Source organism: Glycine soja, chromosome 9 (genome assembly GCF_004193775.1).
Source record: "Glycine soja cultivar W05 chromosome 9, ASM419377v2, whole genome shotgun sequence".
NCBI lineage: Eukaryota > Viridiplantae > Streptophyta > Magnoliopsida > Fabales > Fabaceae > Glycine > Glycine soja.
The window spans coordinates 39,116,357-39,260,535 of record NC_041010.1 but is presented as its reverse complement, the minus strand read 5'-3'; the positions used below and the strand labels follow the sequence as shown (position 1 = coordinate 39,260,535).

The following is a 144,179-nucleotide window of genomic DNA, read 5'->3' as shown; positions in this document are numbered from 1 at the left end:
CAATATCTATCTTTGCAGAAATATTTGAGTTTGATGCAATGGATGATCCTCCTTCTGTGCTGGATGTGGTAGTTTATGATTTTGATGGACCTTTTGATGAAAAGCTGCATCTCTAGGACATGCTGAAATTAATTTTCTAAAAGCAAATATAGCAGATCTTGCTGATATATGGGTTCCCCTTGAAGGAAAGTTGGCATTGGCATGTCAGTCTAAGCTGCACCTAAGAATTTTCTTGGACAACACTAGAGGTGGTAATGTTGCAAAGGACTATTTAAGTAGAATGGAGAAAGAAGTCAGGAAGAAGGTATTAAAATACTTATGTTCTCTTTGGTGTACTCCTGTTTTGTCACCCTTCTTTCTGACTCATTCTTTTGTTTTAAAAAATTGTAGATTAATTTGCGGTCTCCTCAAGCAAATTCAGCATTTCAGAAACTGTTTGGGCTTCCACCTGAGGAATTTCTCATCAACGATTTCACCTGTCATTTGAAAAGAAAAATGCCCCTGCAGGTGTGGTTATTCTGTTATGTGATATTGAAATTCATGGTCAATTATTCTACTTTGGTATTTACTGGTACTTGCTTCTTTTAGTATCATCTCATCATATTGTGAATATTTGTCTGCAGGGCCGCCTATTTCTATCAGCAAGAATAATTGGATTTCATGCAAATTTGTTTGGAAATAAGACAAAATTCTTTTTTCTTTGGGAAGATATTGAAGACATTCAGGTTATTCCTCCTACATTCTCATCAATGGGGAGTCCAATAATTGTCATAACTCTTCGGAAGGGTAGAGGTGTAGATGCAAGGCATGGTGCAAAAACACAAGATGAACAAGGCAGGCTGAGGTTTCATTTTCAGTCATTTGTGTCTTTCAATGTTGCACACAGGTAGACAAGGGACATTATATAACATCTGACGAACTTATTTCCTATATATCTGCAACTCGTATGAAAATCTCTCCAATTGTGTGCTTAGCCTCTTTTTTCTTTACCCTGTTTGCTAGGGTCTATAACAACACCTTTAAAGGTTTCTACTTTCCTCTTTGTTGATCTATTTTCTTATGTTTTAAATCTAATCACCAGTCAAATACTGGGAACCATTCTCCAAGCTTGATACGTACTAAAGAAGAAAAAGCAACCCAAAATAGTTGACTACACTTCATAATTTAGCAAAAAGAGAGAATGAGAGAGTGTGAGAGAGAGAATGAGAGCGAGTGGACAACAGTGGTCAGAGGGAGAGGAAAACAGAGGGAAAGGGAGAGATCGAGAGTGGGATCCCAAAACGAACTACGACAACAACAAGCTTGGTCAATTTCAGAGGTATCACCACCATAACTGGAGGGATAAGGATGACATCACAACGTTTTACTTCACACGCTTCCACGAACACATAATTGAAGAGGATCTTTGGGCTCAGTTCAAGAAATGGGGGGACGTGAGGGAGATTTTCATCCACAAACACAGGAACAAAGGAGGTACAAGATATGGTTTTGTTAGGTTCAAAGGGGTACTGGACAAATACAGACTAGAAAAACAGCTTGACAACATCATCTTAGACGGACTCAAGATGTATGTTAATATTCCAAAATACGGGAGAGGAAAGGCGAGGGTCAAGGAGTGTATCTCCAAACTTGGTGTCCTGAAGGAAGGCCATAGCAAGGAAGTTGAGGCTGGGCGACACAGAGCAGTACAACATAGGAATCCACAGAAGTTATATGCCAAGGTGGTCTCCACTATCCAAATGGATGACGGTAAGATGAAGCACCCCAAACTCCCACAACTGAGATACGTTGACACCCACTCCTCAGTACACCTTCAAGTGGCAGTGGGGGAAAAGAAATGGTTCACAGATGCATGGGTGGGCAGGTTTAAGAAATTGCGGGCTCTGGAAAGGATAGAGGATGACATACCTTGGGAGTTAGGTGTGAACGTCGTGCCGAAATATCTCGGCGACAACATGGTACTCCTTCTTGGGTTGGCGGACAACAAAGCAGAGCATATCATCGCCGAAAAGACTCAGCATGGCACATCTCCATTCCACTCACTAGAAAGGTGGAACCCGACGATGAGACTGGGTCATAGACTTGTGTGGGCCCAATGTTGGGGTATCCCCATTGAAGCATGGGACTTAGGGAACATTCGTAAAATTGTGGTGGCCATTGGAGAGCTTGTTGAGGTTGACGACGATGTTGAAGAGATAAGGAGGATGGATAGGGCCAGAATCCTCATCAGGACCCCGTGGAAACCGTTCTTCCATCACACTGTTTCAGTTACCATAGGCAAGGAGCTTCATCAAGTGGTTATTGTCGAGGAGGGGGCGAGCAACGACGGGAGGCGCAATTTCTCGGGTCGAAGACCGTCATACTCATTGGAAGAGCTTGATTTCGATGGTATCGACGGAGAGTCAATGATATCTCCATACTCGCCCCGGTACGAGATCCGGCATCAACCAAACAACCCACATGATGACCCAGAAGCTATCGTAGACAGCGATGGTGTTCCCCGCATAGGCATCGGTATACCCATCGGAAGAGCAACAGACCCACCGGAAGCAAACCACTCCGACGACCTCGGCGGCAACCCTCTGAACGCGGCTCATGTGCAGTCGATCTCGTGCCGGGGGAGGAAAGCCTCCCCCAACGAAGACACGGTTCCTGTCGCTACCGACAAACCGAGGTCCCCTTTACCCAAAGGACCTACAACAACCAAAAACCAGGGAAGCTAGGTAATACTCCCCAACCTCGGAAATGGCTCGCGTATCTCGTCCGAAAGGGTTATGGAGCAGGAAGGAAAAGGCAAGGGATCAGAGACAACAATCAACAATGGGGAAATAAATGTAGGTGAGGCACAAAAAAGGAAACAGCAAGGGGAAATTGAATCACTGACAGAGACAGTTGTTCACCCAGAAGCTACAATAAGGGAAATAGTTGTTGAGGATGTCCAATTTCAAATGAGAGTTGACCATGTAACTCCCTCTGGGCCCTCCCACTCACAGCTGCCACCTCCAATTGAAACACTGGGCCCTCCTCAACATTTTTGATCTAGCCCATCTTATCAAGTTAAGGACCATGAATTGTTAACACCACCAACAGCAAGGGGAAATTGAATCACTGACAGAGACAGTTGTTCACCCAGAAGCTACAATAAGGGAAATAGCTGTTGAGGATGTCCAATTTCAAATGAGAGTTAACCATGTAACTCCCTCTGGGCCCTCCCACTCACAACTGCCACCTCCAATTGAAACATTGGGCCTTCCTCAACATTTTCGATCCAGCCCATCTTATCAAGTTAAGGACCATGAATTGCTAACACCACCAACAGGAATCCAAGACTTACAAAATGCCGAGGATGGGCCAAACAATGGGGTGGGCCTTCCTGAATGCACCACCACAAATAGCTTTAATCAAAATAATGCAGGCCCAACGTATCAAACAACTGAGGGTAATAAGTAGTGGAAGGTGTTTATTAGGAGAAAGGGGTGTAAACAGCAGATGGCCCAAAAGGACCTTACTAATGGAAAAGCTACAAAGTCTATATTTTCGGGAATTAACCCTCACACAGAATCCATAGGAACAGCCACATCAAAACGATCAAAAGAAGCCGACTCACAGATACCTATAAAATCCATTGGAGCTGATGAAGGGCAGATTGAAGAGGCATTAACCCAATGGGAGCTTGCAAAACTCATGTGGGTGTCTACAGATTCAGAGCAGACAACAATCATCCATAAAATTATTGACATGGAGACCACAGACAAGAAAGAGGCTGAGGATTTGGGTGACAAAAAACCTGCATCATGAATATTGTTTCCTACAATGTTAGAGGGCTTGGGAAAGGGGTCAAATGGGCTGCTGTTCGGAGGCTTGCAAGAAAAAACAAAATGGACATCTTATGTATTCAAGAAACAAAGAAGGAGCAAATCGATAAACCTATGTGTCAAGCCTTGTGGGGAGACATGGATGTTGTTTGGGAATTCCAACCAGCAATAAATACAGCAGAATGATTATTGTGCATATGGAACGAACAAGCTTTCAAAGTTGAAAGAAGAGTAAAGGGAACATGATACATTCTATTGGAAGGGGTCTGGACAAAAAAATCAGAGGCTATTCATAGTCAATATATATTCCCCCTATGACAGCCAAAACAAAAGAGAACTATGGGAATCACTTATGCAACTGAGACAACAGATCCCTGAAGGAATGTGGTGCTTCTTGGGAGATTTCAACAGCATTAGGCATCCTTCTGAAAGACAAGGTGTGTCTCACAGGGGAGTGGAAGTAGCTAGCATCAACGATTTTAATGAATGGATATCTGAAATGGAGTTTACTGAAATTCCTAGTGTGGGGAGGAAATTCACTTGGTTCAAACCAAATGGGACTTCGAAGAGTAAACTAGACAGATTTCTCACATCCCATGAGTGGCTCCTAAAATGGCCAGATTGTACCACCTTTGTCTTGGACAGGAACTTTTCTGATCACTGTCCCATTCTCCTTAGTGCCAGCAACACTGATTAGGGGCCAAAACCTTTTAAGGTTTTCGACTGTTGGCTGAAGGATAAATCCTTTGTTCAGACAGTCATAGAGTGCTGGAGAAATGCCCAACCAAAGGGGTGGGGAGGTTATGTTCTTAAAGAAAAAATTAAAAACCTCAAGGAGATATTGAAGTCGTGGAACAAGGTGCACTGCGGAGACACACTCAACAAAGTACATAAGATTGAGGCAGAGTTAAATAGCTTTGAAGATGCAAGTTCTACTAGACAGCTGAGTTCTCAAGAGTTGGTGACCCGCAAGAAATTGCAGGAGAAGTTATGGGCAGCAGCACACTCCCACAAGTCCTTGATGAGATAAAAGGCAAGAGTGAGATGGATTAAAGAAGGGGATTGTAACTCACGCTACTTTCACTTGATAATGAATGCTAGACATACAAACAACGCAGTTAAAGGCATAATGGCTAATGGCTCATGGGTAGATGACCCTAGAAGAGTGAAAGAGGAAATCTACAGATTTTTTGAGAACAGATTCATTGAACCTGAACAACACAGGCCAATCCTAGATGAAACCAGATTCTTTGGGATTGATCAGCAGCAAAATGACATGTTGGTGGCAAGCTTCACTGAGGAAGAAATAAGAGCGGCTGTTTGGAATTGTGGAAGCGAAAAAAGCCCGGGACCGGATGGTTTAAATTTCAAATTTGTTAAACAATTTTGGGAGATGTTAAAGCCCGAAATTAGCCGGTTCATTGCTGAATTTCATGCTAATGGGGTATTTCCGAGGGGCACCAATGCATCTTTCATTGCTTTGATCCCAAAGGTGAAGGATCCACATCATCTTAATGAATATAGACCTATCTCATTAATAGGCTGTGTTTACAAGATCGTGGCTAAACTCCTAGCACATAGACTGAAGAAGGTGTTGCCAAACATAATTGATGAGAGGCAGTCAGCTTTTATCACTGGAAGACAGCTGCTGCACAGCGTTTTGATAGCCAATGAGGCGGTGGAAAAAGGCGGAACAAGCCATGCCTCGTTTTTAAAGTGGATTACGAAAAAGCCTATGACTCGGTCTTGTGGAACTTCCTATCATATATGATGAAGAGGCTAGGATTCTGCCTTAAGTGGATTAGATGGATATAGGGTTGTCTCAAATCAGCCTCCATGTCTCTCCTGGTCAACGGTAGCCCCACAAATGAATTTTATCCCCATAGAGGCCTCAGACAAGGTGACCCTCTAGCGCCTCTACTCTTCAGTATTGTCGCGGAAGGACTAACTGGACTTATGAGAGAAGCACTGGACAAGAGCCTCTACAGCAGTCTCATGGTGGGAAAAAACAAGATACCAGTCAACATATTATAATATGCCGACAACACCATTTTCCTTGGTGAAGCCACAATGCAGAATGTGATGACAATAAAATCCATGTTGAGAGTTTTTGAACTTGCGTCCGGTTTAAAGATAAATTTTGCAAAGAGCAGCTTTGGGGCAATAGGTAAACCTGATCATTGGCAATAGGAGGCAGCTGAATACCTTAATTGTAGAAATTTGACCTTGCCATTCCTGTAATTGGGTATCCCAATTGTGGATAACCCAAGACGTAGTGAGTTTTGGGATTCCATAATCAGAAAGTGAGAGAAAACTAGCTCCTTGGAAACACAGACATATATCCTACGGGGGGAGAGTGACTCTCATTAATTTTGTCCTAACCGCAATTCCTATTTATTTTTTCTCTTTTTTCAGGGTTCCTTCAAAAGTAATAGTCAAACTGGAAGCTATTCAACGTAAATTTCTATGGGGCGGAGCACACGAGCATAGGAAGATTGCATGGGTAGACTGGAAGACAATATGCCTACCAAAAGATAAAGGTGGGCTGGGAATCAAAGACCTTAGGACCTTCAATGCAGCTCTGTTGGGGAAGTGGAGGTGGGAACTTTTCCACAAGCAGAAGGTACCATGGGCCAAAGTGATCGACTCAAAATATGGTAGGTGGAGGACATTGGAGGAAGGAAGAACAGGCATTCATGACTCACCATGTTGAAAGGACCTAGTCTTAATTCACAACCAGCAGCAAAATAGTGTCCTTAAAAGGGAAACATCTTGGAAGGTGGGCGGCAGTCAGAAATTTAGGTTTTGGGAAGATCCATGGACAGCTGATGAATTGTCACTAATGGAGAAATACCCTAGGATGTATCGCATTTCATGCCAACAAAAGCAATTGATGATGCAGATGGGGAGTAGCATGAACAATGGGTGGGAATGGAAGCTCACTTGGAGGAGGTCTCTTTTTTATGCTGAAGTAGAAATGGCAGACATTTTCTTAGGAGAGATTTCACAACAGCAAGTGGACTCATACAGGGAAGACACCTGGATTTGGAAACCTAACACATGTAGGTATTACTCAACAAAAAGTGGGTATAACTTTATATGGGGTGAAACAACGAGAGCAAGCCTGAATTTTGATTTTCAGGAATTATGGAAACTCAAAATTCCAGCAAAAGCTGCAGTATTCGTTTGGAGGCTCATCCGAGATAGACTACCAACAAAGAAAAATCTTAGTAGAAGACAGGTGGTGATGAATGACGTGTTGTACTCATCCGAGATAGACTTTGTAATGCATTTTAATCAATGGTCATCGAATCTCAAGGAAGGGTTTAGAAGCTAGGAAGGACTGGGTGTGGATGGATTATGTAATATATTAGAGTGTTTTCAGCTAGGTCCAGCTTAAATGATGGAACCCAGCTGGTTGAATAACTACATATATGCACCCATAGTACCACTAGTACTATTTCAATCTATAATATATATATTTTTGCTGAGCAAAAAAAAAATGTTTTAAATCTAATCCTTTGAGGTTGTTTGAACAAATGTATTGTGTTAAAGATGTCAACATTAGCAATCTACAATTGCAACTCTTTTGGTTGATTCATATGTGATGGGAAACACCAACACTATTTTCCTTTCTGTAGACTTAAAATAGACACTTAGTGGAAACGAAAAAAAAAACAAGAACAAAGATGTTCAATCATGTTCTGACCTTCCATATACTCCAGCTTGACCAAGTGTCTGACAAGATGAGCTTTATTCCTTGGCACCTTCTTTTGAATCAAAGATTCAAGCTTTGTCCATAACTTATACGCATTGGTACAAGTTGATACATGCTCGAACAAGTTTCGGTCAATATACTTACGAATCATAGCTACAACCTTCCGATTAAGGAACTCTCATTCGTTGTCATTCTTCCCCTCCGGCTTATTCTAATGGGTGATTGGCTTGTGCAAATCATTACAATATAGATGGTCTTCCATCATTAGCTTCCAATATGAATAATTTTTTGCGGTTAGCTTGAACATATCTCCATCATGAGTGACAGCTCCCTTCATCTTGAATCACACAGGATAATAGCTCCCCCCGAACCAAGCGAGCTCTGATAGCACTGTTGGGAAACACTAGCGCTATTTCCCTCTCTGTAGACTCAAAATAGACACTTGGCAGAAACGAAAAAAAAAACAAGAATAGAGAGTAGAACAATGTAGAAAATCCTTTCATTGTGAAGGGTAAAAACCACGAGACTATTAAAAAGTAGGATTACAATGACTCTCTCAATACAAGAGAATATCTTTCAACCTCACCTAACAAGGATGGTTTACAATTTCTCTCAATTCTCATCAAGTGTAGTGGAAACTAAAACTCTCTTTCTCACTATCAGTCTTGCTTTGCTTCTCTTTGGATGGAATAAGATGTGATGCTCCAACTTTTTACAAGCCTTCCTATTTATAGGAGAGGGGTTTGGCTTCCTTCAATAGTAAGTGGTGGATGTCAATAAATGAGTTACATTCACAAAATTCCTTGTAACTCTAATCTTCACTTTCCTAAGTGGAGTGTGTAGGTCTCAAGGTCAAAGAAACCAATTCCAAGCCCTAGGAAAGTGCTCCACAACTTCCTATCCATGCCTTGGAATGTACTCATCAATTTCCTATGTATTTAAATTTGCATGTTTACTTGAATGTGAATCAACCTTAATTATGGAGGAATTTCCAACAAATATCCCCCTTTGACATAATTGGTGTGCACCATTATACCAGCACCTTGATAGCAGTCTTCAACTTTCTTAGTTGGTATTGTCTTGGTCATCATATCAGACCAATTAAAGTCTATATGGATTTTCTTTAACTTCAGTTTCTTCTTATCCAACACCTCTCGTATCCAATGATAACAGATGTCAATGTGTTTGGAATATGAATGAAACATGGGGTTCTTAGCTAAGTGGATGACACTTTGATTATCACAGTTTACAAAATAATCATCTTGATCATGTCTCAACTCATTTAAGATACACTAGGGTGTGAACATAAGTGATGGCAAAGTTGGTTATCAAACGGGTTTGGGTGTGAACATAAGTGATTATCCACAAAAATTGGGTATTTATGTATTATGCTAACCAAGTTGGTCCACATAATACGTCCATTATATTTTGTAACTAACATTTGAATTTTTTTAAATAAATTTTTAATAAGTTAAAAAATTCTATTTGTAATGCTTTATAATTAGGAATTAGAATTTCTTCAAAAAAATAATTAGGAATTATAATAATTTTAAGTATTTTCTTCAATTAAGTTGCATATGTCAATGCTCGTTTTTTTTTTTGGGGGGGGGGGGGGGGGTCTTCATTAATATTAGTATTAGATTAACATTTTTTTAGTGTTTTAAATAAACGCATAACTATAAGCATTATTTAAGATCAATAAAATGCGGGTAATAAATTCAAATATAGATATTGAAGTTAATACTCCCAAGTATAGTCCAAGTAAGGTTTTAAAATGCGAATGTAGAAATAGATATTATGTGTCCGTACTCAAATCCTAACCATTAATCCATTACCATCCTAGTTAAATTTACTAAGTTAGTGCATGTTTGTTAACATTTGGAGCAAAATGAAGTTTACAAAAACATCCATACCCTTTCTTTTGTAAAATTGAGTTTATGGACCATTAAATTTACTTCAAAATTCGTGCATCATATTTTGAGCTGAAATCTAAGCATGCACTTAAACATTGCGTGTTGAGTGCTGCTAGGTGCACCCAGCAGTTTTGCTGGTACACCCAGCAATTAGTGTGAAAAGGCAAAAATGCCCTTCCTTAATTTAAAAAAAAAACGTAACCTCTCTCTCTCCCTCCCTGCGTTTGCGCTTCTCTTCTTCTTCTTTCGGATCAGTTCTCTCCTTCTTCTTCCTACTTCTTCATCTTCCTCATCTTCCTGCTTCATCACATTTCTTCTTCTTGCTGCTTCTTCTTCCTGCGCCTTCTTCTTCCTGCGTCTTCTTTGTGGCTCTTCTTCTTCTTCGTTGAGGAGGTGCAGTGGTGGTGCGAGGAAGCTTCCGCGAAGAGCAACGGTCGTTTGCACGTCCACCGTCGAGGTCAGGCCCGTGAACTTGACATTTTTTTGCTCCAATGTTGCCGGTGATGGCGGAAAACGCTGTCGAAAATCGCTGGGAGCTTTACGGATCAAGTGATCCGTAAGGTATGTTGAGTAGTTTATGGATCACTTGATCCGTAAAATACTCAACATACTTTGCGGATCACCTGATTCGTAAAACTCAGTTTGATTTTAATTAAAAAATTGTCAAATATTATTTGATACCTCTGAATGTATGCTAAATATTTGATAAATAGTGTCATGAATATCTACTGTTTCATACAAATTGCCATGAATGTATGCTAATGATTGATATCCCTATAAGCTAACTTCCATGTGCTTCCATATAAGCCAACTTCCATGTACTTCCTTTAACTAAGTTATGACCAATAATCTGCAGCTTCTTGTACCTAAATTCATACCTTAGATAACAATCTGCAACTTCTTGTACCTAAATTAGAGGAGAACAACAATGAATAACAATGTGCAGCTTCTTGTACCTAAATCCAAATTAGAGGAGAACAACAATTAATAACAATCTGCAGCTTCTTCTACCTAAATTCATACCTTAGATAGATGCATATACTTGCAATTAATGGATTAAACTAGGAAATAGGAATTTGACATGATAGAACTGGGAATTTGGCATGATAGTAGTTTGCTTAGAACCTCTGAGCCTGTATGTGAAGAAATGCATTTGGAATCATGAACCAACTAATGCTAATACTAATTCAATTCCCAAAACCCTATCATAATCATGGTTTTATATCAAACTTTAGAGCAATAAGCATTTTGGTCATCAATTAAGCAGCCATTCTATCACCTAATGCTAATACTAATTCAATTCCCAAAACCCTATCATAATCATCAATTAAATTTGAAAAACTGAAAACATAAAAGGTAGAGAAACAAAACACAAATTCTCAATTAATAAAAGGGACTTTAAATTTAATCACAACCTCGAGATCCTTGAATTGACTTTGGGCTACACTAAACATTCTTAGCAACAAATGAAAACTTGTTTTAATTTCTCATGACTTTTTTGGTAACATAAGGAATTCCTTGTTCAACAGTGAGCTTGCTAAGAGCTTCAATTATATGGTCATGAAGTGATCTGTCAGGGGACTCAATATGAGAGAATATGGATACCATTTCAGCTTCATAACCTGAACCATTCCTGCTTCCCATGTGTGAATTCATTCAACACCTATGGAATAAATCATTCTACATGTCAATTCTCTCTTCCTGATTGGCTCAACATTGGCCAATCAAAGTCTTGATACACAAATATAATTAATGTTATAGACGAAAAGGAAAATTTAATGAAGAGATAAGCAATCCATTCATTCCATTTAATGCATGGAGACATTTATAAAACAATCCATTTAATCCTCATAAGGAAAATTTTACCCTTAATTCTCGCAACAAAGTCCTAAATTCTTTGATCCATTGAATTTTGTTTCTTCTTTAGCCTGAATTAAATTGTCCATACTCTACTGATGTTAGTATCAATTAGAGGAACACAACCAAAACCATGTTGTCCCAAATCAATGTCCTATATGCGTTAGACGCATGAAATTTGAGAAAATGAAATGAATGATGGATTTTGAGGTACTCATTTGCAGATCATGGTTAGGACCAGAGGATTAGGTCGTGCCTTAGGTCAGGTCACTCGCAGAGGTGTGGGCAGAGGAGATCATGATGATTCCGATGATGCTCCACAGCGTCGATGACCTACTGCATCCGCACGGAGGCATCGAGTTGCTGTGACTGCGGATCACGTCGATGAGCCAGTCATCCCTGACCCAGACGTTCAGGATGACCCGATGGGGGCACCAGCTGTTGTGGAGGACATTCCTGCGGACGCAGGCTCAGAGGCGGCTGAGGATTAGCCTCAGGAATTTCCGGATGGTCCGAGCTACCCATCTATGCTGACAGCATATGCGGATCACGTTGCTTGCAGCGTATGGACGGGAGAGGTATTTATACTATTTATTTTTAGTTACTTGTAAATTATACTATTAGTTTTCCTTTAAATGATAATTTTAACGAATTTTGTGTTCCTTTTATACTTCAATTCAGGAGCGTCCTGAATTGAAGTTATCCTCGCATGGGAGGAAGGTCCATAGTTTAGGCAGGCCTGTCCCTACCATTGAGGGACTTATCGCTGGTACAGGACTAAGTCCTCTGATCGCGTGTTCGGTAGACACCGGTGATTGGGGACTTTTGTCCGCGTTTGTGGAGCGGTGGCACCGGGAGACGTCTAGTTTCCATCTTCCGGTGGGTGAGCTCACCATCACATTGGACGACGTCTCTTCTCTTCTCCATCTTCCCGTTATAGGCGACTTTCACGCATTTGAGCCCTTGCACGTGGATGTTGCGGTTCAGATGCTGGTGGACTTGCTGATGGTGTCTCCAGAGTCTGCTAGGGCTGAGACAGTCCAGTGTCGCGGATCGTACGTACGCCTGCAATGGGTACGTGATATATATCAGCGCCGATGCCAGGCAGGTCATTGGACAGCTGCGGCTCGTGCATATCTTATTCACCTGCTGGGTTGCACTCTGTTTGCTAACAAGAGTGCAATCAATGTCCATGTTGTCTACTTGGAGGCCATTCGGGACCTCAGTAAGACAGATAGGTACGCTTGGGGAGTGGCTGCTTTGGTTCATATGTACGACCAGCTGAACGATGCATCCATGAGCCACAGTCGACAGCTTAGCGGTTACATCACACTGCTGCAGGTAACAAATATGTTTTTCATTCATTCAAGCTAAACAATGTTCAACTTTAAATTTTGTTACACTTTCATTATTAATGTTTATAATTTGAAAGTTACATCTATAGTGCTGGATTTACGAGCATTTTCCCTCAGTTGCGGAGTCCACCGCTGATTAGGACTACGACGAGGCTTCTCCGCGTGCGTGCAGGTGGATTGCGACGAAGAAGACCGTGAAGAGCATTCGCACGCCGTCGTATAGGGAGCGCCTGAACCGACTCCGAATTTCAGATGTCTGTTGGATCCTGTATGGGGAGCATCGGGAAGTCCAGGACTTCCACGTCAGATCATGCTACTCCGGTCTCTTGCACTGGGGGCTTGTTGCTGTGTATTACCGACCGGAGAAGGTCGTGCGGCAGTTTGGTTACACGCCAGCCATTCCTGCTCCACCTGTCGATTCATGGGTCTCGTATGATGATATACACGACAGGTGGATGCACTACGAGGGTCATATCGTACCTGTAGGTGAGGTGTGCGTGGTGCTAGGGGCGTGTTCCAGTGACTACATCGAATGGTTCTTTCGCATCTCTCATCCTTTCATGACACCAGGCCACGCAGTAGATCCTTTGCCTCATGGTCACGCCCCGCAACCCCGAGTCGTCCCTCAGGCCCCGCAGACGGATATCCCTCGCGTGACGGAGCCAGGAGCATCGTCGACATCTGCGGAGGAGCCCAGACATGCAGTGATAAGTAATACTAATAATTTACGTCATTTACCTCAATATTTGCATAATAATTTGTGTAATTAGTTTGTTTTATATGTAACAGGAAGTTTGTGATAACATTGTTGAGCGGTTGGAGTGCCATCTGAGTCTAGGGGTGGTCACGCCTGGCTCATCGACACATGAGGTGATCAAAGAATGTCTCAGATTGGCCAGGAGTGTCACACAGGACCATCTAGTATACGTTATGTGCAGACGCAGGCAGCGCACTGATCAGGCTTAGTTTATGTACATATTTTACATTGATATTCCATGTATATACAGATATTGTACATGAACTCATTTCATGAGTATTGTTGGTTTTATTTATTTTCATTAATAATGTTAGTTTTATTTATTTTCATTGATTGTGTATTCCATTTGTGTCTATATACACGCGTGTTATAACTTTAAATATAATTGAAATAAAGAAGTTGAAAAGGGTGTAAAAAAAATAATTAACCAAAAAATGGACATCATTCGTTATCTAAGATCTTATATAACGTACTAATATTTTTAAATTCTCTTATAATTATAATTTTCCCACTTATACTAATGATCATGTAAAAAAATGTATTATAAAGTAGTTAGTATTTTAATTTTTTTATATAATTCTATTTATTTTTTTATATTCTTTATAATATTAATAATGATATGATTAATTCTTTATAATATTATCTTTTATGTATTTATTGATTTTTATTAATATGTATAAAATAACCTTAAACAATAATTATAATGGGACTGAGTAAGTATTTTAATATCATTTTCTAAACAAATTTATTCTAAAAAAATATATTAAAAAATTAATTATTTATAATAAATCAATATTTATAAATATATTATACTTAATAAAATAAAAAATAGATTTAATTATATTATAAATAAATATGTTGTATTTAAAAATATATTATAATTATTTTTTCCTCTTACGGATCAACTTGATCCGTAAGAGACTTCCGGATCAGCTTGATCCGTAAGTCTCTTACGGATCAAGTTGATCAAGTTGATCCGGAAGAGACTTAAGGATCAACTTACGGATCAAGCTGATCCGGAAGTGAAAAATTAAACAAGGACAATTTTAGCATTTTTCAAAAATGCTAGGTGCACTAAGAGATAGAGCAGACATCTCATAATTGTTGTGGGCCAATAAAACCCAGCAGTATATCCTCAAGTACTAAGAGATAGAGCTTCGGCCATAGCTTGTAAGAAACGGGCTACTTTTACTGAATTATGTTTTTTTTTCTTTTTCTAACCACCGAATTATGTTATGTAGCCAATGGAAATAAAGCAGCAGAACCCTTTTAATTACTGCGTCACTGAATTAGCTTATTATTATTATTATTGTTATTATTATTATTAAGCTTACTGAGTTAACTTTTAAAAAGGAAAACGATTATTTACTTAAAAATAAGCTGAAACAGACCAGCCCTTATTTTGTTTGAATAAAAAATAGGATTATAGTGCGAAAATTAGAGTAAGTACCTTTTCAATTACGTAAACTTTCTTAACTAAACTAAGCAGTGGTGAACTATCACCATTGTTTGCTGATCTAAGAGAGATAATTTTCCAGTAAATGGAATGCAGCCTCTAACAAATCTGCAATATCGGAAAAACAAGCATGTTGAACTAACTGCTACCTTCGGCTTAAAGACTAGTTTGTAGGTTCAGAGACACCAAAATCCTAGAGGCATATTGGAACCAATATTTTGCTCATCATTTTTGTTTTTCATTTTTTTAAATTTTATTCCAATACAAAGTAATATAGAGCCGACATGTCAATGGTCCTACATAGGAACCATTCCCTATACAGGGAATTTGATGTACAAAAGTAAAAAAAAAAAAAGTGTCCAATAAGGAACTTGTGATAAATTTGTAGAAATGGGATGATGTTACCTTACTGTTTTATGTTTATTAAAAAAATATATTCATAAGTCGTGTATATTATTAATTAATCATTACTGATATACGACCTGTTAGATGCTGCCTTATTTGGACGGCCACAAACACAATTATTTCTCAACAACCCATTTGGGCAAGTTCAATGACAACTAGGACAATCCAATATGCTTGCTGATATTTAACATGCTATATAGGTACAACAGGAGATCTATATGGAATGAAAAAATTCTACACAACAACTCTGATCACGAACAAGTACTTGAATTGCTAGATAGTTAGAGTGAAAAAAGGATGTGTAAGTTCGTGTAGTTAGATTATGTACTTACATTAGCATGCCAATGACAATAGAATTCAAGAATTATCATAGCCACAGATGCAACTGCAATAGGCATTATTATTTAACCTGGAATGAAACTCACACCTAGGAGGGTTTTTTTGAACATAATATAGAGCAATTTTATGAATGGCAACACAATCACAGCAAGTATTATTTTGAATAAAATTTTAACTATTTTCACCAGTAAAACAGCTTGTGCAAATTTTACCTGTCCCTTTTCTTGGGGCAACTAGTCTTGCCACTCATGGAAAGGACCCTGTTAAATCACTTTAACAATGGCATTGCTTTGCAAATTTAAAAGGTCACAGATGTTACTATTACAACCAATTTTTCATTCATTTCATTTATTTTTTCTGGAGTTGCACTTGGCTTCAATATGGTCACAAACTTGTGTGCTAGGCTTTGTGGAAAGAATAGGAACTTTAGCAACAGAAGTGGACAAGTTTTGGGTACTACATTATAAATCTTTCAGTTGCCATTAATTGTAAGTTTGTAACTGATGAAGTCAACCAAACCATTGTTTCCCCCCCTTTATTTCATCAAATACGAAGGAAAGAGGATTACCTTTCACCATATATATTTCTTTCAAGAAAGTGACGCCATTGCATTAATATGCGTATTCTTTTAGTAGCAAGTCACTGTTGCATGCTAAGGAATCTCTGTATGCCAAATTTTCTCCATCATTATATACTTTTTAAAACTAGTGCCCACATCCAACTTCCCATAGTACTATATTAATAGTAGGTTAAATGAATTATAATATTGGAGATCTTAGCTCTATGAAGCAGATTCACATTTGATCACCAACACCATTCGAGATTCTGCTAGAGAGAATATCGAATTTGCTCTGTGATGGGTGAACAAATGACGTCTCCAAATTTTGTGCAACATGGGAAGATTTACTACAATACAACAAAGGGATTGTTTACTATCTTAACGAGTAACGCTGGGTTAAATAAACAATTGAGAAGTTAAATGGTGAACAGATGATCTTCAAAGAAAGTTGATTCATAGAATCTGCAAGCTACAACATTCAGACAAGTACAACCGATTGCAAAATTCCACAATTTCATGATTATTGAATTAAACCTTTGATTTACACAGATGATTTGGAATTTACCATTATTTATGTCACAACGTATAGGAAGTCAGCAAGCAAAAATATTTGGCAGATCCATTCAGAGTCAGAATCAGCGTCGATTATGTAATATATTAAATATTAAAATAACTATAAATATATAATTATATTGTAAATACATATAATTTAATATGTTATGTAGTATGTTTATATTATATTATTATTATTATTATATTTAGCTTATTACGTAATATATATATATATATATATATATATATATATATATATATATATATATATATATATGTATATATATATATATATATGTATATATGTGACCGCGCGCAAAAAATATATAAGATTTATAATAATATATTAACTTATAAAACATATATATAATAACTTTGACATATAAATTTAAATTATATTTAATTAAAATATTATAAATTATATTATTATTATTATTATTCAAAATAATAATAAAATATTTAATAACAATTAAAGTTTTTTAAAAAATACATCACTTTTTTTATAATTTTAATAAAATTTAATCGTAAAATAAAATATAATTTTTCATAATTTAGTTAAAACTATAATGTTTCTCTAAGTTTCGTAATTTGTAAAAATAAATTATTTTTTTATAAAATTAAATGTTATTTTTATGAAATAGTAATTTTGTCATTTGAATATAGTTTATATTATATCTTATTGTTATCCAGTACCTACTAAATATTGAATATGATTAAATTTATCATATTTTTATCATATTATGTTCTTATCTTATTCTCATATTTTACCCTATCTTGACCACCAAATAAATTTTAAACATTAAAGTTATTTTATGCATGTTTTTTAAAATAATTGTCATAAAAATAACCAAAGCTACCATATATGGTAAAATTAGACTACAAATGAGTGCATTGTTCATTCATATTTTTAAATTTTAATATTATAATTTTTATCTTGGAAATATTTGTTATCATTTCCTTTTCTTTATTATTTTTTAGATGTGTGAAAAGGATTAGTTAAAAATTAATTGGTTCTGATTTAGAAATTGACTGTCTATGTAATCGTTATTATAAAAAAAAATGCATGTTTTTTTAAATAAAAGAGTTTGACTTTTTTTTTTCCATAGTGTGTTGGGTTTTAGGCCCGGGAAAACAAACAGAAAAGAATTGAAAAATATAGAATTATTTTCCACTTTTGAGCATGATGTAGAGCCGATGCTAAGGTTTCATCATTTTTTAAAATATTTTCTTGTCCAAAGGTTTCGTGGATTAAGATGTACAATTCACGACCCAAAGCAATCAGCCTCAAAATGCAACCTTTGTTCTGATGAACTTTGAAACTTGACCAAGCTATAATAAAAAGGATGGGTGAGTTTGACCAAACTAGGGCTAATGTAATTTTATTTTTAAAAGAATTATAGAGCAAACCAAATGAAATCGTTTTCATCTTATTACTACCCATTTTTTTTATCTGAACTCAACAGTTTCCATATGTTCAGTTTGGTTTATTTTATTCACACAAAACGTTTAATATATATTTTATGACAACGTGCTTTTTGAAAAAGATATCTAAATTGCTACGCTAAAATAATGCCCGTTACATATGTGCTAAAGTTTTAATTTAACCTGTAACACGTGATGACTATAATGAGATTTCAATCCGACCTTTCCTTCGTCTATCACTATCTAAATTGATAGAATAACCACACAATTGTGCTCAAAATGATATGCTATTGTTTATTAAGTAAGCCCCATAGAATCATTTAGTATATATCGTCACATCATAAAAAGAAAAAGAAAAAGAATCTAACAAAAGCTGGCATAGTTCAAATAGTCTCCCTTTACCCAACGATTGCTGTGTAAAGCAACGCTAGTGCGTATCCACTACAAAAACAAGTTTGGAAGAAAGCTTTACCTATACATGACAACTATGGACTTGATTTGGTGCTTCTATCTCCGGCATACGAGAAGCCAAAGTAAACTCATGAGAGGCCTCCTTGGAAGTGACTCGCATTGTGTATAAAATGAAAGGTAACCAGTTTCCTGGTTTGGGGAAAATTGGATTGGCTATACAAATATATTTACAAGCTCTGTACTTTTATTGCAAAAAATAAGCACACTAAAGGCAGCTAGAATTTGTTGCCTCACTCTTGATTACACGGGTATTGTATGAGCCACAAGATCCACATTTGTGATATAGCCAGTGAAAGCGTGAAGTGCCCTTTCTATCACAGTCATGGCAGAGTATATCCTGCATTGCAATTATCAAAATGAGTAAGAAAAAAAAACGAGTTGAAAAATCACCACTGCTAGTGAGCTAGCTGTTCTTTCTATTTTATTTCAGTTTGTTTTGTTGAATCTATTTTTTATACAGTAAATAACACCGTCAAAATTGCAGCATATGGTCGGTACGTTAGTGCCAATCTATAAGAACAAGGGGGATATACAAAATTGTGCAAATTATAGGGGAATCAAGCTCATGAGTCATACCATGAAATTATGGGAAAGAGTGATCGAACGGAGATTAAGAAAGGAGACTCAAGTTACTGAGAATCAATTTGGTTTCATGCCGGGAAGGTCGACCATGGAAGCGATTTATTTATTACGGCGGGTGATGGAGCAATATCGCATGGACCAACAAGACTTGCACTTGATTTTTATTGACTTGGAGAAAGCGTATGATAGAGTGCCTAGAGAGATTTTGTGGAAAGCTCTAGAGAAGAAAGGGGTTAGGGTTGCATATATTCGAGCTATCCAAGATATGTATGATAGGGTATCGACTAGTGTTAGGACACAGGGTGGAGAGTCAGACGATTTTTCCATCACAATTGGTTTGCATCAAGGGTCAACCCTTAGCCCCTACCTTTTTACCTTAATTTTGGATGTCCTCACGGAACAAATCCAAGAGATAGCGCCGAGATGCATGCTTTTTGCAGATGACATAGTCCTCCTTGGAGAGTCGAGGGAGGAGTTGAATGAGAGGTTGGAAACTTGGAGACGAGCTCTAGAAAAACATGGCTTTCGCCTAAGCAGAAGCAAATCGGAGTATATGGAATGTAAGTTCAACAAAAGTAGGAGGGTATCTAACTCAGAGGTGAAAATAGGAGACCATATTATCCCTCAAGTCACACGGTTTAAATATCTTGGGTCTGTAATACAGGATGATGGAGAAATTGAAGGGGATGTGAATCATCGCATTCAAGCAGGATGGATGAAATGGAGAAAAGCATCGGGGGTGTTATGTGATGCAAAGGTACCGATCAAGCTAAAGGGAAAGTTTTATCGGACTGCGGTAAGACCGACGATTTTGTACGGAACAGAATGTTGGGCGGTCAAGAGCCAACATGAGACTAAAGTAGGTGTAGCGGAGATGAGGATGTTGCGGTGGATGTGTGGTAAGACTCGACAGGATAAAATTAGAAACGGAGCTATTAGAGAGAGGGTTGGAGTAGCGCCTATTGTAGAGAAGATGGTGGAAAATAGACTTAGGTGGTTTGGGCATGTAGAGAGAAGACTGGTAGACTCTGTAGTGAGGAGAGTAGACCAGATGGAGAGAAGGCAAACAATTCGAGGCAGAGGAAGACCCAAAAAGACTATAAGAGAGGTTATCAAGAAGGATCTCGAACTTAATGATTTGGATAGAAGTATGGTACTTGATAGAACATTATGGCGGAAGTTGATCCATGTAGCCGACCCCACCTAGTGGGATAAGGCGTTGTTGTTGTTGTTGTATGGTCGGTACGAGGTATTTAAGGTGGTTCATTCTATTGACAATGGTTATGAAACGAAGAGAAAAAAAAAAGACAATGTTTTCATATCATGAGCCACTGCAACTTCAATTTTCTAAGATGAGGAAGTTGCATTACCTTTGTACTAAAGAGCAATATGGCTGCTCTTGCAGTTTTTCATTTTCTCGCTCAAAAAGTTATTTTAATTGTGAGAAAATATGTTAAAATTAATTAAACATAATTCTATGGTCACATCAAAATTTAATGTCATTTTATTCAAAATATCAGCTGTTCAACTTTGCACAAAAAAATTACAATATGTGAAAATATTGGTATAGAAAGCAAAAAGAAAATGGTATTCACGTAATTATTCTCACTATCACTAAGTATACTAAATACACAAGTCAAATTATTTGGGGCATGACTTCTATACACACACAGACAAGCAGGACATAACCTTTGTAATAATTATTTTTTCTAAATAGAAAAAAAAAACATAAGAAAAAGATAGAAAGTATAACTAGGTAGGCGAGAGGAAACAAAATTCCTCGAATGCTTAAAAAAAACATAAAACACACTCTAATTTCTCATTTTTAGATTAAATTTACAAATTCTTAGAAAGCCACCATGCGTTTAATTATAAAAACCACATTACCTTTCGAAAGGAATTAAGTGAAGATTAATATTAGATGGACCAAATAAATATTCATCAGACAAGTAATACCTGATAGCGATCCCTGTACTCTTCAGGAAGCTCCTCAGCAGCCAATAAAGCATCAAGCATACCAAAGTAAACCTGGGTAGGTAAAGAAACAGCTAAGTGAGCCCCCAATAGTTGAAGTAAACTACCAACAAAATGGTTCCCAAAGGAACTCCCTCACTCCAACACACCTTAAAAATGGGATAAAACAAAAATTAACTTCCTACAATTACCTCTTTAGTTAATTTAAGGTATTGAGATTTAACATGTGCATTATAAATTTGTAATTATATTATCTTTTCACTGAAGCTTCTAATCAAGTGCCAATGGGATCACATTTACTCTTACACTCTTTCTTTAGTTATCTCAAATTCCTATTAGTGTTCTAACACATGCATAGAATAGAATTGTTAAGGATCAATAAATGTATTGAATTGTATGCCTATCAACAAAACAACTTTAGAGGATTCAACTTCATAGTAATTATGTAAAAAGAAAATATTCTTACCGCCATATCTCCCAATGATTTGCTGCAGATTGGACATGTGTAGTGGCTACAAGTGTACGCCTAACATTTTACAACAAGCTATAAGATTGAATCCAAAACCTTCTTTCAGACCAAGTCGAAGAAGAAGAATGAAGATAGAAGACAAATGGTTCAAATACAGATTTTCACTCTCTATGTTCTTTTTAAGCCTGCAGTTACTAAACCTTTAAATGGGCATGACATACCTGAAAGCAAGATGAATGCATGTAATGCCCACAAGGTAAAGCTCTCACTGTTGCACTTGATGTGAACAGGTCGTCGCAGCAAATTGGGCAGTTCATTTCTAAGCCTTTCTCCAGGCACTTGTGAGATGCTGATTTTATCCCCAGGCAACAATTGCATTTCATACAATGAATATAATCAATCCCAAGCCCTTGTCCAACACGGCATATATTGCAAAATGGGCAATGATAAACATTCCTGAGAAAGAATGATGCAAAGTTAAGAATCAAAATACAATGAAAAATAAAATTAATAAGCCAACAAAGTTGACAGATTAATAACCAATTAAATCAGAGAGGACATACATTTCCAAGTGTTTCTTGTTCTTGCTAAGACAATCATATAACATTAAACATACCAAACTATTTATGTTTGATAAAAGAAGAAATTTATTGAGATGAATGTTTTGAAAGTTCTTGAGCATGAAGAAGAAAATAATGTTTTGAAACAATTTAAGTCCAACCAAGAGAAGGATTAATGGTTACTGTAAACTAAGATTGTGCTAACTTAAGAAAGAAAGTACCAATTACTACGGACATTAATATGCAAGTATACAAAATACAGTAAGAAGTAAACAAAATGTACCTTTCATCATCAAAAAATTTGCAAATGTTGCAATAATACTTTGCCATTGTAAGTCCATTACATGAAGGTGACATGCATATAGGCCCAACTGGCTGTATAGTTAGGCACTGCATACACATCATTTCCAATGTTGCTTTTCTGCAATTATCAAACACATTTAGAAATACATGCCATTACTAAATATTAAGAAGTCCATGAAAAACTTACCTATCCATTGAGTGATCACTTGCATTGTCATGACAAAATCTGCAAGTAAATAACTTGCCACAACAAGCAGCTCGAAGCTTGCAATTTCGCTTATAGTGCTCACAACCAAATATTTCTTTCTCTGGGTCTCGAAATGATGGTGAGCATCCTTCTATTTGTTTGCTAGACTCCCCAGATAGAGCCTTAGGTAACTTCTGTTGGGCGGCTATCCAGCGACTACAGTAAACAAAAAACTAATCAACATAAGCCTGAAGACAATTAGTTAAACTGCTATCAAATGAACATGCAGTTTATTATGTTGTAATTATATAAAAACAAGGTAATTATGGTCATTGGAACCAACCTTGTCATTAGATTCTGCACAAGGTATGCCTTTCTCCTTGGATCAAGAGTTGAGTCGCGATAAACCTTCCGGATTTCTGACTCAAGTTCATTCTGATTCATACGGAATATGTCTTTCCAACCTGGCTTGAACATCTGCTCATTCAGGTTCAAGTTTTCTTGATAATCACCACCTAGAACAAAACCATAACACGTTATACTTTTAGTTATCCATCCAGCAATTTCTATGAGACATGAAAGAAACTAGAAGCAATAGAAACCTCTTTGAGAAGTGCTACGCTCTGACGCTTCTGTCTGTGATGTAGATACAGGAGTTTCTTTCAAGCATTCATTTAGCCATTCATTGAACATGGTGTTTTTAGTTGCCTGTTTCCATGTATCCATCATTTTGCTCTGTTCATCCTGTGTAAGTGCAGAAGTTACCCATGGTAACATTGATTGGAGAACTTCAGCACCTGTAGTTCCAATTATCCGGCCCACTATCTTGTCTTGTTCTTCCACAGTGAAATGTTTTCCAAACAATGGCCAGAGCTCGAGCTCTTCCCTAAAAATATGTTGATCCAGGGTCACTCTAATAGATTTGCACATCCCTTGAAGCTTAGTTGCAAGCTCATTGTACTCTTTGATATTATCATTGGCATCAGAAATTCCAAAATCATTTTCACTTAAATCCACTGACATATGGGTCATTTGCATGTTTTCATGAAGGACAGAAAGCTCAGAAAGAACGCATGAAATATCTTCAAATAATTTTTCTTCCTGCTTATGGTCCAGCGTGTAAGAATGGCTCACATTATGAAGTGCCTCTTTGGATTCGAGGGCAGGAAATACTATATCGTCTTCAGCATTACTATGAGCTCTATATAAGCCCCACAAAAGCCGGAATCTTCCACTAAATTGCCGAATAATTGTTTCATCACCATCACAAAGCTTTCCAGATTCAATGTCTAAATACTCCAAGTCTTTGCGTATGGCTTTATGGAATTTAAATATGGTATCAATTGGTCTTTCTGTAGAGCCAACATCACATGAACTGTTGTCTGTTTCCCATATGAAAAGACTAGAATTAAGGGATGGGGCAGAAGCAGTGAAAGACAAAGAGCGTAAGGACTTGGTTGTAGAGAGTGAACCCAGCCCCAAATTATTCTTGTTGACTCCTAAAGCTGGCACACAACAAGACCGGGCACTACAACATTGTTTCTGAATACTTTCAATTTCTGAAGTTTTAGAGACATCTTCATTCTTGTGCACCTCTGATATGTTTCGCTTGACTGATCTTTGTTGGGTCCCATCTGATTCAGCTAATACCGAGCAAACTCTACCAGACAATGCAGAAGCAGAAGTACAGGAAGATTGAACAGTATTTTCTTCAATATCGGTAAATCGCTGGGCCGGACAGCAACCTGATACACTTGAAGACAAACACAGACCATCTTTACGAGCCTTGCAAGCCCAACCACAGAAAAGTGTGACTAAAGCAGAATCTATTGCTGGAGCTGGTACAAGTTGAAAATTGTCAAATATAGAAGACATAAAAAAAAATTTAAAAATATAATTTCTTTCAGCAAGAAGCAAATTCAAAAATAGACAGAACCTGCTAATTGCATGTTTTTCAAAAACATCTGTGCTTCATCTTCAGTTAATGATCGAATCAACCATGGCAGGACACGCTCAATCAATTTCAAAGGCATCATGCATAAGCTTTGATAGAGAAGTTCACGTTGCCTTTTGAAGCTAAAGTGCTTCCGTGCAAGAGGAAGAACCTACAGAATTGAGGAATTAGGCATATAGAAAAAATTAAAATTGGATAAGTGAATCATTTTTTCAGTCAATCATTCACTAAATGATAAATCACTACAAGTTATATATTAAAAAGGTAGCTTGATAAAGCAACTATTTTGTCAAACTCTTGTTATATATATATATATATATATATATATAACTTTGAACTAAGTAGAGAACTTCCCTTCCTATGTCAAACTTTTCTATCAAATAATAATAATAATAATTAGGTAATACAAGAAATGCTCATATTTCTCAAGCTTTAATAAGCTGTGAAATGATCTACACATAGGACACAAAAATCACCCCAACCAATTTATTAATCATCCTATTGTAATTTTAACATTTAACAATGCATTTGCTAACACATTCACATCTTAAATAAGGAACTAAGAAAAATTATTTCATGATGAATGAAGAATCACCTGAACTTCTTCATTATGGAAATGTCTCTGTATCATTTCCAATATATGGTCAGCATGTGAACACAATGTTGAATAAAATTCAGTTTCTGAACTAGATGTTGCTTCTTCACTTTGAATACTTTCAATCAAAGACCGGAACTCATTAAATTGGCTTTCTTCTTCAGCATGTTCTTGATAGAAAGAAAACTTTCCATCTACTGCTGGAAAAATAACCTTGTCCTCTGCAATACTGCATTCATAGAAATAATCAATTAACCATCCCTTGTTGCACATTCTAACTCGCATAAAGAATGAAGTATGAGGATAACATTTAAGAATGTAGCTAACCTTTTTTGTTTGACAATCATTTTGTCAATCTATATACTATAGGATACCATGAGAGGTCCTTTAGCAAAAAATACTACATCCGTATTCCATGACAGCTTATTTCTCAACCATTCATTGTAGTTGTTACACACTTCTAACACTACATAAAGAATGTAGTACAGAGGATAGCATTTAAGATAGTACTACACTTTAATCTTTTATGATAATTGTTTTGTCAATCAATATGTTATGGGACGTTAAAATAAAATGAACATGACAAGTTCCTCTAATAGAAAAATAATATATCTGCATTCTATGGAAGTGTCTTGACAACCATTGTTTCACTCCTTTAGGATGGATTATTTTTCTTCTTTTATTCATTTAGTATTACTAATGTTATAAAGGGAGCCCAGAGACTGAGAGTATATATACACAGCATTACTTCTGCAAGTGAAGAGGTTGTTTCCAGAATTTGAACCTGGGACCTCAAGGTGACAAGGTAGTAACCTTATCATTGTATTTAAGGCTTCCCCTCCCAGTATTACTAATCCAATTATTGGCACATTTTACATAAGTTGGAGACAGTGAGAAACAACAAATGAATTCTTGTATTAGCATCCCTACAGGTTGCAGTATTAATATATAAGTTGGAGAAAGTGAGGAGCAATAAAAGTTTCTGTGCTTCCAATTGATTTTTCTGTACTTATTGTTTCTTCTTTTCCTATATGACAAGTGAGAACAAAAAGATAGAATAAAAGTGAACAGAGGAATAGTAACAACTAATTAAGTTGATTGAAAAACAAAAGAGATTAGCCCAAAGAGAACTCAAAACAAGAAAAATTTGAATTGAAGAAACACAAGATGCTTCCACAGGACAGAATCGTAAAAAACAAAAAATATGATACCTGTGAAATATGCAAACTTCAGCAATGAACTGCAACCTTTCATTGAAAGCTGACAGGTTAGTGAAATCTCCAGAGAGTTGTATCTTTCTAGACTGTGCTGCTATCTCATTTAACTCTTTTTTTATTGCATTATGCCAGAGCAATATTTCATCTATAGGATGTGTTCTCATGGTATCAGAAACATCTATGCTAGATCCAGAATATTTCCTTTTCCCAGTTGCTGTGGACTCACATGCACATTTTATTTTCCCATTCTGATGGGTTAAAGGATTAGGACTACATCGCACCTGAGAATGATCTAAACAATTTTCAACTGTGTTAGCACTACTTCTCCCTTCCATCCAGGTGAAAATAACCTTCAATAAGCAAGAATATAATCAGATACATTACCAAGATAACCAAATGTACATGAAATTGTATCCAATGCATGAAGTAGCAACAAAAATGAAAAGGAAAGAACAATGATGTAAAAAACATACAAAACTACACCTTTTGAAGAAGCTTTTCCTCCGGCACTATCTTGCTTAAGCACTTCTGCAAATCCTGAGATTCATCAGGTGATATAGATGATGAAAGCCATGGAAGAAATTCTGTCATCATATTCACAGGAATACTGCAGAGAAACCGCCAAACTAAAGATGCCTGTTCCTCAAGAGAGAACTTCTCAAGAAGCAGTGGAAATACCTGATATCATCCAACAAACATAAATATTAAACACACAACACAATCAGAATAAGATTTTTCATCCATTTAAAATTAAGGGTGTCATTACCCCAATGAACCATTTATGATATTGTTTTGTAAACTTCCTTAAGGTCAACAGTCAAATATGAAAATGTAAGCATGCCACACATGATAATTGTTTGAATTTTCTGCTTGATAGACACATGCACAATTTTTTAAAATTTTATCATAAACATACACATATCTGCATGCTCGACTGCTTGTTTTTCTTATAAATGGTATTCTCATGTCAACAAAGAAAACAAATTAGCGAAATTTGATCTGAATTCTGTCATACATGATACGACCAGCTACTCCTTTTTTTCTTTCTAGACAGAAGATAAAAAGTTATTAAAGTTGTAAACTATGTATTCACAGCAAATGAACGTTGCAGAAGAAAAATCTGTAGTTGCTAACATTAGAGACAGCATCCAATCAGTCTATTTGACACGAACTTTATCACTATTGCTAATAAATTTTATAATATTCATTACTATTACTGAATCACTATTCACTACTTGAAGATCTCACGGTTGGGTTAAGAAAAATATTCAATACCAGAATATTTAATCCATCAAGTAAGCAAAGAATACATAAATTGGGAAAATATAATTTTTGTAACTATGGCACATAGAAATCCATACCTAGCCTGAAATAACCAAATAGTAAATAGTAGGAATTTTAGCTTGTAGGGAGGAAACAAATTCTACCATTCTGTTATCTTAAACTTTGCATTTATCAAATAATAAGAGTCCAGTGGAAATCAATGAAAGAATTATTCATTAAACTTATACCTGCTCCTCTTCCTTAGCCATGTGTTGACTAACTGACGTCTGCAGAGCTCCTGTGCAGGATGCTAACTCCTTTGGGAAACTTTCATCATTATGGATAGAAGAGTTTAACAGCTCAAATAGATGATCAAAAAGATCACTTTCACCCTGGTGTTCAAGGGAATATGTCTGTGCTACATTCTTCACACGCATATCTAGAGCTGGAAAAATCACCTACATTCCAGAACAGATTTCCCTCAGAATATTTGAACATAGCAAAAAAAGGAGTGATATATCCATATTAATAGAACAATGGTTTGAGCAAGTAGGAAGGATCCTAATAGCATATAGCCTTAAAATCAACAAAAGAAGTCATTGGACTCCATCAAGAAATCTATAGGATCCTAAGGCGAAGCATATAGCATAAAGCCTTAAAAGCATAAATAATTTGACATGTCGGACACATTTCTAACACCGACACACCTAGACACTTGTTTGAAACTTATTTGACACTTCTTATAAGGTGCCCAACTAAAAAATTATTTTTTGTTGGCTTGGACACTTAAGCTGACAGCTTTACACAACTCAAACACTTGAAAAAATATAGAAGATTTGTTTAAAAAGATGAATATACTATCAATTTAGATATTTTGCTATATGTTACTCATATTTCATTTCATTGATGTCTCTCTTTTTGTGTGTGTATGCAGTATCCCCATGTCCTATATTTTAGACATTAACCATGTCGGAGTGTCCGTGTTTAGTGTGTTTAGTGTGTTTAGTGTCCATGTCAAAGTCCGTACTTCATAGATAGGATGTTCTACAAAGGATATATTAAATACAAAGGGAACCCTTATAATATAAATCTGCAATTAGCAAAGTTCACAGCATTCCTGTCCACATATTTAAAAACATATTACAAGTCCGACAGTTACAGATGCCTCCAATTCTTTTAGGCGTGCGGGTGACCCAATCATTTTGCATCAACCACAACTAGAAACGGAATAATTTTATGTGCCACAAGCTGTTTGCTAACCACAATTATTAACCATCATTCAAAAGCTCAGTTCAGCCATGAATCAGAATGCAATCAATTTGATTGCAGCTATTTAGAGATAGCCACATAGCTCAACCATCACAGCCGTTACATAAATAATCAGTTAATCACTTCACACAGTGAAACAACCAAAGCCGCATGGACGGTTGAACACTACTTGTGATTGTAATTAATTAATAACAATCTTTATACAGAGTAATAAAGAAGAAGAAAAAAAAAAAGAACTGGGAACCATATGCGGATTCTCTAATCTATCTATATATACATCTAGTTCATCTTATTAAAATCAAAATGTGGGGGAAAAAAAGTAACGAGAATAACGAAAGGATTATATATTTATATTTATATACTAGAACAACGCACTGAAACTTAAATTAAAGCTATCAAGCATCAACCATCGTTTTCCACACCATTCATTCCTCAGAGAAGGAAACTCGATTACGCAATCGAACAAGAACCGAAGAATAATAATAAAATTGAGAAGGAATAATAACGGTTCCGAAACTTGCACCTCATCTTCGGCATTGGAGTGGTGGCTATACATCGATCTGAGGAAACGGTAGCGTTGGAAGAGGGGCTGGATGTCGGAGCAGTTTCCGGTGGCGAACGCCATCGCCAATCGGTGCAGCGCGTCGAGCTCGTTCCGAATCGCCTTGTGGAAGAACGAGAATATCAGAATTGGCGACTCCGACAGCGACCGGCCGAATCCGCCACCGCCATTGGCGGAGGAATCCACCTTGTTCACCGGATTCGTCAGCACCGCCACTCCGCCGCCGCCGCCGTTCAGTCCCGTCAGCGGCGTCGCCATGCGCTTTCAATTTTTTTCTTTCTCTTCCGTCGGGAAAATTTCTCGTGGCTCAATTTTCCGGGAAAAAAATTTCTCTCTCTCTCTATCTCTAGGTCTGCACTGCAGGGCGCGTCGATTGCTTAGTTAGAAATGGCGTGTGCGCGTGAGTGCGCGCGTGTGTGTAAGAGAGATAGGGTGTGTTTGTTTCGCTATCGCTGATTGCAATTGCAAGAGTAACGCTTTCGTTGTTTCGTTCGTTCTAATTCTAAGCGGAGAAGAAGGGGCTGTTTGGTTAGTGCGATAAGATTAAGAAACCTGAGAGGTGGTGTTTTCTGAACGAGTGATGTTTATATACTTGTGCCATTGCCACGTGGCTAGAATTGCCACATAGGATGATGATGTCATACTAGGGTAGCGAGTCACGACGAGAGTCACATTTGCATTTTTCTTCTAGTTCTAGCTAGAGAACGGGAGATAGAATATTTTATTAATTCTTTTAGGTTTGATGTCATCTATTCTAAATTTTTACAAATTAAAATACATAAATTTAAAATATAAGACCTTCATTTTTTTTCTCATTGTTTCAATGAAATATTTTCAAACTAAAAATACTCTTACACACACGAAGATTTATTAATTTCAATAAACATGAAGGCACCTTTTTGGAACCTAAGATAAAATTGTGATTATATACATAAAATTGAATTATGTAAACAAATTTTACTTAATAAAGCCAATATTGCAAATTTGGCTCTTCAACGACAATTATTGATTGGAATCAATAAATTTATTATAGTTTTCCATTTTTAAAATAAGTGTTCATATGTGATTTATCTATCTACAAAGAAAGTCGCGCTCAATAATTAATATGAGCATGGGTGCAAATTAATATTTTGTTCAAATCAAATTAGCTAGCACCCTAAATTTTTTAAATAATTTATTTCGTACTGTATTTATAATATTTTCGTACAAGTGGCAAATAATTAAGAAACAATCTTTTGGAATCTTGTACAAAAGAATGGAAGGAAGAATAACTTTTGCCTTTGGCCAAATTCCAAATGAATAATAATCAATAACGGAAAATTTAAGAAACTAACTTTTTTAAAATATAAAAATTGCTAGTGTTATATAATTACTGTTTTGTATTTTATAACTATCACATATTTAGTATACACTTCACTGTTTAAAATACACTCAACATTTTAGATGATAAAATTAAAAAGGAAGAATAATTTTTGCTTTTGGCCAAAATTCAAATTAATTAATCAATTACGGAAAATTAAAGAAATTAACTTTTTCTAAATATATAAATAGCTATTACATATATATAACGTGCATTTTGTATTTTATAACTTTCATATTTTTAGTATATACTTCATTATTCAAACTAGCAATGAAATCCGTGCATTGCGCGGTTTAAAAAAACAAACATAAAAAAATGAAAAAAAAAACTTAAAAAAATAAGTATTAAAATTGATGTAGTGGTAAGAGATTTGAAATAATATATATTTGGAATAATATATATAAAATCTTAAGTTTAAACTTCCGTTTGATCATTATACACGGAAAAAAAACTTAAAAAATTGTCTAACCAAGAATCCAATACGTGGGGATGATGGGATAGTTATTAAAATACTGTTAATTAGTTTTTAGATTAATTTCAGCAAAGTATATCAATATAAGACTAAATTGATAAATGTTTAATACTTTAGGAATTATTCATAATCATATTATTTAAGAACTGTTTAATTAGTAAATGAAATAATATTTAGGGACCAATTATATAAACAAAATTTTTACGTCATTACCTATTCAAAAAATAAATAAATTGTGGAGTGGGGGAAGTCATGAACCGAGACGCAAACCTGTGAAGGAAGAAAAACGGGGAAATGAAAAAAATATATATATGGACAGTATTTGTTTATAGCTCGTAATCGTTCAAAGGGTTTGAAAATTGTTTAAAATGATATGAACGTACAGGAAAAAGAGGATAACTATATGATATGAGAGGTTTGTGTAATAATCGAAAGTGTTATATACGTCGTGGTTGAAAACGTGAGGCTGAAAGTCGCATTAGGAGACAAAAATTTTAATTGAATGTATTAAATTAGTGTTACGTGGTTCCACACCATACATCATCACTCACATAAGTTAATGACTTGGAATATTCATTATTTATATTATATGTGGAAAAAAAATCAGCATGTGCTTAGATTTTAATAGAGAATTAAAAAAAGTATCATTCTGTCTGCTATTAGAGTAGATAAATGAGTTTTAGAAATTAGAAGGAAGAATATTGCTACCTTTAATTTCTATATAAATATATATTATTTATTTATTTATAACTATGGTAATTATAGTATTTGATTTTCTAATAAATTGTGCATAAATTTTGATTCTTCAAACAGCCGGTTATGTGATTAATTCCCATTCCAAAACTTGATTATACTTATGAACTAAAAAGAATGAATACTCAGTATTGGTCAACTTTTTTTGTGAGACCTCTTTTAATTTTATAAGCTACACGCGTGTTTCAAAAGATTCTTCACTTATGCTTAAAAGGTTCAGTTATTGTTTTATGAATTTATAATTGGAATGTGTTCATAATGTAAATATTTTCTATATTATTATAAAAATTGTCATAAAAATTATTAATTTTTAATAATTGTATTAAAAACTATATTTTGGATCATTATTAATTCACTGAGAACGTAAAATTCTTTACAACAGTGTATCAAAATTAAACTTTATTATTACTCATTGAAACACTTTTTAACTCACTTTTATGACAACAAATATAATTTTTTTTGGCTATACTTTCATTACCGATTTACCCTAAAATTGAAATAATTATATCCAAAAAAAAGAAATAATCATACTTTGCAAAGTTTTACCTTTACTTTTATTGATTCAAAGGGGCAGAACCTTAATCGTCAATAATCTAAACCGTATAAAGTAAAGAAAAGAAACAAGAAAAAAGCTGGCGTTGTTTTTGTTTGACTTTATCTAAAATATATAAATATATATATATAATAGGAAAATTTGTAAAACCTTCTACAAAAGGAATCGACTGCACATACTATATTTTAGTTTAGAGAGGGAAGAAAAAAGGAGCCGTGATTTTCATTATAGAATAGCATCCAAAGAAATGGACAAAACATTAAGAAAACGAAAAAAAAGAAGAGAGAAGAATAATGCTTGATGCAATATACAGAACTAATACCAAATCAAGTAAAAAGAAAAAAAAACTGAACATAAAAATAAAGAAAGTAAGCAAGTGGTTAAAAATATTTATGTATCAAATTTGGACTTAATTATTTGGTTCCAAATGGGGGAAGTCACATTCAAGACCGTGGAGACGATAAGGTCAAAGAGGCCTTTCTCTTAGGCCCCAAAGATTTTATTTTATTATATTTTTATATTTTTAATATTTTTTAATTTAAATTATTAATTGATAAATTTTATTAAGATATGATGTATTATTTGTAATTATTTTTTTTATTAATGAAACTGTATGATCTTAAGTTATAAATGTAATGATTATAATAAATTATTTAAGCAAAATTTTAATTTTATTTAAAAAATTAAAGAAAATTATTTTATATTTATTTTAGATTCCATATTTCCTTTACCTAAAAGAATCTATTGAAATTAATACAAAATTTAAATTTAATGAGTGATTTTATGGTTGATATATAAAAAAAATATTTTTGACGAAAAATATTTATTATAAAATTACACATTAAACTAAATTTTTATTTCATATTGATATTTTTATATATAGATTAATTTCTTTAATTTAGAGTTAATTTGAAATTTGAATAATAAATAAATATAAAATCATAATTTATTTTAAAAAAAAAATATATTAAATTAAAAGTTAAAGTAAAATTGATTTTAAATCTGATAATTTATAAACATGAGGGCGGTGACATTGAAGGTGTTATGTTAGTTTGAAAGAGTTGGCAAGGGCAGAAGGGAGGCACGAGCATAGTGTGTGTCATGGATTAGTTGGCACTTGACATCCCCATGCCTAAGCCTGTCTTGGCTTTGCACAACACATTCCTAGGTTTCAACTTTCATTCATTTCTTTGCCCCTCTTGTCCATAATAATCAATTCCCCCATCCCCTTCTATTAAGAATTTAATATGCCAAAGCAATGCTACGAATTTATTGGCTCGTGTCGTAAACTCAGCTTACAAGTCAATAATCTACATAAGTCTACTAACCTACAAATTTAATAGGCAAAATATTCAAATACAGGGTAATATATTACAAAATCTGGTCCATATTCCATAGGATTCTAACAAAATAAAATAAAATAATTCAATTGAATTGTTTCAATTTTCAAATGTAATGTTACGTGATTTTAAAAAAATTGACCTTATTCAAAAATAAAATGAAAATTTTTGTCCCTAAATATATAAATATGTGATAATTTAGAACCTGTTTTGGGTATTCGTAAGTTTTTCATTTTTTATTTTTAAATACAGTTTTAAAAATAAAATATATTTTTTACAAAATAGAACTAAAATGATTTTTAACTCATTTTTAAAATATTTTTATATTTATTTTTAAAACTAAGAAAATATGTTTTATGATTTTAAATTTTAGTTTTAAAAAAGTAATTCTTACCTTTGACATGATTATTTTTGTTGTTGTCACTCACTACCACCATCACCCACGACAATACACTCATTATTAATATTATTATCACCCACAATTAGTTAGTTCTATTATTATTATTATTGTTTCTGTCATTATTATGGTCACTCCCACTATTATTATTATCATCGTCATTATTATCATAAATTTGTAACAAACAAAATAGAATAAAATAACTCAATTAGATTGTTTTAAATTTTAAATATAATTTTAATCTGGGTTAAAAAAAGACCATTTCAGTACCTGAATACATAAATTAGTGACAATTTTTATTGAAAAAATTTAATTTTTAATTTAGTTTTTGAATGTATAAAAAGTAAAATAATTACATCTTATATACATGATAAATTTTCATGAATTTTACAACTTAATATTAATTTGGTCCTTCAAAAATAGAATTGAAGGTCAAATTAATTCTTAAATATTATAAATTAATAAAAATTATCTCACAAATTTAATGATAAGTCAAAATTATCATACTTTTCATACATTCAATAACTAAATTGAATATTTTGTTTTTTTAAGGATTAAATTATCCAATTTACACATTAAAAACCAAAAAAATGTTAATGTTGAAGCTCCTTTAACCTAGAATATTTTATTTTATTTTACTGACAGGACATCAGGGCATCATGCAACCCAACTTTAGTGAAAGTGCCTATAGGTATCTGTAATAATATAAATTAATTAAGTTATAAGACGAGCCAATTAAATTTATCAAAGGATCCTTTATTTAAATAGTTTCAGGTGTCGGTCAGTCTGATTTAACCTCGTTTTTTGTAACCAAAAGTGAATCCATATATCCTTTTTCTTCACCAAATAATTTTTCATCAGGTTGATTAGGACTAAAATATTAGTAGTATAGGCACGATTGAAACAAAAGTGCTTCAGTACTGTGCAACATAGATTTCCAATTTGGTTTTGACAAATCGTTGACAGTGTGAAAAGGGTTACAAAGGGTGGAAAGAAAAAAACTCAAGCACCAGTGCTAAGGCATCCCCTTGCAACTTAACGGGGTCAAATGACAAATCATTGTATGCGATTTACAATAAACTTCACATGAATAAAGAACGTACAGAAAACAAAAAAGATAAAAGAAAAAAATCTGTCTTTCCGAGTCTAATGTACATTATAGAAATAAGTTGAACTTTTTTTTACTTTGGTATTTCACAATCAATAACATGTCAGATCAATTTATAGATGTATTGGAGCATCTAACCAACAAATCCATCAATATTTCTCTTTTACTTTTTAATAATATTTCATACTTTTATATAATTCGTAAAAAAAAAATCATATTTTCATATATTGTCGCATCACATTTTTTTACTTTAAATAATTCAATTAAATTTTTACTCCAGCCAAAAAACTAACTAAAATGGGTGTTGCAGTTGACAAGTCTGTTTTGAAATGGAACCTATCAAGTTACTCTCCATAATGAGAAGAGAAACCATTATTTCTATTAGTGTACCTTTAAGAAAGAGAATTTCCGTTGGAATTACGCACTCTTAGACCTATAGAAAGATGGAAAGAGATAATGAGTTAAGAAAAATCTATAAAAATGATCTCATTATTTTTTAAAACACTCTCGTTGAAAAATGACTCCCTAAAACGTTCTTGTTAAAAAATGACTCCTAAAAACAGTTCAATATTATTTAGGATAATTATTTCAATTTATATACAAGGAGAATTATATTAATTTCAGGCTTTTAAAGATGGTCCTATGAGTTAAATAGACTTACAACAAGGTAAAGTAAAGTCATACTCGAATAAACATATTCATAAGCACTTATAAAAAATAAGAAAATAAAATAAAATAAATTTATCCATAAGTTAGAATAAGCTTTTCAAGAAGCTAAATGATTTAAGTTTCTTAAAAAACAAAATATTTTAACTTATGTATAAGCTAATTTTCACTTAAAGATTTTTTTTTTCTTTTCAATTTCCGACTTCTATAAGTTTTCATAAACAAAAAAAAACGTATGCAAAAAAATTCTAAGCTTACAAAGAAAAGTTTAAGTAAGATTTTTTTAGTCTATTTAGACTTTAAAATAATTAATTAAGGAATAAAACATATCCATTAAATAGATCAAACTCGAACCTTTAATAAAAGAAAAAGAGAGTCAAATTTTTAACCTTACAAAACCTTATTTAATCTAGACAGGTTTACCCCTGTTCAAACTACTTTAAATTATACTTAATTTGAATTTACAACAATAGTAAAAAGAATAGAAAATATTCAAATAACTAAAATAAAATACATTATTATATAATTTTTTTATATTATTAATCAATTAAAAATATCATAAATACATCTTTTAATATAAATTATTACAAAACTTAATAATCTTATCATATATATATAAAACAATTTATAAATAGTGTAAAATATAAACAAAATCTTTACCTGTAAAAAGATTCTAATTATTTTTTTTCCAAAATCAATCTAGTCTAGTATGCAACCTACTTGTTATCCTATAAAACCTTATCAAAAGCCCATCGATGTAATCCACGTATAGACAAAAAATAAATGTACCGTACTGATGATAATTATGGATGCAAGTCAACGCTTTCTTTTTCCTTCCTTTTGATGTTTCAATCAAGAAATGCAAGTGCTGATGGGTCTGAGATGTTTTCCATTTCAATTTGTCCGGATGCAACCACAAAGTTGTAACCCCTTTATGGATACCATTTATATGCACCGAAAGAAGTGTGCCAATCCCCAAGGCAATTGTCAATTCCACTAGAAAATTGAACCAGTGTTCTCTCTCTAAATATGGAAGATTAATCAATTTTACACTTACGTTGAGTTCTATATATTTTTGGTTTCTAATCTTTCTAGCTAATGTAGAGATAACCCATCCACTAATTAGATCATGGTTCATATCTTCAACTACAAATATCAACCTTATCTCTAAGCTAGGTATTGCTCCCATGCATAATGCATTATCCCCACTGTCAATGTGTCTAACATAAATATCAATAACTGATTAATTCGAATAATATTAAATTTAGTACTGTATCAATAAAATCAATAAATATTTCATATCAAATGATAATAAAAATGTTTAATGTATCATTCATATATATATATATATATATATATATATATATAAAGCAATTCCAAATATGCTTTCTTCGATTCATATATATAAAGCAATTCCAAATATGCTTTCTTCGATTCTTTAGGATGAAAAATGTGTCTTTAGTGTGCTGAGTCTGACCAGATAAGACTTCGGATAATTTCCTCATTTCTTCAATATCACATTCCTTTTATTCCACTTTGAGTCTTATTGGTAGCCAAAAGGTAAAGAAGCAGGAAATAAAAGTATAACAAAAGAGTGTGTATTAGGCACTCAACGTAATTTGATTTTCCGGGGGATAAACAGACAGCATCAATCTTGGCGTGAAAGAATCAACCATTTTTCAGATTTACAATTTTTTTTAACGGGAAAGAATCGACCATTTTGTTTTACAATGATATATATTTCAGATTTTGATTTTTAATCGGTTCGAATGGCCTCCTATGCTTCATGTAACCGATTTCGTCTAATGAAATAAGATTTTGTTATTGTTGTTTTACAATGATATATAACACTATGCTTTGAACCGGAAACTACGACGAGGTTGATTAATCTAATACGACGAGGTTCTTTAATTGACTGTAAGTAAAAATTTCTGATGCATAAACCACATATTTAGAAGAAGAATGCAATTTACACAACACTCGAATTATATTTTGTTCAACAAATTCCCACTCTGGTTAGCGTGTCTTTGCGCTTTGAATGCTCTTCAAATGAATCAAACATATTGGATTTCTCAACTTCAGTTTTAGGCCATGTTCTTTTTATATAAGCAATGTGTTTGACTAAGGATGTAAATTGATAACGGGATGATCTTGAATCTTTTATTCTGTATAGCAAGGATTGAAATTAAGCATTGGATACCCCATTTCTTATTTCTAAATAAAACCTTAGTAACATTTTTATAACACTAGCTAGTACATTGAATATATTCATTTCCCTTGGTTTAAGTGATAAAATTCAGTGGTTAATATGTTCCCTTCACGTCTCTGAAATCTGAACTCTCACCGTGCTAGTTGCAATAATAAGTTAGTAAAGCTCATAATTAAGATGAGAAATAAAAAAATATATTAACGTTAAAAAGAGAAACTATTCAATATAACTTATCATTTGATAATTTAAAGTAATAATAAGTAACTTTGATAAAGGATGTTGTTAAGGAATAAAAAATATTTAATAAAGTATAATGTTTAATACATTTTAAACAAGTATCTTAATGCCTAAAACTCAATGCATGCCATTCTTTAGCATTTGCTAATTAAAATAAAATATCCTCATTTGTTAAAAACAACACATTAGATTAAATCGGGTAACATTAGAATATATCCGTTGACTATAAATCCCATTTCCTAATTCCTAACTATCATTTCAGAGTCATGGAAAGTGGTAGCGGAATCATGCGAGGGTAATTCGGTAGAACCAAACTTTGATGCAATTGAACAAGTCAATCTAACACAAGATGAGAACGTTTAGCCTATGTTTGATTCATTAAAAGGTAAAGAATTAAACAGTATAAAAATATTTATTTGATGTTTGATTTAAAAAAGAATATAAAATAAAGAATGATGGATTGGACAAATACACCCTAAAACGTGTAACTCACTAAATTCCTACAACTTTTTATCCAGTATCTAACAAAAGTAAAAAATATAATGTTATTCTTATTTTTTTAACTTTTTATTATTCCACACATTTTTTTCCATGAGCGCCTCTTTCTCTAAACCTCTTTCTCCAAACGTCGTACCTTGGTCCCCAAGCACCTTGTTTCCTTTTTGCTCATTATTTCTTTCTTTTCATCGTTAAGGTATTCAAATGTTTTCATTGTCATCTTCCTTCTTCTCGCAATGCCTTTTTCTTTAAGTCAACTTCGGCAAGGTCGCGTCGTGCCACCACTTTCATCATTGTGACCCTGTGGCAGCCTCGTGCAATCAGGCCCTGCACCTGGTGGTGTTAGGGGCCACGCCTCCTTTGTGGAAGTGCATCTCCCTTGTTGCATCGTCAAGGTGTTATTAATGTACCTAGGGTTTATAGTAAAATTTATATTATTTTATCAAATACATAAGCACATCAAATAAGATGCAACACAAAGTTACTTGTATTGTACATTGATCAACAAACAACGTATAATACAAAAAGTTGTCTTATAACTCAACTATTTGTCCAATGTTGTTTTGTCTGCCCTGTCTTTTTAGCAAATCAGACACACCCTTATATATTAGTCTGTTTTTGTCCAACTAACACCAACCTAATGCACAAAACTAATAAAAGAGTCATGGAAAGTTTTGCATTTTTAAGGTGGTGAGGTTTGAGCAGGATTGCAAGAGCTTTCTTTTGAACAAGAAATTTCACAAATGAAATGCTTTCAATAGCTTCAATGGAATTACTAAAGTGTTAAACGAATTCTACACTAAGATTGCAATTTCAAAATCGCACAAATTTTAAATTTGGAGGACCAAATCTGATAATTTTAAACTTTGAGGACCAAAATCACACAAACATCAAACCAGAGGGACCAAAGTTACAATTTAGCCTTTTTCTATAATGTTAACCTAATAACAATTAAGAATCTCCATAGCCAATAACTATTGAAATAAATAATAACATTTTGTATCGAACCCTTAACCAAGTGATCAAAATTCTAATCCTGATTGGCTTTAGATATAAAATAAATCGTGTTGAGGATTGAAGATAGTGTGGAAGCAAAACTTTCCAAGTTTATTTTGATGATGTCAAAGACTCAAGTCAAGAATCAAGAGTCAAGCAAGTATCAAGAATTAAAGAGTCGTTCAATCAAGAATCAAGATTAAAGTAAAGATTCAAGAGAAGACTCAAGATGTACAAGAACTTCAAGAAAAGCATCAAGATAAGTATAAAAAGATTTTTTTCAAAAACCAAATAGTATAGTTTTGTTTTACAAAAGAATTTTCTCAAATTTTCTAAAGTTACCAGAATGATTACTCTCTGGTAATCGATTACCAGTTGGCAGTAATCGATTACCAATGACTAGTCTGGTTTTCAAAATATTTTCAAATGGTTTGCAACGTTTCAAAATGATTTTCAAATAGTGTAATCGATTACACTATATTAGTAATCGATTACAAGTGAATCTGAACGTTGGAACTCAAATCCAATTGTGAAGAGTCACAACTTTTCATAAAATACATTGTGTAATCGATTACACCTTTGTGTTAATCGATTACCAGTGAATAGTTTTAAAGAAAAAGTTAAGAGTTATAACTCTTAACATGGTTTTCTCAAAAAGTCATAACTTTTCCAATGATTTCTTTGACCAGATATGAAAAGTCTATAAAAGCATGACTTTGGCACACGTTCAAAATATGTGATATTCTTCTAAACAATCATTTTTCACAATCTTTCTCTAACCATTGTCCATTGCTTTTTTCTTTGCCAAAAAACTTTCTAAACTTTGTTTTAAAACTTTGTTTTTTTTTTCTGCAAGTGGAAATTCTACAGAAAACAAAAGTGTGTTATCTTTTCTTTCTTCTCCCTCTTGTCAAAAGATTCAAAGGATTAACCGCTTGAGAATTCTTTTGATTGTTCCTCTTCCCTTTAAACAAAAGATTTCAAAGGACTATCCGCCTGAGATATCTTTTGTTTCCCCTTACAAAGATTCAAGAGACTAATCGCCTAATAATTCTTTGTCTTAACACATTAGAGGGTACATCCTTTGTGGTACAAGTAGAGCGTACATCTACTTGGGTTGTAATACTGAGAACAAGAAAGGATAAATCTCTTGTGGATCAGTTCAAGTGGAGTGTACATCCACTTGGTTGTTCAAAGAGAACAAAGGAGGGTACATCCCTTGTGGATCTTTGCTTGTAAAGGATTTTACAAGGTTATTGGAAATCTCAAGAATCGGTGGTTGCTTGGGGACTGGACGTAGGCACGGGTTGTGGCCGAACCAGTATAAATCTTGTGTTTGTCTTTCTTTCTCCCTACACTCTTTACTTTTCTGCTGTGCACTTTTTATTTTCGCTTTACTTTTGTCTAAGTTATTGTTTTGTTCTTTACTTTCTCATAACTTAGTAGTAAAGCCTAATTGAATCTAGTAATATTAAGAAGGATAACTTTTTAATTAGTCAAGACACATTAATAATTAATTCAACTCCCCCCTTCTTAATTATTCTAAGACCACTTGATCCAACAGATAGACTAGGAACATTCAATCCATGAAAGCCAACCTTTCATCTATCATTCCATCATATTTTGTGTTCTCCATCTTTTCAATATACAAGTATTGTTCCATGGAGAGTTGTGGTTATGGTAAGGCCAATGACCATTGCCTTAGGCCCCCTCAAAGTTCTTAATTACTTCATAATAGTTGAGAATTTAAAAAGAGAATAAATAAAAAAAATATTATATTAATCTTGAAAGTTTTAGTAAATATTAATTTAATAGAATTTAATGTCTTTATACTAGTAGTGTAAAAAGTCCTTTTCTAAATTTGATATTAATGGACTTAAATTGTTTCGTGAAATAAATATAATCAAAGAAATACTAAAAAAAAAATATTTTATTAGAGATATTAAATTATATTTTAAAAAATTAATTTGTGTTACATGCATGTAATATTTACATTATATTATTAATAATATTAGTAATTGTTACCATTATTAAAAGAAAATAAAAATCATTTTTTAAATAAACACGAGATAAACTATATTGTAAAGATATTGGTTAAATGAATCGTTATTGAATGAGGTGTTTAAATTTCTTAATTATTAAATTTTAATCAACAATCATTCAAATTCAAAATTTGCCTAAGGCTTCAAAAATTCTAAACATAACCCTGATCTTCCGCTTGATTGCAATGTACCAGACATAAGTATGTTCTTCTCAACTCTACTTATCAAGTCTCATCGACTGCAACCATGACAAGAGGAAAGTGAAAATGTACAAAATTGTAAATATTTTTGTTAGATATCTTTGTTGGTAGTGAGACAAGTTTACTCTAAGCCAATAAAATTATTATGAATTGGCAATTTCTTTTTTAGATTTAAAATAACCTTATGCTAGTTGACATATACTCTCTACAATATTGTTTTTGTTAAACATAGTACCGCTGATATTTTTGTTAGCTTATGGGTGGGAGAATGGTGTTTCCGTGAAAAGAATATTATCATAATAAAAGAAATTTTAAAGCTCGCGAGGGGTGTAAATAGTAAAAGTCAAGGTGAGAATAGTGTGCGCCACATAAATGGGTCGATTTTCGTTTTTCGTACTAAACATAAAAGAATAACCTTCTGAAAAAGAAATGTAAAGAAGTTAACTATATAAAAAATTAACTAAAAAAAATCTTAAGTTATGATTTTTTTTTTGTTTTTTTTACTGAAGTTATGATTTTTTTTCATTTTCTTTTTGTTTTGGGATTAATTGGGTGTCAAATAAAAAATCCCAAATCCCTCATGATTAAAAAAAAATTAATGGACATATCTAAAAAAAATATGCTTTTTTATAAGAATTTAATTGTGATCTACCAAATAAAAGAAATGAGAAAACGAAAAGAATTTTTCGCCATCATGTAATTATAATTTGTCATATTTAATAAATTTATTAACTTTTATCTAAAGTTATACTAATTATGACTTTTTATTGGTTTTTGACAGTGGAATATTTTTCTTTTTCTTTTTACACAATTAATGCATTAAAATTAAACTATAGTATTTCCTTTACCAAATCACATAATTTCATGAATTAAATTTTTGTACAAAAAATTAAATCATTACTCGATGCTATTAGCTGCAAACCAAAAAAAACTCGATGCTATTAGCTAGCTAGAAACTAATCTGTTTCATTACGTACCAAAAAGGAAAATAATTTGTTTTCCCAAACTTGGAATATGCATTCCATATCTATATCCCAACTTCAGAATTAAAGCCATACAGAATTTGGTGCCAATTACAGAATATACACACATATTAAAGCATTAAAGTAAGTTTAATAATAATTGCGGACAGACTTTAATGCATGTTTCATAACAATTCCTTTTATTCAGCAAAATAAAATGCGCATTTTTTTATTAGTATTTTAATGTTCTATTGCGTGTATACAGTTCATAACCATTCATAAACCGTAAAAGAATACAACTTTTTAGCCCCCAGCTCATGTAAACTACAGAATATGTACATAGGTATTGTTTTTGGACCAATTTAAGTATCTCTTTGAGTCTAGAATCAAGCATCATGGATTCTCTTTCTCTCTCTTTTTTCTCTCTCTCATTGTATAAAAACTCAATATATACACATTAATAGAAGAGACTAGTACTAGTACTACAAGCCAAATCAACAACAACAGCAACTCTTCAAATCTTTGTCATCACCATGAAGAATAATAATAAGGAGCAACAAGGCAAAGGTGCAGCCTCGTATCTGAAACTCTTCAGTGCTCAACTCGACCTTCTCAATCTCTTCTCTCATGCTCTAGTTTTTGGAATTGGTTTACTCATTGGTGTCACACTCACTTTCTTTGTCAAGAACTTCTCCTTAATCAACTTTCCAATCCAAAAATTCTCCTTCTCATCCAATAGCCTCATGATCAAACCACCAACTTCTTTGTCTCCCTCTCATCCAATCATCTCCAACATCTCATTATTAACATCGAACAACCAAACAAAAAACGAATCTCAGTACTTGGAAGGATTAGTGGTATCTGACTCTCGGTTAAGACACCACGACAAAACCAAACCTTCGTCTTCCGATTCGTCGTCGATCAACAGAAAAAGGGTTATGAACTTCAACAGAGTAGGGTTGAGGGAATTCTTGAAGCCCCCCATGGCCATGCATGATATGAGTGATGAAGAGTTGTTGTGGAGAGCCTCCATGGTTCCTATGGTTCATAAACTCCCATTCAAACAAACCACTGCTAAGGTTGCATTTATGTTTTTGACAAAAGGTCCAGTGCTATTGGCTCCTCTGTGGGAAAGATTCTTCAAAGGAAATGAAAGGTTGTATTCTATCTACGTCCACTCCAACCCTTCTTTCAATGAAACAGTGCCTGAAAGTTCTGTGTTTCATGGCCGCAATATCCCCAGCCAGGTAACTTCATACATACCTTTTTTGTCACTTTTAACAGATGAACAGGAAAAACTATTACTGTTTTTTTATTTTTTTATTATAGTCTCTTCAGATTTCCAATAAATAAAATGAGATAGAACTTATAAAGTGGAAGATTTTAATGATGTTGTGTAAATTAAGATTTAAGAGTAGTTAATATATATTTTTAATAATTTTCAGTAAAAAAAGAGTATTTAATAATTTTTTAATAGTTGTATAAAATTTTATAGGGTGTGATTACCTTAAAAACAACCAAAGAAGATTTCTTCATCATGTTTTAAGATTGGCATGGACTTTCTTTTTTCCCCTTTTTATTTCATTTCATTTCACTTTTAACAGATATTATTACTTCTTTTCTATTTTTTTTATAATCTCTTCAGATTTCCAACAAATAAAATGAGAAAGAACTGATAAAGCGGGAGATTTAAATGATGTTATGTAAATTAAAATTTAAGACTATTTAATATATATTTTTAAAATAATTTTCAGTAAAAAAAGGGTATTTAATAATTTTTTAACAGTTGTATAAAATTTTATAGGGTGATTACTTTAAAAATAACTAAAGAAGATTTCTTCATCAATGTTTTAAGATTGTCATGGACTTTCTTTTTTCTCTTTTTATTTTGCCTTTTTATTTCATTTCATTATGGTATAAATCGGCATTTCCAGTGTTTTCGAGCTATATGTGTGATCAATTAGAGTTTTAAAAATAATAAAAAATAAAAAATAAATTAATTTCCTCATCCTTAATTAAATTCATAAATCACATTTACGACTATTAAGTCTATAACTGATTTTGCCCCCAAAGCAGTATATAGAGGGAGTAACTTCCTTCCGCTGCTAATTTTCCAATTTCATTTAGCTTTTGGAATTCCATTGATGACTTTTAGTTTTACGACTTTTAAGTAACTCACGTTCACTGTAAAAAATTTCTGTCATAGTTGTCTTGAATTACCTCCCCAACCTTTCAATTAAAGAAATGCATAGGAGTTCATGGCCTGTTGGACCTTATTATATGAGGGATTAAACTAATTATTTTTTTTTATCATCAGTGTTTCTTTTAATAAAATTTTAAGCTATTTTAAATATAAAAACAGAGTAATCTTAATACACCTATATGGTATGATAAAAACTAAATATATAGTATAGTCTTTAATTTGATTGTTCCCTTTGTTAGTTAAGATAGACATTATTAGTTGCTCATAACGTAGGTACAATTCTTTAATGGCTTATAGTGTAGGAGCAATTCTTTAGTTGATATTATTGTACTTTTTTTTAATTGCGCTGTGTTAATTCTTGACATTAATGGTTATCACAACGGTTTTCCTAGCGTTCATGTGTTGTTATATGAGTTATGACAATGCCGCTACTATAAGTCGTGGATCTCGATCGGCTTTAATTAATTGTAAAAAATTTTCTCATTCTATTTTCAAGTTTCAACATCTAAAAATAATTCAGTATCAGTATTTCACAAATGTATTGCTACTATCTTGGCAATATTGGTGGTAGGCAACAGTATTTTGCTTGTTTTTTAAGGGTATACTTCTAGTGCACTTGTTTTTTAAGGAATCTAAGCATGTCCTGCTATAAAATATTAGGAGTACTATATTTTACTTCGCATGCCTACCACAATATATATATATTTTACAAATATGATTTAATTAGGAAAATTGTTAACTTGTGCAGCACCTGTCTGCATGAACCTGAACCAGTAGATACTTTGTTATATGTAATTAAGTTTCTAGCTATGATTGAAATTAAGTCGCACGAATTATTAATTATGAATTTTCTGGAACAACCTCGATCGGTGACCTTATTCTGGGGTTACCTTCATGTCAGCACATGAGGATTGCTTGTAAGAAGAGTTTTGGGGAGAGGACAAATAATCAGATCCCAGCTAATTAAAAGGCTGCAAAAGATTACCCTCAATACCTTTAAATAAGATCTTTTGATGTCATATTAGAATGAGACATCTTAAGCTTTTTTCAGTGAAAAAATGTTTTTTCAAATGAACTGAAATATTTTTAGTTAATAGCCTTTAACAATTCCGGTTTCTTTCTGGTTAACCATATATGGTTATCCATTTGCAGCTTTTTTGGAGTATAAGTTAATATTATTGATCAATATACCAGAAGCTAAGTAGATTTTAAATTGATGGGTTCACTGAATCTTTTGAATGTCCATTTTTTTTAGCTTCGTTTATGGTTGCTTCCGTTCCGGATATGGGCTGTCAATGCAAACTGGTCATAGTGTCATACTTTTCTTTGATTCCACTCCTTTTGCACTTCCAAGAAAATTCTATTCTTCTCGATTTCCAATACTCACTTTTTAACTCATCAAACTTTTCAGAATTCCTTTCTTCACGTACTTTGTCTCTCGCATGCAAAAACAAATCTAAAGACAAAATAAATTAATGTATCTTTTTGCTACTTCGTTTATATATATATATATATATATATATATATATATATATATATATATATATATATATATATATATATTAATTTGAATAACTTTAGACATATATAATGTATTTAAGTTATTCGCTATTATACTAATTAATTAACAAGAGTACATATTAATTTGTTATTTGAAGGGGAAAAATGAAAAATATATAAACTAGCTAGCTAGCTGAGTTTTTTTTTTATATAATGTTGTAGCATTGCAGTACAATAATGCCAATGAAAAAATATGTTCCTTCAACATTAGCAACTAATCAAGAGTCAAGACTTATCTTCCATGTAATCAAATAAATATTATATTGTCCAATGCCGGTGCATATTTATTAACATTTTTTACTCCTTCTGAATTTATATTTTATAATCTCTTGTTTATATACTTTTTTTTTTTGCTTCCCAACTCTATCAATGTGCCAGTAGTTGTTGTTCTCCAACGAAATGTGTTATAATAATTAAACTTCATAATCTGATCATTTTCTCCTTGTGACATGCATGTAGGAGGTAAGGTGGGGTGAGAATAGTATGATAGAGGCAGAAAGACGCCTACTAGCCAATGCACTTCTTGACTTCTCCAACCAACGTTTTGTATTAGTTTCAGAGTCATGCATCCCTTTGTTCAATTTCTCCACCATCTACACTTATCTAATGAACTCAACCAAGACCTTTGTGGAAGCCTATGATCTGCCAGGTGAAGTGGGCCGTGGCAGGTACACGCCCCATATGAGGCCCCATATTAGGCTCTCCCAATGGAGAAAAGGGTCCCAATGGTTCCAAATAGACCGTTATCTTGCCCTTCAAATAATCTCTGACCACCAATATTTCCCAGTGTTCAAGAAGTATTGCAACCCTAGTTGCTCTTGTGATGAGCACTACTTGCCAACATTTGTTAGTATCAAATTTTGGAAGAGGAACTCTAATAGGACCTTGACATGGGTTGATTGGTCAAGGGGTGGACCTCATCCTTCAAGGTATTTCAGAACAGATGTGACTATTGAGTTCTTGAACAAGTTGAGGTATGGAAGTTCGTGTGAGTATAATGGACGTACCACCAATATTTGTCATTTATTTGCAAGGAAGTTCACACCTCATGCTTTGGATAGACTGCTAAGATTTGCTCCAAAGATCATGCAATTCAATTGAAGAATTGTTTCTGCATATTCTCTTTTTGATTGTTCATATGATCATTTTTATGTGCTTTAGATATTGTTTCTTTTTGAGGTTGAACATCAACTCATTTATTTACTTATAAGAAATAATTTCAGGGGTCTCAAGAATTTGGCCATTTTTTTTCTTATTGATAAAGGTTTTTTTTTTTTTAAAATTTCTTTACAGACTTGGCATATTATTCTTATGGCAAAAACTCTATTTTGGTTCCTCACTTATACAAGCAAATTACGTCTCGTGCATTCGCTCCAAAATGCACATACTTTCTTTTTTATTTCTTTTGTAGAAACTATGAATGATAAATTTCTTTCTTTGAGGAAAATTGTTGACACAAGTGATTCACATTTGATAAAAAAACGAATCGATCCGATAGAAAAGAATTAGTTGAATGTGAAATAAAAAACATTATATATCCCTTGATTAGATAAAAAAAGTTATTTCTTTGAAAATTTAATGTAGTTACATAAATAGAATTTGAATTAAAATCACTTGTTATAAGTTGGAATAATCTTGGGTCATTTTTTTTAAAAGAAAGAAGATTATATCATATCACTTCTCGACAAATGATAAATACAAGAATAAATATACAATTGGTTGCTAGCATAACGTCTTGCAATTCAGAAAAAAAAAAAGCATAACGTCTTTTTTTCCTTGCTAACTTATGGGCCACAAAATTGAAGCAAAGTATATATGACCTTACATCAATTATATTGATGTTTATAATGTGTCAACACAGAAGACCCAAGAAATTCACAAAATCAATGACTGAAGGAAATAATTAAATGAATTGAAGTTTAAGGCTTGAATAATAATCTTTAAGTACGAAAAATCAATTTAAATTTGTTTTTTTTTTTTGTGAGAAAACGGGGCTAGAGCCCTAAGGAAATTTTATTTAAAACCACACGTGAAAAAGAAATAGTGGCAACATCTGCTCTCACGGCTAAAGATATAAAATCTGACATGATATAAAAAATTCTACCCTCCCTATCCAAGGATAGACTGAACTTGGCAAGAGCATCTGTCACTTGATTGCCTTCTCTATAAATATGGTTCCAAGAATAGAAGTCATTCCTTAATCATCTTGACCAGTTGAAAGATATGGCATATTGAGAGTTAATTAGATTCAACTTTCAGATTATGAAACCCCCTGCATCATCTGATTCTGAGTCCAATAATAATAGCCCACAACTCAACTTGAGAAATTTAGCAGATACCAATTTTTTAAGCATAGGATAGGATTACGTGACCATAGTGGTCCCTTATTACTCCGCCATAAGCCGCCACTATTCAACTTGAATTCCCCTTGTTTGGGGGTTCCCAATTAAATTTGTTTTTCTTATAAAGTAGAGTCCATTTTATTTCATGAATCATTAAGACTCTATAAAAATATATTTTACATCATAAATATTAGTTGTGAGTATGTTGATTTTTGGCAACAATCAAATTTAAATTCATTATCTATTTTTTTTCTTCTTCTTTTATCATCAAATTAATCTTATAATAGTAAATATTTTACATCGTAACTATTATATTAGTAAAATTAGCTTGTTAACTTAACCTAAAATACGTATTAAATTAGTTGAAAGTTAAATATTTCCATTTAGTTAAATGATGACTCATTGAATTATATCCTTTGTTAATGGTGTCTTGTGATATTAACCCTTTCATGATATTAAAATTTAGGTTTTTTTATTATCAATTTATTTTTAAAATTATTAAACCAGTGCAGTTTTTGAAAAAAACAATATTAGTAAAAGGTAAATTATATTTTATAAATATTGTTTTCTTTTGGTAATTTAAATAACAATTTCTAGCCACTAGTTAATTCATACCATGCATGCACCACAAACGCAGAAATCGTACTCATATAATCATCAACTATATCAATTCTTCATACCATGCATGCACCACAAACACAGATATCGTACTCATATAATCATCAACTATATCAATTCTTTTTTATTTTTGATAGAAACTGAGTTATATTATTGAAGACTGAACTTGTGAAACATTACAAGTTGCTAAATGGTAATTGTGGTACATATATTCATTTGAATTATAATTAACAAAACAATTATCTACTTTTCTTGAATTTTTGCTTTAGTTTAGTTTCAATTTAGTTAGGAAATAAAGTTTTATTGAATCTTTATAAATAAATTTTTAATCCTTTTCTTTTTTTTCTACTCTTTTTGTCAAGATTTTGGAGTACCAATTGAATATGTCATTCACGGTGTCTCGTTCAACGAGAGTAATTATACAGACAGGCCACATAGCCGCTTAAGAGAGAAGAAGAAGTGTCAAGTCATCAAAAGAACTTGCACAGCAAGAAGAAACTCAACCAGTCAGTAAAGACTATTTAGTGAAAAAAGAAATTAAGAATTTTAATTATTGAAGAATTCACCCAACGAGTTGAAGTTAGCCCAACGAGCAGAATCACATTTGAAGTGTCTTTTGAAATTCATAAAGAGAACTCATCCAACGAGTAAACCGCACTTTGAAGTGACAAGACAAAAACATTAGGTCCAATATAAAGGACATTCTCTTGGACATGAAAGTGAAAGCATAAACCTAGGGTTGTGTGCGACGATTGAAGCTCTCATCTATCTCCATCTTCCATTTTCTTTCATTTTCTCCTTTTCATTTTGTAATTTTGAGGCCTTTTATGACAATGAAAGACTAATTCATCTATTGTTGGGGGATTGGTGTACTAAGCTACTCTCATGTAATTAATCTTTATATTTATTCAATGTCATTTCCTATGTTATTGCTTCTTTCCATTTTGATTGCTTGTTTTATGGTTTGATTACCTTAGCTTCAATTCTTTGTTTTTATTGTCATTGAAAAATGCTTGAAAAATGAGTTTTGAATAGAGCATCTAATGAATATCTCATCTAGGGATGGAGAGATATTTGTTAGTATCATTAGTGATCAACCATATGAACATGTTTCATAGTTGAACTATCATTGGGAAATGTTTTTTGACTAAGATTTGAAAGTGATATCTAATGGGTGTTATGTCTAGGAATGAAATAACATTTGTTAGCCTTGATAAACCTTTGCTCTCAAATCCAAGTGGTTTAGCTTGACTTTCTAAGGAATTATGAGTTGAGTTAAACAACTTAGACCCTTTCACATGAGAGATTATGGTTAAAACACTATAGTAGGTTAAGGTAGCATTAGAGTGAGCATTGGATGAAGAAAACCTTTATAACTACTAATATTGTTAACTTAGTGTAGTCAAATTCCTAACATTTTGTTTAATTTGCATTCGGCTCCTTTTGCTCACTAACTGTGGGTGTTTTTGCTCACCTTTTAATTGTTTTGTTTTTATTGTTTTTTTAATCATCTTATCTTAAAATCTCAAGTTATCCTTTGCCTAGTTGTTGAATTTGTACAAATTAAATAGCTTGAAACAAACAAGTCTTTATGGATGCAATACTCAGACTTTCTATCTTATACTATTTGCATGATACTTTGGTATGTTTGCCAAGGATTCAACAATAATTAGCTAATAAAATAATGAGGATTATCATAAGAATTCGAAGCTCGAGCTATACTATGAGTAAGATAAATTGCATGTTTCCTTATAAAACAAACTTTATAATTTGGTAACTCTTGTAGCAGCAGGCTGGTGAATAATGGTTCCAAATTCAAAATCATTAGATCACTTACTACATATGCTCATGGCTACAACTTGACAATCTGTTTCAATTGTAACCTCTTCCCACATCTAGTTAATAGCTTCTCGAAGGGTCAGGGGTGGACCCAAACTTAAATGTCAGGGGCCAACAATAAAAAAATAAAATTCATCTAACACATATATATCATGAAAAATATTCATGAATTGATGTTACAAAATGTCAATTACAATAATATTCTATCATGATGTCTTTCTTGGATGTCACAAAAATAATATATAACTGAATCTATACTAATTTTTTTTAGCATTTTTTTCAATGTATACTAACAAATAATCAGCCAAGAATTCATCTTCTATGGAGAAGTGTAATCTTGACTATATTTATAGCTGAGAAAATCGCTCTATAATAACTGTAGACACAGGAAGCGTAACAATAAAAGTTATCACCATATACACGAGAAAATAAACTTGTGCTTGTCTAGTATTAACCAACCAATGACAGATCAGAAATAGTTTTCAATGCTCCAAAATCATAAAGTTGTCTCACATGATCAAAGTGCTCAAGTTGCATCCTCGATTGTATCATGTCATATTGTGCAATGTTTTGTGGGTAAAATTTTGTTACAAATTGACAAATGTCAACCATTCTGAATGACGTCTTCATCTCTCTCAGATCTAAAGCTGAACTAAGAATGAGTATTTCGATCGTGTTATAATTGAATTTCATCATTCTTCCTTTTATATATATTTCTTTTTCATAAAAAAAATTATAAAACGAATGCAATTAAAATCGCATGACATATATAATAATAATAATATAAACATTAGAAAGAAGAAAAAAAAAACATGAAAAATTAGAAATATCTTTTTCTTACATGGTGCAATATCTTTCAACCTTTGTTTCTTGTCGATGTTGTGACTCGTGACTATAATGTCTTGTCCAGGATTTGGAAAGTATAATAATTTTTTATAGTCTAACGATACTTTATGAAACAAGAATTATTTCAATTGCAATAAAAATAAATTTAATTAGTTATAAATTAACAAAGTTTGAGAAAAATAATAACTGATTATATAATAACTAGAACTAATCAAATATAATATTAAAATAAGATTTCTTTTCAAAAAATTACTATTGATTTTATAATTTAAAATGTCCGGAGATAAAAAAAAATTGACTGTATAGTAATTAAAATTTGATAAAATATAATATGTAAATATTTCTTTTAACAAAAGATAAGATTGCTATTGATTTTATAGTTTAGAAAAAAGATTCAAGAGACAAAATCAATTATATAATAACTAAATAAAATATAATCTTAAAGATAAGATTTTGTTTAAAAAAAAAAATTCCTATAAATTTTATGTATAACTTAAAAAAGCCAAGGATAAAAACTGACTGTATAGTAAGTAATAAGTAAATTTTAATAAAATATAATATTTAAATAAAATTTCAAAAAATAAATATAAGATTTTTTATTGATTTGATAACTTAAATAAAAATGGTTTAATTATTCATTTGATTTTTATAGTTTTATCATTTATACTTTTTAGTCCTTATAGTTTTAAAATAATTTTGTTAGTCTCTATAGTTTATATTTTAATTCTCTTTTAGTCCTTATAGTTTAAAAGTGATTTTTTAGTTCATATAATTTGTATTTTAATTCTTTTTTAGTCTCTATAGTTTAAAAATTATCTTTTTAGTTCCTATATTTTATATTTTAATTCTATTTTATTTCTTATTATCAAAATATGAGTAATATTATCAATTATAATTAACTATAAATTTATTAGCAAATAATTCATAACTAAATTATCACAAAATAATTTGTAATAAAAAAATAATTAATAATTTATAATTAATTTGTAGTTAATTATTCATATATATATTTTTTATAATAAAAACTAAAAAATAATTAAAATATAAATTATAGAAACTGAAAAGATCACTTTCAAACTATAGGAACTAAAAGAAAATTAAAATATAAATTATAAATACTAAAAAAATAACTTTTAAACTATAAGACTAAAAAATAAAATAAAAATATAAACTATAAAACTAAAAAAATTAATTTTAAACTATAAAAATTAAAATGTACAAATCCTAAAATTATAAGTATCAAAATAACTAATTTAACCTAAAAAAAATAAAGTCAAGAGAATATTTTCTCCCAATCCCTACACCTAATATACGCAGGAAATACTGCACATCAGTGTAGGCTTGATGACATTTGTGTTATTACTAGCATTTTCCCAATATTTAGTAAGTACACCCTACGTTTTTCTTTTCTGACAGTCACACACCCACCCATAAAATATTATTTTTAGAAAAAAGTAGGCGGGCCATGACCCCCCTCAGCAATTTTGACTAAGTAACCCTACAATTGTTTTTACTAAGTCCGCCCCTTTGGAAGGGCACATGCCTCTCCTTCTCTTTTGATGAATTAGCACATCCAATGCCAAAAGCTCCCAGGTCCTCAAAGAACGCCGCATTCACCTTACACTTAATCTTTCCTGCATAGTTTGACTTGGAACATTACTCAAATTAATTATTTAATCGGCTTAATACATTTAATTTTTTCCCACTGTTTAAAGCATCTTTTTTTAATGTTTAAAGCATTATTTCAAATATTTTTAGGACCAAAAACAAAACAAACACATACTTATAATGACTAAAATATTTTTTTTATCTTAATGAAAATGAAAAAACATTAAATTATATGAAAAAAATATATTTAAACCTATTTAATTAATTAACCAATCAAAATGACTAGTCTAAATGGTCAAACCCATGTATAAGGTGTACATTGGAATTCTTAAATGAATTTTGATTCAACTATTCATACAATACAATATAGAAAAACAATTCAATTAGCCATTAGACCAACACATATATTAATGCATATAGTTGACCGTGTTCTGAAGACCATACTAGACAACAAAAGTTTCATAACGTTACGAAGAAAATGCTTGAAAGTTTCACTTTGGCCTTTCACATATTCAAATATTCCTTTATAGCTTTGAGCAATTTTTATCTTCAAATTCTTGCACATACACATTTTTTTTTTTGGATGAGTCCACATATACATAATTGCTCCATCTTTTCTGCGAAACCTTCCAAGGGCGTAGTTGATCGACCCAAAAGTAAAGATAACACAATACGTGTTTAGAAACGCGTAATTACGGTTGAGTCTGAACCGTAGAATTTGAAAATTAAATTTAGATGTGTTGTTTGTGTTGTTTGGAAGGAGAAATTTTAAATTTTGAGAAATTTTAAATTTTAAGAATTTCAAATATTTTAATTGAAATTCTTTTATTTTTAAAATTTTATGTTTGGGTAAAAAAATTAAAATTATGAGGATGAAAAAAATGAATGAGAAAAAAAAATATGTTTGGTATACTAGTTATACGTGCGATATTTGCGATATTTTAGAAGTTCAGAAGGTGTTTCTTGAAGAAAATTGTAAGGAGAGAATTTCAATAGAAGCTCAGAGGTGTTTAAAATTCTGTTTTAAAATTTCAAAATTTTAAATTCTTCATGAAAAAAAACATCCAAAACAATGAATTCTAAATTACAAAAATTCAAATTCTGTGATAAATTACTTCCCACGTTTAAAATTTTAACCAATGAATATTTTTTTTTTCTTTTTTTACTGGTCAAAATCAATGACAATTATAACTACATAATTTTGTCTCTCTCATGTCAATTATGATATTTACATGGTTTAATGGCCGGCAGCTAGCTTGTCGTATTCCACGTGGATTTGCTTGGGAAGTTCAAGCTCGACAGAGTAATGAAAATAGGAAGGAACCACCAAACTTCCTTTTTTCAAAACTAATAATCTAATATGATCTTTTCACAATTTAATTTTGACGAAATTACACTTGTCTCTCACGAGAAATACAAAATTACACAATTTTTTCTATTTAATTTTTTAGTTAAAATAAATTATATTTCACTCTTCCATGATATGCGAACATTATATTATTCTTTCCTCTTATATTAAAACATGAAATTTTATTAATTAAACTTAACACTATTAAAGAATAATATTATTTTAAAAAATAAAATATTAGTTAATTAAAATTATAAATTTTTTATTTTTATTATTTTACCAATTTACTCTTCGTCACTTCTCTTCATGTCGTAACATTACTTCCTGACTACACATTAAAGTTGCTTCTCTTCCTAGTTGCAGGAAAAGTAAATGCTTTGTGGACGATCCAAAATATGATGTTAAATAGAGAAACAATTTATGACTGGAAATACATATAATGAAAATTAAATAATTTAGTAACATATAATTTTACAAAAAAAGAAAGCACAAACATAGAAGTGTTTTTTCAATAAAAAAATTTATTTAATAGAAATTATTGTTATGAATATTAATAAGTGGTTGTCATATTTATTGTAGTTAACGACTATTTATATTTTGTCTTAATACTATTAAATTATTTATATTTGTTCAACAACAAAAAAAAAAACATAATGATATAAAATTTCGCTGCACCATTTTAAGTAAATGAGAAGAATTTGGTCGCTAAGGTCTCCATCATGATTATTATGTTACAAATATTACTATCACCAATGCTCAATTTAGATGTATAACTTTTTTCCCTCTTTCGCGGCACCAAAATCGATCAGCATTAATTTTCCTGTGTGTGTGGTTCCTGCATATATGGATATATACAGCATCAACTAACTAAGCAATTAATTAAACTCGGTAGAAATAATTCATGAATGGTAATTTGAGTATTAATTATAAATTTTTTAACGTGCAAAAAAGATTTTCTTATTCTAATATTGATTGATGCACATGACTGGCATGAGTGGCTAGCTAGCAAACAAGAACTTCACATCGAATTAACAGTTCAAGCACTTCTCAAAGTTGAAAAAATATAGGACTTCAGTCATCTAATAATAAGAAAAGTTAAAATTTGTCTTTCAACAAACACTAATAAGAATAAGTTTATGTGTTTTGCTGCGCTTAGGTAATTACAAGGTGAGTTTCTTGTTTTCGTACATGACTTTCCACGCGGTACATCCCAACACGCATTCCATATATGGGTCCTTCCCAGAAACATGTTGTTTGACCAAACCGGTAGTCATCAAAGTGTTCAAAATAAAAGACAAACATAACAAGAGAGCAAATCTTAGAAAAAGAGATTTCAATAATATATGTGATGAACAAAAAAACATTCTTAATTAGAGCTTTTGTTTCAAACAGTACTTATATTAGTCCGAAGATCCAAGCGGTTGGAAACTGATGAAAACTTCGTAAGTGATATTTAATTTGAACGTTATAGCCAATAGTTATATTAAGCAACAAAAATCATTATGATATATATATATATATATATATATATATATATATATATATATATATATTATAGACATTTGTTAGGTGATAATAATTGGATATTAATTCCTTCAAAGTGTAAAAATAATTAAGATGAGTTCTGCCTTTTTCAATAATTTTTTACTATTTTGTTATAATTGGCACTACTGATTATTATATTTAAAGATACATATGGTTTGTGATAATTAATTATAGATTTTCCTTGAAATCCTCATATAATTCGTGATCGTGTCACATATACCATTTTAACTTTGAACATCGATACGAATGAGATGGTGAGTGGTACCATTCGTTCCATAGAGAGAGGAAGGAGGTCCCATGGTCACTTGCCCCATAGCTTTTGTGAGAAGTGAAAGAGATTGATTGACTTTTGATTGCCTTGACTCTTGACGCCAAAGTCGTTACATCATCTATCTATGCACACCATAGGCTACAAACGTTTTTTTCGGGCTAAGTGCTACGCTATTTCCTTCAATATTCCTAGAACCTTCGATCGGTATTGTTTATGCTTATTATTATAACATGAACTATATTCTATGACACACAATATTTTCGTGCATAAAAAGCGAAATGCTCTCTAGCTTTCGCCCCTCTCTTGCTTTATTAGTGCAACCTCAGGTAACACACCAACCCGTTTAGTTTCACTCTCGATCAGGATTCAGATTCTTCACGATAAATGTCTGCCAAAAGGTTTTTCAATGATTCTGATCAAGACCCTGAGAATCCTGGCGGAAAACGGATGAGGAATACTAGACCTTCTTTTGCTTCGTACGTACTGTTTGTATAAATTATCTAGCTAGCTAGCTAGGGTTTATTATTTGATTTTGCTTGAATCTACTTGTTCTTCATTCCCTAATCTTTTTTTTTTCCTAGTTTGTTTGATCCATTTATATAGCTCAACTATCGTACATCTTATACTTCAAGTTATCTTTTCATTCTTCTAATTCATCTATATATTTTCTTGACAGGGTTATAGGAGAAGTGGTTATGGTGAAAAACTTGGAGAACCTTTTCTCAGCCATGGAACCTTTGCTTAAAAGAGTGGTGAGTCATTAAGCTTCTCAAGAAGATTCATATATATGTAATAATATATGTATAGTTAGTTTAATTTGTTCTCCACATGCATATGGCAAGCTATATTAAGCCTTAAATTGTAACTATATATTTGTCTTTGAACAACTTGTTAGCATTCATTGATTTGATGTAGTTTTCTCATTGATGTTAATTCATTTTAATTCTTTAATTTTGTTAGGTTGGAGAAGAAGTTGACCAAGCTATGAGACAATGGTCACGCTCCTTTGCTAGGTCTCCTTCACTGAGGCTCCAAGCAATGGATCAGCAACAACCTTCAACTTTGCAACTATGTTTCAGCAAAAGGCTTTCCCTTCCAATCTTCACAGGTAGCAGAATTCTTGATGTTGATGGGAACCCCATCAACATAGTTCTAATGGACAAAAGCAATGGCCAAGGAGTCCCCACAAGTCTCTCAAATGCCATCAAGCTAGAGATTGTGGTTGTTGATGGAGACTTTCCTCTTAATGACAATGATGAGGATTGGACTAGTGAGGAATTCAATAGGCACATAGTGAAGGAGAGAAATGGGAAGCGACCATTGCTTGCAGGAGAATTGAATGTGATCATGCGTGATGGAATTGCACCAACCGGAGACATTGAGTTCACTGATAATTCCAGCTGGATTCGCTGCCGGAAGTTCCGAGTTGCGGTGAGGGTGGTACCGGGGACTAATCCAGGCGGTGTTCGGATTCGTGAAGCCATGACTGAGGCGTTTGTTGTTAAGGATCACCGTGGAGAATGTAAGTTGCAACAACTTGTGTTTCAATTCTTTTATATTATGAAGTATATATACTTTTTTTTCCCTATTTATTTTAGTGGAAGTATATATAAGGATATAGTCAACTCATCTGCGATATCATTGCGAATGATTTACAAACATGCCAAGTCATTTTATCATTTTCTACAAGAATAATACTATGTGCTAATTAAGAATAAGATCAGTATTCATTCTAGCTTGGTATGGTGTAAGTTTGTTAAATCATATCTTTCGATCCTTTTACCCCAAGCTACCGCCTAATTTTGGTGCTGTCCAAAATTCCCTAGGATAGTTGCTACATTGAAAACCGATTCCGTTTGCAATGCATTGGAAAAAAAGAATTTCGAGAAAGTTGCATGAATGAATAATTCTTTTATGGACACCACATAATAGTATATTATAAGATTTGAGCAAGGGTTTACTAATTATTATTTTAATGTAACTTGAGCTTTGGTCAATTATATTTGTATGTATTAATTATGCATACACAGGGTATATATGAATTGCAATTTTGATGTATTGGGTTGAAGTATACTCTTTGCACTCTCAAACTTAATAAAATTTGTTTGCCTATTAAAAAAAAAGGAATTGATCAAGATATGATTAAGCTGATACATATATATGTAATTAGTGCCAATAGTTTCTTGGAAAACCTTCTCTTTAATTTTTTTTATCACTTATATGTTAAAGCGTTCTTTCATTTTATATTAACTTGGTCTAACATTTTATTTTATACTTCTATTCAATATCCTTTTTTTGTTAAAATGAATGTCAATTTCGATGAGGAACTTTGGTTGATATATGAATAATGTTCATTTTTAATCAAATGTTCTTCTCAATCTCACTTTAATTGTATTCAAACTACTTATGTGCTTGATAAGCTTTGACCATGGGTTCGCTTTAATTTATTCGTAGTTGGTATTTGTTAATAACTACTATTGCTAATTAGTTGGTGTCGTGCCAAATAATAATTGTTCTGCAAATATACTACATTTTTTTGATAAACTCATATAGGTTGTTGATAACTACTGGCGAGAAAAAGAAAAGTCTCTTGATTCAATCACTTCTGTCCTGATTATTAGAACATTTGATAACAAGATATTTTAGTCTTCATGGATTTGCCAAAAAAAATGACATAACTAACCTTGACAGATCTCATATTATCAATATCTACTTTTGATCTCATACTATCAATAACAAACATAAAATTTTTCGTATACGATAAATTACATTACAACATTTTAATGATAACTTTATCAATCCATGAAGCTTAGTGCATGGTAGGAAATCATGTTAATCAGCATATCAGAACTGGTCATTAAATCACTCTTTGTATAAGGATCACTATCCAATACAATATACATGTATTTTTTTTTTAAGGAAATGTAAAATTTGTAGTAACATTTACAAATATAATTATTAAAAATCTAATAATTTATTGGTGTAGAAGAGTTCAATATCAAATTGATTGTCGTTCCACATTTATTAATATGTCACACTTTATGATAGTAATGTAAACATATTGGCTGTATCTCCAACTAGGAAGGACATATCTTTTTCATGCTTTTCGTGTTAGTTAGTTATGGTCAATCCGACACTTTTGTTTCTTCTGTTTTGTTTGAACATTCTTTTGTGATAACTGAACACTGACGGTCGGTCAAATACACAGCTAAGCAACTTGTGCATCATGAAAAATAATAGCAGATAGATGCTCAAGGGTCCTACCAAAGGCAACCATATTAGTGTGAAATCAAGAAAATTTAACCCACTTGGCTAATCCCAATTTATATATGCCAAAATAATTGTGACGTATAGTATCTTTTACTTTTATTGTTTGTTGTATATTATACGGACACCATACCGATTTCTACTTTCTTTTTGGCAATTTGCTGGTTGTGGATCAATCTCAAGTCAATGGTTTCAACATTAAAGAGATACTAGGCCAAGCACGTGTCTAGTGGTAATTTTCTTAATTAATTAGTGAGGACTCTTTTGGGGGGTCCATTTTTGAACTAGTAAGAATAATCTTATATTCATATTAATTTAACGTTGAGTTCATTTTCACATATATTGTTGCATCTAACATTTTTGCCAGTTGAGAAAGGAATTTACCATTGATATGTGTGATATACTAAATATCTATATTTTATTTCTTACTAATTTTATTCTTATACATTTGAAGTGTACAAAAAACACCACCCTCCAATGCTTCATGACGAAGTTTGGCGCCTAGAGAAGATAGGTAAAGATGGAGCTTTCCACAGAAAATTGTCATCAGAGGGGATCAAAACAGTGCAAGACTTTCTCAAACTAGCAGTCATTGATGCTCTTAAGCTAAGAAATGTATCTATCTATCTATCTATCTTTACATCATGTGTTTTTATTAGTCACAAAAACAATTAATTTTTTATTAATGAAGAAATTAAGTAACTATATGAAATTAATTATTTTTTGTTCTGAAACCAGATTTTAGGCATGGGGATGTCAGACAAAATGTGGGAAGTCACTATCAAGCATGCAATGACCTGTGACATCGGGAGCAAGATGTACATTTATCGTGGACCAGAGTTTACTATTTTTCTGGATCCAGTGTGCAAATTAATAAGAGCAGATGTCAATGGGCATACATTTTCCAACAGGGATCCGATGAGCCATTTGAATAAGGTACAATGAATATCATCTATACATGGACTCAATTTGTTGCCTTAATTTGCACCCTTGTGTTGGATTTTTGTCCGCTAATTCATTTTAGTGAATGTTATTTTCTACATTTGCAGGCCTATATAGACAAATTGGTGAAAGAAGCATATGCTAGATGGAGTAACTTGGAGGAGATTGACGAAGTTCTGAATGATAACATTGCTTTGTTAACCCAAGGTATCTTCCATTCTAGGTCTTTTGCATGTCTATGCCTAATTATACATAATTAGAGGAATGCTAGAAACACTTTTTAGGAACTCAGTTCTTTTATAAGAACAACATTTCTACACTTAGCAGCCATGTCAGCAAGTTGTAGTAAGAACCCCTATAAGAGCTAGTTACTATTGGAGATGATTTCACACACATTTTTTTAAGCATACTTAATTATTAGCTGAAATTGATTGGAAATAAAAAAAAATACAAGTTGATTCAATCATAAACTTATTGCATAGTGTTCCATTTTATTTCATGTTGTCAAAACTTCAAATTCTGTATTCGACAAAAAACTAATTCCATTTTAATAACACTATATATAGTGATCATTTATTTGGATTCAGCCACAGTAACTGATGTTGATGTGAACATAATAACTATAGGTGATCAAACTGTGGAACAATTTGCAAACAATCAACCTGCAGCTGCCTCAGTAGAAACAACATATGATCAGAATCAGTATTACAGTGACAAATCAGGCAGCTATGTAGCAAACAACAATACACAAATGGGATGCTGCGAGTGGTCACTGAATCAAGCCTATAGCCCAGCACCGTTTGCCAATGGCTTTCCTTTTAGTTTCTCAGTGAGACAATCGGATGGTGACATAACCGCTTCAGGTTCTAGCTCTGTGGATGTTGATGGAGCCACAAGGCATAATTAAGGTGTACCAAAAGTTCCTATAATGCACCATGTACAGTACGTACTATAAATGTATGTAGGCTTGACTTATAAATATGTATAAGATCTTTGTGTAATTCATAAAATTTATACATGTTCGTAAGTGATGGTGTGCCCCTAAATGATGTGGCCATGCAAAAAGGGATAAAAAAAGGTCAAAACATAGGTAGTAAAGTACTTTGACTTTCTGCTGTATATACTACATACAAGCAAGTGTAAGCAATGTGGAGGAATCAAATTTGTCTTAGCATAGGTGCCAGGCTCATTTTAAGGATCATGTGAATGATGGGCATGGCTCCTGCCTCCTGGATGGGCTTTATTGCTTTGTTACCAAAGTGTTTAGCGATCACAAAACAGTATGTTGTGTTGTAAAATAACATCTATAATGCATGTTATCCCCTTGTCTGCTTTTAGTTTTCCATATTCTTGGTTTTGATTTGGATGCCTTGAATGTTCTTATTTTTTTTTCAGGCCTTATTAGACAAATTCGTAGGACAAAGGAAAATTGATCTATAAAAGCCTTGCTTAATGTTAAATAGTTTATACTGTTAGGTCAAGATGACAATATATAAAAGTCATAGCATATGATCCATGATAATCTAATGCATGTTTGGATTTAATTTTGCAAATTTAAATTTGGGTTAAATTTAAGTTTACAGAGTTTGTAAAATCAACTTAAGCAAACTGAGTTTTCAAACAATTCCACAAGATAAACCTACAATGAGTAGAGTAACAGATATGCTAGAAGGAAACATGAATTCCCTAGAAATGCCCCCAAAACCTGTTCTTTCTTCTCCAGCTAGATCAGTGCCAGAATTTACCACTAGTTTTTTGCAATCTGGGTAGATCTTTCAAGTTATTTCGTAAAACAGATCACTCAACATGATTAGGATGTACTTTTAATTCAGTTTGAAACAAAGTGGATGTTGTACACGTGCAACCAAATTGAATGAAAATGCTAGATTAAACTGTGCTACATGTACTGCTATGTAAGTAAAAGTCAGGGTCAAATATAATTGTAGCTGTAGGTGAGATCAAAGTTGTTGACTTGGATCAAATCAGTTGCAAAGGATGGACAAGTGGCAAATGTGTTTTCCTCTTTCTTGATAGTCTCTCGTCTTGAAGTTCTTTTCTTATTCTTATAATTAATATTTGTATTTTTTGTATCTTTCTCTGAGTTCATTTATTTCACAATGGATGATTGACTTTTATGTGTCTAATTGTCTTTATGCTGTGTATCGGTTCAACAGACTTTTTGTCAACAGTATTCTCTAGAGTGAGTTTTCTTACTTTTGCGACTGAGTCTCTGCATTAGTTCATTTAAATCTCAATCTCAATGCCATTGTCAGTTAACAATAACATTGCACTGTAATTCAATATCGTAATTAAGAAGTGTTAATTTTTGTTAAACCCCTAGGTTTAGATTTAGAAATAGTTCTTATCTCAGGACTTCTGATTTTCTAATGCATATACATGAAAACAGTGGAGAAATCAAATTAGTCTGGCTCATTTGAAGGATCTGTGAATCATGAGCCTGGCTCCTCCTTTCTGTTAAATTCAACATGCCTTTACTGGGGCATATGTTGATCTGTTAATAAAGTTTTAACAACCACAAAATAAACAAGTGTACTTAACTAGCCTCTGTAATGTGACGTTATCCACTTATATGGTTTTAGATTTCCCATTTTTGATTGTGGTATTCATGTTAAAAAGCCTTATTCTGATTATGTTTTAAACCTTCCTGAGCTAAAAAAAGACAGAAAAAAAGCTCCTAAATGTTGCCCGGCCCATATTCATTTGGTCAAGATAATAATAAGGCATAGATTTCCTGATAATTTTGGTTCGAAGGTTATTGATAATTTCAGTAAAAGATTTATGATGAAACTACCATGTTTAATTGAGACATAGCTGTAACAGGAGAATACGAAGGTAGTTAAAATGTCAAGCAGTTAAGTGGAAGACTTGTGGGAGGGAAAGTTGTAATCATATTTTGCTCCTATAAAATCAATTGTTCTTTTATATGTTGTTTAACATGGTCCTTTGTTGGTCGTATTTAAAATAAAATATACATTGTAAAATAAGTGATGTAGATCATTATCGTGCTTGCTAATCACTGACATGACTTTCATTGTAAAATAAGTGACGTATTTACGCTGCCTTCCCTTGTATATGCAAAGAGTGTGCTTCCAAATTTAAAACTATGACCAACGGGTTTAAGGCACAACAACTTTACCATTAAATTTTAGATTTTAATATATAGGATCTCTGTTTAAATTAGGGCCCATTATACGGTTAAGTAATTGATGGGCCATAATCCTTCATGAACTAGCATATACTGTTACTGTTGGTAATTACTGTTTATTGATGGCCAGAAATCCTTTAGCACAAGTCTATGTGACAATGACTTGGAACCAAACACCTGTTGGTAATTACTTCATTGTTCCAATATACTATGGAACAATGAAGTAAGTAAATTAGCATTAAAACAAAAATAACCAATTTCAAGTTCTGCCTGCATACTTCAATTTCCTATCCATACATGAATTTCTGTAAACCTTCCTTATATTCAACACACCTCTTTATTTCCAAGCGAAGGTGGGCTTACCTTCTTAATGATCTTTTTGAACACCAGACAAGTCAAATTGCATTAAAATCTAGTAAGTAAAATTAATTAAATATTCTGTCCTATATTGTTCAAGACAAATCAGAAAATCAGTCTTAATAACCGAAGCAATCATAGGAGTATTTCACATGCCTACTAAATAGTCTAAATCCTTCAATTCTGTAAGGAACCATAAGAAATACTCTAAAAAAGGGAAAACAAAATCGATGATGGATGGTGACTACTGGCTTGTATAATTATAACAAAAGAACTTAATTAATGCATCTGAAATTCTTCTCTCATGTATGCAAATAACCCCGTTATTGCTACTTCCATCATTTGCAAATCATAACCAGTACGTCACATCTGGGCTTCTGTAAATACCAGTGTAGTCTAAGACACCAAAGTGGACCTAAGGGTACTGAAGCGAGATGATAGGAGTCTTGGTACTTTAGGAAAGTCTAGATCTGTTGATAACGGTATAATAGTTAGAATGAAAAAAAATAAAAAAACTAGTTGTCACTTGTCAGTCTTTGGGACTCTTAGCGGCTAGCTAGCAGCTCGGGGCTTTGTCAAATAAACATCTTAATTTTTTATATATTAAGAAATGCATAATCTTTTATATTTACTATGAATATTATGCTTGAGTAGTTAATTGTCATAATTAAGGGTATTCAATTAAGATTTTACAGAATTTTAAAAGTCATTTTTTTAAAAGTAATGAGATATTTAAGATTTTTAAATAATAGAAATAAGTCTTGTGGTAATTAATTAAGATCAAGACTATTAGGAATTTTTAAGGAATTCAATAAATTTCATTGATATTCAATTAAGTAGGTGTATTGGATTAAGATTTTAAAAAATTATTTTAGCATAAGAAAAAGTCTTTGTGAATTTTAAAGATTATATATAAATATTATGACTTATCAAATTTATTTATGAGACTTTTATGATTATTTGAATTTTAATGGATTTACATCCTAATAATTTTAAGAATTTGAAATAACTTTATAGATTTATAAGATTTGAAAGAATTTTATAATTTTATAAATTTATAAAATTTTAAAAAAATATGTGAATTTTTAAAAACGCATTCAAAATTACAAGAGTTACTAAAAAAATAATAACAAATTATGAGTTTAGAAGCAAATAACAAAGAAGGAGGTTGAATTATGTTTTAAGAAATTTAAAACTCTTCTAAAGATTGTAAGCTTTACTCCAAGCTTGACTTAAATTCATGCCATTATTAGCTGTAAACAAATAAACAACACTCATTTTTAGTTTTTTTTCTCTCAAGACATACTAAGTGCTTTGACTAAATATATGGCCGTCTTACAAACAGATATAACACTCACTTTTAGTTTTTTTCTCTCAAGAAATACTAGGTGCTTTGACTAAATATATGATCGCCTTACAAACAAATATAACACTGAACACTTTTAGTTTTTTTTTATAGAAAACTTTACAAGAAAGAATGAAACAATAATTCACGTAAATGATTCATGTCTTGTTTATTCAAAGCTTTTTCTATATATGGTCTTTATCTTCAAGTATTTGTTGTCTCACAATAGTTGAATTCTGCATTTTGATCTTCGTTTGAAGTCTTTGAGTATGTTGAAACATTTAATACTTGCATTAAATGTACACCTCTTATTCATAGAATGTCCATGATAATAAGTTAGCATGTCTTGTGCTTGAGTATGTAAGTCAATTCTTTTATCATATTTGCAACAACAAAAATAAAATAGACCTTTTGATGAGGAATATCTTTCAAACTATAGACTTCATTTATACTTCATACGACTTTTACATATATCCTACGATACATTCATATTTATAATAATAAACAAAATTAATATGACTGGACTATTTGAAATAGTGTTGACAAAGGCCATTGTTAAGATGGTTATGTCAAAGTTTATAAAAAAATGTACAGAGCACGCCATTCATATTTAAAATAATAAACAAATTTAATATGACTGGTCTATTTGAAATAGTCTTGACAAAGGCCATTGTTAAGATGGTTATGTCAAAGTTTATAAAAAATGTACAGAGCACGCCTAACAAGATAACGATAATTAATGAATTGTTATTACATGTGAATTTATGAAGAAAAATTTAATCGTTTCTTTTTCTTTAGGTTCTGACGAAGGTTTCAACTGAAGTAACTAAAATTTAGATTTCACATCCTAATGAATAGTTTATATATTTTTTGGATTAGAAAAAAATTAACTTTGATAATATACAAATTTATAGAGAAATCTAATAATAAAAAGTTGATTACAAAAATATTATATGTTACACTATCTAAAAAAAGCATTGACCACAAAGGAAAAAAAGAAGTAAGAAATTGAGTTCGTCCCCTGTCATAAAAAGTCTGCAGATAATCGATTTATTGGCTAGACAAATAGCTTGCACCTTGTCACGCGGAAATTGATTAAGTTTATTTTTAGTAAAAGTATATAGTATTCCTTTTAATAAAGTTAGGTGAGGTGAGATATGCTGTTTGTTGTTTAGTTGGGTGTAGTACTGTAGTTGATTAAAAAAACTTCCAGTATGAGAAATTGTGCAATGTAAATTACGAAGCAAGAGTACTAGAGGAGACTGGGTCGTGTTTTTAATTTCCGAATTTCGAATACAATTTTGTTAAGAACATAATATAAGCATGTATTAACTGAACTATAACAATATATAAAATGGGAAAAGTAGTAGGAGACTCGATCTCATTCCCTTATGGCCTTATCTCAAACGTAGTAGTTGTAAATGATTTTCTTTTAATATAAGGGAAAGATTAAAAATAATAAAAAGCGGTAGGTGGAGGGTTTAATTAAGTTAATTAATAAATGTAGGTGGAGAGTTTTAGTTTAATTAATTAACGTATTACCATTTGCTTGCACAATTAATTTTGGACAACGGTACGTTTTCCAGCAAAGCACATATTGTTTTTGAAATTTTCCTTTCCACCTTCATTGTATATATTTTATTGCACAAAAATTAGATAAAATTTTGCATTTTAAGTACTATTCTTTTATTAGAATTACAGTTTTATTTTAATAATTTATACTAACCTTTAATCAACGATAACTTTTATAACACTCGAGATAAAACATTAACTCTAATTAAAAAAAAAACACAAACAATCTAAAACACATGTATCTGATTCTTCTTCAATTCTATATCTTGTACATTTTACTCTCGTTTATCATTCCCCTTTGGTTAAGTTTGTCTTGATGTATTGAATAAAAATATAAAATAGGAAAAAAAAAATCTAATCACAACACCACTAACGTGACAAAGACACTGCAGCCAGTGAATAAAAATCTTACTGAATTAAAGCCTATGTCTGTCTCATCCTATTATTTCAAGTTGCGATTCATTTGGGAATCAATTTCTGAATTAAAGCCTGCACATTCATGTACTTGTAATGGCATTCGTCCTTGGCATGATTATGCACAGATGGAGTATGTCATACATTTCTTGATGGGATTCAATGAATCCTTTAGTTCCATTCGGGGTCAGATTCTTTCTATGAATCCTTTCCCCTTCATTAATCGAATTTTCTCTCTAGTGGTTCAAGAAGAAAAATAGAGAGAGATTGGTACTTCTATTTCTGCTCTCCATTCTAGCAATGATGCTTCACAATCTCATGCTTTTGCTGTTAAGGATTCCAAATATCAGTCTGATCACAAGGTTAGTACTTCTTCCAGAAATCGACCTCTCTATGCATATTGTGGTCGACTTGGCCATACTCAAGATAGGTGTTTCAAGCTACATGGTTTTCCTCCCAATTACAAGAAGAATAAACATTTTTCTTCTAATACTGAAAGCAAAACAATGAATCAAGTCTCACCATCTACTTCTGTTCCTGATTTTCATCTCATTGCTCAACAATATAGCCAACTCATGAGCTTGCTTCAAACACACACTTCAAATGCCATTACTCCTGATATTGAATCTTCCAACACTGGTATGGTCTTGTTTGCTTCTTTACTAAGTTTCCTCAAAATTATTGGATTGTTGATTCGAGTGCCAACACTCACATTGTTTGTGCCATTGATCTCTTTGATTCTTATCACTATATCTCAAATCAAATTGTTAAATTACCTAATAATGCAATTGTCCCAGTCATTGCAGTTGGCACTGTACATTTATCTCCTTCTCTAACTCTCTATAATGTGTCCTTCATTCCCAACTTTACCTTTAATCTCCTTTCAGTTAGTGCCCTTCTTACCAATTTAGGTTATTCTGTTTGTTTTTATTCCAACCAATTTGTCATACAGGAAATGCCTCATTGCAAGAAGATTGGTAGAGGGGACCTCATTCATGGACTCTATGTTTTGAACCTCAAGGATACACATTCCACTTGCAATGTTTCTGATCATAATTCCTGTATAAATGTTGTTTCCAGCACTTGTACTCAAGCCATTAATTGGTATAATCAATTTAGCCATGTATCAAACAGTGTTTTGAAAATATTAAGTAATAAAATTCCTTTTGCTTTACCTAATGAGTTCTCCACCAAAAGTTGTTATGTGTGTCCTATTGCTAAGTTTCGTAGACTTTCTTTCCCTTCTGTTAATCATGTTTCTGCTCAGCCCTTTGACTTGATACATTGTGACATTTGGGGACCTTATAAGCATTCAACTTATGTTTACTATCGATATTTCCTAACAATTATGGATGACTGTTCAAGATTTACATGGATTTTTCTACTCAAACATAAATCTGAATCATTAACTATAATAATGAATTTTTTTGCAATGGTAAAGACTTAATTTGCAACTTCAATCAAATGTCTAAGATCAGATAATGCATGAGTTAGCTCTTACAGATTTCCTAGCATCTCAAGGCACTTTACATCAGTTTTCTTGTGTTGAAAGACCTCAACAAAATTCAGTTGTTGAGAGGAAGCATCAATATTTGCTTAATGTTGCTAGAGCATTATTCTTTCAGTCCAAAGTGCTTATTACCTTCTGGGGAGAGTGTGTGGTTACTGCTACTTTCCTTATCAATAGATTTCCTTCACCATTACTAAAACAAAATACTCCATTCTAGGTTCTTTATGGTTCTGCACCTGATTATTCAATTTTGAGATCTTTTGGTTGCCTTGTTTTTGCAGCTACTTTGAATTATGAAAGGAATAAGTTTTACCCAAGAGCAATACCTTTTGTGTTTGTTGGTTATCCACAAGGCATCAAGGGGTACAAGCTATATAATCTATATACCAGAAAATTTTATGTTTCAAGGAATCTAGTTTTTCATGAGAACATTTTCCCTTTTTCAAACTTTACCAAATACATCTCAAGAACCTGATTTCCTTAGTGACCTAGTTGTTTCCCTACCTATTCCTGAATCTATGTCCTCAACCATTCAACCTGGAGCCACTAAACCTAATATCCCTCATGCCACAAATAACCTACCTATTCAATTATCTGATTCTGCAGTAGATACTACCATTAGTACCTCATTTGCTTTGCCTTCTCCTTCTGTGAGAAGATCCATTAGAACATCAAACCCTCCACCATATCTTCTTGATTACATTAGACCTCAACCCAGAAAAAAATCTCACCTTATACAAGATCATTGCTCTTTGGTTCACCTCCACTCTCTTTATATGGACTTTATTGCTCAGGTTTCCACCATTTATGAGCCACAATTTTATCATCAAGCTTTTCCTTTTCCAGAATGGCGCCAAGCCATGACAGCTGAGATCAAAGCTTTGGAATCCAATAACACATGGACTTTGGTTCCTCTTCCAATTGGTAAATAATGCATTGGCTGCAGGTGGATGTACAAAGTGAAATTCAAGCCTGATGGCACTGTGGATCGCCATACAGCTAGATTGGTAGCTAAGGGTTACACACAACAAGATGGTATTGATTTTTTGAATACTTTTTCTCCAATTGCTAAACTTACTTCAGTTAGAGTCCTTTTGGCTATTGCAGCTGCTAAAAATTGGCCAATCTTATAGCTTGATGTGGATAATTCTTTCTTGAATGGTGGTCTATTTGAGGAAGTGTATATGGAACTTCCAAAAGGGTACACTTCAGTTGATAAAAACCTTGTTTGTAGGCTCAACAAATCCATTTATGGCCTTAGACAAGCTTCTAGACAGTGGTTTTATAAATTCTCTACAACATTAATTGAGAATGGTTTCTCTCAATCAAAGAATGGTTATTCTCTTTTTACCATTAGCAAAGGTGTTTCCCTGGTTGTTCTGTTAGTCTATGTAGATGACATTTTGCTTGTTGGCCCAAGTGCTACATGTGTTCATTCTATTCAAGCTAAGCTTCAAGTCTTGTTCAAACTGAAGATCCTTGGTTCCTTACAATATTTTTTGGGCCTGGAAGTTGCAAAGTCTAGCAAGGGAATTTTTTTGACTCAAAGAAAATATGTCCTTTCTCTGTTAGAGGATACTGGTTTTCTTGGCTGCTAACCATCCTCTCTTCCAATGGATCCAAATTTAAAGCTCAACATGCTCAGTGGTGATTTGTTGCCCGATCCCTCAATGTATAGGTGCTTACTTGGTTGTCTCATGTACCTCACTATTTCAAGGTCGGATATTACATTTGTTGTTAACAAGCTAAGCCAATACATGCAGCATCCAAGAATACCTCATCTAGATGTTGTGCATCATCTCCTACAATATATCAAGGGCGCTCTGGGTCAGAGTCTTCATTTTCCAGCCAGTAACTCCTTCAACTTATCTGCATATGCAGATGCTGATTGGGGAGGATGTTTGGACACACGCAGGTCGACATCTGGTTCATGTGTGTTTCTAGGAGATGCTTTAATATCATGGAAATCCAAAAATCAAACCGCTGTGTCTAAATCTTCAGCAGAGGCAGAATATCGAGCTCTTTCCTCAGTTTCCAATGAAGTAATTTGGCTAAGACGATTGCTCCTGCCCTTTGAGATTTCCATCCCATCTGCCATGCTTTTCTGTGATAGCAAATCTGCAATTGATCTAACATCTAATCCAACTCACCATGAACGATCCAAACACATTGATATTAATTATCACTTCATTCGTGAGTTAGTGGAGTCCAACACCCTTAAGCTTGTTCATGTGAAATCCCAACATCAAGTTGTTGATATCTTCACAAGGCCCTTAATACTTTTAACTTTCTTTTCCTTTATCCGCAAGTTGGGACTCATTAACATTTACTCTCCAACTTGGGGGGTATTACAGCTGTATGCAGAAGATGGAGTTAGTTATTTTCAGTTAAAGGGTAGTTAGATTAGTTGGCAATGAGTTAGAATAGAGTTAGTTATTAAGTTTGTTAAGTTGAATATAAAACACCGTGTATGCAATATTGTACTCAACATATTATCAATAATATTTTGCAGATTCTCCTTGCTGCACAAAGCTTTCCATTAATAAAAATGTAAATTACACGACCCTAATGGATAGTTTATACTCTTTGGATTAGAAAAAATTAACTTGATAATATACAAATTTATAGAGGAATCTAATAATAAAAAGTTGATTACAAAAATATTATGTGTTACACTATTTAAAAAAGCATTGACCACACAAAAGGAAGAAAAGAAGTAAGAAATTGAGTTCGTCCCCTGCCATAAAAAGTCTGCAGATAATCGATTTATTGGCTAGACAAATAGCTTGCACCTTGTCACACGGAAGTTAATTTATTTATTTTTAGTAAAAGTATATAGTATTTCCGTCTAATGAAGTAAAGTTAGGTGAGGTGAGATATGCCGTGTGTTGTTTAATTGGGTATAGTACTGTAGTTGATTAAAAAGACATTTAGTATGAGAAATTGTGCAATGTGAATTAGGAAGCAAGAGTACTAGAGGAGACTGGGTCGTGTTTTTCAGAATTTTGAATACTAATTTGTTTTGGTGTGGGGATGTGAGAAGAAGGCACAGGGTGAGGGAGAAAGAGGGTGGTAGTTTCCTGGGAGAGGACTTTTTGCTTCATTTTCTGAGAACTGCTTCTAAAGCTTTTACATTATATTTGGCATCAAGAGAGACTGCATGGATATTTTAAGCGAGAGGCTTTAGAGGGCGTTGGAAGTAAGAATGGATATCCATATCCACATGCTCCTCACGTCCATTTCTTGCTTATTCTTTATCACTCTGCCGCAGTCCCTCTCTCAACCACCACCTGTCTTCAATTATTCGGCTTGTAAGGAATGGCCATACAAGTGCGGAACACTTTCCGACATCTTCTATCCATTCTGGGGAGAGAACCGACCCCCTCAATGTGGTGGCGGCCAAGCATTCAGGCTGAGCTGCAACCATGATAATATTACTACTATTCTAATTGCCTCACATAATTTCACGGTGGAGAACGTCGACAACACCACTCGAACCATGAGAGTAGTGCCAACTGACCTTGGCCCCAACGATTGTTCTCTGCAATCTAAGAACATATCTGATGACATTCATGCGAATGCCACTCACTTCCTCTATCCCAATTCTTCATTGTACAGCAACAACATATGCGAAGGGTTTGAGGTAATTTATGATGTTTCTGAAAATTGCACAAAATGCCTGGGAAGTGAAGGAGAGTGCTGGAAGGATGAAATTGATGGACATGATGTGGTTCCATGCTATTACTGCCCAGATGGATCTCATTCCCTAGACTGTTCTCCTCTAAAAAGAAGTACGTCTTCTATCCTCTTTTCTTGAACTTCACTCGTCTACGTCATCTCACAGCCTTGCTTAGTCTTGGGTGCTCTTTTTCTCTGTCATTTAATTTGATGCAACAATTGAAGATGAAGAAGCATCTCTTTGCTCTTTCCATCTCTGTTGCAACTCACAGGCCAAAAATAGCCACATCAAATCTCTAATTAATTGGAGCAACCCACCATTATTCCTATCCTGGAATTTTCCATATCAACAATTCATATTTATTTTAGCTTATTTTGAAACTATAATCACTTCTTTTTTGGTTCTGTTTTTCAAATACTTTATACCCAACATGCAATTATTTACTGAAGTTTCCGATCCTGGCTTCCTATAGTTCCCACCCAGTAGTACTCTCCAGCAAGTCCTATAGAGCATATCTATGAGCTTTGGTATTAACTTGGGGACATACATCCTACAGAGGTTATCTCAGGAACCCAGAAACAAAAACAGAGTGGAATAAGATGAATTTCTGATATCATATTAGATTATATTTTTATTTTCAAATATAAGTAAAATTTAATTACTTTTTCTTATTTAATAATTACTTTTGTTGACAGGACTTAGATAAAAACTAGAGTAGTTGACTGCACATTTTTTCCAATTCTCGCTGTGTCCTTCTCAGATGGTCCCTTACAAGTACTATTATATTTGGTGGTTCCTTCTTTACAGCTTCGCTTCACTTCCCATTAGATCCATTACGGCTTTGAACGTGTCAATTATAATCAAATTAACATATTCCCTGTATTTTCTCTCCACTATTCATTGTCTGGTTTTTCCTTTCTCAGTCTTTCCTCCTTTTCCTATACGTGTCAATTCGCTTTGACTTTTAGTCACGTTTCCTGATATTTTTCCTTTATAGCCCTTAATATATCAAGTAATTTTCTATGAATTAGTGTCGCTGTTGTTTTGCTATATTAATTATGTCTAAATTTGTTTATAACCATCATTCTTTTTACTATGTTAATGGATTCTTAATAGCCAACCTATCAATTTTATTTTCATGGCTCGTATATTACATGTATTTAAAAATTCTTTGCTGAATAAATTCAAACATAATATACTGCCATGCATATATTATTAACAGAATACATGAGCATGGCTCAAGACAAAATTTCCAGCGAACTCTTTTAAGAGGGGAAACTGTTATATCTATGTTTGAAATTATTATTGATATATAATTTACAGTCTGAGGAAAGGTGCTATAAATATTTATGTTAATTTTTACTGTATATCACTTGCATGTGATATAAGCTACATTTTTTGTAGTCAGACTTTTTTATTCTCTTTTCTTTGTGGTCTAAAGTTATAAAAAATTAAAAATGTCCTTTAGATAAATATGGTGGTACACGACGGAAAAGTATGATCCATCCTTTTTCCTCTTTTCCTTCCTTTACTTTTATTTCATGGATGTATCATGCATACAAGTGGCTAACTGGCTGTACCAACAATCATTAGGAAGAGGAAAAAAATCATTTTTGATATGTAATTTCTTAAATAAAAATAAAATAATAAATTGGTATAAATTTAATATTCTAATGTTTATTTATTTTTATGAATGTTATATAAATTTCTTAATTTAAAATTAATTTAAAAAATTGTCTCCCTATCCTTTTTGTCCTCCCAAACACACTAAAAGTTAATTAGGATTTATTTGATTGAAATTTTGCACATGTTTTGTGGGGGTAAAACAATCAATTAAATAGTTGAAGCTTATATCTCAGACAAGAAATATGACTTGGTAATAAAATAACATTACGACGTTTATCATATTCATACATAGCTCGAGATTATCACTGACTCAGCCAAGGAAAACAAAGATAGGGAGTTAACCTACTTCCTCATCATGTAAAAAAGCGAATAACTGGTTACCTATTGCTTGAACTTTTGTTTTGTCTTCATCTATGTTTTCAAACTTCAATCATTAACCCCATTACAAAATAGTAGCATATTTTCGTGGAAAAATTTCCACAATACATACCTACCAACCACTCTGAAATCTCCTCTAAATGCATACCTTAGACTCCTCACAGTTTCCCTTCTTCTCTTCATCCTTTTCGAATCTCCAGAACCAAATGATCCTCCAAATCTCCTTCCATTACAATAAACCTCAACTATGCATTATTACCTCTATCTTATTCTTGGTTACCACTGTTCTATCTTCTAATCCAAAATTTGAGGCCTGCTCACCTAGAAGCTGTGGAACTGGTCCACCCATTAAGTATCCTTTCTGGATTCCTTATGAACAGGAACCATTTTGTGGCTACCCTCACTTTGAGATCACCTGCATGGACAAAAATCCAATTCTCAGAACTTCTAATTATGAGTTTTTAGTGAAAGATATCTATTACTCTAACTCCTCATTTACTGTGGCCGACATAGATGTCTATGAGGACAAGTGCCCTGTTCCCTTATATAATTACACCTTTGATCAAACTCCATTCACCTACAGTTCAGAAAATTGGAATCTCTCTTTCTTCTACAACTGTTCCACAGAACCTATAGATTACCCCACTTACGAAGTAGATTGTGCTAAAAATGCTACACATTTTTCTTTTGCGGATTTTCATAAGGAGGCACTGGAGCACAAAAACTATTCCTTGAATGAGTGCCAGTTTATGGTTACTACGCCATTGAACATCAATGAAGCTGTTAATATCAGTAGCTTATTGAGAATGAATTACACTGAGATTTTGAAGACGGGGTTTGTTTTGAATTGGACTGCACCTCATTGCCACTACTGTGAGAAAAGTGGTGGACGTTGTTGATTTGATGGCAATCAGTTCCTCTGCTTCTGCAAGGATAAGTCCTACTTAAAAATTTGTGGTAGTGGTAGTAATACATTTTGGAAATATTGTGATTATACTTTTGTTGTTTGTTCAGCAGGCACCTTTCTCTGTGTGCAAATTCTGTTCCTTTCCTCTTTTTTAGTTGTTTAATTTTCTATTTCCCTCTTTTGGGTACAAATGCAGTTTCTATTCTAATATGCCATTTTAGAATATTCTAACCAAAGTATACCAGATCTTTGCCTTTCCTTTTGACCTGTCTGACACTCGCCTTAAACCATCTATAATTCTACATGCCAGATGATCACTTTTGCAAAGTGTATTTGGTTTTACACAATATGTAGCCACGAGAACTATTTTGTATTTTTGTAGACTCAGTAACAAAATCAACTGTGTAATTCTTTGATATAATTATTAACTGTCTCATGAAAAGATTCAGCTACCTATACCATAAGTCCTTGTCTCATTGTCATGATTTCTTCATCAGTTGTCAGGATTTACATGCAGAAAATAGGCTGAAATTGAGTATTCTTTACGCTTTAGTCTTTAAGAAAACGGTCCAAATGATATGACTAGGTTCTAACTTTTTTTTATATTAAAAAAAATTAGAATCAAGTCATTTCATTAATTTGAAATCGAAAAAAAAAATATGTTATGGTTAACTTTTAAATTGTATGATGTTAGTTCAGTGTACAGTTAATTGTAATTCCCATTGTGCCTCTTTTCAGATATCATGCCATAGCAGTTAGCATGTACTTTCTTCATGAGGCCTTTGGTGAAAGTACATAAATATACATGTTTATGCTTGTTATATTCAACTACAATATCCTCCTTGAATTGGCACAATGCTAACCCATCTCTGCTTTCCCTGTTGACTGTTGCAGATCCGCGGAAGTTGAGACTCATTATAGGTAAATAGATCGAGTTTTCCTTGAACTTGTTTTCGCTACTTTGTGCATATTTATTTCTCTTAACCAGGAGTACTTGCAAGTTGCAACACACTCTCTAATTGTATTAAAATTCATTAAAAATTATAAATTTAAGAGAGACTCATTAAATATATTATGGGGCTAACAAAAATTTTCAATTTTCAATAATTTCATTAAATATGATTAGAAAAAAAATCTGTTAAAGAGTTTGTTTCTAGCATTTCTTTTAATAGTACATAAAATTCTAAAGTTATTAATCCTTTAACATAAAAAATAATCCAAATTGACTATTGTTTTCAATAAGTAACATTAATTTTGTTTTTAATTGGTGTGAAAAAACCTCAAACATCAATTATTCTAGAATGAAAGCAATATGAAAAATAATAGCAACACACTATATACTTACTTGCTAAGTTGATTGAAAATCATAAAATTTAAAAACCAAACATATTTGTTGAAATAATATAGAAAAAAATATATACATTCATGTATGTTGGAAAATACTAACAATAAATTTTTGTCCCCATGTGATTAAGATAGACAATAAGAAAATTAAAGAGAGTGAGAGAAGAAGAACAATACTAATAAGTTTTTAATGTGAAAATATCCCCTCAATACAAAAGGGAAAAATCACTAGACCAAGTCCAGACAAAATATCTCTCCACTATGAAATAGGATTAGAATGATTTCAATCTTACCCAATAGGATAATTTATAATATTTCTCAAATACTCACCAGTGAAAATATAACTCTTTTCTCAAAGAGGATTACAAAAACCTCTCTCACTCTTGAAAGATCGTATCTCACTTGCTTACTTGCAATAACTTTTTACAAGCCTCCATTTATATAGTGGAGGGATATGACTTTTTCCGAGAGTAATAAATAGATGTAAATTAATTTTCATATTTTCAAGAATTCTTGAAAATGTTATCTCCATTCTTCTAAAATAAATATGATATCAAGAGTCAAAGATGAAATTCCAAAATCTTGAAATTTTCATCTTTTATTTTCCATGTATTTGATGTCATGAAGATTTAATGAATGCGGTGCTCCATAATTACGGAAAAATTTTCAACAAAATATATGATAAATAAAAGATTTGTCACAGACGTGTTTGTATGTGATATATATATATATATATATATATATATATATATATATATATATATATATATATATATATATATATATATATATATATGACAAATCTTTTTTATTTAATAACAGTGAGATAAAAAAATGGCATATGTATTGGATTAATTGATTTATTTTATGTTCACAAATGCTCTTAATGAAAATGAAATCTTTTGAAAAAATATATTTTCAATTTTGGAAGAAAAAGCCACCAAACATTTTGCAATCCTTCGGGAACACTTGTTTAAAAATAACCTGATATCCATGAAAAAACTAAAAATCGTCTTTAAAATAACAAAAAAACACATAATTAACTGCAGTCTTCTTATTCTTACCATATCTGTGGTTGAATTTACAAGCATTGGTAATTCACCGTCGTGTTCTTATATATTCTTATTTATTTGGGTCTTGTTTGTCGTGAACATTTTAAACGAATAAATATTAACTTCCAAAAATGAAAGGAATTCAAAATTCTTTTAACCCCTTACTCTCCTATATATCTCTTAACAGGTTGCAAGTGCACTAATGGGAGGATTCATGATATGCATCATAATTTGCTGTACTAAATTTAAGTCATCCACACAAGTAAAATTTTCGTTTACGATAAAGAATGGCCAAGATATAGAATCATTCTTAAAAAACCATGGAGCTCTAGCACCGAAGAGATACAAATTTTCAGAAGTTAAGAAAATGACCAACTCCTTCAAAGTTAAACTAGGTGAAGGTGGTTTTGGTGCAGTATACAAAGGAGAGCTACTCAGTGGTGGTCCTGTGGCTGTAAAGATATTGAATGAATCCAAAGGAAATGGTGAAGACTTCATCAATGAGGTTGCTAGCATCAGTAGAACTTCTCATGTCAATGTTGTCACACTTGTTGGATTCTGTTTGGAAGGACGCAAGAAAGCTCTCATTTATGAGTTTATGCCCAATGGTTCCCTTGACAAGTTTATATACAAAAAGGGTCTCGAAACCACCGCATCCTTGAGTTGGGATAATTTCTGGCAAATTGCCATAGGTATAGCCCGAGGACTAGAGTACTTGCATAGGGGTTGCAACACTCGAATTTTACATTTTGACATAAAGCCACATAACATTCTTTTGGATGAGAATTTCTGCCCTAAGATATCAGATTTTGGGCTTGCAAAGCTTTGTCCTAGGAAAGGGAGCATTATTTCCATGTCAGACCCTAGAGGAACAATAGGGTATGTAGCTCCAGAAGTATGGAATAGAAATTTTGGCGGAGTTTCACACAAATCTGATGTTTACAGCTACGGAATGATGCTACTAGAAATGGTGGGAGGGAGAAATAATATTAATGCGGAAGCAAGTCACACAAGTGAGATATACTTCCCAGATTGGATCTACAAAAGGCTAGAGCAGGGTGGAGATTTGAGACCTAATGGGGTGATGGCAACGGAAGAAAATGAGATAGTAAAGAGAATGACTGTAGTGGGTTTATGGTGCGTTCAAACCTTTCCAAAGGATAGACCTGCTATGACTAGAGTAGTAGATATGCTAGAAGGCAAAATGAATTCCCTGGATATCCCCCAAAACCTGTTCTTTCTTCTCCCACTAGGTCAGTGTCAGAATCTCCCACAAGATAAACTATTTTTTTTTTTTTTGTAATTTGGGTAGATAAATGATATTTCAGGTTATATACTTTGTAAAATGAATTGTTTAACATAATTAGACTGTACTTTTAAAACCAAGTGGATTTCATAATTCTGTCAACATAACATGTGACTCCCTCGCTCTCATAACTGAAAGCTAGCCTTCGTCTTCTTCAACTTCTTTTCCTTCTCGGCCAATATTTATTAGTTTTGTTTTGGTGTGTTCCTTTGTTATTCTATCTGTCGTCGGTTCGACAGACTTTGATCAATAATTTTTTTAGTGTGACTTTTATTTTTGTGACTGAGTTTCTGCATTAGGCAATTTAAATTTCAATGCCACTGTCAACTAACAATAATATGGCACTCTATATAATATTGCATGAAGAGTTACTTTTTGTTAAACAAAAGGTTTAGATTTAGGAGAAGTTTATGTCTCTAAGAGCGCCGGGCCTTCTGACTTTTATCTATAGAAGCAGAGGAGAAACAAATCAGTGTTACTATAACCCTTTGTTTGGGTGAAGGATTTTAAATGCTGAGTAATTCAATTGAAGGTAATTAAATTTCAGTCAATTATAAAATAACTTGTTTGAATTTTACAAATTTTTTCATTGAAATTCAGTATGGCCTTGGTTGGGATTATTGTAAGATTATGACAATTGTAAGATTGCGTGCCCTTCGTTTGGATAACTACTTAATACATGGCCTGTACTGTGTATTGGGAATGAAAGAAATGCTTCAGTAATCCTCTTTGTGGCTTCTCTAATATTAGTTTTCTTAGTTCTATTGTAGTTTTGTATTAGCTTTCTAACACATTTAGACTTCCAATTTATGTCTAACTGTTTAAACTGATTAGTTAAACAAAATGAAGCCACAAAACAGTTCAACTGTAACAATATTAAATGTATTAAATATATATTAAACATTAAAAAGAAAAAAAAATAAGTTTTTCTTTGAAAAATTTAACTAACACAAAATGATCTGACTAAAATTTTATTATTAGACTACACCATAGCCACCTTCAGTTCTTGGTTAGGCTGTACAATTCAATCCAGTTGTGTTATTGCTCTTTATTCACTTTGGTAGGAAAACGAGGAACTCCTGTCATAAATTTTACGAGTGCACGTCTGCACTGTTGAAGTACTGTGGAAAACTATACTGTGACTGAAATATATATTGATCATGCCATATTTCTAATTCCCCTTCCAAAGTTAAGTGATTGTAAAGAATAAAAGGTTTTTTTCTATCTGAATGACATTCCAACAAAATTGTGACCCATACTCTCTAATGGACTCCTCTTTTCTTTCACTGTCTGCTGTTGCAAGCAATAAATGGAACAAAAAGGGGAAACTCATCATAGGTAATAACACTAATTTCTTTTATATTAATTTCCCCATCTACTGGTTCCTTTAATATTTATGAAATATCTGCAATACATCTGATCTTAAGGAAGAACCGTTGGATAGGCAAGCTTAGATGATGCCTTTTGATTTTATTTTTTTTGTTATTTTTAATGACCCTGAAACGATTAGTTACATTTTTGCCCCCATTTAGGACATATAGTTTAGAAAATAGATGTTTTTAGGGTTGTTCTACGATCAAAGTAGGAGCCTAACCTTATGAAATGCATAACATGATTCTTAATTAAGACATCAATATTTGCATTTTAACTATTTTTCTCCAACTTAATTATGTTGGCATCCGTAACTCGGTGCAGGCAAATAAAGAAAGACCAAACACAGTAACTTTCATATTGGAAATACCATGTCAAACATGCATTATTTTATAGAAATACAGTACATGTATTATATATTCATTGATACTCGTACTGTACAGTATATATATAAAATGTTCATTGATGTTCCTACTGTATTCGCTAACAGGTGTTACAGGTGCAACAATTGTAGGATTTTTTTAATTATATGCATGGCAATTCTCTGTTTACGATACAAGTCATCAACCTGGCAAGGACATTTAGGGCTGACTACGAAAAGTAACCAAAATATTGAGGCATTGCTTAAAAATCATGCTGCTCTAACTCTAAAAAGGTATAAATTAATTATCATATGTCAAGCAAATGACCAACAACTTCAAAGTTAAACTGGGACAAGGTGGTTTTAATACTTTGTGCAAAGGAAATCTACGCAATGGTAGTCTTGTGGTTATAAAGATGTTGAATGTATAAAAAAAATGGTGAATATTTTATGTGTAACACTCCATTTTTCATAAAATAATTTAAAAAATATTGAAATTTTTGTATTTGAATAAATAAGGTAAAATAATTTTATTAATAAAAATAATTGTTTTAAGGTAAATAAAATAAATGTGTTTTTAGAAAATAAAAAGGATGTTATATCTATTGATTTGACAGGGAGAAAATAGAGTTTATTTTTATAAAAACAATAAAATAAAGAAGAAGAAAAATAGAGTAAATAATAGATTTAAAGTATCCTAGTTATAATTTTTTCTCTTTCAACTCCTTTATTTTTCCTGCATACATTCAACCTTGTTCCTGGACCGATTAACTATTGGATCGTTTTGAAATTTGGGCACCACATTTTCACCATCGGAATTTACGAAATAATAATAGTAGAAAGCAAAAATTTCTTCCCACGAAAACAATGAAATTGAGGCTTCAATCTCTTCTCATTTTCTTTAATACTTGGAAATCCTAGAAGAGCAAATACAGGAAAAGCTTGGGAAATCTTAGGGAATTGCTAGAGACATCACCATCGTTGTCGGACTATGCATGTGATCCCACTTAGAGGTAAGAGATGAGTTATTCATAGTTGGGGAATAATGAGAACATGTGTAGGGATCCTTAGAGGATTAACTAAGATGAGTTTTTGGGTGTTTATGAAATTTTGATTCTATATTTACAACTATAATTGTGAATTATATATGTTTGACAAAACAATTGATATCCCAATGTGAAATTATTATGAAATTGATGTGTTGGGGGTGAACCCTAGAAATTAAGTTTTTTTTCTAATTGGCATGAATTGATGAAATTAAGTAAGGAGAGATTTACTATAAGAGGGACTCAGATATTGATTTTGTATTTTTCCTCTTTTCGTGTTTTTAGGATTTTTTTATATATAGTTTGAAATTAATATTATAATTTGGAATTAGAATAGGTTAACAAAATGACATTCTTGATTATTGTTTTAGTTTTAATATTTAGTATGAGTTTATATATTGTTTCATATTGTTATTCTTTAGAATTGGTCAAAGTCTATTTAACTATCAGGTTCTTCGAAAGTTTTAGTGATCTTTGGTGCAGTTTTGTTTGATTATATTTCACTTTGTAAATTCATGATTAGAATATTTATGTGTTTTTACCTTACACTTGTATTCCAACACTTGCTTGACTAGAACTTCTCATATTAATGTTGTCACTCTTCTTGGATTCTATTTGGAATGCCACATGAGAGCTCTCATCTATGAATTTATGCCCAATGGTTCCCTTGAAAAGTTCATTTATACAAAAGAACCTGAAACTCTTAGACCCTTGAGTTGGTATATTATATATCAAATTTCAAGGGGCATAGCTCGAGCGTTAGAATACTTGCATAGGGGATGCAACACTCAAATTTTTCATTTGGACATAAAACCACATAACATTCTTCTGGATGAAAATTTCAGTCTAAAGATATCAGATTTTGGGTTAGCAAAACTCTGTCCTAGGAATGAAAGTGTTATTTCTATGTCAGATGCAAGAAGAACAATGGGGTATGTAGCTCCAGAAACGTGGAGTAGACATCTTGGAGGAGTTTCACATAAATCCGATGTTTATAACTATGGAATGATTGATACGCAAACAAAAAAAGAAGCTGGATTCGAGGCCAACACCTCCTGAAGAAAAAGGTAAGGGAATGAAAGCTTTTGTATTTTCATATATCTGATCATTACAATTGCTTTATTTTATACTACTTCCTTGTCTAACAAAATTTGTCATTTACTGCCAAGGAATATTCTACTGAAATGCTGGCTACACCAATTTTGGTTATGCCTGTCCTCTCTGAGGCCAACCAAAAAATCATTAGCAATTTCACACCATCAGGTCAGCTTCCTTTTACGCAATCTTGCATTACACATAATCTTTAAGGTAAGAGGGCTTTGTGATGGTCCTCTTAGCTTTTCCTTCTATCTGCACCTCTATTTTCTACACTGGCACCATTGATTTCTGCACTTTGTCCTCGGCACCCTGTTGTTGAGCTTCTGTATCATCCTCCACCCCTTGAAAAATCACCTTGTCCTCAAGGTGATAATCCTCCTTCAATTGAGCCCAATTTTCCCATGATGTCTCATCTGGGGATAGTCCATCCCGCTGAACCAACACCTCTAGAGGTCCCTGAGTTGTAGTCCGACGAGAGTCTAAGATGGTCAAAGGAGTGATCAAAGGTTGATACTGGATGAATTGTTTTGGCCAGTGAACCTGTGGAACAGATTCAGGCGACCCTTTGAATGGTTTTAATAATGAACAATGGAAAACAAGGTGTATGCGAGCTTCTGCCGGTAACTTGAGACGATAAGCAACAAACCCAATGCGTTCCTCAATTTGAAATGGACCATAAAACCGCTTTGCCAATTTGCCCGTTATGACCTGTGATCCCTTTGCTGAAACTTGTCGATGTGGCCTCAGTTTTAGCATTGTTGAATTGCGTGGTGTCGGCCATTGTTGAATTGCCTCGACCTTAGAAGCTAAAGGTTCTACCCCCTTATGCGACACAAGGTGGCCGAGATATTCAACCTGGCTTTGAGCAAAGAAGCATTTTGTGAGTTTTAAAAAGAATTGATTGCCCGATAGTACCTGAAATGCCATTTCCAGATGAAGTAAGTGATCTACAAAGGAAGCACTATATATCAATATGTCGTCGAAGAAGACGATGACAAATTGACGAAGGTAAGGCTGAAAGATCTTGTTCATAGTGGCTTGGAACGAGGATGGTGCGTTGCACAACCCAAATGGCATTACTCTGAATTCGTAATGGCTATGATGGGTGTGAAAGGCAGTTTTGGGAACGCCAGTCGTGTGCATACGTATCTGATGGTAGCCCTGCAGAAGATCAAGCTTAGAGAAACAGGTGACACCTCCTAACTCATCGAGCAACTCATCGATAGTAGGAATGGGAAAACGAGCCTGTATAGTTATGGCATTCAAAGCGCGGTAGTCTATGCAAAATCGCCATGTCCCATCATGCTTCTTGACCAAGAGCATCGGAGAAGAAAAAGGGTTGGTGCTTGGTTGGATCAGGCCCTTCTGCAGCATCAATTCAACTTGGAGCTCAATTTCACACTTCTGAAAGTGTGGGTAGCGATACGGACAGACATTTACATAGTTGGATTGGGGAATAAGGTGTATATGGTGGTCTGTGTCTCGTGCCGGTGGTAAGGTGTCAGCCTGAGCAAACAGGAAGTGGAACTTGGCGAAGAGGTCTCTAATGGCTAAGGGGAGGGATTCAGTGGGGTCAGGGTTGTCGACAAGGATGGAGATATGGCAGTAAATGCCAGCCCCTTGTGTCTGAGATAGTCGACGGAATTGCGACGGGGTTAACACATTCATGGTGGATTCATTTTCCCTTACGAGTTCCACCAAACGGCCGCCATGGAAGAATTGCATACACAGGGTGTTGTAGTCAGTGAGGATTGGCCTCAAGGACTTGAGCCACTGGACCCCTAAAACCATGTTAGCACCAGAAATGGGTAACACGTAGAGGTTCACAGTGAAATGAGCAGATTGCATGTGCAGGATGATGGCTTCGCAGACACGTGTGCAGGTGAAGTGTTGTGCATTGCCTACCATGACACGTAATGGAGAGGTGTCGCAACAGGGAAGTTGCAATTGAGTCACCAATAGATGCTGGATGAAATTATGCGTGTTGCTGCCATCCACCAACACCACGACACGGTGGTCGGCAATTGTGCCTATTAAATGCAGCGTCTTCGGTGCCAAATGACCTGCCAGTTTGAATTGTATGGAAATTCTGAGATGGTTCCCAGTTTTTGGTCTTTTCTTATACATTAAGAACAAGGAATGCATTTACATTTATCATGTAATAGAATTTTATTTTATTTTTATCCCTAAGAGTCAAAGACAGGGGATTAACAATAATTCATGCACTATACTTAACCAATTGAGCTAGATCCCCTTACCTTTTTGTATTGGAAATCATAAAATGTATGAGCATGTTTGTATTGCTGTTAAACCACGTTGAAAGTGAATCCAAGTGAGACCAGGATTCACGTTCAACATGCCTCAAAGTGTAATCCAGCTAAAACAAACACACCCTTAATAGTCAAGTAAATTTCTAACCTACAACACACTGTTTTCAATATGATGTAGGGCTAACCTGAAATTACTATACTGCAGCAAAAACTTATCTCTGTTCAGCCAAAATCCAATTACTAGACCACAAGCCATGTGAATGGTTTGGTAGAATCAGGCATGTTGGTAGCATGAATAAAGACTATGTTATCTGGTTGAATCCCCATGTTCCTTTCCTTATGCCCTCTAGGGTATCTAGCACCTGTTTCATGGATGGTCTGAGTTCCTTGGGACACTGCCCACACTGAAATGCTAACTCTGCCACTGCTGTTATCATTTCCACCGTGTTTGTGTCAACACCTAACCAAAAACTTTGATCCACTACAGCGTTTAATTCCTTGTTTAAGATTTTTCTCTTTGAGAACTGTACAAGAGTAACATAATCTGTGCCTTCCATTAAAATTGGGGGGTTGGATGATATCAGTTCAAACAAGACCACCCCAAAGCTATAGACATCACTTTTGTCACTAACCCTTCCAGATTCATAGTAGTCGGGATCTATGCAAGAGTGAAACTGCAACTGCCACCGGTTCCTACTGGAACAGTGGAAACGTGAGTAACATAATCTGGAAGAGACCGTGAAAATCCAAAATCTGCAACTTTAAAAGTAAAATTGTCATCCAATAAGATGTTACTCCCTTTTACGTCACAGTGGATGATAGCTGAATCATGAAGATATACCAAGGCAGTTGCAGTTTCAATGTGATACAAGCTAGAAGAAGAAGTTCTGGTTTCGAGGACCAGGGCCTCCAAGGGAAACTCAAGATAAGAAAAAGATCATTTCATTCATGCTTTTCTCTATTTCATTACATTTATTTATACTATTCCTGCTAACAGAATTGATACTCTTTGGAATATTCAGGATAAAAGTTTGTTACATTATCTTCCACGTGCCTCAATGATTCTAACAGAAATACTATGGGCTTCTCAGATATAATCTCTAAGGTATGTTGGTTTTGATATTTTCCTTTTGGGCTTTTGCTCTTTGGACTGTGTTTTTTGCTGTATCTCCTCTTGTTCCTTGTCTGCTTCTGATATATGTTGCTCCGTGCTGCTTGTCTCTGTTATCTGCTTCCTCGTATCACCCCTGGGCCCTTGGGAAATCACCTTGTCCTCAAGGTGATAATCCTGGCGCAAGATGGACCAGTCTTCCCAGGAGGTCTCATCAGGAGAAAGGTCGTGCCATTGGACGAGTACCTCCCAGGTTGTATCAGAGGTTTGTCGAGAATCCAAAATTGCGGCGGGTTGGATGATAGGTTGATCCTGACAAAACTGAGGGGGCAAAGGGGGTATGTCAGTGTTACTGGGGTCACCATGAAACTGTTTAAGCTGGGAACAGTGGAAGACGGGGTGTATCTTGGCTCCAGGAGGCAATTGTAACCTATAAGCAACTTTGCCAATGGCTTCTGTAACCTGAAAGGGGCCATAAAAACGTTTGGCTAATTTCCCGGAAATGTGAGGATGGTCCCTAACAGAGACCTGACGGTGAGGGCGTAGTCGTAGCAGAACCCATTGCCCCGGCAAGAAAGTCACGTCCCGACGGTGAACATCAGCCTTCCGCTTCATAGCTTCCTGAGCCTTAAGCAACTTCTTGCGAATCATCAGAAAGGTTTCCTTGCGATCACTGAACATGGTGTCAATTGCATCATTACTGGAAGCGCCAGCAAGGTAATCTGGGAAATTAAAGGGTTTCCGGCCAAATGTAAGTTCATAAGGAGTAACTCCAGTAGCAGAGGTCCAAGAGGTATTATGGGACCATTCAGCCCAAAGAAGAAGCCTGCCCCATGTTCGAGGACGCCGGTGTATGAATGAACGCAAGTATTGTTCAATAACGCGATTGAGAACCTCAGTCTGGCCGTCACTTTAGGGGTGATAGGCAGAGCTCATGCGGAGGTGGGTGCCACTTCGCCGGAAAAGTTCCTGCCAGAACTTGCTCAGGAATATGGGGTCTCGGTCGGAGACCAAGCTTCGGGGCACGCCGTGGATCTTGACGACCATATCCAAGAACAAAGTGGCCACCATAAAAGCTGTGTGTGCAGTCGGAAGCATACCCAAGTGAACGCCTTTGGAAAACCGGTCGACGACAACCAGGATGACCGTGTTACCCTTATATTCCGGCAGGCCAAGGATAAAATCCAAAGATAAGTCTTCCCAAGGTCGGTGAGGCACTGGGAGAGGACAGAGGAGACCTGCAGATCGCTTTGCTTCATATTTGGTAGATTGGCAATCAAAGCACTTGGACACAAAGGTGGTGATGTCATCACGGAGGCCGGTCCAATAAAAATTCTCAGATATTCGAGCAAGTGTCATTGCAACGCCAGAGTGGCCCCCTGTCAGCATAGCATGATACTCATGAAGGAGTGTCGAGATGATCGGAATGTCGCGAGGTAACCAAATGCGGTGCCGATAGAGAATGAGGTTGTTGGCAACCGAGAACCCCGGGTGAGCGGTGGGACTGTTGATGACCTCGAGATGACGGCGATTAAACTCAGGGTGTTGCTGGAGCTGACGGCGAAGCTCGTCCATGAAGGACAGGTTAGGTACAGAGAGCAGCATCGCGAGGGAAGATTCAAATTCAGGAACGCGGGAAAGAGCATCAGCTGCTTGATTGGCGGCGCCGGCGCGATAGTGAATCTCATAATCGTACCCCATCAATCTTGCGAGGTACATGTGCTGCTCCGGGGTCTGCACCACCTGAGTCAGGAGCTCTTTTAAGCTGCGATGGTCCGTGATGATGACAAAACGGTGCCCCAGCAAATATTGGCGCCACCGCTTAACGGCCGCCGTAATGGCAAATAACTCCCTGACGTAAGTCGATGATCGCAGTAACTTGGGACTAAAGGGCTTGCTAAAATAGGCAATTGGGTGGCCCTTCTGGGAGAGGACAGCACCCAAGCCCACTCCTGACGCGTCCGTCTCAATCGTGAAGGGGCTCTGGAAATCAGGAAGAGCCAAGACAAGGGCCGAAGACAAAGCAAGCTTCAGCTGTTCAAAGGCAACCTGAGTTTCATCAGTCCAGTGAAACGGGTCAAGCGTGGTGGCCTTCACGAGAGGGGCAGCAATAGTGGCATACCCCTTGATAAAACGGCGATAGAAGCCGACGAGGCCGAGGAAACTGCGCAAGGCCTTGGTCGTGCGGGGAATAGGCCATTGACGCACGGCGGCGACTTTCTCAGCTAAAGGTTCGACTCCCCTGGTAGACACCAAATGCCCCAAATACTCGACCTGTTGCTGCGCAAAGAAGCACTTAGAGAGCTTTAAAGCGAATTGATGGTTCAGTAATACCTGGAAGGCAGTTTCTAGATGGTGAAGGTGATCATCCATGGAGGCACTGTAAATCAGTATGTCGTCGAAGAAGACGATGATGAAGCGCCTCAAATAAGGTCGAAATATTGAATTCATGGTCGCCTGAAATGAGGATGGAGCGTTGCACAACCCAAATGGCATTACCTTGAACTCGTAATGACCATGATGGGTGCGAAAAGTGGTCTTCGGGATGTCATCGGGATTCATACGAATCTGGTGATAGCCTTGGAGCAAGTCCAGCTTAGAGAAATAGCAAGCGCCGCCTAACTCATCAAGCAGTTCGTCAATAGTGGGAATTGGAAATCTATCGCGCACCGTCAGGGCATTCAAGGCCCGGTAGTCCACACAAAACCTCCAGGAGCCGTCGTGTTTCTTTACCAGAAGCACGGGGGAGGAGAACGGACTCGTACTGGGCTGAATTAAGCCTTTCTGCAACATCGAATCAACTTGTTGCTCTATTTCTTGCTTCTGGTAGTGCGGATACCGGTATGGTCGCACGTTGACCGGAGAGGCCTGAGGGAGCAGGTGAATATGGTGATCAGTGGCGCGTGGCGGAGGTAATGTGGAAGGGGGATCAAACAGGGCCTTGAAGCGGAGTAGTAATTGTCGAATTGGGGCTGGCAGTGCGTGCGTCTGCGAGGAAGACAAATTCGGGAAGAGGGTAATATGGTAGAACTGAGCCTCATCTTGGGTTCGACTAAGCTGGCGAAGCTGGACCGGAGTGAGACTATGCAACTTAGCGTCGAGTTCGCCCTGAACCTTAATGACACGGCCGTCCGAAAGGAATTGCATGGAGAGTGTGTTGTAATCGGTGAGCACGGGTCCCAATGACTTCAACCATTGGACCCCAAGCACAACATTAGCACCAGATATAGGAAGAACATACAGGTCAACTATGAATTGGATGCTCTGAATAAAGATGGGGACAGCTTCACACATGGAGCTGCAGTCCAAATGTTGTTCGTTCCCGACCATGACGCGCAGTGGGGCTGTGGAGGTGGGACGAAGACCCAGCTTGGTCACCAACTGGTGTTGAATGAAGTTGTGCGTGCTCCCGCCATCAACCAGGAGCACGACGTCGAGGTTGGCAATGGAGGCCATAAAACGCAGCGTTTCGGGGGCTAAGTGCCCAGCCATTGAGTTTAGACTGAGTTGGGCCGGGTACGGGTCTTGGGTGTCGGGTGGGTCAGGTTCGGGTTCCAGAGTCGGGTCAAAAGAGGCTATTTGTGATGGGTCACTGGGTTCCTCTCCCTCTGCTATGAAGAGAAATACCCTAGAGGCACAACGGTGACCTCTGTGGTATTTCTCGTCACAACTAAAGCAGAGGCCGCGCTCGTGGCGGCTCGCGATCTCCTCGGAGGTCAAACGCTTGAAGGGGGGAGGCGGAGGGTTGGGGCAAGTCAGTGGTGGTGGTGGTGGAAGGAGAGGCGACAGGGATGGAGGGCGTGATAGGGAAGGAGAAGAGAGCGAAGGAGGCCGTGGACAAATTGGAGGAGGTGGGGGACGAAGGTCACTGAGCTTTTCCTCCTGCAAGCGCGCGAGGCCGGCAGCTTGGGAGAGCGTGAGTGGTTGGTGCGCCTGGACTTCACGGCGAATCTCCGGCAACAAGCCAGAGATGAAGCAGCTGAGGAGGAATGCCCACCACTCGATTGGCCAAATCTTCGAACTCGGCGAGGTAAGTTGTAACTGAACCCTTTTGCATGAGCTTGCAGAGGGCCCCTGTGGGGTCCTCGTATTGTGAAGGGGCAAATCGGGTCTGTAATGCCTGAAGGAAGGTAGGCCAGGAAGTGAATTGACCATTACTGGTCATCCATTGAAACCAGGCCAAGGCCCTGCCCTCCATGTAAAAGGAAGCGATCGTCAATCGGTCATATTCGGGAGTACCATGGTACTCAAAAAATTGGTTGATCTTAAAGATCCAACCAAGGGCGTCTGTGCCGTCAAACCGTGGCACGTCCAATTTGATACGATGCTGTTGTGCAGGAACAGGGAACAATCGAGGAAGGGACGAAGGTATGTGGTGTGAATTGGAGAAGAGAGGGGAGACGTGGGAAATGAAGTCATCAATCTTGGTAGAAAGGGAAAGCTGTTGGGTGGTAAGGCGGATGAGGAGCTCTTCAATTTTGTCAGAGGAAGGAGAATTGGCCATGGGAGAGGCAACGAGAGCACCAAATTGATACAAGCTAGAAGAAGAAGTTCTGGTTTCGAGGACCAGGGCCTCCAAGGGAAACTCAAGATAAGAAAAAGATCATTTCATTCATGCTTTTCTCTATTTCATTACATTTATTTATACTATTCCTGCTAACAGAATTGATACTCTTTGGAATATTCAGGATAAAAGTTTGTTACATTATCTTCCACGTGCCTCAATGATTCTAACAGAAATACTATGGGCTTCTCAGATATAATCTCTAAGGTATGTTGGTTTTGATATTTTCCTTTTGGGCTTTTGCTCTTTGGACTATGTTGTTTGTTGTATCTCCTCTTGTTCCTTGTCTGCTTCTGATATATGTTGCTTCGTGCTGCTTGTCTCTATTATCTGCTTCCTCGTATCACAATGGCAATGTTCAATCTAGTATGCCATGGTAATTTACCACGGGAAGATTCATGAAGATGTTTAGAAAGAGTGCCATTGGAGATGTACTCATACACTATCATGTGTTTGTTGCTATGGGGAGAAGTGCGGCCATAAAGTGAAACTAGATTTTGATGGTGCAACAGAATTAAGATCTCAGTTTCTTTCATGAATTGCTTAATGGTCTTTTCTGTCTCGCTCTCGTCATGGAAACATTTTATTGCTACCTCTTGTCCATCTTTAAGTTTTCCTAATACAATGGCATGCTATCAGAACAAAGATAGATATATGCATATTACTCACAGGGAACATTGGTTTAAAATATGGGGACTAATTAGCCTCTCACCATAGTACATGCACAGTGCCGTACCCTCCCTTTCCAAGGCAAGTGTCAAAATTGTTAGTAGCTTCTTCAAGTTCAGCATGGTGGAAGATTTTCAAAGCTGGCATGTATGGATATTAAGACATGAATAAACCTTTTATCCTCAGTCTGTTGACAACAAAACACATGAAAGCTAGAAAGAGGGGTGCTAGGAACCCTCCCTTTCTTATTGGTTAAACTTTATTGAAAACTACAAATCAGGAAGAGCCATTAAATAATGTGAAACCCACTAAATTGAGATTTCCATTTAATTTCAACCAATGAGTGGGAGTATGTTTCTAGCATTTCTCAAGCAAGAAAACCATGACAAAGGAAATTGGACAAAAGATCATTTTATTATACCTTTTATTGAGTTTGTTTCATATCTTCCTTGCTTTATGTCATTGAGTGTCTCTAGCACCTGTTCCATATTAGGCCTTAATTCTTGTGGGCATTTCATGCATAGAAGTGCAAGCTCAGTTATAGCAGTCATCATCCACTTGATCTTAAGGTTTGTTTCGAAGCCAAATCTTGGATCCAACAGCTCCACCAAAGCTTGGTTTTCAATTTTTCTGCTTAAGAGGGTAGCAAGATTATCCTCTTCATTCAGAACCCAGCATTTTGCCAGCACCCCAAAGCTATAAACATCATTTTTAACACTAAGCCAGCCATATGCCAACTCTGGGTCCATATAAGCACATGTACCAATTATATCACCAGTAACATGGGTGGTGGCATAGACAGGAACTTCACCTGGAAGTTTCTGAGATAAATGAAGGTTAGCAAGTTTAGCACAAAAGTTCACATCTAGGAGAATATTGCTGGACTTCACATTACGGTGGATGATGCCATAATAGTGAAGATAGTCCAATGCATTTGCAATATCAATGGCTATATCTAATCTGGTCAACCAAGGTTGTGTGCTGTTTCCGGCTATTTCACTTTGAAGATGAGCAGAAAGATTGCCATTGGATAGGTATTCATGCACGAGTAGTGATTCCTTGTGATGAGAAGCACACCCATAAATTGACACGATATTTTTGTGAGGCAAGTAGTTTAGGATAACAGTTTCATTGATAAACTGTTGCAACGTGTGGTGCTTGTCTTCGTTAAAGCACTGGATCGTTATCTCACGCCCATCCTCGAGTTTTCCTTAAACAAGGTAAATAACCAGAAGAAAATATTTGTATGAACAAAACTTGCAGATGTTTAGGTGCTTTAGCTGTTAGCTCTTCAATAAGAATTTTATCTCGGTATTCAACGCTAACTTTAACTACTGACCTTTATCGTGTGTGTTACCATGGTAAAACACCAATTTTAATAAGAGCACCAAAAGAACCTAAAGAACTGCACCTAAGCTTTGAGCTTTTTCTATTGGACAAAATGTGTATGCAGTTCCTTAAGTCCATTTGCTGTTGTCATGTAATCAGTAATCAAAATTGGCGTTTCACATTGGTAACCTATACTGAGCTTTAATGTAATTTTTTATTACATGAATTACCAAGATGAACTCCAAATTTGATTTGAGAACCGCTCCAAAAGTACTTAAGCTACTTTATCTAAGCTTTTTCCTTTTCTATTTACATTATTCATATAAAAGGACACAGCTTAGTCTCTTACCATAATATTCAGTTACAAGTCCTCTCTTTCCAAGACAATGAGATTGATCAAAATTATGTGACTTTTGCTAGCTTCTTGTAGGGCAAGATTCGCCACTTGGTCTGCTTTGAAAATGCGTCAGAAGTGCTAGTAAAGCAGCACTCAAAGAGATCACACACCATTCTTATGAGGTCGTAATTACTAAATGTTGCAGGGCCACTGAGATGCTGAGTGAGAGTGAAAAAGCTGGCTGATCAGAATTGCAAATATCTATGAATTTTAAATTCTACAAAGTCTAATTCATTTTCACGTATACAACTGAAATGTAAATAAATAAAGGATTAAAACAAATAAATTCTATATTTAAATGAAAAAAAAAACATATTCAAGTCAATGACTGTAGGGTCCATGCTGTGCAAAAAAAAAAAATGGCTGTAGGGTCCATGTCTAGGCTAGGTGTGGTGGAACAACTCTTGGTAACTAAAAAAAATTAAAAACAGATCATAATTAAAAAAAATCCTGTATGTAGAGTGATTAACAACATAATTAATCTGCCAAAAGAAAACATGCATAATTACCATAATATACTCATTGATCTAGAACAAGTTTATTAAATGAAGTAAAACATGCATTAAACTGTGTATCTTCATCAAGGTGCTGGATTGCAATTTCACACCTATGGTCAAAATTTGCCAAAACAACAACAAAGCCTTATTGTTGTTGTTCAAAGAGGAGTATTTTTTACACACACACCCTCCGAAGAAAATATTTTTCTATATATTTATTGTATAGAAAAATAGTCAGCTGGGTATGCTAAGCCCATTACCATAATATACTGTGGCCAAGCAGAGCATCTATTATGTAATCAGAAAACAATCACTAAAGGTAAAATATTAAGTCCTAGTGATGTTTAAATTAAAACAAATATAACTAGAAGAGGAACAAGTTACCAAAAAAAAAAAATTGTTAACTACAAGGGAGTAGATGTTTTACAGGAGTACCAAAAGTTAGCCCTTGTAAAGGAACTTGTTTAAGGACTCCTGCAGATATTATACCCCTTCCCTAAAAATAGCAATATCTGCCTTTGTATAGTTACCATTTTTCCTAATTTAAAAAATTGAAAGAAAAATTAGAAGGCTACTCAATAAGGCCGGAGACCTAACTGATATGGAATTCACTCCTTGTAAACATTAATAAACCAAGGAAAAAAGATAAATATGATTTTCTTATTGAGTTTATACAAAAGAATTCATCATAATCACTGAGTTTATAAGGTTTCTTATTTTATATTATTAATGCATAGACATTAAATTCATATTTTTTTTTTATTAAATCATTACATTAATGTGATAACTATTGTGCATATATAAGTATATTTTGTATTTAGGTCACATAGAAATTATCAAATTTTTCATCTTTTATTGCCTTTTTTTGTGTGAACCATTAGGATCTTGACATCCTTTGAGTTTTTGTTCAGTAAGTACTTAAACTGATAAATTTATATTGTTTGGTGGTGTATTTTTTTTAGAAACACAGAAGAAGACATGAAAGAGAGTTGAAGGTCTAAAGACTCTCGCTCAACGCGTCATACACATTCAGTGCGACGCGATTGTTCAGGGGGCAGCCCTCGCTTAGTTCGAAGAAGACACTTTGGAAGTCAAGTGTCACGTGAAGGCGCCTTTAGTGCATGACCACTTATTCCTCGCTTAGCGCACAAAATCGTGAAATCAGAACTGAGTTGCGTTTTAAGTGGAAAAAAGAGAGGGAACATATTCATTTAGCTTCCCACACTGAAGAGCAACCTAGGGCACATCCAAGAGGGGGGACCCATTCATTTTGGAGCAATCTTCCCAATTCCTCTCCATTTTCCCTCCATTCTCTTCCACCACTCTTCACCATTTTTGTAATTTTAAGCCTCTCATGACAATGAGAGGTTAAAAAACTCATTGTTGGGATCTTTGCAATCAAACACTCTTAATGTAACGATTTTTACTATTTATTTAATGTTATTTCAGTTTCATTGTCTCTCTTCTATGCTTAATTTCATACTTGTGGATTGATCATCCATATTCATTGAAAAATATTTATCTCTTAAGAACTGAGAGAGAGAACATCTAAATAATTCATCTCTAGGGATAAAATGATTTCATTTAACCTGTCTTTGCATCTCAATTTATAATGCAATTTAGCTAGTTTATCTCTTAAGGGATTATGAGAGAAATTAAGAAAATTAGGCTCTTTCATGTGAGGAATTGCGGTTAGAGTATACGAGTAGATATAAGTGTTAATTAAAATAATATTGAATAGGAAAAAATAATTAATATTGCATCAAGAATAGTTTTGATAGGCTAAGCCCCAACATATCAGTCATTTTGTTTCGACTGTCACCTCACCATTCCGAGTGTTTGTTTTTTTCCGTTGCACGTGCTAGTTAATTAGTTTAATTTCATGTTAATTAACTTTTAATGTCACATATTACAAATATTTGAATCAATTCATTAGTTGCTTGAAAATTGGATATACTCAACTCTGAGTACAATCAAAGACCATGTGAATTCGATGAATTCGACACTCAGGCTTCCATTTTAATTTATTACTTAGACAAATTGGTGTATTTGTCGATGAGTTAACACAATGCATATAATTAATAATTACTTTTAATATAATTCATTCAAAAATTTCTTTGAACTAATACACCGGATATAAAAAAATTTGTAATTTGGTATATAGTTATAGGAATTTCAATATAAATAAAATAGTATAAAATTTGATTTTTATGTTTAAATATAATCTGTATTCAAGGCATGTTTTTGTTAAAAAATCATGCATTATGCTGGTATTGAATTATTGATGTAGTGCTGGCAAGTCTCGGACCCTTGACTCGGTAGCTGCCTGCCAGTTAATAGCATGGACCATAATTATGTGAACATCACTTTCAGCATTTTAGCCTTTTTCTTCCATTACTAGGCTAAAATGGACAATTCTTCCTAATTACATATTCAAAAGTATTATATTTTTTTATCGATTGAAATTAATTAAACATTGACTTAATTATCAATTTGATCTTCAAACTATTTTAAATGAATCACTTTGGTTTCCAAATTTTTAAAAGGTTCAATTTAATCTTCAAATTTTTAAAAAGATATTAATTTAGTTTTTATTTTTAAAAATTTGAGGATTAAATTGAACTATTTAAAATAATCACTTGATGTTTTAGAATTATACTTTATGGATTTTGATTTAGTATTGATTAGTTTGAAATGTATCTAATTTCAAGTAAAATCACGATGATCCTTTTATTTTATTAGTATCTATTTATATTTTACTTTTACTAAACTAAAAAAAAAAATTAAGGCATAAAAAGTCTAAGAAACCCATTATCAAACATGTTTAACCCATGGGTTAAATGAGCTAAGCTAAAAAGTTCATAATTTAAATGGGTTAAAAAATTATAGCCCATATATACCGCACAAGGCTTTGTAACATCTTATTTTTTTAAAATAAATATAAAAAGTTTTATTTAAAAATTTAATAAAGTTTTTAAAAATTAAATAAATGAGAGAAAAATGTTTTAACCTCAGTTTCTATTTCAAGTGCAGTTCTTATAATTCATCTGTTCAGTCTATAGGGTGCTTGAAACATAATACGAATCAATCTTATGTGTTTATGGCCGGGGATGAAGCTGAAAGTGATGACCATGATTGGCTTAGGCACTGTGAGGAACATGTTGTGGTGACAGTGAAGCAGGATGAGATTGAAAAACTAGTGGCTTGATCACTGGTTTTGGTGATGCTATGAAGAAAGGATTCGTGCTTGATTGGATGAGAGCTCAGGAATGTGCAGTGTGCGAGGAGTCTAATGGCCATTGCATATTCGATCCAGCCACTAAGCAATCGAGGTGCTTATGCTCAGATGGCAGAACTGAAGTCAATAGTTGCGAAAAAGGTACAAGAACTCCTTTTATCTCTTTGAAAAATTATTGTACATTTTTTCTATTAGTGAAATCTTTGCTCATATTCACATAAGCACAGCTTCACTAGTCTGCATATATATATATATATATATATATATGAGTGATTGCTTTTATTAAGATTTAGAATTTAATTATACTTGCAACTGGTGGATTAGATTGATTATTGGGATATAATGTGGATTAGATGGTTAAAGGAAAATGGAAAGAGTGAAAGATTATGAATTTAATTTTTTTTTCTATTAATATAAATTAATATTATAATAACTAATATTTATTGATAAAAAAATAAAATAGATAGACTTTGTGGTGGCTTCAGTAGATGTTGTGATTCATTTTGATGCTTTATTTGACTGATTTTTCGTTGGGTTAATTAGTGTAGTTTAGACTATCCAAGTTTACTTCTAACATATTATCTTTTAAAGATATTTTATTATTTTATTCGTTGTAATTAATTCAGGTCGACCACGTATTGTGTAAATATAAAAATGGTCACATCAGTTATAAAAAAATATGTTAGGTGAACATTAAAAAATAGTCTCTTTCGATCTTAAAGTGTATTTATTAATTTTAGACATAATATCTTTTTTCTACATCAACATGGAGTGCACATTTATTATTTTCCTTAATTTTTGAGAGGTGTGTATCAGTGTATATAAAATAACCAAAAGATAAAGGTATACCATTTCACATTTGATTTTTGTATGCTAAAAAATGGAACTAAATTAGAAAAACACTAGATTATAAGTAACAAACCAGGGTTAAATCAAAATTGTTTAATTTAATTAAAATATATTGATACTATAAATATTTTTTACATTGTTATTAAAAAAATAATTATATAATATATTTGTTGACTTTTTTAATTTTTAAATATTTTTTATCATTAATATTTATGAATGTAATAAGGAGGACCTGGTTGGGTAAGTGGGTGGGGAATGAGTTACTGAATTTGGGCTTGGGCTTAAAGCTGTTACAGGACTGCTGGGCTAACTAGGTAAAAGGCCGTAGGTGAAACTTGTAATGTAGAATACTAAAATAAAGCGTTTATTTATTTAATTAGTCAGAGGATAAATGGGGAAATTAAATAAGGACAACCATGTCTGATGTAAACCCGTCAAAGAACCTGACCCCGTTCATCTTCCTCATCTCCGTTTGGGCACATGAACCCTAAACACCTAACATTACAATTGGATCAATTTTAAGAACTAAGGAGCTCAATTGCATAATCAAAAAATTAAGGTATCTAATTGAGTCTTTTAAGTAAACTAACGGATGAAATTGGGTATTAACTATTAAGTCATAATTATTTAGTCTGCAGATTATGTTACTTTCGCTGACATAGTAATAAAAATGGTGAATACACAAACAGTGCTATTTTTTATATCCCCTTTACCTTACTTTGCATCAGTATTTTTGGATTCCTTTCTATATAAAAATCTCTTTGTTAAGAACATAATATAAACATGTATTAACTGAACTATAACAATGTATAAAAGGGGAAAAGTAGTAGGAGACTCGATCTCATTACCTTATGGACTTATCTAAAACGTAGTAGTTGTAAATGATTTTCTTTTAATAAAAGGGAAAGATTAAAAATAATAAAAAGCGGTAGGTGGAGGGTTTAATTAAGTTAATTAATAAATGTAGGTGGAGAGTTTTAGTTTAATTAATTAACGTATTACCAGTTTGCTTGCACAATTAGTTTTGGGCAACGGTACGTTTTCCAGCAGAACACGTAGTATTGTTTTTGAAATTTTCCTTTCCACCTTCATTGTATATATTTTATAGCACAACAATTAGATACAATTTTGTATTTTAAGTACTATTCTTTTATTAGAATTACAGTTTTATTTTAATAATTTGTACTAACCTTTAATTAATGATAACTTTTATAACACTCTGAGATAAAACTTTAACTCTAATTAAAAAAATAACACTAAAACAATCTAAAAACATGTATCTGATTCTTCTTCAATTCTATATCTTGTATATTTTCCTCTCGTTTATCATTCCCCTTTGGTTAAGTTTGTCTTGATTTATTGAATAAAAATATAAAATAGGAAAAAAAAATCTAATCACAACATCACTAACGTGACAAAGACACTGCAGCCAGTGAATAAAAATCTTACTGGATAAGTACATGTTTGGAGAACCAAAATTTTTAAGGTTCAGAGTATATTTTAATGTTTACTTCCAAATAGCCAACACCATTTTTATGAAAGCCATCAAACTAGCTAGTTAAACGTCATTTAGTTTGACTTATATATATATATATATATATATATATATATATTATCGTGCCGTACTTGATCAGTTGATCATTTGCCTCACCAACAACCAAAGCCTCTTACAAGCTAAGGTTGATCTGCACATTAAGGCCCTTATCAGATTAATTTCTATCATGGCTCTTCCTCTTCTTCCACCTCTTTCTTCAATCATCAACACCCTTTTCTTCTTTACACTCTTCTTCCCAAAATATGTTTCGAGTGATGTTGAAGGGTACTCAGCATGTGAACCTTTTAGCTGTGGTGAAATCGACATTCGCTACCCATTTTGGAGTAGTGATCACCAACAAAGTTATTGTGGGCATCCAAAGTTCAAGCTTGATTGCCAACAAGACAACGTGACAATTGACATGATGTCGCAGAGATTCCATGTTATTGATATTGATCAAACATCTAAGGTTTTGAAGATGGCAAGGTTGGATTTATGGGATGACCCTTGTACTGATGAGTATAGCAATGTCAAGTTGGATTCTGATTTCTTCAACTACAATTCCAATGATGATGACTATACTTTGTTATATGATTGTGGTCCTCCTGTTACATATACGTCTAGTGTGAATATTAAAGGAACAATATCATTTAGTTGCCCCATAGATGGTGGTTTTCGAGATGCATTCTTTGTGTCAAGTACTGATGTGGGTAATTTGAAGGATCTGGGGTGCAAGCATAGCATCAATGTTTCTGTTCTAAGAGAGGCTGTGAAGGATGCTTTGCAAGTGGAAAATGTTTTAGAAAAAGGATTTGAGGTAGGGTGGATTGGTGTGGATGAAGGACAATGTGATGGTTGCATAAAATCTGGTGGGAGATGTGGACACAACGTATCTAAGGATGCATTTACGTGCCTCTGTCCTAATCAGCAATCTTATGATGAGGTTTGTAGCAAAAGCCAAACAAGTTCTCCCTTAGCAGCACCAACGCCTAAACCAACACCAGAACAGGCACTGTCACCCCCTTTTGGTCCAAAATTTCAAGAAAAGTCTCCACATGCTCCGAGTATGTATTCTTCCTTCTCCTGATTTTGATTAAGTACCCCTAATGAATAATCTTATTCTTTTGGATGGTGGCATTCAATTTTCTTTGAGGATCCAAAATTCCTTACGTGCATGCCTGTTTAGAAACCAATTGAGAAGTAAGAAATCACGTTTAGGATATAAAAGGCTAAAGTTATAACTACTAGCTTCTCAATAAATGTGAAAAACTATATCTGAGATGAGATGTGAAACCAAACATGCTATTCTTCCACTCAGGATTAGGTAGAGGCTCATTTCCTAGACATGGAATTAGAATTGTTTGTTCTGCTTGTTCACGAGTATTCTTTCGTTAGAATAGTTCCCTTTGATTTTTTCTTTCTTCATTCTGTGTGGAAGATTTATAATATTGGATCGAACTATTGAAGACCGCGTTGTGAGATAACGTGTCAAATTTTATAATGTCTTGTGTAGGTTTGGTAAGGGTGAGCTTAGCTTACGTTGACTTTTAAATATTACTTGGTAATAACTGAGTATAAGCTTTTAAAAGTCTGCATATAACGATAATGGTATGTGTCACATTAGTGATTGGATGTTAAAAATTTGGATTTTCATGGAAATATGATGGCAACAGTTACCTAACAAGCTGTACTACTTTTTTTTATTATAATTTTCCAAGATAAGTGACTGTGTGCTGCCTTGTCGCATATAAATTTGGATGATCCTTTGTGGGGCATCACCTACATAGAAGTGGAGCGTTGTAAATCACATACTATAATTAACAATTTGTTAGAATACAAAAAATAAATAAAAATTAGAGTATGCAATAACATATCCTCTAACATACTCTTTTGATTAGAACACATATTTCTACAACATGCAACTCTTCCTTCGATGATCAATTGACCATAAATGTATTCATATATCTATATCAAAATCTACAACATGCAAACTAATATTTCTGACAACTAAGTTTGTCCTTAAAAAAACAAAAAATGATTATTGTTCCACGAATTTCACAAACACTTACTCTGACTTCCACCCCCTTCCAATATATACCGTGCACAACATCACCATATTCTATGACTGTGTCCTGGATTTTTCATAGGCCAATCAACAATTTTAGGTGTAAGGTTGACACTAAGATTAAGAACCTTATTTTCCACGTTGATGGAAACCCCTGTTCTAGGCCTGGTTTTGAACTGTGGTCTGTGGGGCTTCTTGTGTACAAGTTCCCATTTTCTGGGGTGTTTCTCTTAATCCTAATAATGGTGGGTCAAAGTGAAGCAGCAATGGTAGACTCAATTTCATAAAATGCTTTGTTTTTCATTCTCATTTTAATTGGGTTTCTCTTGAACGCACATTTAATGGTTGAGGCTTGAGGAATAACTTCTTAAAACAGTTTGCCTTTTGTTTACTAGGACGTGACAAAGTTGAAGTTTTCATTATTAAAAACAACTATATCCTTTCACATGTTTCAGATTGCTTAGAAATCAGCATCGGATACATTCGTATTTATAATAATAAACAAAATTAATATGGCCGGTCTATTTCAAATAGTTTTGAAAAAGGCTATTGTTAAGATGGTCATGTCACAAGTTTAAAATGTACAGAGCAGGCCTAGAATAAGATAACGATAATTAATGAATTAATACTACATGTGAATTTATGAAAAAAAATTTAATCATTTTTTTGAAGTTCTGGCGAATGTTTGAACTGAAGTAACTAAAATGTAAATTACACGACCCTAACGGATAGTTTATACTCTTTGGATTAGAAAAAATTAACTTGTGACATGACCCCACAAAAGTAAGAAACTGAGTTCGTCCCCTGCCATAAAAAATCTGCAGATAAATCGATTTATTGGCTAGACAAATAGCTTGCACCTTGTCACAAGGAAATTAATTAATTTATTTTTTGTAAAAGTATATAGAATTCCGTCTAATGAAGTAAAGTTAGGTGAGGTGAGATATGCCGTGTTGTGTAATTGGGTATAGTACTGTAGTTGATTAAAAAAACATTAGGCATGAGAAATTGTGCAATGCGAATTAGGAAGCAAGAGTACTAGAGGAGACTGGGTCGTGTTTTTCAGAATTTTGAATACTAATTTGTTTTGGTGTGGGGATGTGAGAAGAAGGCACAGGGTGAGGGAGAAAGAGGGTGGTAGTTTCCTGGGAGAGGACTTTTTGCTTCATTTTCTGAGAACTGCTTCTAAAACTTTTACATTATATTTGGCATCAAGAGAGACTGCATGAATATTTTAAGCGAGAGGCTTTTGAGGGCGTTGGTAGTAAGAATGGATATCCATATCCACATGCTCCTCACGTCCATTTCTTGCTTATTCTTTATCACTCTGCCGCAGTCCCTCTCTCAACCACCATCTGTCTTCAATTATTCGGCTTGTAAGGAATGGCCATACAACTGTGGAACACTTTCCGGCATCTTCTATCCATTCTGGGGAGAGAACCGACCCCCTCATTGTGGTGGCGGCGAAGCATTCAGGCTGAGCTGCCATGATGATATTACTACTATTCTAATTGCCTCACATAATTTGATGGTGAAGAACATCCACGACACCACTCGAACCATGAGAGTAGTGCCAACTGACCTTGACCCCAACGTTTGTTCTCTGCAATCTAAGAACATATATGATGACATTCATGCGAAGGCCACTCACTTCCTGTATCCCAATCCTTCATTGTACAGCAACAACATATGCGAAGGGTTTGAGGTAATTTATGATGTTTCTGAAAATTGCACAAAATGCCTGGGAAGTGAAGGAGAGTGCTGGAAGGAAGAAATTGATGAACATGATATAGTTTCATGCTATTTCTGCCCAGATGGATCTCATTCCCTACGCTGTTCTCCTCCAAAAAGAAGTACGTCTTCTATCCTCTTTTCTTGAACTTCACTCGTCTACGTCATCTCACAGCCTTGCTTAGTCTTGGGTGCTCTTTTTCTCTGTCATTTAATTTGATGCAACAATTGAAGATGAAGAAGCATCTCTTTGCTCTTTCCATCTCTGTTGCAACTCACAGGCCAAAAATAGCCACATCAAATCTCTAATTAATTGGAGCAACCCACCATTATTCCTATCCTGGAATTTTCCATATCAACAATTCATATTTATTTTAGCTTATTTTGAAACTATAATCACTTCTTTTTTGGTTCTGTTTTTCAAATACTTTATACCCAACATGCAATTATTTACTGAAGTTCCCGATCTTGGATTCCAATAGTTCCCACCCAGTAGTACCCTCCACCAAGTCCTATAGAGCATATCTATGAGCTTTGGTATTAACTTGGGGACATACATCCTACAGAGGTTATCTCAGGAACCCAGAAACAAAAACAGAGTGGAATAACATGAATTTCTGATATTATATTAGATTATATTTTCATTTTCAAATATAAGTAAAATTTAATTACTTTTTCTTATTTAATAATTACTATTGTTGACATGACTTCGATAAAAACTAGAGTAGTTGACTGCACATTTTTCCAATTCTCGCTGTGTCCTTCTCTGATGGTCCCTTACAAATACTATTATATTTGGTGGTTCCTTCTTTACAGCTTCACTTCCCATTAGATCCATTGTCTGGCTTTGAACGTGTAATCAAATTAACATGTTTCCTGAATTTTCTCTCCAGCTATTAGTTGTTTGGTTTTTTCTTTCTCAGTCTTTCCTCCTTTTCCTATACGTGTGAATTCGCTTTGACTTTTAGTCACGTTTCCTGATATTTTTCCTTTATAACCCTTAATATATCAAGTAATTTTCTATGAATTACTGTCGCATTTGTTTTGCTATATTCATTATGTCTAAATTTGTTTATAACCATCATTCTTTTTACTATGTTAATGGATTTTTAATAGCCAACCTATCAATTTTATTTTCATGGTTCGTATATTACATGTATTTAAAAATTCTTTGATGAATAAATTCAAACATAATATACTGCCATGCATATATTATTAACAGAATACATGAGCATGACTCAAGACAAAATTTCCAGCGAACTTTTTTAAGAGGGGAAACTGTTATCTATGTTTGAAATTACTATTGATATATAATTTACAGTCTGAGGAAAGGTGCTATAAATATTTATGTTAATTTTTTATTGTATATCACTTGACTGTGATATAAGCTACATTTTGTAGTCACACTTTTTTATTCTCTTTTCTTTGTGGTCTAAAGTTATAAAAAATTAAAAATGTCCTTTAGATAAAAATGGTGGTACACGACGGAAAAGTATGATCCATCCCTTTTCTTCTTTTCCTTCATTTACTTTTATTTCTTGGATGTATCATGCATACATGTGGCTAACTGGCTGTACCAACAATCATTAGGAATAGGAAAAAAATCATTTTTGATAAGTAATTTCTTAAATAAAAATAAAATAATAAATTGGTATAAATTTAATATTCCAATGTTTATTTATTTTTATGGATGTTATATGAATTTCTTAATTTAAAATTAATTAAAAAAATTGTCTCCGTATCCTTTTTGTCCTCCCAAACACACTAATAGTGCGTTTGGATAGAGAATTTTAACTGAGGAAAGTAATTTATCAGATAATTTGAATTTCTGTAATTTAGAATTCATTGTTTGGATACTTTTTACGAAGAATTTAAAATTTTGAAATTTTAAAACATAATTTTAAACAACTAAAAATATGAAATTTCAATTTCCTTCTAAAATGTGAGAAATTGAAATTCTCTTCTCACCGTCTTCTTCAAGAAACACCGTCTGAGCTCCTAAAATATCGATCGAGTGTGAGTATAGAGGAACAATACGTATAACTAGCATAACAATCATATTTTGTCTTTTTTTTCATTCATTTTTTTCATCTCATAATTTTAATTTTTTTTATCCAAACACAAAATTTTGAAAATAAAAGAATTTCAATTGAAATATTTGAAATTCTTAGAATTTAAATTTTTTTAGAATTTTAAATTTCTCCATCCAAACACACTATAAAAGTTAATTAGGATTTTATTTGATTGAAATTTTGCACATGTTTTGTGCGGGTAAAACAATCAATTAAATAGTTGAAGCTTAATATCTCAGACAAGTAATATAACTTGGTAATAAAATAACATTACGACGTTTATCATATTCATAAATAGCTCGAGATTATCACTGACTCAGCCAAGGAAAAGAAGAAAGGGAAATCATTGATTTGAAAACAACTACTATATGTTAAGGGTATATTTGTGATTTTTTTATCAAAGGAGTTGCATGTATTGCATTTCTTTGCAAGTGCAGCAAATATCTTTTCCTTCTTTCTGGTCCAACACGTCTTTCACCATCATGGACATCATTTTCTGCTTTCTTTTACTTGAGATTTTTAAAAGAATTTTACGAAACAGCTTTGATTTCTCCACTTTCCATTAGAAAATTTGCACAAATCAAATCATCCACTTATTCTGGTTTTCCCCCTCATAGTCATAAAATAATTCTCAATTTTAAAATGTTACCCTTAACTTTTAGTCATAACTCTGCAAAATCTGTATACATGACTTTATACAACTTTAAATTAGTGCAATCTATTCAAATGAAGCTACGTACATACGGTTGCATTCAGATATAACATAAAAAATTCGACATCTATGTAAATAGAACATCTACAGTACTCTGTGCATTCCATAGTTGCTTCTTTGATTTGTTATGTAGGTAAAGAAGTGATGGGATCAATCATAGGACAGAAAAAATGTTGATTTTCTATTATAATGTATATGAAACTTCTAAATTAGCAATTGATTGATTAATTAATTTATTACACGTATATGAGTGATTGATAATGATAGATATATATGTCATAGTGATGTCACCATTACTGGGATGATGTGGTTTTCATTCTCCGTAGTATTCTTTTTGTGTCAATACTTATTATATAACTACAAAAAATGGAGTATGCAAACTTCCACTCGAAGGTACTTCACCTACTTTCCTTTGTGGGGGTTCAACTTTTGACTAGTAATATGGTATGGACTTGCACCCACCTATGAAATTAAAAAAAACACCCTTAACAACTTCAGGAAAACAAAGATAGGGAGTTAACCTACTTCCTCATCATGTAAAAAAGCGAATAACTGGTTATCTATTGCTTGAACTTTTGTTTTGTCTTCATCTATGTTTTCAAACTTCAATCATTAACCCCAATACAAAATTTCGTGGAAAAATTTCCACAATACATACCTACTGTTGAAATTGTTACAAATCTTTAGAATATTTTTAAATATAATAATGTATATAGTAGAATATCCTAGAACTATAGAATATGGTAAAACAATTTAAAACTATAATGTGTATGAATATGGTAGAACAATCTAGAACTATAAGTCTATGTATAAGATAGAAGAATCTAGAACTATCATGATGCTAATCTATCATGAAAACTCTAGAAATACCTAAAGTAATGTAAAAACATTCACCATCATTGAGAGGTTGGTGACTTGAGCCTATAAATAGGCAATTGATATGTTGTAATTGATCAATCCAAGAAATCAATGACATAGCCTTCTTTCTAAAACAATTCTCTAAAACTATCAACTATCAACTATTATCTAATCAACTACCAACAGTGGCATCAGAGCTACGTTTGGTCATACATTGGGCGTAGTTATATTACCTACCTACCATTCCAAAATCCTCCCAACTACTTCAAAAATTTCCTTTGTACTATGAATCCACTCTAATAATATTTTTTTTCTAAGCTATGGATAACACTACTCAATTGTCAACTATTTCTGTCCCTATCTTCAATGGTGAAAATTATGATTTCTGGCGTGTTAAAATGGAAACATATTTTTCATCTCAAGATTTATGGGACATAGTAGAAGAAGGCTTCACCATTCCCGCGGATACTTCAGCTCTTAATACATCTCAAGAAAAAGAGTTGAAGAAAAATAAACAGAAAAATTCAAAGGCGTTGTTCACCTTGCAACAAGCGGTGATAGATCCAATTTTTCCAAGAATTATGGGAGCTAAGACTGCCAAAGAAGCGTGGAACACATTGCAGGAGGAGTTTCAAGGAAGTGTTAAGGTACGTGCCATTAAACTTCAATCTCTAAGAAAAGATTTTGAACTATTGAAGATGAAGGAGTCCGAGACAGTTAAAGATTACTATTCTAAAGTTAAAGGAATAGTTAATCAAATGAGAGCTTTTGGGGAAGATATTCTTGACAAGAAAATTGTTGAGAAAATTCTAATTACTATGCCCCAAAAGTTTGACCCAATCGTGACAACGATTAAGGAAACCAAAGATCTGTCCACTCTATCAGAGACAGAACTTGTGGGCTCTCTTGAAGCATATGAGCAAAGATTGTATAGGCATAAAGAAGATACAATTGAAAATGCCTTCCAGTCAAAGTTTAAATTTCAGCCCCAAAACAAAGAAAATGGAAGAAAGAAAAATTATGGAGAAACTTCCAGAAGAAAAGAAGGTTCTAGGAATTTCCTTAAGAACAAAACAGATAAAAATCCTCCATGCAATATATGCAAAAGGCAAGGTCACGCAGAGAAAAATTGTTGGTTCCGTAATATGCCACAATGCAACCATTGCAAGAAGTTCGGGCACGTAGAGAAAAATTGTCGCAACAAAAATAGGCATCAAGCTAATATCGCAGAGGAGCATGATCAAGAACAATGTACGTTCTATGCCACTCAAGACTCAATAAATGAAAAGGGAGGAATCTGGTACTTGGATAGTGGATGTAGCAATCACATGGCCAAGGATGAGACTATTTTCAAAAGCATTGACGAGTCTGTCAAAGTCAAAGTTCGACTGGGAAATGGAAGTGTGGTTGAATCAAAAGGCAAAGGCACTGTCATGGTGGAGACAGATAAAGGTACGCGACTCATCCATGATGTCTTACTAGTCCCCAGCCTAAAAGAAAATCTTCTAAGCATTGGCCAAATGATGGAGAGAGGCTACACACTTCACTTTGAAGGAGGTGTATGCAAAATCTTAGACAACAAAAATAAAAGGTCTGAGATAGCCCAAGTAAAGATGAATAAGAGCAATAGAAGTTTCCCTCTAAATTTAAAATATGCAACAAACATTGCCATGAAGGTACAAGTTGATGATTCATGGCTATGACATCGAAGATTTGGCCACTTCAACTCACATGCCTTGAAGTTGTTACATGAGAAGAACATGATGAGAGATCTTCCAAGCATAAAGGAGAACAATGAAGTGTGTGAAGGATGTCTTCTTGGTAAACAACACCGATTTCCTTTCTCATCAAGTGGAGCATGGAGAGCGAAGATAAGATAGGATCAGAGTACTAAAGTTAAGTTGGTCAAGTTCTTCAACTTGGGTAGAAACCTCTTTTGCCTTTTGGGAAGATTGATTCAAAAGTCAAAGATATGGGGCAGATGTTGACAACTGAAATCAAGTAAAATGTCGCCAGCTTAGACTTTGATTTCATCATGTCAATCTAAACTCTAATTCTCATATTTAATATAATTTTCTTTTCTTCTTCTTCTCTCTGTCCTTTTTCTCTCCGCTCCTTCCGTCTCTCCCCACACCAGAAATCCCAAATGAACCCAAAACAGCTCCTCCTCCTCTTCTTTTCTCTCTTTCTCACAATCACTTTCTCGTTGAACGAAAGATTTGAAGCCTGCGATGCCAAGACATGTGGGAACGGGCAGAACATAAGCTACCCATTCTACATCCAAGGCAAGCAAAAACCCTTTTGCGGGCAGCCAGGCTTCGAGCTAACGTGCAGCCACAACGGTTTCCCAATTCTGACTCTCATGTACACCCCATACACAATCCACCAAATTTTCTACGACAACCAATCTCTCCGAGTGTCCAATCCCGTCTTTTCACAACCAAACCTTTCTTCTTGTATTGCCCCGACTCAGAACCTCACGGTCGGAAGGTACAGATTCCGAGTCGCTCCGAACCAGAGGGAACTGTTCGTGCTGTACGGCTGCGACTCAGCGGCGCTTCAGAAAACGGTGCCGGAGCGGAGGATCTGGTGTTCTGCGGCGGGAAACGAAACGACGTCGGTTGTGGGGTTGGATAAGGGGGATCGGGATTTGGTTTCGGCGCGGGAGAGTTGTAAGGGTGGTGCTGTGAATGCGACGGTGGATGATTTGAAAGGAGGGGTTAGAGAGGCGCTGCAGAGAGGGTTTTTGTTGCTTTGGAATGCGACTAGCTGCAGCGAGTGCAAGAGTAGTGGAGGGAGGTGCGGCTTCGACATCGACCCTCGTGTCTATGCTTTTAGGTGTTACTGTCCTGATAGGCCTCATGCTGTCAAATGTACCAATACAGGTTAGTCCCTCCCAATCGGTCATTCTCTCTCAGTACATTTTTTTTTCCAGAATTTTATAACACTCGAACCTGTTCAACACTTAGAGGGAGGTAGACTCACTTGATTCTCTCAACACAATTTACCTCTTCTACTTTTTTAACATTTTTATTTTGTAATGAAAATAATGATCAACCTTCATTTTATAAAATAAATAAATATCTAGAATTATTCATATTTAATGTTCAACCCTATTAAAAGATGGAACTGCATTAGTGTCGAACATGATTGCTATTGAGAAAAAAAAATACTCGTAGGAACTAAAAAATAATAAGAACTGATTTTTATTTCGGTCAAACTTGATTTTGTAAAAGTATAGATGTTTAATAAAATTAATTTTGTTTTATAATTTTAATTTATCTAGAAACGATAAAAGATTTCTTGTTTTTTGATTAAAAAATTTATACTAAAATACTTTTAAAATAAAAAACATCCAAAATTTAATTACATCTCTACTATATTAATTTTACAAATCAATTCAATTTACAATCAATTTTGTAAATATTGATCCAAATACACCATTACTTATTGATAAAACAAAAACACCGTTACTTACTGAGATAAAGGTTAGCGAGATAAGAATAAAACATACACACCCTTACGAACATGTCAGTTTGTATATTTTATATTTTAAAAAACTATCACAAAATTATAATATATATAAAACCTGTAACTTGGCCATACTTGAACCTGGAAGCTTTGAAGAAGCGTCAAAGCAGGAAGTATGGGTCAAGGTAATGGAAGAAGAGATACAGATGATCGAGAAAAGCAACACATGGGAGTTAGTAAATCGTCCCCATGAAAAAAATATCATTGGGGTTAAGTGGGTCTATAAGACAAAGCTCAACCCTGATGACACCATACAAAAACACAAGGCGAGGCTAGTAGCTAAGGGTTACTCACAGCAACCCGGAATTGACTACAATGAGACATTTGCACCAGTAGCTCGTCTTGATACCATAAGAGCTCTAATAGCTCTTGTGTCACAAAAAGGATGGAGTATCTATCAACTAGATGTCAAATCCGTCTTCCCTAACGGCGTATTTGAAGAAGAGATCTATGTGGAGCAGCCACAAGGATTCGTGTCTGAAGGCAAAGAAAACAAAGTGTTAAAACTAAGAAAAGCACTCTACGGTTTGAAGCAAGCACCTCGAGCATGGTATAGCAGAATCGATCAGTATTTCATGGATCGAGGATTCAGGAGGAGCAAGAGTGAGCCTACACTTTACATCAAGTCTCAAGGTCAGTACACTCTCTTACTCTCTCTATATGTAGATGATCTTATCTACACGGGAAACAATACTAAGATGATTATGGAGTTTAAAGAAGACATGATGAAGACCTTTGAGATGACCGACCTTGGTTTGATGAGTTACTTCCTCGGCATAGAGGTAAGTCAGAGAAATGAAGGGATATTCATCTCGCAAAAGAAATACACAGAAGGCTTACTTAAGAAATTCAAGATGTATGGTTGCAAACCTATTGCTACTCCACTCATAACAAATGAGAAACTACAGAAGAATGATGGAGCACCAGAAGCTGATGCATCCAAATACCGAAGTCTAATTGGAAGCCTCCTATATTTGACAGCTACACGGCCTGACATAATGTATGCTACAAGTCTTCTATCAAGATTCATGCAAAGCCCAAGTCAAATACACTTTGGAGCAGGAAAAAGAATTTTGAGGTATCTACAAGGAACAAAAGAGTTCGGTATATGGTATACTACCGAAACCAACTCAAAATTACTTGGCTACACCGACAATGATTGGGCAGGTTCAACAGATGACATGAAGAGTATCTCTGGCTATGCTTTCTCACTAGGATCGGGAATGTTCTCTTGGGCGTCGAAGAAGCAAGCTACAGTAACACAATCAACAGCAGAAGCAGAGTACGTGGCAGCTGCTGAAGCAACGAGTCAAGCTATATGGCTTCGTAGGATACTTGAAGACAAGGGAGAAAAACAAGATAAGCCTACTAAAATCAACTGCAACAACAAATCAACAATTGCAATGGCGAAGAATCCAGTTCATCACAACAGAACAAAACACATAGCAATCAAGTATCACTTTATCAGAGAAGCTGAAGAAACTAAAGAGATCAAACTCGACTACTGCAGAACAAAAGATCAAATTGCAGACATATTCATGAAGGCTTTGCCAAGACCAAGATTTGAAGAATTACGAGCTATGCTCGGAGTCACAGAAATTTGCATCAAGGAGGAGTGTTGAAATTGCTACAGATTTCTAGAATATTCTAAATATAATATGTATATAGTAGAATATCCTAGAACTATAGAATATGGTAGAACAATCTAGAACTATAATGTGTATGAATATGGTAGAACAATCTAGAACTATAAGTCTATGTATAAGATAGAAGAATCTAGAACTATCATGATACTAATCTATCATGAAAACTCTAGAAAGACCTAAAGTAATGTAGAAACATTCACCACCATTGAGAGGTTGGTGACTTGAGCCTATAAATAGGCAATTGGTATGTTGTAATTGATCAATCCAAGAAATCAATGACATAGCCTTCTTTCTAAAACAATTCTCTAAAACTATCAACTATCAACTATCATCTAATCAACTACCAACACCTACCAACCACTTTGAAATCTCCTCTAAATGCATACCTTAGACTCCACACAGTTTCTCTTCTTCTCTTGTCTTCTCTTCATCCTTTTCGAATCTCCAGAACCAAATGATCCTCCAAATCTCCTTCCATTACAATAAACCTTAACTATGCATTATTACCACTATCTTGTTCTTGGCTACCACTGTTATGTCTTCTAATCCAAAATTTGAGGCCTGCTCACCTAGAAGCTGTGGAACTGGCCCACCCATTAAGTATCCTTTCTAGATTCCTTATGAACAAAAATCCAATTCTCAGAACTTCTAATTATGAGTTTTTAGTGAAAGATATCTATTACTCTAACTCCTCATTTACTGTGGCCAACATAGATGTCTATGAGGATAAGTGTCCTGTTCCCTTATATAATTACACCTTTGATCAAACTCCATTCACCTACAGTTCAGAAAATTGGAATCTCTCTTTCTTCTACAACTGTTCCACAGAACCTATAGATTACCCCACTTACGAAGTAGATTGTGCTAAAAATGCTACACATTTTTCTTTTGCGGTTTTTCATAAGGAGGCACTGGAGCACAAAAACTATTCCTTGAATGAGTGCCAGTTTATGGTTAATACGCCATTGAACATCAATGAATCTGTTAATATCAATAGCTTATTGAGAATGAATTACACTGAGATTTTGAAGATGGGGTTTGTTTTGAATTGGACTGCACCTGATTGCCACTACTGTGAGAAAAGTGGTGGACGTTGTGGATTTGATGGCAATCAGTTCCTCTGCTTCTGCAAGGATAAGTCCTACTTAAAAAGTTGTGGTAGTGGTAATAATACATTTTGGAAATATTGTGATTATACTTTTGTTGTTTGTTCAGCAGGCACCTTTCTCTGTGTGCAAATTCTGTTCCTTTCCTCTATTTTTGTTGTTTAATTTTCTATTTCCCTCTTTTGGGTACAAATGCAGTTTCTATTCTAATATGTCATTTTAGAATATTCTAACCAAAGTATACCAGATCGTTGCCTTTCCTTTTGACCTGTTTGACACTCGCCTTAAACCATCTATAATTCTACATGCCAGATGATTATGGTTTCACTTTTGCAAAGTGTATTTGGTTTTACACAATATGTAGCCACGAGAACTATTTTGTATTTTTGTAGACTCAGTAACAAAATCAACTGTGTAATTCTTTGATATAATTATTAACTGTCTCATGAAAAGATTCAGCTACCTATACCATAAGTCCTTGTCTCATTGTCATGATTTCTTCATCAGTTGTCAGGATTTACATGCAGAAAATAGGCTGAAATTGAGTATTCTTTACGCTTTAGTTTTTAAGAAAACGGTCCAAATGATATGACTAGGTTCTAACTTTTTTTATATTAAAAAAAATTAGAATCAAGTCATTTCATTAATTTGAAATGGAAAACAAATATGTTATGGGTAACTTTTAAATTGTATGATGTTAGTTCAGTGTACAGTTAATTGTAATTCCCATTGTGCCTCTCTTCAGATATCATGTCATAGCAGTTAGCATGTACTTTCTTCATGAGGCCTTTGGTCAAAGCACATAAATATACATGTTTATGTTTGTTACATTCAACTACAATATCCTCCTTGAATTGGCACAATGCTAACCCATCTCTGCTTTCCCTGTTGACTGTTGCAGATCCGCGGAAGTTGAGACTCATTATAGGTAAATAGATCGAGTTTTCCTTGAACTTGTTTCGCTACTTTGTGCATATTTATTTCTCTTAACCAGGAGTACATGCAAGTTGCAACACACTCTCTAATTGTATTAAAATTCATTAAAAACTACAAATTTAAGAGAGACTCATTAAATATATTATGGGACTAACAAAAATTTGCAATTTTCAATAATTTCATTAAATATGATTAGAAAAAAAAATCTGTTAAAGAGTTTGTTTCTAGCATTTCTTTTAATAGTACATAAAATTCCAAAGTTATTGATCCTTTAACATAAAAAATAATCCAAATTGACTATTGTTTTCAATAAGTAACATATTAATTTTGTTTTTAATTGGTGTGAAAAAACCTCAAACATCAATTATTCTAGAATGAAAGCAATATGAAAAATAATAGCAACACACTATATACTTACTTGCTAAGTTGATTGAAAATCACAAAATTTAGAAACCAAACATATTTGTTGAAATAATATAGAAAAAAATATATACATTCATGTATGTTGGAAAATACTAAGAATAAATTTTTGTCCCTATGTGATTAAGATGGACAATAAAAAAATTAAAGAGAGTGAGAGAAGAAGAACAATACTAATAAGTTTTTAATGTGAAAAAATCCCCTCAATACAAAAGGGAAAAACCACTAGACCAAGTCCAGACAAAATATCTCTCCATTATGAAATAGAATTAGAATGAACTCAATCTTACCCAATAGGACAATTTATAATATTTTTCAAATACTCACCAATGGAAATATAACTCTCTTTTCTCAAAGAGGATTACAAAAACCTCTCTCACTCTATCACTCTTGAATGATAGTATCTCACTTGCTTACTTGCAATAACTTTTTACAAGCCTTCATTTATATAGTGGAGGGATATGACTTTTTCCGAGAGTAATAAATAGATAAAAATTAATTTTCATATTTTCAAGAATTCTTGAAAATATTATCTCCATTCTTCTAAAATAAATATGATATCAAGAGTCAAAGATGAAATTTCAAAATCTTGAAATTTTCATCTTTTATTTTCCATGCATTTGATGTCATGAAGATTTAATGAATGCGGTGCTCCATAATTATAGAGAAATTTTCAACAAAATATATGATAAATAAAAGATTTTTTTATTTATCAACAGTGAGATAAAAAAAATGGTATATGTATTGGATTAATTGATTTATTTTATGTTCACAAATGCTCTTAATGAAAATGAAATCTTTTGAAAAATATATTCAATTTTGGAAGAAAAAACCACCAAACATTTTGCAATCCTTCGGGAACACTTGTTTGAAAATAACCTGATATCCATGAAAAAACTAAAAATCGTCTTTAAAATAACAAAAAAACACATAATTAACTGCTGTCTTCTTATTCTTATCATATCTGTGGTTGAATTTACAAGCATTGGTAATTCACCGTCGTGTTCTTATATTTGGGTCTTGTTTGTCGTGAACATTTTAAACGAATAAATATTAACTTCCAAAAATGAAAGGAATTCAAAATTCTTTTAACCCCTTACTCTCCTATATATCTCTTAACAGGTCTTGCAAGTGCACTAATGGGAGGATTCATGATATGCATCATAATTTGCTGTACTAAATCTAAGTCATCCACACAAGTAAAATTCTCGTTTACGATAAAGAATGGCCAAGATATAGAATCATTCTTAAAAAACCATGGAGCTCTATCACAGAAGAGATACAAATTTTCAGAAGTTAAGAAAATGACCAACTCCTTCAAAGTTAAACTAGGTGAAGGTGGTTTTGGTGCAGTATACAAAGGAGAGCTACTCAGTGGTGTTCCTGTGGCCGTAAAGATATTGAATGAATCCAAAGGAAATGGTGAAGACTTCATCAATGAGGTTGCTAGCATCATTAGAACTTCTCATGTCAATGTTGTCACACTTGTTGGATTCTGTTTGGAAGGACGCAAGAAAGCTCTCATTTATGAGTTTATGCCCAATGGTTCCCTTGACAAGTTTGTATACAAAAAGGGTCTCGAAACCACTTCATCCTTGAGTTGGGATAATTTCTGGCAAATTGCCATAGGTATAGCCCGAGGACTAGAGTACTTGCATAGGGGTTGCAACACTCGAATTTTACATTTTGACATAAAGCCACATAACATTCTTTTGGATGAGAATTTCTGCCCTAAGATATCAGATTTTGGGCTTGCAAAGCTTTGTCCTAGGAAAGAGAGCATTATTTCCATGTCAGACCCTAGAGGAACAATAGGATATGTAGCTCCAGAAGTATGGAATAGAAATTTTGGCGGAGTTTCACACAAATCTGATGTTTACAGCTACGGAATGATGCTACTAGAAATGGTGGGAGGGAGAAAGAATATTAATGCGGAAGCAAGTCACACAAGTGAGATATACTTCCCACATTGGATCTACAACAGGCTAGAGCAGGGTGGAGATTTGAGACCTAATGAGGTGATGGCAACGGAAGAAAATGAGATAGTAAAGAGAATGACTGTAGTGGGCTTATGGTGCGTTCAAACCTTTCCAAAGGATAGACCTACTATGACTAGAGTAGTAGATATGCTAGAAGGCAAAATGAATTCCCTGGAAATCCCCCCAAAACCTGTTCTTTCTTCTCCCACTAGGTCAGTGTCAGAATCTCCCACAAGATGAACTATTTTTTTTTTTTTTGTAATTTGGGTAGATAATAGATATTTCAGGTTATATACTTTGTAAAATGAATTGTTTAACATAATTAGACTGTACTTTTAAAATCAAGTGGATTTCATAATTCTGTCAACATAACATGTGACTCCCTCTCATTCCTGAAAGCTAGCCTTCCTCTTCTTCAACTTCTTTTCCTTCTCGGCCAATATTTATTAGTTTTGTTTTGGTGTGTTCCTTTGTTATTCTATCTGTCGTCGGTTCGACAGACTTTGATCAATAATTTTTTTTGTGTGACTTTTACTTTTGTGACTGAGTTTCTGCATTAGCCCATTTAAATTTCAATGCCACTGTCAACTAACAATAACATGGCACTCTATATAATATTGCATGAAGTGTTACTTTTTGTTAAACAAAAGGTTTAGATTTAGGAGAAGTTTATGTCTCTAAGAGCGCCGGGCCTTCTGACTTTTATGTATAGAAGCAGAGGAGAAACAAATCAGTGTTACTGTAACCCTTTGTTTGGGTGAAGGGTTTTAAATGCTGAGTAATTCAATTGAAGGTAATTAAATTTCAGTCAATTATAAAATAACTTGTTTGGATTATAAAATTTTACAAATATTTTCATTGAAATTCAGTATGGCCTTTGTTGGGATTATTGTAAGATTATGACAATTGTAAGATCGCGTGCCCTTCGTTGGGAAACTACTTAATATATGGCCTGTACTGTGTATTGGGAATGAAAGAAATGCTTCAGTAATCTTCTTTGTAGCTTCTCTAATATTAGTTTTCTTAGTTCTATTGTAGTTTTGTATTAGCTTTCCAACACATTTAGACTTCCAATTTATGTCTAACTGTTTAAACTGATTAGTTAAACAAAATGAAGCCACAAAACAGTTCAACTGTAACAATATTAAATGTATTAAATATATATTAAACATTAAAAAGAAAAAAAATAAGTTTTTCTTTGAAAAATTTAACTAACACAAAATGATCTGACTAAAATTTTATTATTAGACTACACCATAGCCACCTGATTCAGTTCTTGGTTAGGCTGTACAATTCAATCCAGTGGTGTTATTGCTTTTTATTCACATTGGTAGGAAAACGAGGAACTCCTGTCATAAATTTTACGCGTGCACGTACGTCTGCACTGTTGAAGTACTGTGGAAAAATATACTGTGACTAAAGATCAAGTCATATTTCTAATTCCCCTTTCAAAGTTAAGTGATTGTAAAGAATAGAAGGGTTTTTTCTATCTGAATGACATTCCAACAAGATTGTGACCGATACTCTCTAATGGACTCCTCTTTTCTTTCACTGTGTGCTGTTGCAAGCAATAAATGGAACAAAAAGGGGAAACTCATCATAGGTAATAAAACTAATTTCTTTTATATTAATTTCCCCATCTACTGGTTCCTTTAATATTTATGAAATATCTCCAATACATCTGATCTTAAGGAAGAACCGTTGTATAGGCAAGCTTAGATGATGCCTTTTGATTTTTTTTTTTTTTTGTTTTTTTTAATGACCCTGAAACGATTACTTACATTTTTGCCCCCATTTAGGACATATAGTTTAGAAAATAGATGTTTTTAGGGTTGTTCTACGATCAAAGTAGGAGCCTAACCTTATGAAATGCATAACATGATTCTTAATTAAGACATCAATATTTGCATTTTAACTATTTTTCTCCAACTTAATTATGTTGGCATCCGTAACTCGGTGCAGGCAAATAAAGAAAGACCAAACACAGTAACTTTCATATTGGAAATACCATGTCAAACATGCATTATTTTATAGTAATAAAGTACATGTATTATATATTCATTGATACTCGTACTGTACAGTATATATATAAAATGTTCATTGATGTTCCTACTGTATTCGCTAACAGGTGTTACATGTGCAACAATTGCAGGATTTTTTTATATGCATGGCAATTCTCTGTTTACGATACAAGTCATCAACCTGGCAAGGACATTCACTACTACAAAAAGCCTTTTTTAAGACACGCACTTTACGTCGGTTGTATAAGGAACCGCTTTAATAAGTGGTGCGGTGGCATTTTTGAAATTATTGGCTTGCAAATGGCATTTTAGGACGCACATTCTAAGGCGGTTATTGAAAACCGCCTTAGAATGTTATGTTTCTTATAATTTACGCCGGTTTTTAGTAAAAACCCGTCGTAATTTTCAAAATAAAAAAAAAACAAAACCGCAACCTCGTCGTCCTCTGCTACGAACTCCTTTCTTTGTTCTGCTTGTCCTTTCTTTGAACCCTAGCACCGGTTTTTCAAAACCCGTCGCAAGAGAAAAACGCGGTGGTAATTCATTGAACTTGAAAAGAAGATCTGAATCCGAAATCACTTCAGCTCTTCCATCATCCTCCTCTTCTCATTCTCCAAGCCCCTCAGCTTCCTCCCCAAACACTGCAAGAGAGATCTAGAGGCAACAAATCTTCTTGATGGAGCTTTAGAGGTGACAGATCTGTTCATAGATCTCTCTGGTGTTCCTGCTCGTGTTTGTTGCCATAATTGGAACCAGCACGGCCTCGAAGACGACAATCTCGTAGGGCTTTTACCAGAATAGAAGTCTCTGGTGTTTCTGCTCATGTTTGTTGGCATCGTCTGAACGCGCCACCACAAACCGTGCACCGCTCGTCGTGCACTGGTGGCCTCCGCGAGGGGTTGAAGTCTTGAACCCTAAGTAGGGAAAACTGTTGATTCTTACAGAGAGTCGTAGATACACCTGCGAAGAAGGTTCTTTTATTTATCACTTTATCTTCCCTCTCTGTGTGTTTTAGATTTTGACGAGGAAACTGATCTGTTTGTTGTTGATTCTTGTAGAGGCGAAGTAAATTTAGGAAGGTCTTGGAAATTCGAGGTACAGAGGCATGGAATTTTGTAAAGTGACTTTTAAAATTTTGAATTCCTAATTTGGCTTATTTTTTTTTGTGATTTAACAAATTCCTTGATATTATCCTTTGTTAATATACTCCAAGTCCAATGTGTCCTTTCAAAATCAATGTGGCCGCAACATCAAGGTTTTTGGGTTTATCATGACCACAACACAATCACAGTTATGGCCTCATCAGATGCGGTTGTCTGCAATTTCCCATTTTCCCGCAATCCTGATGAAACCACAATTTGAAACCTTAATTATATTATATTGATTAGACTTATTTTCAGTAGTCATGAGTTTTTTAAAAAATGCTTGCACTAGCCATAGATTTCCACTAACATTCTCTTCAAGTTTCTGCAACTGTTTTCTTCCTTCTCTGTGCATCCCCCCTCAATACAAAAAATAAAATCTATTTATCCCAAATTTTGTTTGTTGACTTTGCTGGGCATCCTTTTGCTCATGAATTTAATAGGGCCACACTGGCTGTGTCAATGCGGTGGCTTGGAATTCCAAAGGTTCGTTACTGATATCTGGATCAGATGATCAACGGGTATGGCACATATTTTATGTCATTTGTAGTTCTGTAGTCTCATACACTAGAATGGGAGATTCTTTTTTGGAAATATATGAGAAATGAACTTTGACATATTTTAGGGTCCATGAAACTATTGAATATGTTTTTTCATATAGAATGTTCCATTATAAAATTCCCCTGTCTTCTTGATGGGCTAAAATGAAGTTTCTTTGTCCATGATTAAATGAGAGACTTTGACATCTCTGCCACTTATTGTGCTTGCTTCTAGTTCTCACACAGTTGTGATTTATTTTCAAACCAAGTAGAGAGAATGATCAAGAAGCATCAAACTACAGAGAATAATTCTTTTGTTTGTCTTACGTCTTGTTTTGCCTGATATAATTTATAATTATTGAGTCATGACTAGTTTGAAAAGTTCAGTTCTAACTCTCAAAAGGTAGCAAACAGACTGATAGAGTCATGGAGCAAATGATTCCAGCCTCTCTGTTTTTGGTTTATACTAACCCTCTTAGACTGCTTTAGCAGCAGAAGGCATTGAATTGTTTTTCTGAAATTTTGCTTGATATTGTCTTACCTAATTTGGCTTATTTTTTTTTTTGTGATTTAACAAATTCCTTGATATTATCCTTTGTTAATATACTCCAAGTCCAATGTGTCCTTTCAAAATCAAAGATTAGTCTTGTACGTTATATCCAATGTCATGATGGCATCAATATCCAATCCATGATGACTTTGTAGCCAACATCATAATGAAGCTCCCACATAAAAAAGCCACTAAATATCAACTAGGAAGAACCAGACCGTAGAACAAGTCTGTAGTTGGATAATGTACAGAAGAAGAACTGTTAATATTCTTTGAAAGCTCTAGACATGGTTATATATATATATATATATATATATAGTGTCCCATTATATCTATCAATCGTTGACCTTTCCATACAGATTAATTCATATTGGAGTAATTCAAGTGTCATAACTTTATCGGATGTCATAATTTGAATGCTTCTCACTATAAACTCTTTAGTGGGGTTTAGTGTATCACATGCTCTACATCAGTGTACTGACAAATTATAAGGTACTACTAGTTGATAATTTTCATGACATCAGCCAATTTCACATCACATTATTGGAGGAACTTTCCAATTCTTAGAATGTCTTAGATCACATATATTATATAGCTAAGAAATTATTTACTTTTTCTGGTAAATGCCTGGAGCTGGGAGCATGCATGTATCAGAAGTTGGAGTTAGGTTCAGAAAAAAAGTTAGACTCTAATAATTCCACAAAAATAAGAATAGCCCGAAGATCTCTATAGTACATTGCTTTCTATTTTTTAGCCTCTTTTTTATTTTATTTTATTACTTTCTATGGCGTGGTTTTGCCTTTTTGTTTGGCCTAGTGGTAATGTCTCTGTCACTATTTTATACAAATTCCACTCAAAAGATTGAATAGGCCTGGCATTTTCTTATTAGTGTACAACATTAAGTGATTTTCAAAGTTCCCCACTAAAATGAGATCCCTTCAGTAAATTATGCATTCTTCATCTTGATTGATTCCACCTCGAATCCAGAAAATGAACTTTGTCAATCATGATACCTTTAGTAACAACATATATATTTAGGGTTCTATAGCCAAAGAAAAAGAAAACATCTGGCCCTCATTTCTCTCTGCACCAGATTTTTGTCCCTGTTTGAAGTTCTTTTAACAGAAAATAAATTAATAATTGTGCATTTGCTGATATGCATAGAAAGGCCAGAACTTGATACAAGATGCATGGAGTTAGCAATATGTTTTAGAAAAATGAAATATAAAGATAAGAATATATATATATATATATATTAAAAAATTAATATATTTATGCCAAAAAATAATATATTGAATTTAATTAGTAAGTGAATTATTTATAGTAATTAATATTTATGTAAAATATAAATTAAAAACAAAAGAGAGTATTTCTGGGGTAGTGTAAAAAAACACAATGAAATAACACCCTAACATCTCTTTTAAAAAGATTAGTTCTTATAACATCCTTTTAAATCAAACAATATTTTTTCTTAAATAATGAGGAGATCATCAAATAAAATTAAATATACTTTTATAGTTAATGCTATTAATTTTATTTTCTCTTTTTCGGCTAGTCAAGGCCACCCATTGTGTACATATATTAATTATGGATTTAACAAAGAATTAAGCCGATACATAAATATTTTATAAAAAGAATTATTATAAATATTAATATATATTTATAATTTATAGGATATCATTATTTTTTTAATAAAATTTTACTTTTATACATATCTATGTGATTTTGAGGTCAGTCACCATATGTATGAGGTATTCGTAGTTGGAATCAAATTGTAGAGGAAATGTTATTGGATATTATAGAGAGTAATGATGTGAAAGCCTCATTGTGTCAATCCTGAATTCACGAGTTGAGACGATATATGATGAAGGACTATACACTGATGGCATGTGCTGTAGTGATATGAAGAGTTAGACTTTGGTACACTACAAGAAATATGGTATGGATAAACAAACTTGGGACGAATTTGTTGCAAGTCGCAAGACCCCGGATTGGCAGGTAACATGTTTGTTCAATTTAGTTTAAATTTCTTTAGAAATGTACATTTTTAACAATTAAATAAATGCAAATAATATATTGTCAATGACAGGAAATTCGGAAAAAGGCAAAGGAGAGTCAAAAATACAATGACTGCCCCCACGTACTGTCTCGTGGGGGTTATGACTTGCTTGAGAAAAAAATGTTAGATGAGAAAACAAAGCAAAGACAACAGCAGGCACTTTTGACTGAGAATCCATTGTCTGATCTGGAGGAGCCGCCATCTCCCATTAAAAGGCACGTGAAGTGGAAAATGGCTAGAACCAAACGATATGGCCAGATGACATCAAAGGCAGCAAAAGAAATTTCGGATAGAATTGTGAGTTGCAGCATGATTATAATCAATTTGGAACTAATTTTTGTTTGCTTTATAATTACTACCTCATTAACTCTTTCAATATGTTGTGCTTGTTTTAGGACTCGTTAGAAGAGCAGACGACACAGGGTAGTTTTGTTCCCCATGGTCGGGATGACATCTTGAATACGGCCATTGGCAAACCGGAACATCCAGGTCGAGTTCGTGCAGCGGGATCTGGTATGACCCTTACTCAATTTTATGGTAGGGCAACACGTACGTCGAGTAGTTCCTCAGCAACACTAATGCAACAACAGTGGGCTGACATTATTGGAAACATAAAGGAACAAGTAAGGAATGAATATGAAGAACAACACAAGAGGAGTCTGGAGGAATTTAAGAAGGAGTTGTCCAGTCAGATCTTCATTCAATTGAGTCAGATGGGATCACAATACTCTCCCCTTATTGAGGTGGATTTACAGGCATTGGCTGCACGTCTTAGCACTAAAGGAAGTAATGTAGAAACTGCTGATGTTGACCCATCAGGCGACAAAAATGTGAGCTTAAAACCCACTATGGGGTTATACGTGCAACGACAAAATACTACAGTGTTGGTGGCCTTGGGGAAAATATGTGAGGGTGGATCAGCCATTCACAATGTCACTTATGCTGATGATGTTGTGAGGGTGAGTGTTGACAAAGTTATAGAAGGTGATGCCGAAGTGCCCTTCCCGACATCAGAGATTCAATATGTCAAGCAGGCTCTTCAAACATTCATTGCATGGCCAACAAATCTTGTGAAAAAAGTGTCACATGAGGTAAATTTGGTGTTATTATATTTGCTGCATGACATGTTTACATGAATATATGTTAGTTTATGAAATTATGTAAATTGTTGTTTTCATTACACAATTAGGAGTCCGATACTAGTCCAAAGAAACTTCCTGAAACAGATGAAAGAGGGACGAATGATTTTGACCATGATCCGTTGTGTCAACTGATTAAGAGCCTATATTTCATGTACGACACACCTGTTGAGTTGAAGTGGGATGGCAGCAAATTTGGGCTTTCAAATGTTGATGCTTCATTCTTCTTGACATTCTCTGATGTAAATGAAATAGTAGCTGGATACAAATGTTTGAACATATCTATACTACAGTTATGGATGTTGTAAGTAAATTTAATATGATTCATTGATAAGTAGTATTTTGTATGCTATGCATCAGTATCAATTTTTATGTATAATTTATCAAAGCAGGTTTTTGGATGAGTGGAGCTCTACTTTGGGTCATGCTTCCGTGTATGGATTCCTTGAGCCACAATCGATACACAATGCAAAGGATCGACGTGCTGAATGTGAGCATTACTTACAAGCATGGCTCAAGGAATCGCAACGAGAGGTGTACCTAGGAGCTTACTTAAATCAGTAAGTACTATTAATTCAAATGGTTATAAATAATGTTGAAGTTCTACGTACCTAATACTTGTTTCTTGTAGGGGCCATTGGCAACTGGTAGTACTGTGTCCTGCGACCAATGTTGTTGCATGGTTTTGTTCGTTACGTAAGAAGCCTGATACTCATATCAAAACTGCAATTAACAAGTAAAGTTTTGTATTGTCCCTCATATCATGCAGTGTAATATTTTGTGTCAACCATTTGTTATCGTCGTATAGATGTTGATCATGCTATTATTATAAGCAGTGCAATGAAGTCAGCAAACACAACCGCGGATGGTACAAATAATCCAGCAACTCCTAAGTGGGTTGAAGTCAAGGTTAGTGATGCAATTAATCATTATTTTCCAGTATTGATCTTCAAATGATAACCTCAATACAATTGTTAGATCGAATTATTATTTATATTGAATGTAGAGCCATGTACAAAGCGGAGGGTATGAGTGTGGCTACTACGTGATGCATTGGATGTGGAACATCGTCGGTGGGGGTTTAAAGAATGATTGGAGCATGGTATGTTCGGTTTAACATCTTCAAATTACTATTTTAGTAGTATTTTCATTCATTTTACATCTTCATTAAATACACCCTTTGTATTCTTCATATTTTGTAGTGGTTTCTTGATGGAACGGCGTTAGACAACGAAACAATTACAACGATTCGCCAGAAATGGGCAGCATATTTTCTTAAAGTTCAAAGCATTCAATGTACAAAGTCTTAGTTGACATAGGAAATCTTTTGGTTATTGTGAACATTACTGAGACAAATGTCACTATATTGGCTTGTATTTATTTGGAAATATATTTATGAAACTTTGTGTTTTGTTGTCTCTACCGCTTACATTTTTGCTATACCGCTTATTCTTTTTTTTAATAAGACAGCAGACATAAAATTCACAAACTTCTAACTGCTGTACATACTTATTCTTTTATAACTATAAAGAAGCAATGCTTCTTATTGGCAATGAGATTTCTTTGCCTCTATCAGATTTAAAGTGAATGATGGGGAGGACAACTACACAACTCTTCCAAGAATAGACCCTTCTGTGAGCCAAAGGATCCCGACACAACATGGTAATTTTACATTTTTTATTTATTTGTGAATGAGTTTAATTTTTCCTTGTTGAGGCTTTTGCTTTGTAGGCAGAATAGCTGGCCCTAGGCAAACGACTCCAAGAAATTGCACAATGATTGGGTTGTAATTTTAGAAAATGTGAATATCCTAAGAAATTGCTTTGTAGTTTTTTCACCCAATTATATTGTGTAGCACTTGCTTCTTGCAATGAACTTATATGTAAAGATTTCTTTCTTTACTGGTTTCTAGGAGACATTTTTGGGGCACACCGGTCCAATCAGTCGGTGTTGCTTCTCTGCATCTGGAAACAATATTGCCAGTGCTTCTCTGGATGGAACTGTCATGTATCTTTTTGGGAGTTGATGTGAAGTATCACTTTAGTGGCAAAATAGAATAGCTTTCATGTAATTATTAGTCTCAATTACTTGGCTGTAGCATGTACTCATTTGCCACTATTTAGATCCCTTGTGTGTAGATATATTTAGAGCAAGCATCAAGTTAACATAAAATGATACACAATTAAATAAAGAAAAAAAGAAATAAAGCTTAATGCACTCCAATACATTTTTCTTTTCAAATTCCCCTTTATATGTTTTGCATCATTAATGCTTCTTTTTAACCTTTATATGAAATCTCTCAAGCAATTTTGCCTTTGTTTGCTCTGCATGTTTTAATGAAGGATATGGACATATGATACATCAACTCCAGTGTCTAGAAATGCAACCATATATTGCAGCACTGAAATTTTGTCACTTGACTGGGAATGTAAATCAGACCGCTTGGTATGTGAATTGATTTATCATGGTGATTGAGTTTATTCAGTTGTAATGATTATGAGATGAGATTATGAATTAAATTATTAAGTTGTTCCTCTTGATAAAAAGCTTCTTATAGGTACATCCGATGGGTGCATTAAGGCATGGAATGTGGATGCAAAGAGAGTTGTCTGTGACCTCAACACAACCGAAGCATTTCCAAGGTATTTCCTAATTATATATTGGCCTAATATGTTGAAGGTCCCTGCAAATATAGTAGTTTTTGTTTTTAGTCCCTATAATTTTTTTATAACTTGCAATGTTCGTTGTTTTTGGTCCCTGTCGTGAACTTGTTGTTAACATGTTTTACATCTTTGCAAATATATCTTTTTTAGTTTTATGTCCCTGCAAAATATAACAATTTTTTGTTTATGGTTCCTACACAGATAGCAGTTTTTGTTTTTAGTCCCTACTTTTAGGTCCCTATAAAATATAAAGGTTTTTGTTTTTAGTCTCTACTTTTATGGCAGTGACCAAAACAAGTGATGGTGAATATTGTTGGGATAAAAAATAAAATAATTGCAAGGACTAAAAACAAAAATGGCTATATTCGCAGAAACATATTTAAACCTTGTATATTTTCCAGGTTTCTGTGTATTGCCTTTTTAACTCTCCTACTTGTGGTTTTACAGTGTATTGGACATAAAGTGCAGTCCTGTGGAACCTATTTTTGTGTCTGCAGCAGCATCTGGAGGGTATTTGTTAAATTTCTAAATATTGAATTCTTTGTTGAACTAGTAATTTAATTTATTGATTTGATCCTCTGTTGTAACTTTTAATAAAATGTTAGTCTTATTATGATATGTATGTTTTGCTGTTTTGATTTCGGACATAAGGATGAACTATGGAATATGAGGACCTTACTTTCTTTGTAGGGCTGGTTCTAACTATATTGACAACCTGGGTTTTGCTTCACTTACTGTGTGGAACATGAAGACATGGAAAGCCATGGTATGTTCTTCTTTGTATAAAATGTTTTATGTTTATGTTGTTTATGGCTATTTTTAATTTTGGATTTCATAAAGACAGTCCTTCCTCTTGGAGAAGATCCACCAGCAATTACTTCTCTATGCTTTAATCACAATGGAAAGATTTTGGCAGCTTCTGCCATTGATGGAATGATTCACATGTTTGGTATCCTTAATTTTGTTCATTTGATTGTTTCCTTGGTTTGATATACTTAGTGATTAATATGTGAAGTAAAATATAATGTAATTTTGTTGCTGTTAAACATATTTCCAATATAATTTGATTTGATTGTCATATTTCCATATTTCTATTGTTATTTGATTTCTTTCTAATTTCTCTTAATTCTTTAGTTTCTAATTATTTATCAATAATATCCATCACACTTAAATCCCCACAATTTCAACAATTGGTTGCATTTATTAAGTTATATCTTCCCTTGCTGGAGTTGCCAATTTGCTGGGATTTCTTGTTCAGTGAAATAAAATGGTGCATTTCTTTTAAAGATAAATGTATTTAGAATGTTCTAGCAGTGGCCACATGATTTGACAATCATGTCATCCTTAACTAGTCGAAGACATGTCTGCTGGTCTACAAATCACTGGCTGGCCTGCACATGATTCTTCCATCAGTTCAATTCTGTTTGGACCAGATGAGACTAGCATTTTTAGCCTGGGCTCTGATGGGAAGGCAAGTATTATAAATTTAATGTTATTCCAGCTTGTGAAATGGGTTGTACATTTATATTAATTTATTCTTTGTTGTCAGATTTTTGAGTGGAGTTTGCAAAATCAAGGTCAAATCCTGTGGTCGAGAGACTCTAGTAGGTATATTTCTAGTTTGACACCTTACACTTAGATGTACACTGTTTCTTTTTTCTTTTGTGCGGCTCAAAATAGTTTTTATTAGCCAAATGCAGGAAAATTTGATGCATGAAATAGAGGATTGTCATATCAGACTCAAGAAGTAAACAGACTTCATTATTTATGAATAAATTATAGAAATAATCTGGTTTTTTTAGGCCAGATTTTAGTACAAACTTCAACAAAGACAGGGTTTCTCCCTAACAAGGAATTTCCTCTTTCAAAATACCAGAAATTCCAATCAAGCATCTTAATTGCCTTCTACAAATTAGTCACACAACCTATATATAACTATCATGCAACATATAAATGCCTAATCCTAGATAACTTCCTAATACAGAATTATAACATCCTAATTACAATTTGGGCTTTGGGTCTAACAACTCAATAATATAAAATTGGTTTGGAAGGTTAGGATTGTCCGAGTCTTATAATGACTATATTGGCCATATTTTTTTTAGTCGATGTGGGGTCCCAATATTATAAGTGTAAATATTTTATTTAGAGTATTTGGCTTGCTTTCTAAAGCATTTTTATCCCGGTTCCTCCTATCCTTGGTTTTATACTTGTTTGAAGAAATAATTCACAGCATGACCTTTTTTTTTCCTTCCATAGGTTCTGTTACCCCCTCAATGATTCAAAATATTGCAGACATGAGATGGCATTAGATGCAAATGGGAGGAGACTCTTGGTAACATCCAGTTCATTTAGAGCACCCATATACCAGGTTAATGATTCGTGGTGAATTGTGATTAGACCATTGCCTTTAGGGATTATAATTATATAATTATCCATACATTGGTTTGACTTGTTACACCCAGTAAATTTTGGCTTTGAATATATCCGGTTATCTTGTTAGTTATCTGGAATTGTTGTGTCTGGTTGTCTTGTGTCAGGTTCATGGTCAAATATAAAATAAAAAATGCTATAGCATTGTTGTTTCCTTTAGCTTAAGCATGTGGCAGCCCTCCTTGAATTACAGTCCTAGCTTCTCTGTAGGAGACTCCTCACTATACAGAGAGCCTTGGTTGAAACCAGGGTTATCCTATCTTGTTGAAACATCTAGTGTCAAGGATTAACGCTTAAACCTTGAAGTTTATAACTAGAATGGTAATTTTCTTATAATTCCCCCCTCAGTGCTTAAACCTATTGCTGAAATTTATTTTAGTTATCAGACTGGGACAATAAGGATTGAATTCTTGATCACTAGGTCATGGAGATCTCATGCAGTCATACCATGTTAAGTACTAACTTTTAAAGTCTTACAATTTTTAAGTAGGCCCATGAGTATTTTTGATATCTTGCAATTTTGTCCAACTAGTTAAAATGGGCCATGGCTCATGTTTTGTTCTATATCTAATTAAACATTCCAGAAAATTTCAACCTGGAGACTCCTGGTCCCTAGGCCGTATCTTATGAAATGCCTTAACCTAATATAAGGCCAAACAAGTATATCTTGAAGACTCAAAGATCTCGACAAAAGGTTAGAAAATCTAGCTTGCCTTAATCCATTTATTATTAAGCCACTATTACAATATAATATTGGATTAATAGAAGAATTTTTTTTTATTGAGTACACAAAATTACAATACTATAATTTTTTTGTATGTTTCTCTATAATTTTCAAAATAATATTTTTTTTAGTTTCTTAATTAATACATGTTAACAAGACTCATTTGTAAAAAAAGAAGTAAAGTAAAATAGAGTGATATTTTATAATTACTTTTATAAAAATAAAATAAAAACTTAACTTCACAAACTGAAAACTATTTCTCAATGGAATGTTTTCTGAAACAATGATTTTCTTTTTTTCCTTTTGTAATATAGAAAACGGTATTGTTATTTTGCCCAGCAAAAGTTCAATTGAATGTAGTGCAAAGCAACTAAAAAACACATTTCCATCAAAACTCTAATCTGCAGCAGCCAATATCAGCTGGAGGACTAAAGTCCAGCGGCTTGACAAGCAAACAAACAGAAGGCAAGTCTTGCTTAAGTTTGCTTTCTTCCATGACTCCGTCTTAAATGTCTGCCATTCATTTCTTGGATTGCGTCCATGACTACAATCTGTTCGAACTATTTCCTCAACCAAATCATTTTGCTCTCCTTGTGTTTAATTTCAGCAAGATTTTGGACTTTTATGTTTTCTTCTGCTTTAATCAGAGGAACAAGGCGTGGGTTTTCCTGCACATTTAATAGGTTCATTTTTTCTCACTTAAATAAAGCATTTCTTTTCTGTGATTCGTATTTCTTTCAGTTTCTGTTTGTGTCTCTTCTTTTGTTCACTATTTATTACATTTATTTGTTGCATTGTCTTCCTTCTTGCTTCCCATTTGCCAAGTGAGTGGAAAGGGGAAAAGAACAAGTTTTGCTTCTTATGTTTGCTTCAATTTATTTGAGTTTGAGATATTTAGGGCTACTGTAGAATCAGCTTCATATCTTCTCAACTTCGCAATCCAAAAGTTAAAGATAGATATATAATATAGATCATATGACATAACGTAATGCATACTTAATAGAATATAAATAACCCAATGCTCACAACCTCACACATTGCTTTTAGCTGTTGATAACTTTTTATAGGGATATAGTCTTTTTATATTGTATTACGATTTAGGAGATAAATATGCATCTTATCTAAACAGTAAATGAAGTTTGCGTCTCCATTATCCTCATCAAAGAAAAGTGGGAAGTCTGCTTCCTAGATGTCAACCATAGTAGCAAAACTGTCTAAATGAGCTTAAGTGCTATCGTTTGAAGGCCAAGAAAAAGATGAATTCCCCAAATCCAGAAGTTAGAATTAGATATAAGCTTGAAAAGGTTGGATTTCATTGCGACTGTAATTTTTAGTTTAAAGTTTTGTTTCCTGTAGCTGTTGTACCTTGCTTCTTCAATGTTGTTGATAATTTACTTTTATGATTTTATGATCTATGTTTTATGACATCCTCCAGTTTTCTAGCAAGTAACAATGGTATGAGCATTGTCCTGGTATTCACTAAATTAATGTGGCTCCCCCTTTCTTTGATGTATGGGCATTGAAATAACAAGAATGTTGCTACATATGGATTTGTATTTGAAATACCTCCATGAAATTCTATTTTCTATTTGGGGAAGTTTCTGTTAAGTTATATTTTTCTTTGAGACATTACTACTTCGAATATATTTTTTTCCAGTTACCTGGCTTGTTAGTATAAAATCACAATATACATCAACTTCGATAATAGATATTTTTAACATGGCCATTCACCTCATAAGTACAAACATGATTTAGTGCCTTAGATAGGCTGGAAAGAGGCATTATTCCTTTCCTCCTTATTTTTTCCTCTTCTAACTTGCAGTCTTTTATTTTAACTTGGTTTATTTTAACTTACAATTTCTATCTTATTCTGAAAATTTTCCGAAATCTTGATCACCACCCAGCTTTTGTTGTTGTATATAACATGGATACAACTGAAATTGTATCATTTTATCAGGTAAATGTTTTTCATCATGTTTTATTTTCTTGGGTTTTCTGTGTTTTCTGACTCATTTTTACATCTTATCAGAATTCACCAGACGAGCTTTATCTGTTGTTTGAGCAGTTCTGTGACCACTTCCATGCAACATCAAGGAATTCAATGTATATGAATTTCATATCTTCTCATTCAAATAATATCCACGCACTGGAACAGCTCCGGAGCATTAAAGATAAGGCAAGCAGCTCTGCACAGGTAGTGTTGTTGGTTGTATCCTTCTAATCACTTGCCTCCTCTGTCCCTCCCTTCCTAGATAAAAGAAAAAACAAAAGACAATGTACGTGATGTGCTAATGTGTTCTGTGTATAAATTTTGTTTGTAGTTTTGCAGTTTGTGAAGAATATTTTTGAATCAAGATTCATTGTACGTACACATTACTTTTGAATCAAGAATATTTTGATAGAAAAGCTTTATACTCTATGATCACATCCCAGTGGCAAAAATATTTGCTTAGTAATATTCTAATTGATTAAAAAAAAGTTATAGGTTGTATACTTGTAATTGCATTTAATTCCAACCAAGACACGAGGACCAATCAAGTCATGGCTTGAGGAGTTATTTTTGTTACAGGATAGGGGAGGTTATTTTCAGCTATTGCATTTATATCTATTGTAATAGAAAAAAATTACAGAACTTATGGATGACATTCGTGAGAATGTCTCTGTGTTGACACTGCTTGCTGGATATGATTGTAAATTCATTTGCTCATATGATATCAACTAAGCCTGTTGATCGATATACAAGACCAGAATTTACAGGTAAGGAAATTGATCATTTCTATTAAAAAATTGTATATCAGTAAGAAATTTCTTTATTGGTATTTTTTATTTGATAGAGAATGGGCCGTTGGCAATTGATTCTAAACAGGCTATTAATCATATTAAGAGGAAGTATGAGTTGGAGAATATGGAAATTGTGAACAAGGAAAAAGAAAAGGTTCGATATGATTTCCTGGTATTTGTAGAATGTAATTTCCATCAACATGTTTCTAATTAATTTGAACCTTTATAGGCTGACAAAGCCATTGCAGAAATTGAGGCAAAGTGTGGCCAAAAAATTGAAGAATGCAAAGAAGAACAAAGGCAGCAGTTGATGCGCATTGAAGATGAACACACGTTGCTCGTAAGCATAGAAAAAGTCTTGAATTTGAAATTATTGGCTGCTTAGAAATATTCTATCATTGCATTCTATTACATGGGATCATAAGTGTTCTGATTTGTCTTTAGTTATATTTTTAATTACTTAATGTTCTAATTAATTGAAAAAACCATTTTTTTAAATAAAGTTACTATCTGATTAGTATTTGTTAGAGATGCAATATAAAGTCATTCATGTATCGTTACCTAGCAGCTTGAGCTTTTTGGATAGTTTGTTAATGACATGGTACGAAATTCTCTATGACTATGTGGTCTAGAGATCAAAGCATTGAGGTGTGAACTTGAAGATGAGTGTCAGAAGCTGGAAGAGGAGTTGCATCTTCAAAAATCCAAAGTATGGAATACCCTGATATGATAAATTAATTTCTTGTCATAATTTTTATTATTATATTTATTCTTTGGAATATATTGCAGGAAGACAGGCAAAGGGCTTTGTTGCAGTTGCAGTTGAAAGTGATGAGTGACAAGCCCAAAGAGGACCAAGAAGTGAATTCAAAACAGGTTTACTTGTGTTTCAATCTATTTGTTTGTGTCTGTCTTCAAATGGATGCCATATTTGCTAATTTTCATGTTGGGATACCTTTGGTAGTTTGGTTTGACAGGATATTCCATTATTTCAGAGCTTCCTAATTTTGTCTGGTGATGGTGTGTTTTTACAAATGCTAAAATTAAGATAGACTCCATGCTATTACTTACTAGTAACTGTTTCCTGGAATTCTATAATTTGTTGTCTCAGACTCTCAGTCATAGCCTCTGCCAGGGAATAAATACCTTGAATTCAAATGTCAAATCAGACACTGCATTCAAAGGCGGTTATTACATAATAACCGTCTTTGAATGTTACATGGTAACATTCAAAGACGGTTATTATGTAATAACCGTCTTTGAATGTTGAACATTCAAAGGCGATTATTATGTAATAACCGTCTTTGAATCTCGAGGAGATGTAACATTCAAAGGCGGTTATTACATAATAACCGTCTTTGAATGTCGACCAGACGTAACATTCAAAGACGGTTATTATGTTATAACTGTCTTTGAATGTTGAACCAGACACTGCATTCAAAGACGGTTATTACATAATAACCGTCTTTGAAAATTTTTCACTTTCAAAGACGGTTATTATAATAACCGTCATAAAAAGCAATTGCGTTTCAACGACGTTATATACAACGACGGTTTACAACCGTCGTTAAAAGCACTTATTAACCGTCGTAAAAAGCCATTTTTCTAGTTGTGATTTAGGGTTGACTACGAAAAGTAACAAAAATATTGAGGCATTGCTTAAAAATCATGCTGCTCTAACTCTAAAAAGGTATAGATTATCATATATCAAGCAAATGACCAACAACTTCAAAGTTAAACTAGGACAAGGTGGTTTTAATACTTTGTACAAAGGAAATCTACCCAATGGTAGTCTTGTGGCTATAAAGATGTTGAATGTATAAAAAAATGGTGAATATTTTATGCGTAACACTCCCTTTATCATAAAATAAATTTAAAAAATATTTTATTTAAAAATAAATAGAATTTTAAAAAAAATATTGAGATTTTTGTAATTAAATAAACAAGGAGAAATAATTTTATTAATAAAAATAATTATTTTAAGGTAAATAAAATAAATGTGTTTTTAGAAAATAAAAGAATGTTATATCTATTGATCGGATAGGGAGAAAATAGAGTTTATTTTTATAAAATAATAAAATAGAGAAGAAGAAAAATATAGTAAATAATAGGTTTAGAGTAGCCTAGTCATAATTTTTACTCTTTCAAACTCCTCTCTTTTTCCTGTATACATTCAAACATGTTCCTGGACTCGCTGTTTGATTGTTTTTAAATTTGGGCACTAGGTTCAGAACTTATTTTCACATATTTTTATCGTCAAAATTTGCGAATTAATATTAGTAGAGAGCAAAAATTTCCTCGCATGGAGACAATGAAATTGAGGCTTCAATCTCTTTTCCTTCTCTCTAATGCTTGGAAACCCTAGAAGAACAACCAAAGTAAAAACTTGAGGAATCTTAGTGAATCGTTAGAGATATCACTATCGCTGCCAGACTATGCACGTGATCCCACTTAGAGGTAAGGATGTGTTATTCATAGTTGGGGAATAGTGAGAATATGTATATGGATCCTTAGAGGATCAACTAAGATGAGTTTTTGGGTGTTTATGAAATTTTGATTCTATCTTTACAACTATAATTGTGAATTATATATGTTTGACAAACCAATTGATGATGTCCCCTTGTGAAATTAGTGTGAAATTAATGTGTTCTTGTATTGAGTGTGAACCCTAGAAATCGAGTTTTTTTTCTAATTAATATGAATTGATGAAATTAAGTAAGAAGAGATTTAGCGTAAGAAGGACTGGGATATTGATTTTGTATTTTTTCTCTGTTTGTGCTTTTTAGGATTTTTTTTATATATAGTTTGAAATTAATATTATAATTTGGAATTAGAATAGGTTAACAGAATGACATTCTCGATTATTGTTTTATTTTTAATATTTAGTATGAGTTTATATATTGTTTCATATTGTTATTCTTTAAAATTGATCAAAGTCTATTTAATTTTCAGGTTCGTCTAAATTTTTAGTGAATCTTGGTGTAATTTTGTTTAATTATATTTCACTTTGTAAATTCATGATTAGAATATTTGCGTGTTTTCACATTACACTTGTATTCTAACACTTAAAACTTTTCATGTTAATGTTGTCACTCTTCTTGGGTTCTGTTTGGAATGCCACATGAGAGCTCTCATCTATCAATTTATGCCCAATGGTTCCCTTGAAAAGTTCATTTATACAAAAGAACCAGAAACTCTTAGACCCTTGAGTTGGGATATTATATATCAAATTTCAAGGGGCATAGCTCGAGGGTTAGAATACTTGCATAGGGGATGCAGCACTCGAATTTTTCATTTGGACATAAAACCACGTATCATTTTTCTGGATGAAAATTTTAGTCCAAAGATATCGGATTTTGGGTTAGCAAAACTCTGTCCTAGGAATGAAAGCATTATTTTTGTGTCAGATGCAAGAGGAACAATGTGTTGGATCTAGAACATTAATCTAGCACACATCAAGCAATGAAAACTTGAATCACACACACAAACTCACCAAGAAACTCACCAAGAAGAATGGAGAAGATGAGCAAGAAAGAGATGGAGGAAAAATAGAATAACGGAATTGCACACACGTATATTTTTTGAAACGGAAAAGTATTTATCTCATAACAAAAATGTTTCCCCTTATTGTGAAATTACACTTATTCCCCTACTTATATCAGTAAAAGACAGAATTACCCCTTTCTCTAATACTCTCCTTTAATTCTGGATCTACCCTTTAAACTCAACATTACAATAACACTAGAACAAAACAACAAATCACAGATACAACACCCTCACAGCACTTAACAGAGATCTTCACTGCACTTCAATCACTCCCAATCTGCTCCTTAACTCTTTGAATTGATTAATCTTCAATGGTTTAGTGAATATGTCTGCTACTTGCACAGTAGTTGGACAATACTTAACACTTAGCTTGCCTTTTGTCACTTGCTCTATAAGGAAATGAAATCGTGTTTCAATGTGTTTGCTCCTCCCATGAGCAACTGGGTGTTTAGCTAGATTGATGACAGATTTGTTGTCCACCATCAGTGTAATAGCACCCTATTCCTTCATCTTCAGCTCACATGAGGAGAGAGCCACCACTTGTTCCTTCTTTGAACTCCACGAGATTGGGGCATCACCATAGAAGAACACATAACCTGCTGTGCTCTTCCTATCACTCTTATCTCCACACCAATCAGAATCACTATATCCCAGAACATTACATTTTTTGGCAGCACTGGGAAACAGAATACCATAATCGAGAGTACCTTTCACATACCTCATTATTCTTTTGGCAGCACGGAAGTGAGAAAGTTTAGGATTCTCCATATATCTACTAATTAAGCCAACAACATACAATAAGTCAGGTATAGTACAACAAAGATACCTCAGTGAGCCCACCATTTGTCTATACAAAGTTACATCTACTTCTTCTTCATTAGGATCTTTCACCAAGTTCACACCAGTGGCAGTGGGCGTGTCTGCAGAATTGCAGTCAACCATTCTGAACTTCTTCAGTACATCTCTTGCATACCTCCCTTGATGCATGATCACTCCCTCATCAGTTCTCTTGAATTCAATTCCAAGAAAATAAGAAATAAGGTCCAAATCAGTCATTTCGAATTCTCTCATCATTTCTCCTTTAAAGTTGGCAATTTCAGTCTCATTATTTCCTGTCACAAGCAAGTCATCTACATACAGGCACACTACAATCAAGTTAGTAGTATCGCTGCCCTTTATATAAACACCATGCTCAGTTGTACATTTGAGGAATCCAAGCTTCATTAGAAAGCCATCAATGCGCCTGTTCCAGGCTCTAGGCGCCTGCTTTAAGTCATACAAAGCCTTGTTCAATCTGTACACCTTCTCTTCACTTCCTTTTATTTCAAACCCAGGTGGTTGACTCACATAAACCTCCTCCTCTAGAGGACCATTCAAGAAGGTTGATTTCACATCCATATGGTGCATATGCCACCCTTTTTGACTTGTTATAGTAGTAATAATTCTCACTGTCTCCATTCTTGCAATAGGTGCAAACACCTCCTTAAACTCAATGCCAGCCTTTTGCAAGAATCCCTTTGCCAATAGCCTGGCCTTATACTTGGAAATCTCTTCTTTCGGATTCTTTTTTACCTTATAAACCCACTTTACTGCAATAGGTTTTTTCTTAGCAGGCAGAGGCACAAGTTTCCATGTATTATTCTTTTCAATAGCTTTCAGCTCTTCTTTCATAGCATCAGTCCACTTTGTGTCATTCATTGCTTCCTCCAAGCTCACTGATTCAGATTCAGCAAATAGAGCTAAGTGTACTAGCTCACCTTCCTCCCTTATTGCTGAATCATGTATCAATTCATAATCCTGTAACCTGCTAGAGGGTTGTCTAGCTCTCTATGATTTCCTTACTCCTCCTTGGTCACTGTCATCAATTACTGCAGCAGAAGAATCACTTGGCTCATCAATAGAAGCTTCAATCACAACTTTTGTGGGCTCCTCTACCATCTCTTTATCCCAATTCCAGTCCTTGGATTCATCAACTACCACATCTCTACTCACGAGCACTTCTTTGGTTACTGGATTAAACAATTTGTAACCACCAGTGGCATGATAACCCAGCAGTATCATTATCTCACTTTTGCTATCTAACTTCTTTCTCAACTGATCAGGCACATGTTTATAACAAATAGAGCCAAAATTTTTAAAATGACTAACCACTGGTTTGTGTCCAGACCATGCTTCTTCAGGTGTGATTTTATTGAGCCTTTTTGTTGGGCTTCGATTTAGCACATACACTGCAGTGGAGATAGCCTCTGCCCAAAGAAATTTTGGTAGCTTCTTTCCATTAAGCATGCATCTGACCATATTCATCACTGTTCGATTTCTTCTTTCTGCTGCACCGTTATGTTGGGGAGTGTAGGGAGGTGTCACATCATGCACAATACCTTCCAGTTCACAGAATTCATCAAATTCATTGCTAGTATACTCTCCTCCATCAGTGACTATAGTTTTTTTTATCAAGAAACCAGTTTGTCTCTCCACCATTCTCTTGAACTTCTTGAATACTCCTAGCACTTCACTCTTTCTCTTCAAGATATACACCCACATCTTCCTAGTGAAATCATCTAGGAATGATACAAAGTATCTACTCTCACCAAGAGATTCACACTGCATTAGGCCACACACATCAGAGTATATCACTTCAAGCTTTTCTCTTGCCTTAGTTTCAACAAATTTCTTAAAAGACTCTCTGTGTTGTTTAGACTCAACACAATTTTTACATAATTCTTTTGGTACATTTATCAATGGCAGCCCCCTAACCATGTTGTGAGTATTCAAGTCATGCAAGTCTCTAAAATTCAAGTGACCATATCTGTGATGCCACACCCAATCATCTTCACTCACTACTGTAGCTAGGCATTTATGGCAAAGTGCTTCCAGATTGGCTCTAAATGTCCTGTTTCTAGACATAGAAACATCAAATATCAAATTCTTTTTATCACCTGAATCAAACAGTTTAAGTTTTTTATCTTCCATAATCACCTTATGGCCTTTCTCCACTAATTGTCCTAGACTGAGCAAATTGCTTTCTAGTCCAGGTACATAGAATACACCTGATATGCAGTACTGTGTACCATTCGACATCTTAATCATCACATTTCCAACTCCTTCTGCTAGCATAGCTCTACCATCAGCAAACTTGATTCTATTTTTCTTGCTTGCATCAAAGTTGACAAGCCATTCTTTATGACCAGTCATATGTGTAGAACATCCTGTGTCAAGGTACCATTCATCAATGGTGCACATTTCATCTGCAGTAGCCACCATGAGCATCACTAGCTCATTTTCTTCATCATCACCTTTGGCAAGATTTGCCTCATCACCTTGGGAATCCTTCTTCGCATAACACTCATCTGCAAAGTGTCCCCACCTATCACAATTATAACATTGGATGTTCTGTTTATCAAACCTTTTCCTACCACCTCTTCCTCTACCATTGCTACCACCTCGATAGTAGCCTCTGCCCCTGCCTCTCTGCGACTGATCAGGTTTATTTTCAACATTATTCTGGCCTCTTCCACTACTAGAAACATAGCCACTTCTTCCTCTATTGTTCCTACCACGACTTCTTCCTCTGTTACTGTCGCCAGAATTCTTGTTACTAGATTGAGCCAATAAGGCTTGTTCAACAATTTTCTTCTTATTTCTCTCTAGCAATCTAAGTTCTCTAGCTTCTAGTGAACTTTGCAATTCTTCTAAACTCATTTCACTTACTTCCTTGGATTCCTCAATTGCACATACTATATAATCATATTTTTCCAACAGAGATCGAGTAATTTTCTCACAAATTTTTCCATCAGTTAGAGTCTCACCTTGTGTGGCCATCTGATTGATGACTACCTTTACTCGTGCAAAGAAGTCAGCGATCTTCTCATTCTCTTCCATCGTCATTGAGTCAAACTGTCGTTGCAACACTTGAAGTTTCACCTTCTTGATTCGATCTCCACCAGCATAACATTTCTCAAGTTTATCCCAGGCCTGCTTCGCTGAGGTCGCCTTCGAGATCAGATTGAAATTCGCATCATCTACACTCTGATGCAGAAAGAATATTGCCTTCGCATCCTTCTTCTTGCTATCCTTGTATGCATTCCTCACTGCCTCAGTAGCGGGTTCTGCTGGTTTCGCCGCTACGCCATTCTTCATTACCTTCATCACGTCTTGAAATTCAAACAACACCTTCATTTGAATATGCCACCGCTCCCAATTTTTTCCGTCAAGAACCCGCAATTGCGCAGGGACGTTTCCTCCATTTGTGCTCAACTTCATTTTCACTCAATTCGTGTTCAATTCACTGAATCGATGAAGAACACTCACTCACACTCGTGTTTCCCAAATTGCAAATTGAAACCTCACTGATTTCACTCGTGTTTCCCGATCCCAGGCTCGATTAGGCTCTGGATACCAAAATGTTGGATCTAGAACATTAATCTAGCATACATCAAGCAATGGAAACTTGAATCACACACACAAACTCACCAAGAAACTCACCAAGAAGAATGGAGAAGATGAGCAAGAAAGAGATGGAGGAAAAACAGAATAATGGAATTGCACACACGTATATTTTCTAAAACGGAAAAGTATTTATCTCATAACAAAAATGCTTCCCCTTATTGTGAAATTACACTTATTCCCCTACTTATATCAGTAAAAGACAGAATTACCCCTTTCTCTAATACAATGGGGTATGTAGCTACAGAAACGTGGAGTAGACATCTTGGAGGAGTTTCACATAAATCCGATGTTTATAACTATGGAATGATGCTGCTTGAAATGGTGGGAGGGAGGAAAAACATTAATGCTGAAGCTAGTCATACAAATGAGATATACTTCCCAAACTGGGCATACAACAAGCTTGAGTTGGACAATTGTTTGAGACCAGATATGGTGATGACGACAGAAGAAAATGAGATTGCAAAGAGGTTGGCCATAGTGGGTTTATGGTGCACTCAAACGTTTCTAAATGATAGACCTACAATGAGTAGGGTGATTGATATGTTGGAAGGAATTAAGGAAACATGACTTCACTAGAAATTCCACCAAAACCTTTGCTTTCTTCTCCCACTAAATCAGTACCAGAATCTTCCATTCCCTGAAATTATTTCCTCTGCGTTTTTGGTAAACTTTCCAAATTATACTGTAAAACGAATCGCTCTATGCAAAGAAAACATTCTGCTTTTTTCAATAACTTCACTTTTGAAGAGGAATTACAAATATGCATGGCACCATCATATTTCCGTTGCCATATATTTTTCTAAATTATTTCAACAGTGCAGTTGTAAAATTTATGCAGAGGAACCATTTATGTCTTTCCTAATAATAAACGATTAGACATAAATTGGCTTGGAAGTCTCATTGGGTGATATTTCGGATCCGTTTTATTAACGACACAAATGATTTTAGCATTGGTTCTATTCTCTGACACTCTGATTTCATTTACAGTTGGTGCTCATTTGAATTTACCGAAGAAGAATTTTAGTCGGTTAAGTCCCAATAGAAAGAGATGCTTCATCTTCAATTGTTGGTTCAAAATGTATTGCTTAAAAACAAATTTAGACATAAATTACAGTGAAACAACAGCAACACCATTACACCAATTCATAGAACATACTTGGTAACAGGATTATAAAGGAAGATTTCTGGAAACGTTTCTAAAATTAAAGTCAAGGTTAATAATTTTTACCCACCTGTATGAATTAAGACGTATATATATGGTATCATAAGTTTTTAGCCAACTGTATGAAACGAATCATCCTTATAGGGACAACTGAGAACAGAAAAACCAAATCATGAATAGCTGAAGAGAAAATTCAGAGAACCTGTTAATTTGCGTATTGAGACGATCAAAGGTAGACATTGGGTCTAACCAAAGTGAAGCTGTGAAGAAGGAACCACCTAAGACTTTTGCAGTCAATGACTCTAGTTTTTCTCAAAGTCTGGTCAACAAACGTGAAGTATTAATATTTTTAATTATAATCACCATATTCAAAATCTAATTAATTCATATTTATGAAGCAACAGGTTTGGTAAATTTTAAACACAAGAAACTTGGGACATTCAGATAAATTTAGTCCACAGCAAGGAGGATGATGAGGCCCAAATTCAAGGAGGTAACAATGGCACCAATTAAGATGCTAATGTAACTAAAAGTAACAGAAATATGAAAATATTTCTAAGTTCTAACCTAATTTTTCTGAAAAAAATGTTCTAACCCAAATTTACTTAATAACTCGCTTGGAGATTTAAGTGTCAATAATTAATATTTGTTGACTTGACCGGCTAGCCTTCGAAAGAAATCGAGTGTGGTCCCTTCTTGGCTTCTACACATTTATGGAGAGAAATTTCTGTTACATTTCTATTTGATCATTATTGACATTTGACACGTTAAAACGTGGACATAATTATTGGGTCTAATCGAATTAAGCCTGTAACCAAGGAACCACTCGTAAAACATACAGGAGGACAAAGCTAGAGTTGTCTTATGTTTTATTAAGCTTTATTACGTTTTATCTTATTTAAAAATATAAATAATACTTATAATTTTTGTGGGTTTATATATTTCATTTTATCACGTATGCTATATGCTCCATATATCTACTATGATATTGCCTATGACACTTGGCTCAAATTTACAATTTCATATGCATTGAAACTTGATAATTGGTCTGTTAAGAAGATATTTTCCATCTGCATGAGACAACCTTGATAATAAAAATATTACTCACACTACCCACACTGACAGCATTAGAGGAAGATAATTGGTCTTTTAAGAAGATATTTTCCATCTGCATTAGACTACCTTGATAATA

The 144,179-nt window shown here is 33.9% G+C and overlaps 10 protein-coding genes, 2 long non-coding RNA genes and 4 pseudogenes across 19 annotated transcripts; 13 read left to right on the top strand and 3 right to left on the bottom strand.

Moving 5' to 3' along the window:
* The window catches only part of LOC114368818, a 12,052-nt pseudogene extending 2,934 nt beyond the window's left edge, over positions 1–9,118 (top strand).
* A 32-nt stretch (positions 9,119–9,150) lies between these two features.
* LOC114368819 (protein MAIN-LIKE 1-like) lies at positions 9,151–13,720 on the top strand. 3 transcript variants are annotated; one of them, XM_028326080.1, is made up of 5 exons: positions 9,151–9,903; positions 11,528–11,881; positions 11,985–12,644; positions 12,776–13,369; positions 13,448–13,720. In XM_028326080.1, the coding sequence occupies exons 2-4, from the start codon at positions 11,831–11,833 to the stop codon at positions 12,854–12,856; spliced, it is 792 nt and encodes a 263-aa protein (XP_028181881.1). In that variant the 5' UTR covers positions 9,151–9,903; positions 11,528–11,830; the 3' UTR covers positions 12,857–13,369; positions 13,448–13,720. The 3 variants fall into 3 exon arrangements, with proteins under 3 accessions (XP_028181881.1, XP_028181883.1, XP_028181882.1); XM_028326082.1 differs by having other exon boundaries at positions 9,152–9,903; positions 12,736–13,369; XM_028326081.1 differs by having other exon boundaries at positions 9,153–9,903; positions 12,748–13,369.
* Positions 13,721–18,416: 4,696 nt separating this feature from the next.
* LOC114368817 (zinc finger protein BRUTUS-like) lies at positions 18,417–30,105 on the bottom strand. The gene is made up of 14 exons (XM_028326079.1): positions 29,516–30,105; positions 27,972–28,181; positions 26,944–27,138; positions 26,455–26,810; positions 25,244–25,472; positions 24,631–24,799; positions 23,297–24,532; positions 23,038–23,209; positions 22,695–22,910; positions 22,488–22,625; positions 21,866–22,100; positions 21,642–21,701; positions 21,158–21,229; positions 18,417–18,956 (listed from the first exon to the last, which is right to left on the bottom strand). The coding sequence occupies exons 1-14, from the start codon at positions 29,810–29,812 to the stop codon at positions 18,825–18,827; spliced, it is 3,717 nt and encodes a 1,238-aa protein (XP_028181880.1). The 5' UTR covers positions 29,813–30,105; the 3' UTR covers positions 18,417–18,824.
* Positions 30,106–43,739: 13,634 nt separating this feature from the next.
* On the top strand, positions 43,740–48,355 carry LOC114367497 (glycosyltransferase BC10-like). Its single transcript, XM_028324684.1, has 2 exons — positions 43,740–44,594; positions 47,570–48,355. The coding sequence occupies exons 1-2, from the start codon at positions 43,881–43,883 to the stop codon at positions 48,209–48,211; spliced, it is 1,356 nt and encodes a 451-aa protein (XP_028180485.1). The 5' UTR covers positions 43,740–43,880; the 3' UTR covers positions 48,212–48,355.
* A 9,428-nt stretch (positions 48,356–57,783) lies between these two features.
* On the top strand, positions 57,784–63,081 carry LOC114425202 (protein SAR DEFICIENT 1-like). The gene is made up of 7 exons (XM_028392015.1): positions 57,784–58,003; positions 58,204–58,279; positions 58,488–59,049; positions 61,249–61,409; positions 61,533–61,730; positions 61,844–61,943; positions 62,363–63,081. The coding sequence occupies exons 1-7, from the start codon at positions 57,912–57,914 to the stop codon at positions 62,641–62,643; spliced, it is 1,470 nt and encodes a 489-aa protein (XP_028247816.1). The 5' UTR covers positions 57,784–57,911; the 3' UTR covers positions 62,644–63,081.
* A 9,846-nt stretch (positions 63,082–72,927) lies between these two features.
* Positions 72,928–74,162, top strand: LOC114368815 (LEAF RUST 10 DISEASE-RESISTANCE LOCUS RECEPTOR-LIKE PROTEIN KINASE-like 1.2). The gene has a single exon (XM_028326078.1). The coding sequence runs from the start codon at positions 73,306–73,308 to the stop codon at positions 73,915–73,917; it is 612 nt and encodes a 203-aa protein (XP_028181879.1). The 5' UTR covers positions 72,928–73,305; the 3' UTR covers positions 73,918–74,162.
* On the top strand, positions 73,802–80,550 carry LOC114368813 (annotated as a pseudogene).
* A 5,842-nt stretch (positions 80,551–86,392) lies between these two features.
* LOC114368481 lies at positions 86,393–96,438 on the bottom strand (annotated as a pseudogene).
* Positions 96,439–100,530: 4,092 nt separating this feature from the next.
* LOC114368812 (LEAF RUST 10 DISEASE-RESISTANCE LOCUS RECEPTOR-LIKE PROTEIN KINASE-like 2.5) lies at positions 100,531–118,180 on the top strand. Of its 4 annotated transcripts, none has more exons than XM_028326074.1 (3): positions 100,531–101,790; positions 115,349–115,375; positions 116,926–118,180. In XM_028326074.1, the coding sequence occupies exons 1-3, from the start codon at positions 100,914–100,916 to the stop codon at positions 118,020–118,022; spliced, it is 2,001 nt and encodes a 666-aa protein (XP_028181875.1). In that variant the 5' UTR covers positions 100,531–100,913; the 3' UTR covers positions 118,023–118,180. The 4 variants fall into 4 exon arrangements, with proteins under 4 accessions (XP_028181875.1, XP_028181877.1, XP_028181876.1 ...); XM_028326076.1 differs by lacking the exon at positions 100,531–101,790 and adding an exon at positions 103,657–104,644; XM_028326075.1 differs by lacking the exon at positions 100,531–101,790 and adding an exon at positions 110,278–111,049 and having other exon boundaries at positions 116,926–118,171.
* LOC114368816 lies at positions 101,846–102,192 on the bottom strand. Its single transcript, XR_003657425.1, has 2 exons — positions 102,026–102,192; positions 101,846–101,904 (listed from the first exon to the last, which is right to left on the bottom strand). It is a non-coding gene; the product is annotated as an uncharacterized LOC114368816 (long non-coding RNA).
* A 2,001-nt stretch (positions 118,181–120,181) lies between the features above and the next one.
* LOC114425441 lies at positions 120,182–122,083 on the top strand. The gene is made up of 3 exons (XR_003669224.1): positions 120,182–120,774; positions 120,862–120,898; positions 121,389–122,083. It is a non-coding gene; the product is annotated as an uncharacterized LOC114425441 (long non-coding RNA).
* A 1,854-nt stretch (positions 122,084–123,937) lies between these two features.
* LOC114367575 lies at positions 123,938–126,652 on the top strand. Its single transcript, XM_028324769.1, has 9 exons — positions 123,938–124,032; positions 124,124–124,390; positions 124,489–125,184; positions 125,283–125,536; positions 125,625–125,792; positions 125,864–125,968; positions 126,069–126,141; positions 126,239–126,334; positions 126,435–126,652. The coding sequence occupies exons 1-9, from the start codon at positions 123,976–123,978 to the stop codon at positions 126,540–126,542; spliced, it is 1,824 nt and encodes a 607-aa protein (XP_028180570.1). The 5' UTR covers positions 123,938–123,975; the 3' UTR covers positions 126,543–126,652.
* Positions 126,653–127,148: 496 nt separating this feature from the next.
* On the top strand, positions 127,149–128,885 carry LOC114368480 (WD repeat-containing protein 91-like). Its single transcript, XM_028325733.1, has 6 exons — positions 127,149–127,239; positions 127,575–127,677; positions 127,780–127,874; positions 128,343–128,405; positions 128,586–128,661; positions 128,736–128,885. Coding segments are annotated over exons 1-6 (489 nt in total). The 5' UTR covers positions 127,149–127,237.
* Positions 128,886–129,240: 355 nt separating this feature from the next.
* On the top strand, positions 129,241–130,301 carry LOC114367174 (WD repeat-containing protein 91 homolog). The gene is made up of 3 exons (XM_028324301.1): positions 129,241–129,366; positions 129,445–129,503; positions 130,155–130,301. The coding sequence occupies exons 1-3, from the start codon at positions 129,256–129,258 to the stop codon at positions 130,282–130,284; spliced, it is 300 nt and encodes a 99-aa protein (XP_028180102.1). The 5' UTR covers positions 129,241–129,255; the 3' UTR covers positions 130,285–130,301.
* A 2,543-nt stretch (positions 130,302–132,844) lies between these two features.
* Positions 132,845–134,906, top strand: LOC114367173 (light-mediated development protein DET1-like). 3 transcript variants are annotated; one of them, XM_028324300.1, is made up of 5 exons: positions 132,848–133,009; positions 133,082–133,246; positions 134,063–134,173; positions 134,466–134,542; positions 134,623–134,906. In XM_028324300.1, the coding sequence occupies exons 1-4, from the start codon at positions 132,977–132,979 to the stop codon at positions 134,478–134,480; spliced, it is 324 nt and encodes a 107-aa protein (XP_028180101.1). In that variant the 5' UTR covers positions 132,848–132,976; the 3' UTR covers positions 134,481–134,542; positions 134,623–134,906. The 3 variants fall into 3 exon arrangements, with proteins under 3 accessions (XP_028180099.1, XP_028180101.1, XP_028180100.1); XM_028324298.1 differs by lacking the exons at positions 134,466–134,542; positions 134,623–134,906 and having other exon boundaries at positions 132,845–133,009; positions 134,063–134,309; XM_028324299.1 differs by lacking the exons at positions 132,848–133,009; positions 133,082–133,246; positions 134,466–134,542; positions 134,623–134,906 and adding exons at positions 133,730–133,809; positions 133,887–133,987 and having other exon boundaries at positions 134,063–134,313.
* On the top strand, positions 134,496–142,547 carry LOC114368479 (annotated as a pseudogene).
* Positions 142,548–144,179: the final 1,632 nt, after the last annotated feature.

What these genes read in the sequence shown, in the direction of transcription:
- LOC114368819 (XM_028326080.1), top strand. Translation starts at nt 11,831, where the DNA reads ATGCTGACAGCATATGCGGATCACGTTGCTTGCAGCGTATGGACGGGA. An exon ending in GCAGCGTATGGACGGGAGAG is followed by an intron (nt 11,882 to 11,984) that starts GTATTTATACTA and finishes ACTTCAATTCAG; the next exon opens with GAGCGTCCTGAATTGAAGTT. An exon ending in GTTACATCACACTGCTGCAG is followed by an intron (nt 12,645 to 12,775) that starts GTAACAAATATG and finishes ATTTTCCCTCAG; the next exon opens with TTGCGGAGTCCACCGCTGAT.
- LOC114368817 (XM_028326079.1), bottom strand. Translation starts at nt 29,812, where the DNA reads ATGGCGACGCCGCTGACGGGACTGAACGGCGGCGGCGGCGGAGTGGCG. An exon ending in AGTGATCACTCAATGGATAG is followed by an intron (nt 22,626 to 22,694) that starts GTAAGTTTTTCA and finishes TGATAATTGCAG; the next exon opens with AAAAGCAACATTGGAAATGA. An exon ending in TGCATTCATCTTGCTTTCAG is followed by an intron (nt 21,702 to 21,865) that starts GTATGTCATGCC and finishes GTAAAATGTTAG; the next exon opens with GCGTACACTTGTAGCCACTA.
- LOC114367497 (XM_028324684.1), top strand. Translation starts at nt 43,881, where the DNA reads ATGAAGAATAATAATAAGGAGCAACAAGGCAAAGGTGCAGCCTCGTAT. An exon ending in GCCGCAATATCCCCAGCCAG is followed by an intron (nt 44,595 to 47,569) that starts GTAACTTCATAC and finishes ACATGCATGTAG; the next exon opens with GAGGTAAGGTGGGGTGAGAA.
- LOC114425202 (XM_028392015.1), top strand. Translation starts at nt 57,912, where the DNA reads ATGTCTGCCAAAAGGTTTTTCAATGATTCTGATCAAGACCCTGAGAAT. An exon ending in ACTAGACCTTCTTTTGCTTC is followed by an intron (nt 58,004 to 58,203) that starts GTACGTACTGTT and finishes TTTTCTTGACAG; the next exon opens with GGTTATAGGAGAAGTGGTTA. An exon ending in CATTGCTTTGTTAACCCAAG is followed by an intron (nt 61,944 to 62,362) that starts GTATCTTCCATT and finishes TAATAACTATAG; the next exon opens with GTGATCAAACTGTGGAACAA.
- LOC114368815 (XM_028326078.1), top strand. Translation starts at nt 73,306, where the DNA reads ATGGATATCCATATCCACATGCTCCTCACGTCCATTTCTTGCTTATTC.
- LOC114368812 (XM_028326074.1), top strand. Translation starts at nt 100,914, where the DNA reads ATGGCTCTTCCTCTTCTTCCACCTCTTTCTTCAATCATCAACACCCTT. An exon ending in AAAGTCTCCACATGCTCCGA is followed by an intron (nt 101,791 to 115,348) that starts GTATGTATTCTT and finishes TGACTGTTGCAG; the next exon opens with ATCCGCGGAAGTTGAGACTC. An exon ending in GAAGTTGAGACTCATTATAG is followed by an intron (nt 115,376 to 116,925) that starts GTAAATAGATCG and finishes ATCTCTTAACAG; the next exon opens with GTCTTGCAAGTGCACTAATG.
- LOC114367575 (XM_028324769.1), top strand. Translation starts at nt 123,976, where the DNA reads ATGGATAAACAAACTTGGGACGAATTTGTTGCAAGTCGCAAGACCCCG. An exon ending in AAGAAATTTCGGATAGAATT is followed by an intron (nt 124,391 to 124,488) that starts GTGAGTTGCAGC and finishes TGCTTGTTTTAG; the next exon opens with GACTCGTTAGAAGAGCAGAC. An exon ending in ATCAAAACTGCAATTAACAA is followed by an intron (nt 125,969 to 126,068) that starts GTAAAGTTTTGT and finishes TATTATAAGCAG; the next exon opens with TGCAATGAAGTCAGCAAACA.
- LOC114368480 (XM_028325733.1), top strand. An exon ending in TCTGCAGCAGCATCTGGAGG is followed by an intron (nt 128,406 to 128,585) that starts GTATTTGTTAAA and finishes CTTTCTTTGTAG; the next exon opens with GGCTGGTTCTAACTATATTG. An exon ending in TGAAGACATGGAAAGCCATG is followed by an intron (nt 128,662 to 128,735) that starts GTATGTTCTTCT and finishes GATTTCATAAAG; the next exon opens with ACAGTCCTTCCTCTTGGAGA.
- LOC114367174 (XM_028324301.1), top strand. Translation starts at nt 129,256, where the DNA reads ATGTCTGCTGGTCTACAAATCACTGGCTGGCCTGCACATGATTCTTCC. An exon ending in GCCTGGGCTCTGATGGGAAG is followed by an intron (nt 129,367 to 129,444) that starts GCAAGTATTATA and finishes CTTTGTTGTCAG; the next exon opens with ATTTTTGAGTGGAGTTTGCA. An exon ending in TGGTCGAGAGACTCTAGTAG is followed by an intron (nt 129,504 to 130,154) that starts GTATATTTCTAG and finishes TTCCTTCCATAG; the next exon opens with GTTCTGTTACCCCCTCAATG.
- LOC114367173 (XM_028324298.1), top strand. Translation starts at nt 132,977, where the DNA reads ATGGATACAACTGAAATTGTATCATTTTATCAG. An exon ending in AAATTGTATCATTTTATCAG is followed by an intron (nt 133,010 to 133,081) that starts GTAAATGTTTTT and finishes ACATCTTATCAG; the next exon opens with AATTCACCAGACGAGCTTTA. An exon ending in AGGCAAGCAGCTCTGCACAG is followed by an intron (nt 133,247 to 134,062) that starts GTAGTGTTGTTG and finishes GAACCTTTATAG; the next exon opens with GCTGACAAAGCCATTGCAGA.